The sequence below is a fragment of the Haliotis rufescens genome, unplaced genomic scaffold (genome assembly GCF_023055435.1).
Source record: "Haliotis rufescens isolate VD_foot unplaced genomic scaffold, xgHalRufe1.0.p SCAF_2, whole genome shotgun sequence".
NCBI classification, from domain to species: Eukaryota; Metazoa; Mollusca; class Gastropoda; order Lepetellida; family Haliotidae; genus Haliotis; species Haliotis rufescens.
The window spans coordinates 43,850,533-43,994,711 of NW_025963890.1; the positions used below are offsets into that span (position 1 = coordinate 43,850,533).

Here is a 144,179-nt window from a genome sequence, read left to right on the forward strand (position 1 = left end):
ATGTGTTTCCAGGCCGCCGTCGTGTGGCAGGGGTACTGCTGTGCTGTGTTGTCGCCTGGTTGTCTGATGTGTTTCCAGGCCGCCGTCATGGGGTTGTCGTGTGGCAGGGGTACTGCTGTGTTGTCGCCTGGTTGTCTGATGTGTTTCCAGGCCGCCGTCATGGGGCAGGGGTACTGCTGTGCTGTGTTGTCGCCTGGTTGTCTGATGTGTTTCCAGGCCGCCGTCATGGGGCAGGGGTACTGCTGTGCTGTGTTGTCGCCTGGTTGTCTGATGTGTTTCCAGGCCGCCGTCGTGTGGCAGGGGTACTGTTGTGTTGTCGCCTGGTTGTCTGCTGTGTTTCCAGGCCGCCGTCGTGTGGCAGGGGTACTGCTGTGTTGTCGCCTGGTTGTCTGATGTGTTTCCAGGCCGCCGTCGTGTGGCAGGGGTACTGCTGTGCTGTGTTGTCGCCTGGTTGTCTGATGTGTTTCCAGGCCGCCGTCATGGGGCAGGGGTACTGCTGTGCTGCGTCAGGCAATAGGAACCTACTTCTTTGTGCAAATTGTTTGCATGGCGGATGTTACCTGTAGGGCAGCATATGCTTACCCTTTTCGAGAACCCCTGGTGTCACCACTCATTTTCCGTGGTCCATTCATATAGCCTTCACAGCTATTTGTCCTTTACGCCAGATTGAATATCTTAAGGTGGATAATCTAGATTAGTTATTCTCTTGTATTGACAATTAATATTATTCATTTGATAATTCGTATTATTCTAACTGGACCATATCAGAATACTAACTACAAATGCGGTTGCATGACACATAACGAGTGGTTTTAAATTCATAATGTTTTTGTCTTTCAGTTGGATTACTTTGGAATTTGAGCAGTGTAAGTAGTCGGCTTTAAAACATATTGTTATAAGGTAAAAGTGCATTCCCAAAACCTTAGGAAATTATAACAAAGTCACCCTTTAAATTGATGGTTATAGCTTAAACAAAAGGAAGACAAAGTGCCGCCAATTTGGCGCAAACAAGCAGGAAATCAAGAGGGCGATGACAGATACACGATATTTAGGAATAGCTTCGGAGTTGTTGTCACCAATTAATCAATAGACATGTGTAATCGGTTAGTTGGTTCTAGTGGTTTCCCGATCACGACACAAACACGAGTTCATGGTCTGATATTGTTCTTAACCAATAAAACTGATATATGCGGACATATGACAAAGACAGGCCAGGCCCGAACACTGTAAAATGATACCGTCAACATTAGGAGAGGAGAGTGCGGCTTTGAAGTCGATCGAGTGGAACTCCGATCGTTCTAAGTTCCCCACTCAGTGACGAGCCTGGTCGGTTTGATCCTGTATTGACAGACGGACTGAAGAGACAGTAAAACTAATGTGAGCATAAAGCCTGGGGTTGCGTTTCTTTAGGATGCGAGTATGACTGCTGATGGAGACAATTCGGAGTACGCGTTGATAGACCAATCACTCCTTGACTTTGATGACCCGATGCTGACCAGGCAAGCTGTAAAGGTATGGCTTAACTGACCATGACGACACGGAAAAACAATACGTTTAGGTAACTGTAGAAGGTCCCCCTGGACGCCCTAACGCAGTTACGACAATATACAACGAACGCGTTATTGATAACTGTTTGTAGCACTGATGTCTATACGCACACATGCACCTGGACAGTGAGTGTGAATTATAGGTGATCAGGACAGCTTTCAGTTTCATTACAGTCTGAATATACCAAGAATGGGTTTCCCACAAATTACATATATTGGGAATCAAACACAGGCCTTATGTGTGACGAGCCAACGCTGACCACTAGGCTACCCTACTAATGACACACACGGGGATGCAAACATTAGTGAACTGAACGGCCTTGAGCTCAGAAAATGGGCACATTTCCGAACACAGTCTATCATTTGTTTAACAGTTCTAGTCAGTTGGCAATCAGCGGAAAAGAGGCTTAGTTTAGATTTTCGCTCCCACATTTTCCTGTATACCTTAAACCTTTTCTATTGCATAAAGGACGTATCTGTACACAATTTTCATTGGGTAGTAAGCTTGCAAGTGTGTGCGTGAAGTTTCAGGGGGTCAAAATTGCATTAATTGAAGGAAAAATGCATAATTTGACAAACTTGGCTGTAACATTTTTATTAAGTCATTAAACTATCCAAATTATGTTTTTGATTACAGGTAATGTGTTCGGTTATCTGAATTTGGCAAACATTCTATGTGTCAGTTATTCATGTTATTTTTAAATTACTTAAATTAGTGGAAATCATTACATATAATTCCAGGGAAAGGTATACCAGTTACTAGCCTTGGGCAATAGCATCAACGCCTCAATCACAAGGGAAGATTACCAAAGACAGAAAACGAATCTGATAGACGTTATCAATACGAATGCCATTTTCCAAGAGGCTTACCTTGACGCGTCAGAAGAGAAGCGAGAACGCGTCAGAACCAGAGGGAGGTCATACGGCTTGACAGATGAGGAATCTTTGGCTGTCATGGTGTATACATCCACTTCAGTGAATGGGGAATTCAACATGGTTTTAAGAGATGGTATTCGACACAAATATGACATACCCCATCAAGTCCTTCATTACCATGTTATCAGCGCATTAGAAAGGTTACGTGTGTCACAAACGCTCCCTCGTGTTTTGTACAGAGGTGACCAAAATTCCTATCAGCACTTAAGCCAAGGAGACAAAGTACAACTTGCAGGATTTACCTCAGCCGTATATAATCTCAGAATAGCAAACAGAATCCGCAAAGATGGTGGGGCGTTATTTGTGTTGAAGGGTGTTGGTTTCGGGGCAGCTATAACAAAGTTGTCTCTTTATCCCGACGAAGCTGAGATCCTAATTCCACCGTATGAATCTTTTAAAATTACCAAAGTTGCAAAAGATGCCAAAGGTCCGGTTATTGAACTAACTAGCATTGGGGAGACGTGTGGCAGAAAGAGTCCACAGACAGGATGCCAGTGTTGTAGACAATCAGCGGAGGAGATTTTCAGCATAGCCTATCAAGACTTGGGAATATTCCCCGTTGTTGTAGCATTGCTCATACTTACTGTAGGTGCTATATATATATGTCCTTGATATATTCGTTCTGTAAGGAGTCTTCGTCCAATATTTCGTAGATCATGCTTAGGCGGGACTGGCTATATGTGTTGTTAATGCAAATTTCCACCTGGAAAACATACCGTATTCAACGTAATAAGCGCCCAGGGCGCTCTCAAAATTAGAAAGAGGGAGCGCTTATTAGAATATTATTGTGAGTTGAAAGGTCGTACATTTCGTGGTTTATGCTAAACAGCCTGAAATGTTTACATACGACAGATATTTTTCAAGAATTTAATTGCCCATAATAAAGGGTGATATAATCCACGAGTGCGTATTATACACGAATAAATAAGGCTTGTGTACATTTATCAATCGGAAGGGGTGCTGATTGGGATTGTTCACTGGCCAACATATAAGCAAATATCGCCATGGGCGCTTATTAGAGCGGGGCTCTTATTACGTCGAATACGGTACTTTAGATAACTTGATTCAGTGACGCAATTCCAGGTGTGCAGTTGGAGATAACTGTCAGTTGTAAATGCTCGTTGCTTGTGGATCTCATTAATGGAGCCTTTCACGTTAACTGCGGGAGTAGTTATTGATTCAAATTTACGTTAAGTTTAAACACATGCTTATGATATATATTCAGAGTCGAACAATGGACTCCGATTTTAGCAGATTTCTTTGGAAAGGGTTTAGTTGATTATAATTCTTTATTTAAGCTGTTAACATTATATATTATCTCGCAAAACGGTTTAATGCGATTAATGTGATATTTATATATGCACGTATTGAATATATTTTGTTTTGCATGTTTCTGAAGGTGTGCAATTTCTTTAGTCTTTCCTTGTGTTGTATTCTTTTTCCAAACTTCTCCAACAGTATAATAAAATAGCATATGCTTCTATACGTTGTTGATTTGCTTAGAGACAGGGGGCACGGGTGACCTAGTCGTCTGAGGCGCCGCGATTCGCTGTGCAGAGTTGCGTCCCCCGGGCACACCAGAAACCTATGATTGTGGGTTCGAATCCAGGTTCGCCCCGATTATGTTTCTAGGTTTGTCAGCACCATATCCGTGCTCGTGCGTTTCACCGAAGTGGTAAACGTCCGAGACCTGCATCACTTCGGGCTTTAATCCCGCATTAAGCTGACACGCCGCGATATAACTGGAATACTGTTAAAAGCGGCGTGAAAACCCAACTCACTCACTTAGAGACATTTACATTATATGAACACACATGGTTGCCTCAGGGAAACAACTCTCTTGTGTAGAAACCAGGTTTCGGGTAATTAAACACATAAAACCAGTCCAGAGTATAGCTATCACCGAAAAAATAACACGTCACCATATATAAAGTAAGTGAGTGAGTTTTGTTCAACGTCGGTTTGAACGGTATTGCAGGAACGGCGTGATGTGGGTGGCGAAAGCCACGACTACGTGTACGATGCTGACAAACGTAATCTGAGTGAACCAGGATTCAGCAAAAAACTACCATAGGATTCTGGCAATCCTAAGGGACGCAACTCTGTACAACGAATTACGACGTCTTAGGCAAATGGGCCACTGAGCCCAACATAGTCCTCCACCATGACTGTGGAATATATTTATTTTATGAAAAAAAAAATCTAAATTAGAAACGTATACAAAAGCAAGTCTAGCCAGCTCAAGCTAGCTCTATTCTACACATAGGGATTTTTTATATATTTTTAGTCAAGAAGGATATTGTGTCATATAAGATTTCAGAGACTAAATGTTAGTCTGAGCCTAACACTGAAGATGGAGTAACTGTTGGGAATGTGTGGAGGACTCTGAACATCGTCAGGCGTCATACAGATGCGACCGTAAAATAAACCAAACACATAAGGGACACAACTCCTTGCACTCTCCTTGCCGGTACTGTTGGACTCCAGAGCGACTGCACATAATGTTGACAAACTTCCTATGTTTGTTGTTGTTTGTTTGTTTGTTTTATTTGTTTGTTGTTTAACGCCGCACTCATACGCAGCTGTATGACGGCGGTCTGTAAATAATCGAGCCTGGACCAGACAATCCAGTGATTGACATCTTGAGCATCTATCCACGCAATTGGGATACGATGATATGCATCAACCAAGTCAGCGAGCCTGACCACCCGATCCCGTAAGTCGCCTCTTACGACAAGAATAGTCGATGTTACGGCAAGCATGGGTTACTGAAGACCTATTCTAACCCGGATCTTCACGGGTCTGTTCCGATGTCATCTGAACATGCTGCAAATAATAACTATTAACAATGTAGTTAGCGTTTTATCGGTATTACGATCCTTGTTCAAATAAAAATAATGAACAGTAATTTTCCTGGACCCTTTCCTCCAGGAATGCTACCGTGTCACAGCTTTGATAAGCTCAGTCAGAATCGAGTATTGTCAGTGTGATGCTCAGTGTTACATTCTTAGAATTTAAACATTGTCGACATGGCTAGGTTACCAATAAGAAAACCGCTTTCTTTTTACGATACATATTGGGAAGATTACATCCAAATTAGTTTAGGGTTGAATGACATCAGTTTGATTAATGTTACAATAATAATGATGCTGACACGCCGTGGTGTAGCTGAAATACTGTTTAAAGCGGCATTAAACCCAACTTATGTTTATGTCAGTGAGTGAAGGATCAAATACATTTATAATTGGTGTTCCTACACGGGTACAATGTGTGAAGGACATTTCTGTTGACTTTTTTTAAATATTGCTAAAAACCGCGAAAACCATACTCACTCACTCGCATTTTTGTGCATTAGTTATCTCATTGCTTACCATATCTTTTCAGAACCTCAGAACCTTATGTAACCATACGCATGTTGATTCTCGCAGTATGGTTGGTGTGTTGGTTTGTTGTTTAACGCCGCACTCAGCAATATTCTAGCTATATGACGGCGGTCTGTAAATAATCGAGTCTGGACCAGACAGTCCAGTGATTTACATCATGAACATCAATCCACGCAATTGGAATCGATTGACATGCATCAACCAAGTCAGCGAGCCTGACCACCCGATCCCGTTAGTCGCCTTCTACGACAAGCATAGTCGCCTTTTACGGCAAGCATGGGTTGCTGAAGACCTATTCTACCTCGGATCTTCACGGGTCTCTCGCAGTATGGGACCTATCCTGGCTAGGGTGTGTCTAAACCCTCGCAGACGGTTCTACTCATCTTTATGTATGTAAATCCAAAATTAACGGAACCTTAGAGAGCAGATCGAATACAACAGCTAGACGTTTAGAATTATTTGTACCCGGTAGTTGGCGCGGGCATGGTACGTTTATCGTTCATTACCATTTGACGATCATTCATCTTGTGTAGCATAGTACTCGATCAAAGTCCACGGTACCCTTCCTAGAACCTGGGTAATTTTACGGCAAATCAAGAACAGTTCTGGTACAGGGCCCCGTTCCACAAAGCGATCTTAGGGCTAAGTTGATTGTAACTCACTAAGTACGCGATCTTAAATTTTGGTTACGATCGGCCGCCCGTTCCACAAAGCAATCTTAACTAAGAGAGTTGTAAGTTAAGATCAAAATGCTAAGTTGCTCCGGACCAACTTAGGATCGCTAAAATCGATCTTAAATATTGTACCATAACAACAAAGATGACGTATGTTGACTTATTATTATATCAGATAACATTCTGACAGTCCACAGCTCACTTACTTGTTAGCGATGTCCTCCCATATGCTGCCTTTCAGCTTATTGGTGACGGTAGAGCTGAATGAGGAATTCAGTGTCGTGTGGTGAACAGCCACCTCATCAACAAGGACAGCGATCTCGCTTGCTGAAAAATTGCTGCGACGAACGTGTTTGACGCCGACAGAGGTCTGCGATTCGGCCATATTTCGACAATGCGTCGTCTGCTAAACATGACCAAGGGAGGCCACTCTTAGGGAAACTTTCGTATCTTCATGGCTGAAGATTCCGATCTTTGTTAAGATCGGCTACTTAAGAACTTGTAAAGTTACAATCGCCCTAAGATAGCTTTGTGGAACGGGCGTAAACTTTAGCTAAGACGATTTTATAATCGACGTAAGTCTCTAAGATTGATTGTAGTTACGATCGCTTTGTGGAACGGGACCCAGGTCTGTTATAACTATCACTGTCTCTGAATGGGTTCACAGGACCCTGACCGTGACGTATCCTAGTGACATCGTCACGTTCGTCGTAAGAAGCACCATGGTATGAATACCAATAACGTATGCAGTGGGTACGTTCATTGATGGACAAGAAGATACATACGTCCAAACACTAGTCCAGGGATATTTTGATCCACATAACTCCCTCACCTTTGGTAGGAAATACATTTGAACAAAAAATAAAAAATAGTAAGGGAAGTGAAAGAGTTACTGTATTATTTGAGGGGGTATGTTGTCCGTGTTTGAAGCAGCACTGTTCTGTTTACGGGTAGTAGTTGCTACAGAACCAAAGTAGACACAATTTATGCAAAACAACTTCATAAATTACTGTAGTCTGTCTTACAGACCCTGATAAAAATATATCAAATACAGCCCATTCAAGTCTATAATGTTGGCAAGTCTAGATTACTGCAGTATCTGAAAATGAAGAGAGTATTTGGGCTCCTTTTTATTAATTTTTTATTAAGATAATTTAACAACTGTTTTTATCTGTACGATATGTCCATTTCAGAGACTAGATGTAAGTCTATAATTACTGTGGTAGAAGTCGTTACCCATAAATTGTGTCTACTTTGTCCACTTCTAAGTAATGCCTATCAAACAAATCTACAGAACCGCCCATCACACTGTTATTGCTGCATGTGGAAAGTCTATCAAAATACCTGCCGTTGAACAAATGATAAACACTTCATCAATAAGAAAATTTGGCAGTGGCTTAAGGTTAGTATTGAGGTATGTTGATCGAGTAATATATCAGTGAAGATGTCGTGTCTGTGGTGTCTACAAGTCCAAGTCAATACATGAAGTATGGTTGATTTCGTAATATTTGTATGAAATATGTGTATCAAATATGTTTGGGAAAGGCAGCTATACAAAATACAAACCTCTGTATGTAGATGTTGAATGGACGAAAACACGTCTAATATCCCCAGCGAATTTCCCTTTAGCAAAGCTGAAATTATTTCAATTTTGATATTTAAATTCGATCATCCAGAAAGACAGTTGTGTTTGCTGTTAGGAATCAGTTTAGATATACGAAATTTAATTTAAGTAAAGACCTAGGTTCCAGGGTATATGATGGAAGTGAAGCCCTGCTATTATCCAAATGTAGAATGTCGATACAAACCTAATAAAACCAATTTCGGAAGATATTTCAAGCAACAATGTCTACTAAATCATCCAAGTGATCAATCCCTTTATCTTTGTACCTGTCAAATTCAGGCGATTTATGGACAAAGCAATTCGTGGCGTTTGATGGTTGGTCATTAAATTGTCAAAAGTTCATGTTCATTCCGAAACCTATGATCTCAACGTTTGAAAAGTTATAAAAGTAAAATCGAATTCTGCCTATCGGGATCGTGGTTAGATGATTTATAAATACAGATGAAAAACACGACGTACAGTATATCAAAATTCTCTGACGTATAGGGGCGGTGGGGCCCAGTGGATAAAGCGTTCGCTCGTCCCGCTGAAGACCCGGGTTCTATTCCCCGGTACACATTTCTTGTGTTCCCAGCCGTGATAGTGCTGAAATATTGCTAAAACGCAACATCTGGTGTCATCATTGATTTTCATTGATTAATTAATTTCCTCCTCTTTTTTGCCTTTTACGCTAAATGGAATCTGTTTCGTTGGGAATCATCGACTGGCTATTCTCTGACTTTGACGTTATGTATACCTGCTGATACACAACCCCTAGACGCTGAAGTGATGGCATTCATCCCGTGTGGGAACCACGCATAAGGCAAAATCCACCTCCACGCGTCTATGATCTCCAGTACATAGGTCTTGATTTCCTTGCTCGTGGACCCGTAAAGATCAGGGGTAGAATAGGTCTTCAGCAACCCATGCTTGCTGTAAAAGTCGACTATGCTTGTCGTGAGGCGACTAATGGGATCGGGTGGTCAGGCTCGCTGACTTGGTTGATGCATGTCATCGATCCCAATTGCGTGGATTGATGTTCATGATATCAGTCACTGGATTGTCTGGTCCAGACTCGATTATTTACAGACCGCCGTCATTAAGCTGGGATATTGCTGAGTGCGGCGTTAAACAACAAACCGACCAACCAACCAACCTTGCTCGTGTCCCATAACCTGGATTGAATAGAAGCTATTGAATGATGGTAATTTAATTTCGACTTAATTGTTTAATACATAGACTGTGCTATTTGCTTTGCTGTTTGCTGTCCTTGGACAGCATTTAATCATTTATATATTGTTCCCATAGCTATAGTCACATTATTGCCGGTGCAACTCGCTCACACACATAGTTCTAAACATGTTTCAGACAATAAATGGTTATGGATTGAAACCAGTGGCAGGTGTATTGATTGATGCCTGGTTATAACAAGGAGTGTAGGAAGAGTGCTTCAACATTACGGTCTTTGTTGAAATGTTCACGTGAAGTTGTGTTGAAGTGACGCAGTGAGTTGGGTGAAGTAGTGAATTAACACTGCTGTGAATACTATTTCAGTTTATCACGGCGTGTCAGTTTAATGTGTGAGGAAAACCTGTTTGTCACTCTGAGGAAACCCATGAGCACTGATTTGGTGCTGATAAAACAAGGATGCTTGTAAGGGCAAATCGGGGATTCGAACCCACGTTCATAATATCCAGACACGACAAAGGGACACAACTAACGACTCCAAACGAACAAGAACCATTTATCAATACAGTGTGAAAGGATGGAGTTAGTAGCGTAGGTTTGGAGTCAACCACACAAATGTCTTATCACAGTGGACAAGATATTAATTATAAAACGTTTACTAACAGAACAGTTACTAACGATCGACATGTTTGCATTGAGAAATTCAATCAGAAGAGAATATTCTTTTTTTTCACTGACTTGAATTAAGGAACTCCAAAGGCTACACGATCGCACAAAGATAGACGGAACTCACAACTGAAGTAATTACATCTTTGTTCAATAAAAAGTTATCGTGAAACAACGATGGTTTCCTATCTGTGCATATTTCGGATAAATTCCAACCTGAAAATTCAATCTCGAGAGTATGATTTAGCCTGTGCTCAAAAGAATGCTCCATATCTGAATGGAAAGGCATCGATATTAATGCACCACTTGCCCTGGACGTGCGAAAAGCAACCTTGAGTGAGGAAACCTGGTATTACGCCACTCAATAGTCCAGCAAAATCAGGGTGTTGAAATTGGAAATGGGCTTCAAACGTCGTACACATGTGGGGAATCGAACCCAGGACTTCGGCGTAACTGGCGGACGCTTTAAGCAGTAGCTTACCCGCATGATACAATTAGACCGGAAGACCAGTTCGCCTCCAACAGTAAGACCGTTGGTCGTCTCAGTATGAACTTGGTTGGTTGGTTGGTTTGTTGTTTAACGCGGCACTCAGCAATATTCCAGCTAAATGACGGCGGTCTGTAAATAATCGGACCAGACAATCCAGTAATTGATATCATGAGCATCGATCCACGCAATTGGGATCGATGACATGTATCAACCAAGTCAGCGACAAGCATAGTCGCCCTTTTCGGCAAGCATGGGTTGCTGAAGACCTATTCTACCCTGGAATCTTCACGGGTCAGTAAGAACTTGGAACAATGGATGTTACTTGAGATCATTGATACATCCATCAGGATGACGGCAAAGGAGATTTAGGATGTGCCTTCATGGTTTGTAGCATAAAATTATCAGGTGTTGTTAGAGATGTGTTTAACACTGACACCGATAGTTCCTGACAGTGACTTACAGTTTCAAGGCTTGGGAAATACAGTGTCTTCGCTTCAACCAGACCCAGTCCACATGTTAGATACACTTCCCTTTGGTCTATGATTGTAAGGAATGTTAAACATTGTATGATAACATCGGCGAGAGACCCTGACTAATGGTAGATCAACGTTGTGAGGTTGAACATTGTAACAACAGATTGATGTAAATGTGACGCTTCGAATGTAAGGAATGTTCACATTGTATGATAACATCGGTGAGAGACCCTGACCAATGGTAGATCAACGTTGTGAGGTTGAACATTGTAACAACAGATTGATGTAAATGTGACGCTTCGAATGTAAGGAATGTTCACATTGTATGATAACATCGGTGAGAGACCCTGACCAATGGTAGATCAACGTTGTGAGGTTGAACATTGTAACAACAGATTGATGTAAATGTGACGCTTCGAATATAAGTAGATGAACTGCAAATGAGGTTGTTGGCGGTCACGTGTACGATATAATTATGTGTGAAAATTTAAATGCATTATGGCAAAGGATCTCGTATCAATTGTTCATCGATATTGTTTAATAATTATAATTGAATAGAAAATGGTCAGTTTAATAAACGTACACAATATCCCCTTGTTATTGTGGAAAATTCAGCAAAAAATATGATATGGGTATCTAATAATGCCATGGATACTCTGGTTACGAAATGAATATGGTGTATCTAGTAAATGCACTTTAAGTGATGCGAGTATGTTGCAGGAAGCAGAACACAGATGTGTTGTGGGAGTTGCCTCTTACATTGGCGCATTCAACGCTATCTCTTCCGGCCATTTGTAGCTATGCAAGTGTACACACTATTGCATGGTGATGGATCACTCACTTGACTGCGATATTTCCAAAACTCAATGACAAACAAAAGCTGTCAAGGTGTCGTTGTATATGCCAAGTGTAGATGTATGAAAATAGTGTCCCATACTTCTCTTATTTCTGAAATTGACCGCAAATGTTCTATTCCAGCAATCAAACATTTGTCATTAATAAAAGTCACTTGGCATCACCACAAACCTAATTTTGCCTACTGCAGATTACAGTGTTTGCCTCTCATTCATCAACGCCCAGTACACAACAAACATGGCCATGTCTTTGCTCTTACACTGGCTCGAACATAAAGACCCATGGAAGAGAGTGTCAGCAGTCCGCGATATGCTATTAGATCCTTCACCGAGTTCTAGTTAAGGAAACTAGAGCATCACTGAAAGACTCGACACCAATGTGTCATTGGATGTTCTGGCAAGGGGATATCACCTAGATTAAACCTGAGTGACTGTCCGTAGATCGCATATCTTTAAAATGAGATATTAAACGACCTGTTTGAGTGTGATTTCTGAATCAGCGTTAAGTTGGCGCCAATGGCATTTCAGTTTACCTGAATCAAAGATGAAAAACCGATATACCGAAAAACCGAGTTTTATATGTGGTCATTTGGTGTTCACGAAAAACCTATTTTATAACTGATATTGTACTCCAGTGAATGTTTGAAATGCAATGATTCAGCATTTAGCGACTACAACACTTTGGAAATATATAAATACAGATAAAATGTCTTTTTGTATGAGACAAAAGTACATATACGAACCGATATAGTCGTCCTGTCAAAATGTTCTTCCGTTCAAGAGTGATTGAAGCATTTAACACCACCCCCTAAAAGACTGCCGGCAGTAATTATGATAAATGGTAGATGAGCCTGGCGGTTAAAGATTACTGTTCTCATGACACTGACATAATGTATCGATCTGGAACATGACGCAAATTATATATCCCACCAGGACCTAAAGTAGACGTTGGCATCAGGCCGTCGAGCACACATGTAATCTGGTAGTGATATAATTGCCAATCGCTGAAATTATACGTTGTTTGTTCTGCGTGACTAGTGCAGCACCAATTCTTAATGTTCATCGTTTAAATATGAACACAAATCTGCCATGTGACAAGTACATTCTTACCAACATCAAAATGTATGTGAATCAAATCAATAGCCACACAACATGCACATCCACTTTGGTCCTCGTTATCAACATTTTAACAAACATTTTCAGATGTTAATAGCAGGTGACTTTACCCAATGTACGAAATACCACAGTCACCTTTATCTGCAGATTCTTTGCTCTTTTTGGATATATGGATTTCGTACAGGGATGCGAAAAAAGATTCTTCCGCTTACTAAAAGGCAATTGCCCTAGAAACAAAGTATAAGTGGCTTATTTGGACTCAATATGAAATATTATTATATCTATTTATTGCTGGGATATGTAACTCGGACTTCTAATTTGAACAATATTCTAACAGATTGGTAGTTTACCTCGTGCGATTAGGTACGTTTAAACGTATCGTTACACGTACGTATACAGGCTGGGAGAAATGAACCCCAAATCCTAGTCTGCTAATGTCAATAAACATATGTTATTACAAATAAGTTTATATTTCGCTGTCATTACAGTAAATTATGGCAAATTACTCAGACAATGGTACTTATGGGGTTCCGTGCATGCCATGGAATGGTTATCAGAAAGGTTAACAGACATGTTTATCAAGCTAATTGAATGTCAAAGAAATCATTAAGATGTTACATGTCAATTAGATACAAGGGAACATGAATCAGATGCTTTCAAAACACATCAAGCTATAATTCAATCCAGATATTCCTTTGAGCATTTCAAAATCTATTTAATCTCAGGAGTAGAAATTAAGGCATGTGAAATACCCAAAATGTCTCCATTGTGTCTCCAGGTTCTAGAGACATAAACAGAGTTAGCGGAGTGTGTGAACAATCGAATGCTCTAAAGTATTTATGACAGGACATGTTTTGGTGTTCCTATTGAACCACAGCTTTCAGCAGCGTTTGCAACGACGGCCTTTTCCATTCCATCTCTTGCTATTCCCTTCGTAGGCCAAACCGGAAAATAACAGTAGAAAGCTGGGTTTTTATTGAGACCTTCAGAAAGTCACACTGATGTCCCTAGTTCCCCCTGGTGTCATTTTCAAAATGGCCGCCATTTACAAGATGGCCGCCAGTTGTTTTTGAAAATATTTTTTTTGTAGTTTTACATTCATGATATCATGCAATATATCAAATGAAAGCTCTTTTTATAAGCTTTCACGCAATTCAATATCTGGGAAAATACAAAATGTGAGGTTAGATTCCAATGTAAGCCAGTTGTGGGACTGAGATGTGCCCCAACACCAATAATGAGGCTGTAAGAGTAAGATCCCTCGTCTCTTAACGTCATATATACCCATAGTAGTGAGTTTTATCAAGTTATTTTGGAGAAAAGGTTAAAAATTATGTACCGGAAAAGACGAACGAGTTGAGTGTTCCTGTCCTGGTAAAAGTTGTGAAAACAATCGTCATTCATTTTTTTCCGTTTCAATACCTTCAACCTTTCCAAAAAAGTTGTTTGCTTAAACCCAAGAGCGTGGGTGTGATTTACCATTTCAATCAAAATAACTTGGTGTACGTAAGAGGTAAACGGTTTGAAAACAATGGGGCATATTTACGACTAGTGTTTGTTTAACTTGGAGACATTCGTAGCAGCCAAACAAACCTAGGGTACATGTAAAGCCATGCTGCCAGAAGGGGGATTGGATCAGGTTTGGCACCTGAAACAAACCGTTCCTTTGGTAAATCTACTGTTTAGACAATAATATGAAACTTTAAAATATATTCCCAGTGAAACGTGTATAGGTAATAATGTACTGCTGTTTAGATGATGAAGGGATAGCGCCAGCTGTTGCTGTAACTCACAGCTGCCTCTGACAAATGTGGCTAATCTGTGCATAGAGACAAATGTGCCTGTCTAGTTATATTTACACGTTTACATGTACCTCTAAAATCTGAGTGAGTGAGTGAGTGAGTTGGGTTTTACGCCGCTTTTAACAGTATTCCAGTTATATCACGGCGTCTAAAATCTGAAATTATATTTACACGTTTACATGTACCTCTAAAATCTGAGTGAGTGAGTGAGTGAGTTGGGTTTTACGCCGCTTTTAACAGTATTCCAGTTATATCACGGCGTCTAAAATCTGAAATTATATTTACACGTTTACATGTACCTCTAAAATCTGAGTGAGTGAGTGAGTGAGTTGGGTTTTACGCCGCTTTTAACAGTATTCCAGTTATATCACGGCGTCTAAAATCTGAAATTATGACATCGCACGAAATATACTACTAATATAACTTCTCGTATTGTTATTTCAATACATCGTTGAGGATGATGCACCTTCATCTCTATTCCAAGTTAGAATAGGTCCCGCAGCCTGTACATGTGCTGGTGGTACGAGTTGACCAAATGGTTGTGAGGCTCGGTGACTTGGTTCATAGCGTGTTCTCGTACCCCGATGGCTCGGGTCGTTACTCAAATATCGATAACTGGAGTGATGGAGACACGATTATAGAAAACTTCTGAGTGCGACAATCAAAAAGCAATGCGCATTCGTGTCTCGGAATAGTTCTATCAGCTCTGTATTGTGGGTGAGTGTTATTTTACTCAACATAAAAAAAACAAATCTTTGTCACGGCGACCTGTAAATAATCGAATGCGGTCCCAGCTCACCAGTCCTAGACCCGTGAAGATATGGGGTAGATAGGTCTCAGCAACCCATGCTTGCTGTAAGAGGCGACTATGCTTGTCATAAGAGGGGACTTACGGGACTGGGTGTCCAGGCTCGCTAACGTGGTTGATGCATGTCATCGTATCCCACTTGCGTGGATGGATGCCCATGATGACACATCAGCATTCTAGTTGACAAGCATGGAGTACTTGGGCCAACATTGTATTCTGCACCGGACACCTTTCTTATCTCAAACTACGCATAACTCGACATGCAATCGATGTTCCCGGCTTCCGAGTTAACATGGGGATACATGTCAGAGTTTGCATCCGCTTATGACATTGGTGCTGCGTTCCTTCCAATGCTTGTGTTATGATGTGACGAGCAGGATAGCCTTGCAACATGCCACGGTGAATGCAACGAGCTCCATACATACCACTCTCCCAAGCTCGTATTCTGGACAGATCCCAGGACAAGGCTGATCTGCAGTTGTCGAGCCATGTTTTAGATGGGACTAAATTGGGTGAGGAAATAATGCAACACCGACGGAACTAGGTGCATAGGTGTCTCCCTCCCTGTGTGTCTGTATGTATGGCATCTTGCCTGTCGGCGAATATCATAAGCTAACAGATCGGTTTCCTTGCTTGCCAGTATTTCATATGGACCCCAGGACCCAATATTGACGACGTGATGAACGTCCATCCTCTTCGCCATGCCATCGTGTGGGCAGATCAAGGATTAGGACGGCAAATCTAAGATTCCAAACCCGGTAGCTGATTATGCGCATAGCTGATATCGATGCCTAACCCACTGAGCCACCATTACTCCTGCAGCCCAACCACGGACAACATATGTTATCTGACATAATCGCCGACAACTATGTAGCCAGTTAATTAAGTCCACATTCTCAGGTAATTATCAGTGTGGCACTGTGAATAGTCATTTGTCATATAGATAAAGAGTCTTAAGACGTATGGCCGCAAGGTGTGACTGTAGTGTTCATAGTACGCCGTGATGTTACTGGAATAATGTTCAAAGCGACGTTAGATAATACCCCCTCACTCACTTTCTACTATCACCGTAAACTTACCATCTCATACATGTACACATGTGTTTCGTTCTTATGATATTCAAGGGGCCTACATGAGTATGTATTATTAACCTAAACGTCATTACCATGTTAATTATGCATAAATATTCATTCCAGTATGTAATAAACTAACGAGAAGGCAATAGCAGCAGTTATATCACCACGTAATTAAACAGCGACACACTGTGCATGACAAGCAGTATCGGTTTCAACTCCGTGGGCTAGCAGCTAAAATGACCCAACTTGACCCAACTCTTCAGAGTGAGTGAGTGAGTGTGTTAATATTTAACGTCACATCGGCAATATTTCAGCCATATCGTGACGAGAAGTTATACATTAAATATACATATATTTAGTCTTTATGAAAAAAAATTGTCATCGAAGGACAGTATGATAACTAGAATATCACAGATAAGAATTAAAACTAGTTGCGGAACATTTAAAAGCATTAAGTATTAATGTACATCACATTATAAAAAAGGGCTATAGATCGCCAGCAACTGAAGGTAGATCACCATACTAGGGACCATGGGGACTTAGGGTACTTTAGCTACCTGCATGGACCCCAGCCGGATTTACATCATCCCTTCAGGTGTTGGCGAATATTGGGAAATTTAGCTAAATTAAAAGAACACATACACGATTAAAACTATAGTAGGAATAACATTCTTTGAATATTTTGGACTTACGATACCCTCTCAGGGGGACAATAATTTCCAACTCTTCAGATGTGTAATCTGCCCTCGTGTCCTTTCGACAAAGTATTTCCCAAACTTATTACATATTATTATTTGGGGGATTACACTTTCTAAATAAAGTACAGATTCTCGTACATTTTGGGGTTGAGTCCCGTCCGAGTGAGACACCTTATCGCCAGCACACAAAGTAAACGATCTAACCCACTCAGCCACCGATGCTTCCACAAGAAAGTGTTATCCCAAATACATTTGTTACATTTGACCACTTTCTGAATGGCATTGTGCGTTCATATTTCCCCAACTGTACATCTTATTACAATAACAGTGTTGTCTTTCAGTGAAAACACAGGAGAGTAAGAGCATCCTAATACCCCATGAACTCTCATTTTGTTTATTGTCACAACGTGTTCCCACTGATACTGCTGGTTCACCATAACACGTCATCTCATGCGTTATGCTAATCCTTATCAGAGCACAACATACGTATTTATATTCTTTAATGTAAGACAACAAAGATCAGTTGATGTGGTATGTACTTAACGTGTTTGATATGATAATGGTGCTGTGTGTGGTGCCTGTATGTGTGTATGTTAAATTATCTCGTACACCTTGCATTCACAGGCCACGGTAATCTTGCGGGAGATGATATCGTCTAATGATTGTCCCATGGCTACGAGTCTTGTTAGTGAAGTGCGCGTTCAGTTGTAGCCCTGTTGCAGTACTGCCGCAATCACGGCGTGTCTACCACCGCTCGCTACCAGCTCTGATAGTCGCGCAGGCCGACTACACGGCAGTGCATCGTCACTCCATTCTCGGGATGCGGCGTTCGCAAGAGTCTCAACATAGCGGAGAGCCCAGTACACGGTCTAGGCGACGGGATATTTCCGCGTTCCGAGACGGTCAGGTTTCCGACACAAGTTCCTGATTTTAAGGATTAGTTATCTTTGTCTTCCCTTCAGGAGCTAAGGGGATAATGAAGGCGGGAATATAATCCCACTCATTTGTGCATTCCGGAGTTGTTGAAAAGTTTGTTTCTTCAATATTGTGTTGGTAGCCGCAGCACGTGGGATGTGGCGACATTGTAGATGACGACGGTATTTAATGAGCAGTTGTGTACCACCAAGTGAAGTTAGGGGCTGCAGTCTCCTTGTGTCCTGTATTCCGTGCTGCTTCAGGATAGTCAGCATCATGTTCGGATGAAGTTTCCGAGTTGAAACTTACATTTGTATCACAGTTAGTTGTGAACATTCATAAAGTGTTAAAGTTAGTAAATTCAAATCTTAAGCCAGAGTTTTGAAGTTTGATCCGTCAGTCCTTCACGTGTAACTCCATTGCCCAGAAGCCGACGTGAAGGTATTAATATCAAGTTCATCATTAATCGTTAACTTCTGACCAGTCATGTTCCGCGGCGTCAAAAGCGCATTATAATTCACATAACGTTTGGAGATACAAGGCTGTTGCTGCCTACAAAGCAATTGGCACTGTGGCTGGAGCAGGGTGTGGAACCCTTCTCGCTGACATCCTTGCTTGGGTTACATCCAACAGGTGCTGCATTCTATCACGTGTAAAGTTGGGATCGTGCAGGGAATTAACTACCAAGCGTCAATACTATTTCTAACTCCACAAATGCGGAACTGATTGACTTAACATGTTAACCTAAGTTTACTTGGGCTTGACATATTTTTCAAGTTATCTTCTTACAAAACGCAAAGCTTTATAGGTTTGGACAACCTGCCAAAGATGGATAGTCACAATCAACTGTAGCAACGGGGGTGTGTCTTCTTGTATTATAGACAAACGGCCATACAAGCAGGTTGAAGAAGTTGAAACATCTCTGGGTCTCGATTATGTGTTCTCTTCCTCTTGGTCTTTAGCACCTGAATACCTGTTTGGATGCTGGACAGTGGTCCTGTCCTCTGTGCTCCTACCACCGAAGACGTATTAGAGGATGTCGGACATTAAAATTCAGCTTTCGGATATACGGATGTGATCCCAGTTCATCAAAGGGTTTTCTTGAATTAAAAGTTTTCAAGATGGAGGAAACGACGCCTGTGTTGAACCGCAGTGATTGCAAATACTACGACCCGGAGGAAGGGCCTATTCAGCAGTGTTACAAATCAGATGAACACCTACTGTCAAGTATATATGAATTCATCACTCCACAGCCCCATGAATGGGTATTCACTGTCCTGTACGCCCTGGTGTTTGTGTTTGGAATCACCGGTAATTTCCTAGTGTGTTACGCTGTGTGGCGCAACCATCAATTACGGACCACGACAAACTTTTTCCTTGTGAACCTGGCAGTGGCTGATTTTCTTGTGATGATGTTTTGCCTACCTCCGTCCTATGCACAGACCCTGTTTGAAACGTGGTTCCTAGGACTTGCCATGTGTAAAACAATAGAATACTACCAGGTACGTATCTCTATATTTGATGTGTATCTTACACATTGCATTGCACCGCCTGTCTATAACCCTAACCCTAACCCTAACCCTACCTGGTACGTATCTCTATATTTGATGTGTATCTTACACATTGCATTGCACCGCCTGTCTATAATCCTACTTTCCTGACAATAATGTCCAAGATTCTTCTTGGAATCACTCATTTCGTCTTTCCCTGTCCCTTCTTCTTCCCTTTGCATATGTAATCACAATGATGGATAAACGTGTTATTAAGAGAATAACCTTTACTTGTGGTGAACGGTATTTTGCTGCGTACATTGAAATGGACGTGATTCAGGCACGTACGTGTTTGATCACATTTACAGTTATAATCATCTGCCATTTGAAATCTACTAAATTAGTCATGCTTGACATTATGTATATATATGGAACCATATTTGATAATGGCAATGATACCATGACAATGACTTAAGTTCAGCATCTGTTCGTTATTAATTGCTATCAACAAAGGCGCTATTGTAGTCATTAGCATAACCATTACATGAACAAGCTAATCGTAGGCATGTGTCCTGCTGTGCAATAGCATCTGCTGTTGTCCAATGCTCAGCTACATTTTTTACAACTGAGGAACTGCACATAAAAAAAATCACGAATATAATAGCATTATTACATTTGATACAGAAGATAAATACTCAAAATGTACAGTGTATATTTCACTGACGATATATGACGAGGGGTGTGACATACGTACGTACATGTATCTGATATAGACTAACACCTTTCGTAGGATAGGAGCATTCTACGTGTGTGTTTGTGTGTACTGGTCCGGACTAATATAGTCCGCTTTTATTATCTAGCCCACTGAGACACCATGGCTCAGTTTAACACGAATACCCCACTCGGACACAGTATTCTGACGCCAAATCGACCCTTCCTTGTTTTAGCTCCTTAACGCCGTGTATGGCAAGGGTATTGCTGGGCGCGGCTTTAGGCATCAAACACTTACTTTTCATGAAAATCGTGCAAGTCGTGGGTGTTACCGGTAGAGCAGGACTCGCTTATCTTTTCGCAAACACCTTTTGCAGCTACTCCTCATATAATATGCATCACTATTTTGTCTTCTACTCCCAATGGAATCATTGCTGCAGATAATCGAGACTTATTATCCTCTGGCCTTGACGTTGGGAATGTAGTGTTCACATTAAAAGTTTCCAAACATATGAGTGCGTTTGTCAAATTGCTTAAACATCCATTATATTAGAAACTGTTGTGAAAGGCTAAACCGACTTTAGTTCACGTTGTAAACAGCAAAAAAAAGACAAAGAAAGACGATAAATATATTTTGAAGTGCGTGGGTTCTTGCGTTAAGTTCTTATCAGGGTCTGGGAAGCATCACGCCAAAATCTCTTTAAACTTTTTTTCACATAAACCCGCACAGCTTGCGAACACTATACACGTTTCGACTACCGTTCTTGTGATTACCGGGGTAGAATAGGTCTTCAGCAACCCATGCTTGCTGTAAAAAGCGACTATGCTTGTCGTAAGAGGCGACCAATGGGATCGGGTGGTCAGGCTCGCTGACTTGGTTGATGCATGTCATCGATCCTAATTGCGTGGATCGATGCTCATGATGTCAATCACTGGATTGTCTGGTCCAGACTTGATTATTTACAGACCGCCGCCATATAGCTGGAATATTGCTGAGTGCGGCGTGAAAGAACAAACCAACCAACCAATCTTATGATTAAATATTGGCCACAGTTTAACCACTTCTTTGCGTTATGTTCGTCTTGGTCTTCAAACTATATACGGAATTGGATATCAATACGGAAATACCACACAGAAGACAGGAATAACCTAATGTGAACTTCATGTTATTCTATTTCAAACTTTGTGACATTATAAAGAATAAATAAGTAAGAAGATCGTTATGATAAGTATTCATTTGTACATTATCCGTCCTCCTTCGCATTATATGAAACAATAGAAAACCCCGTTGCAGTTACCATTGTCGTCATGATGTCGGCGTGACGTGCATGAGAATGAGCGTGAGGCTTCAATTGATAAATTGATAATTGATGCTAAATCAACCAGCGTTTTTTAATGGATGTAGCTATAGTAGATAATACTATCTATCACCATCAATTACAATATTTCGATAATGTCATATATAAACAGATAAATATGAAATTCGACAGATATGTATTTTTAAGGTAACCAAGCACGGATACTAAGTGATTGAGTGAGTTAGTTGGGTTTAACGCCGCTTTGAACAGTATTAAAGTTTTATCACGGCGTGTCGGCATAATGTTGGAGGAAAGCCCGCACGGATACTGAGTGAGTGAGTGAGTGAGTGAGTGAGTGAGTTGGGTTTAACGCCGCTTTAACCAGTTTACAGTTATATCACGGCGTCTCATCTCAATGTTGGAGGAAAGCCCGCACGGATACTCAGTGAGTGAGTGAGTGAGTGAGTTGGGTGTAACGCTGCTTTTAACAGTATTCCAGTTATATCACGGCGTCTCATCTTAATGTTGGAGGAAAACCCGCACGGATACTTAGTGAGTGAGTGAGTGAGTTGGGTGTAACGCTGCTTTGAACAGTATTCAAGTTATATCACGGCGTCTCATCTTAATGTTGGAGGAAAGCCCGCACGGATACTCAGTGAGTGAGTGAGTGAGTGAGTTGGGTGTAACGCTGCTTTGAACGGCTTTAGAGTGTTATCACGGCGCGTCATCTTAAGGAGGAGCGCCCGAACGGAAACTCGCTTCGACGTTGAAAGTGTTACACTTGCGGTATGCCTGCACGTTCAAACTGAATATCCACTTACTTATCAAAGTTTGCAGCGTTCTGCTTCCATGAGCGACCGATTTAGCATCTGCAGGCAACAGTTATGCGACTGAGCACCGCGATGTTTCATAATAAGTGTCTTCACTGCACTTGGTGGGACCATATTTGGGGTGATTAGTCCTTCATATTATGATCTTTTTTTCTGTTAGAAGAATTCCGTTAACGACGAACCTGCTCGCGTTCTTGGCATTATGACATCGCCTTCCTGCCGCTGAAGCCGTGGGTCTTGCATTGCAGTGAGCGTGCTGCATCGTTGTACACATTAGGTTGGGTTGGGTGATAATAGCTGTGGATGTAAAGACAAAGGATTGAGGTTATGTTAAAACTGAAACATAGCTTGTGGAGGCGGATGAAATACTTATGATTAGGAGATAAGATACCAGTATACACGATTGATGTTCTAAGGATAACAAATAAAGCATGCATGGACCTCCCCGTTTGGTTTCCGGGTCATAATAAGTTTCAGCTTGCTTGTGGTAGGTTGCTAATGAGAATCTGGTTTAACCAATGTCACCAGGGCTGGTCCTCTCGGCTATGCATCGATTGTGTACAAATCTGCCTGGAGCGTAAAACGATAATCACTTACTCACTATGTGTGATGTGTTAGATTCCGGAGCAATTCATCCTATTTCTTTATATAAGTTCTGATGCTGTTCTATCCGGGCTTTACCTATGCCCATTGTGTATTTCGATGTAAGGTATTGATTTACTCTTCCGGCACAGTATCCGCTGATCAATATAATTCATTATTTCCCTTCCATTTATCCACACACGTAGGCTTCATTGGAATGTGACCCATGGAGATCCGGGGTAGAACAAATTTACTTTATCTTTACTTCAAAATTTCCAATGTGGGTATTAGGGGTTACATGAAGGTATCACCAGTGAAGATCCGAGTTAGAAACGGTCTTCAGGAACCAATGCTTGCCGTAAAAGGCGATTACGCTTGTCGTATGAGGCGACCAACTGGATCGGGTGGTCAGGCTCGCTGACTTGGTTGATGCATGTCGTATCCCAATGGCGTGGATTGTCAATCACTGGATTGTCTGGACCAGGCTCTATTATTTACAAACCGCCGTCGTACAGCTGGAATATTGCTGAGTGCGGCGTTAAACAGCAAACAAACACATCCTTAATTATGGATGGGGGATGCCATGATTGCTCACCTTCATTCATCAAGGAAGTACGTTGTTCTCTCGAGTTATATAATAAACAAAATGTTAAGATTCATTAATAATTTGGGGATTATTGTTATGAAATTTTGTATTCTGCCTTCACGGTTAAAATCATCCCCCAAAATCTTCACGATCCTAACCTATTTTGTGCAGTGTATGATGGTGGTGACATTTTCTAAGTCTACACGTTGGTAAGTATGTCCTTGGTCCTTGGATTGATGCTCATGATGTCAATCACTGGGTTGTCTGGTCCAACCTCGATTATTTACAAACCGCCGTCATATAGCTTGAATATTGCTGAGTGCGGCGTTGAAAACAAATAAACAAGCATACAAATCATTGGAATGTTAAACGTCGAGGTTCCTGGTTAAAATTGGCCCATCAAGCTGAAGTGCCGGGATATTGCACATACAGCTACTACATGTACTCTAAGGGCGTCACACCCAACTCACTCACTAACCCACAATTCTGCTGACATACATGTACATGATCTCTCATGGTGAAACAAGCTTTGATGTATATGTCATAGCGCACAAATGATTTTACCTAATCCTATACGGAGTTTGAATATTAGAGGACTGTGTGCTAACCACTTGAAATAACCACCCTCTGATCCCGATGTGAGTTATCTATCCGGTAGACTAGTTTTCCTGGTCTGGTCGTAGCAATTAGAGTGTCGCTTCTATTCCCTGTCACAAATGTCACCTCTGCGTGAGCATTTCGATTAATCAATATCTATAGCCTGCAGATCAATACCCATTTCTTCTCCTGATGTGTAGAGAAGCAGAAGTCAGATTTATATATTGCTCTCCAAATATTTACAGGACTTAATGTAAACGTACGTATCTATGTATCGATATTTGTATCATACAAATTGATTATCGTCCATCCTGAAGGCTATACGAGGTTATCAAGATGGGACTGTAGCTTACAGTAACGAGCAACGTGGTTGTGTCTATTTTCTAGATCGTGATAATATGGGTGAAGGGGTCTCGCTGAATCAGAAGCAATATGACAATCAGATGAGTGAGTGAGTGAGTTGGGTTTAACGCCGCTGTTAACAGTATTCCAGTTATATCACGGCGTGTCAGAGGAAAGCCCGAAGTGATGCAGGTCTCAGACGTTTACCACTTCGGTGAAACCCACAAGCACGGATATGGTGCTGACAAACCAAGAAACATAATCGGGGCGAACCGGGAGTCGAACCCATAATCATAGCTTTCTGGCCTGCCTAAGGAAGCAACTCTGCACAGCGAATCGCGGCGCCTTAGACGACTGGGCCACCCGTGTTCCCACAATCAGATGAAAAGCGGTGAGTCGTTATAAATAGATATAGGCGACAAAACCGTTTCCATAATCACAAGAAATATTTGATAGAAACAGAGACCATTGTACGATTCCGATTTTTCATAGGCATGTGTTTATAAATCATTTTAAAATAGTGATGATACCTGGTATAGGCCATCATTGCATTCCCATGAAAATGTGCCAAGAATTGCGATAGAATTGGACCGCATTGGTTTGGTGGTAAAGGGTTCGCCCTGAGAGCGGAAGGTCCGGGGTTCGATCCCCGGCCCCGTCATACCAAAAGACGTTAAACGATGGGACTTGTTGTTACCCTGCCTGGCGCCCGGCATTAAGAGGATAAAACAAGACGTTTATTAAAGTCAGTAAGATGTGTCTCAGTGGGGCATTTGTGTTAATGGGTACAATGTGTGAAGCCCATTTCTGGTATCCCCCGCCGGGATAAAAGCGGCGAAAAAACAATACTCACTCACTCACTCACTCCTTTTAAAACTGCGGTATGACATCTCAGTGGGCTAGCACTATGAAAGCGGCATAATCCGGACTAGTACAAGCACTCACTCACTCACTCACGCACGTGCATGCAGGTCGCTATGTTCGTGCAATAACGATGAAAATGAAGAAAGTACAGTTGGAACTAGCATATTCAGGCTGAACAGCTGGAAACCTGCATGTAGCTATTGTTTGACATTACGACTGACTGGAGAGCTCAGGCACTGTGCAATGTAATCCTCAAAAGTCGATGTGTCTGTACAGTTGCTAGATTCTGCGTATTCTGTGTCCTATCAAAACCGTCGTACTTCTATCAAAGAGAATTCCTGTTTTGGTTACTCGCGCTCACGACCGATGGGACAAAGGACACAAAGTTAAATGTATTGTTAGAGATATATACTAATATGTCCGGTCCTGCCAATGACAAACAGTTCGACAACGACTCTTCATTGTCGAGGTAAGCGGTGGTGATGTTACGTCCGCCGCAGACACCACGACGAGTCCTGCAGCTTCTTACGCGCATCGTGGTGATCTGGTCTTCTTGTCTGATGGCTTCGGTTTGTAGGCGGATGTGTTACATAATTTGGTGCAAAACCACGTACATCTATAGCAACGTGTTGGGGTGGTACTTAATGTTAGTTAGCACTGGGGGATTGGGTCCTGCCCGACGGGCTTCTAATTCGATGAGATAAGCGGCATGTTTGCCGAATTGATTTAGCGGACGAAGGAGATAAAATTACCCTGCACGTTAGAAATATATTGAAACAGTAACGAATTATTCCTAATCTCTTTTTAGAGCCAACTGTTGATGCGGTTTCCACCACGACATTGGTAAAGTGATTTGAGAATTCACTATGTTTGATACGAAATATTACGAAGCCATCAGGTACTGACCTTAGTGAAAATATCATTTTGTTCGTTGAAATATACTCCTTAAGCTTGGTGTAGTTGAGGACCTATGTTGTACTAAAAGCTTTTATGATACTGCCATAAATGTTTGAGGATGAGAAACTCTTAACTCTATGATCTGAATGTGCAGATGGTCTTTCCCCATTTCGATATAAATACTTAATTGTGACCCGTGAGGATCCGGGGTAGAATTGGTTTATAAGGACCTGGGCCCGCTTGCACAAAGCGATCTTAGCGCTAAGATGATCGTAACTCCCATACTTTAACATAGGCTTACAATAGTCTTAGCGCTAAGATCGCTTCTGAAATACCATGCCGAAGTACCTTAGCATAAATAAGTACAACAGCGTTGCTTCTGATCATTAAGACCCTTTAATCTGCACTTGGCGTTTTAACATACATTGGGATAAACCAGAGAATTTAACTGCCTGACAGTTCAAGAATATGCTCGCTACGACCCACCCTAGTGAACAAAACGAAGAAGTGCACATCCAAACTATCGTAGTATCGACTCGAGCCGTGTCTAGACTGACAGTGACAGTCTACAGCAAAACCAGCAATCTATGAATTTACCTTAGAATCTATGTGACACATCTCTGCAATCACCTTTCAATGATCGGCCAATCGATCACTAATGACTGACGTTTGTAATCGCCACAGGATCATTAACAACTTCGGAAATATCTACCGTCACGTTTATCGTGTCGGCCATTTTGACGTCTTGTACTTGATGTAAATGTATTACGACGCGCTGTCGTTGTGACTGACTTCCTGAGGTGGTTCTTAACATACCTTTCCGACCTAATGATATTACTTGAATATATTTGTTGTAAACAAACGACAAAAGATGTCCCTGTAGAACAATGGGAGCATACATACGCTCTTGTCACGTCTCCAAATGAGGAACTACTTCATTCTGCGTTACAGCTGGTTGTTGTATGGCTGTCAGTGTAAAGTCACAGGTACTACATGAATTTGTGTATAGATCTATATCCTTCGAGGCAAAAAATGGTGATATAAAAAGCATATAAGAATTGACTTTCACTTTGTGTTTGTTCACTGGAGTATGAACCTTCATAGAGTGAGGGCCACACTGTATGAACGTCGGTGCTAAAATATTTGTCACGAGAATATTACATCGCATCTCTGAGTTGATGTGGCTGATATAAAAGCTGCATTGCTGGTCGCTACATTTCACCTGACCTCGGACTTTTTAATAATTTTATCATCAACCTAATATGACCCAATCAATCAATTCATTACGGTGTACTTTCCCATGAATGTCTTAATCGATGTCAGTTCCTGGATGAATTATATTGGCCTATCGGCATGTTCCCACGATGGCACGGTTCGAGCCGATTGGCAGCTTAGTGGAGAGGATTTACCGGATTATCTGATTAATCAAGCACATGATTCCCCGTCACTAGAGAACTCCTCAATTTGTAATCCTTGAGCGATAAGAAATCACATTTGAGAGTTCCATTTCTTTAAACGACATTAGAGGTTTTCAAACCACGGAGTAGGAACCTCATTATTTTCCCCGTTGCTTTTTATTAGAATTCCGTAAGAGAGGTTTAGAAGATTAAAATTCTAGGAATTGGTTACATCGACACGCAGGCACAGACACTGTTGCGTCATGTGGCAAGATTGTACTTGCCTTACGTTCACGATGCGGTGTTCCACTGCTGAAATGTCTAAAAACGTCCCATCACCATGCAACTTGTACCCCCACTGATGCTGCATGCATAGCCTTCATCTGTAACGGTTACACGGAGAACTGATTTGAAAATGATGATATCCACTTCATCAGTTTCGGAAGTACATTAATGTGTGAACATACATTGCCGTTTAGAAATGTTCGGGACGGTCGGGTAGCCTAGTGGTTAAAGCGTTCGCTCGTCACAGCGAGGACCCGGGTTCGATTCCCGACATGGGTACAATGTGTGAAGCCCATTTCTGGTGTCCCATGCCGTGATATTGCTGGAATATTGCTCAAAGCGGCGTAAAACCATACTCACTCACTCAATTAGAAATGCTCAAATGTAACAAATGTTATATTTGGGATAACATTTTCTTTGTGACGCACCTTATCGTGTGGGATCGAATCCCGGATGGGACTCTGTAGAATCTGTACTTTACTGAGAAAGTGTTATCCCAAATATAACATCTGTTACATTAATTTGACAGACATATGAGCGGTATGAATTCTCTATTATCTATTAATGATATACACTGCTTCAACATGTTACATGGGTGACTATATATAATTCATTACCAGACTGCAACCTTCTTGTCAGGTGATTCTTACGCGACTGGAACAGTTTTTTTTCAGTTTTAACACGTCACAACAGCTGTATGTAGTGCTGACGCTTAAAATATCGCATGGCGTAGAAATAGACGTTTACAATAACACAATCAACAAGTGATGTAACTCACTCTCGATACTTTAAAGGACTCGCCTTTAAAGGAAGTGCATGCGTGTATTTCATTAGTGACATTAATGCCAATATCATGGCGGGGGACACCAGAAATGGGCTTCACACACTGTACCCATGTCGGGAATCGAACCGGTCTTCGGCGTGACGAGCGAACGCTTTAACCACTAGGCTTCGAAAACCCAAATCGCTGATTTTTATTTTACAGAGTCATGGACCTCGCTTGATCCAATTGTCGTTTTCGTAAATTTGTCCATGCACTGTGTAGGCAGAGATACTGAGAGGCTGGCTCTACGTGTTTCATGTTCAATAAGACGGAATGCATAGTCGGTCATGACTTTCTTTAAACGTTATCATGGTAATATCAGACTCCTCGGAGAAGCCCTATTCCAATAAAAGTTGGAGACATGCTGACACTTTCTGCGCAAATCTTATTTGCATTTGCAGTTATACTGAAATTATCTGGAAGTAAAAATCAATGGTATCTACAGTTTTATTAATTTTGATATGTCCATTCGCGGGCGATTGGTTGAAAACCTTGCTCTGTCGTGACAGTCATCGTTAACGACCGAAAAGAGCGTTCTGTTGGCAATGCAAAAGGGAGCGGTGTAAAGTTTATTAAAAAAATATGCATTTTTGTCAATATCCTTCGCAAAAACAGATCGGTCTGGCTCCAGTTATAAGTAAATGTCGAAAAGTTATCTTGATTTGGTCACGAAGATTTCCGCATCCAGGCGAATTTCTATATATGTGCGTGTAGCTGGTTGGTCTCAGGGGTATGCTACTAATAACAGCCATGTCATTGTGTCATTATACAGAGAGATGTTATTAAACTTCATCACGTGATTCCCCAGTCACAGCAGCGAGAGCTGGGGAATGGACATCGAACGATGCGAGTAATTAACAACATTCTTATGAACACGATAAAGAGAACTTTGCATGTTACCCATTTTCTAACCTGGCGTCTGTTTGATAATTTTCCGGCGGAATAAACAAGGCAAGTTATTTCCAAAAAAAAGCATAACAGTTATTCTAATATGATATTTTATAAAGCGCATGTACCAGATGCGTTCGACAGACGTTATGCAACGACTCTCTCAGACAAATTCTCAGGATATCGTTTTGGGGAACAAATTAGATCCCCCATGCCCCGATATCCCCTCCACGCACGCACGCAAACACACTCACACACACGCACACGTACATACACATTCACACGCACACCCTCAAAACTTGCCACGTGTGTATAGCGATCTCCCAGGTCAAGACATATTTGAAGATACGAACTATTGAACTGAGAATACAACAAATAGACATAGTATGGCATAATAAAGAGTACATTCTGTATTAAGCACACACTCCTCCCTATCTACCCCCTCTGTTGTATATTGATGCTTGGAAAAAGGAATGTAGCATCCTCACAGTATATCTTTATGTGAGTAATAGAAATCAGATCTTGATATACGACATGAGTGTACGTCCCTGGCTTCCTGTGGTGCTGACGTTCTATCTTCCACAGCAGTACAGCTGAGATAAGGTGCGTCATGCATCGTCACAAATACACTGACTCCATGCAGGGTGTACCCATGAACACACCACTTGTTCTATATTGGAAGTCTGGTGAGGTGAGGTGAAATTGGGTTTAACGTCGCGTCCAAGATTATTGCACTTATATAGCGACATGCTTGTACGTGTATGTGTTTGTGTGGCTGCTTGTACTAGTCCGGACTGATGCCGATTTATAGTGCTAGCTCACTGAGATACCATGCCGCAGTTTAACATGAATACCCCACTCAGACACAGTAAACTGACTCCGAGCCGACCAGTCCTTGTTTTAGCCCCTTAATGCCGAGCGCCAGACAGGGTAACAACAAGTACCATCTTTTAACGTCTTTTGGTATGACGCGGCCGGGAATCGAACCCCGGACCTTCCACTCTCCGGGCGGACGCTCTACCACTAGACCATGGAGGCGGTCCTTGGAAGTCTGGAAGCAAACAGGGATCACAATATTATCTGTAGGAGTGTCAATCGTAGATTAATATATATTTACATATAAGTATTTAACATGTAACGAGTGATGGAATTATCGCTGCATCTCAACTCTCAATTCCCGATGGCGCTACGCGTACGCGTCAAAAAACGATAGAGGGAGGTAATAAAATGAAAAGCATAAAATACATTTTATCTGTCCATCGTATGTCAAGTTACGGCAACTATATCTCAAAGCAAAGTTCTATTGTCATCCTAACGTCCATAAATTTAATATGCTTCTGTCATAACCAGATACATATATTATTACACATCTTGCAAAATATCTATATTATGCAAATGAAGTAAGACATGCGAACCTGAAAGCTTCAAACCTGTCTGTACTCAACTTTTGTACACAAAGGCCTGTGGCCTATATGTATTGGAAATACAATGAATGAATACATTTTGTCTGAAGAAACATGCGGGTATCCATTCTGACAACGTTTACGTGTGTTTATCAGACACTGATGTTCCTCCAAACGTCTTAACAAGTTCACAATCTGAATCTAGGAAAGGGCGATCGCGTTAGTCTTTGAAAAAAGGCCACGATAATTGTATCTGCATCATTTGTGACAAGGGTTTTCATACTTGGATACACGCACGAATTCTGTATTGTCCTTTTTATCAGCACGTTGTTATTAACATGTATAATGAAGCATGGTGTTTACGATGATAAAATGTGACGTCAATTTCCATCAAGTCGATAACTGTGTATGCCATTTACATCAATGTTGACTGTATTGCACGTGATACCATTCCAACAAAGTTCTTCTTTATTATGTTGGTCATATTGATCTGTATGGAACATACTTCTAATCATTAAATGTTATAGTAGCTGGTATGATCTGCGTGATTGACTTGTAGGGCTTTATCATATAGATTGATAGATTATTTTTAATGAATGTGGTTGACAGATTTCATTTGACAAAGCGATCAGTCTGTCACTGTTCAGTTGGTTACACTGTTCTGAATATGCAGTGTTTAGGCGGAACAGCTGTGAAATAGGGAATAACGAAATATGAAAGCGTTTTTTAAAGCTATATGAACCATTTTTTTATTTAAGACCCGCATGTATTCAAACGGCTTATCGTTATACAATGGATCTCTAAATATTGTATGCGCAATAGTCCTGCCACATCAAAGCGTTGTATAGCAACAATGTGACGGGTGCCCCCAGGTGTGCAGGATACGCTCACCTTTTCGCGAACACCTGGTATCATCACTATTTGAAAGTGATTAAGAAGTTTTCATATAAACCATTGTACATTTAAGTTTAAACTATTACTGACCACTAGCAACATCGAAACCATAAGAAATCTTTCTATGTACATATATCATGCTTTTATACAAAGAAAATCAAGTTTGGAAAATATATGATTGTACCAATTGCTCCTGTAATCATGATTGTACTATAGGCCTGTGGCCTCCTCAGTACGTTGAATAAAGAAATTGAATTGAATTGATTAAGAAACACATGCTCATGACATAGTCGGAATCGTACAATCGACTCTGCTTTATGCAGATATTTCTTATGGATATGGAAAGGGTTTGCCGCTTATACTAGTACTACTACTTTTACTACTACTACTACTACTACTACTACTACTACTACTACTAGGCTATTTATATTGCGCATATTTCCCTGTCACTGGATCAATGTGCACTCGTGAATCATTCTCAGATCCCTGGGGAGTATACAACCCAAGCTGCCTTTAAGGCGCCAGGTTAACAACCACATTGCCATCTCATCCTACCGGGTACCCATTCACTGCTGGGTGAACAGAGGCACATTTCGAAAAAAAGTCACTTGTCCAAGGAGACGCCACATGTGGTACATGTGTACATGTGTGGGGCAGGACCGAAGCCCTAGAAACTCTCAGGAGCTAAGCTGCCGGAACGCGACGTTGCTAAACTTCACCTGACCAGTAACCTGTGCTTTATTCACCTCACGAGAGCATCGACCATGGCGTTTTCAGGGCAAAGAGCTAGTCTGACCAATAGGCAAATTGAAATATGATTATAATAAGCTAAATATATCACACATTACATCTATCTTAAGAAAACAAAAACTATATGTATATTTCACACCTTATGAACAATGAAACAACAGAATGTCCCTCATATTTCCACCTCATTTCACACACATAACATGCAGACTTTAAAAAAAATAAATTTATTCAGTCATATACACAGGATACATATGCACTCGAAAAACAGTACAGCTTCATGAGTACAGGTACTTCTCAAAAGGATGTGGTACAGAGGAGGCATAAGGCATAATCCACAGCATGGTACAGATGACAATTAAGAAGATGCGGTATTTATGGTACATCAAATTATGTTGCAAGCATTAAGTGAATAAGTTATTTTGCAGTTTGTGTAAACAAAGCCCATTTTCTATTAAAAGGCAGAGAAGTCGTTTTTTCTACGTGCAATATGATATTCAACGTCATAGATACTTCTTATTGTGTTCTTAAATACAACAAAGTCAACATTTTCATTCTTAATACCCTGGACAAAGATAAATCTTTTAGCAGCTACAATCAGATGGTTAATTAATACATCAGAGGTACCAAAGAGGAGCTCGTTGTCAGTTATAAGGATTTTTCTATGCAAGATATGAGTCAAGTAAATACAGAAATCTGACCAGAAATTCTTAACAACATGACATTCGATATAAACATGAAAAACATACAGATTTTGTACAATGTTATGACGTCGCTCCCACGGAAATATTTTAGATTCATATTGTATTTTACTGAGTAGTGTCAGATGAATTCAAAACGCCAATGCCAAAGAATAATGTCAAGATTATCTGTCGAACCAGCTTGCCATTGGGGCGAAAAGCGAAATATATTGAAAGGCAAAGACAAACCTTGATTTCACTGACAATAAAGAGATCTTGGCATATTTGCTGAAGTGAAATTGCCCTTTCGTTTCTGTTAAATGTTCATACATAAGCATCGATTCAGAATGTCTTGATAGTAAAATTAATCGCCCCAAAGGATATAATGGTGTGTCTCGATCTTCCCGCAGAACATTGGCACTTACCTCTTTGCAATGAGAGACAAGACGCCGTGAAGCACGAGAGGCCATGTGCAAAATTAAACGACTCATGAAACACGTTATCACAGCTCATTGGGCTGGGCATCTTCGCTTCCGGGTCTCCCAGACATGTAGCTATGTTTAGACTGAGAGTGTGCCTTTTCGCCAGCACCTGGTGTCATCACTAATTTTCAGTGGTCCAATCATATTTTCCCTACTATTTTCCCTACTATTTTCCCCTATTGGCAAAACGGAATCTGTTTCGGTGGGTAATGACTTGTAATTCTCTTGTTGTTTGTTTGTTGTTTAACGCCGCACTCAGCAATATTCCAGCTATATGACCGCGGTCTGTAAAGTAATCGAGTCTGGACCAGACAATCCAGTGATTAACATCATGAGCATCGATCCACACAATTGGGATCGATGACATGTATCAACCAAGTCAGCGAGCCTGACCACCCGATCCCGTTAGTCGCCTTTTACGACAAGCATAGTCGCCTTTTACGACAATAATGGGTTGCTGAAGACCTATTCTACCCCGGAATCTTCACTAGGTGATCTAAGTGTTAACTGATAGGTGATCTAAGTGTAAACTGACAGGTGACCTCCGTGTAAACTGATAGGTGATCACCGTGTAAACTGATAGGTGATCTCCGTGGAAACTGATAGGTGATCTAAGTGTAAACTGATAGGTGATCTAAGTGTAAACTGATAGGTGATCTAAGGGTAAACTGATAGGTGATCTAAGGATAAAACGGATTGGTGATCTAAGTGTAAACTGATAGGTGATTTCCGTAGAAACTGATAGGTGATCTCCGTAGAAACTGATAGGTGATCTTCGTGTTAACTGATAGGTGATCTAAGTGTAAACTGAACGGTGATCTCCGTAGAAACTGATAGGTGATATCCGTGGAAACTGATAGGTGATCTCTGTGGAAACTGATAGGTGATCTCCATGGAAACTGATAGGTGATCTAAGTGTAAACTGAACGGTGATCTCCGTAGAAACTGATAGGTGATGTCCGTGGAAACTGACAGATGTAAACAGCGGACAACGAACCTTCATATCATTACCGGTGAGAGTCCAAAGCGTGGATATTAAATTCTAAATACGAATATGCTCAGGTGACCTTTCGTTCTAATTAACAAAAACAGTCAGCAATTCAGATTTTGATGTGCAGATATTCAATCTATCAAACAACGATTATTTTCTTGACAGCATATTTGATTTTCAACATTTTCTCTGAGGGTAATAAGGAATGAGTTAGAATGGTGATGTAATGGAAATATCCGCTTAAGGAACTCCCAGTGGGATCTTCAGGACATGTCTTCATGTAGACTTATGAAGCTTGATGGTGGAGGAAAACCCGACTTGATGCAAGTTTTAGACGCTTTCAATTGTGGTGAAAGCAACGACCCCTGGTATGGTAAGAAACTCAAGGCGGAGAATCTAGAGCTCATTACAACATACAATAATATTATGTGTTTATTCATAGTACAGAGAGGCCATAGGCATATAGATCATGTTATATAGTAATGGGTGTATATACATTTATACGGTAACACATGTGGAGTTTCTTAGCTTCATATTATGCAATATGTATATTAACAGTGTTTCGTTATTAATAACGAAACAAATTTCTATAAACTTGGATAACGGATTTGATATTTACTAATGAACTGTTTTCTGAGTTCAGCATTTAACGGACATAATAGTTAGAAATGGTATTCACTTTCTAAAGTGTTTAAAACACAAAAGTGACAAATTCTATGTTCTCTTATATTTATGATCTCTGTGCATCTTCCCGTCTCGATAAAGAGTTCGCGTGAACAACATCTGAATCTTGCAAGTGCAATTCGAAATGTTTTTAGTGTTACATTTAATAAGTAATTCCAGAATACAATACTTCTTAAATCTAATCTGGAATTCAAAACCACGATCATATATTTCTGGCACGCCTCAGCGATGGAACTACGTAGGAAATTGCATCACCTTAGGCGACTGGACCACATAGGTCGACCAGGAAGGATGTTCAACGATGGTAATAATTGTACAGACACCAAACCACATGGGCGCAAGCTGAACCTTAATGACGTATTATACCCTTATGCGCCTAACTATCATTCAAATTGCATGTTAAGCACCCTTGGCATCCGAATCTATCCATTTTATCAAATCCTTTGTTATAAGTATATAAAATAACAATTTGGTTTCAAGAACATAACGTTTCTCGATGTAAAGTCATTACTGCAGAATAATAAATGTTGGACGACCTTCGTGTGGCTATTTGTCAACTATCACTACCGAGATGAAAAAAAGTGAACTACTTGTCAACTGGAGGGTTATTACATCACCTCTCTCTGTCTCCCGACAACCATTACCCTTTAATTGCGATTCTCATTGTGTTGTCAATATGATGCAGGGTGTTGCCACCAAACCTAGTCATGATGTCGGCAGCCTGGCGAAAATGTAGTAATTTGTCTGAGGTCTTTAGATTGTAAACCTTTATCGTACAATTGTGTGAAATAGAAATACGTTTTTAGAAATTTGAAATGGCTGATCAGCTGGAAATACCAGATAATTACCGTATAATGCCTCCAAGGAAAGCAGCGTTATTTTGATTGATGCTTCCACGCCTTCATCACGCAATTTGGGCAAGTTGGTCATGACCTGACTTCATTCGTGTAAGATGTGTGAAATTATTTAAATGTTAAAATGTCCACACGATCCGCTCGCATCTTTTCCATAATGAAACTTTAAAAGTTTACTCAAGTAAAGAAGAGAAAGCTCCCTTTGAAAGTGATAACAATGCATCCATCTAGTGAGTGGCTTGCTGCAACTGTCCCCTCGCCAATGGCATCCCCTTTTTATATTTCTTCATTACCAAAGTGAACAGTTCAGGATATTTCATGAACAGGATGCGAAACCAGAAGTTCGCTAGAATGTGTGTACAAGTTTTGGTTTTCTTTATATGGATCGTAAATGTTACATTCACTGAAACCCGTGAAGATCCGGGGAAGACCATGCTTGCTGTAAAAGGCGTCTATGCTTATCGTAAGAGGCGACTTATGGGATCGGGTGTCTGGTTCGCTAACTTGGTTGATGCACTCCATTGTATCATCCATGATGTCACTCACTGGATTGTCTGGTCCAGATTCGATTATTTACAGTCTGCCGTCATATTGCTGGAATATTGCTGAGTGCGGCGTTAAACAACAAACACGCATTGACAGATCTCCTCGACTTGGGCCTCCGCGACCTCGACTTAATGTTTCCATATTCCGGACTGACACCATAATAGAAAGATTGAAAGATGGAAACCGTGGATCAGTTCACATTGTTAACCGGAAGTAATGAATGTCTTGTAACAATGTTGCACATGCGCACATGTGTCAGGGCTAAATTTGTATAGTGAGTGAGTTGAGTTTAACGCCGCTTTTAACAGTATTCCAGTTATATAACGGCGTGTCAGCTTAATGTGGGAGGAAAGCCCGAAGTGATGCAGGTCTTAGACGTTTACCACTTCGGTGAAACCCACGAGCACGGGTATGGTGCTGACAAACCTAGAAACATAATTGGGGAGAACCGGGATTCGAACCCACAATCATAGGTTTCTGGCGTGCCCGGGGGACGCAACTCTGCACAGCGAATCGCGGCGCCTTAGACGACTGGGCCACCCGTGCCTCCCTAAATTTGTATAACTAGTCCTGAAGAAAACTATTTAATATATTTCAAACGTGTTATTGACAAAGTGAAGCTTATGATATACTGATAATAGTATCTTCATATCTCGTTGTAATAAGATTTATGTATTTCCCATGAATTCTTGAAACAACAGACACACACATTTAGTTTTGAAATATTACTGAGTGCTCAAGTGAGTGAATGAGTATGGTGTCATATCACTTTTGAGCAATATAACAGCAATATTACGCAGGGGAAAAACCAGAAAGGGGCTTCACGCATTGTGCCCGTGTTGGGAATCGAACCTGGGCCTTCGTCATGACGAGTGAACACTTTAACCACTAGGCTTCCTCACCGCCATTACGTAAACAAGTAACCCGATAGTTGATAGGAGTTGGTGCCGTGCCGTGGCGTATTTTTTTTTTTTCGCAGGGAGTTATTCACAGATTATTAATGCAATACCTTTTTGCAAAAACTAGTTGGAACGTGTCGAATGAAACGAAATCTAGATAACCCAACAAGTATGAATTTTAGTCCGGAATCTTAAAGAAAATAACTTTTGTTATATTGAATGTTGACTATGCTGATTGCTGTTTCTACTTCAGTCGGGTGAAGTCGGGTGTGAGATATATCAGTTTCTACAGAAGTTATATTCATCCTGTCAATACATACAGTTACATTCATTTAATTAATTTCTCTTGTTTTGTAAATCGATTAAAGTTTACTTGTCGCATATCTTATTAATGACCTATATATATAATTGTGTATTGGGCTCTAGCTCGGACTCTCCAAACAATCAATAATACCTTTCAGACTGTGCGCATTTCTCAAAACTATGGCACACTATTCTGTCAAAACAAGCAGTGTATAGATTGCATTCCTAGTGGTGGCAGTTGGAGCGTCGTACATCACCATTAGGCGTCGTCCATCACGTCCCTGGGACTCCTACCACGCGCCCTCCGTCTGTGACGTTGTTTATAGACGCTAGTGTTGGCTGGTGTTCATTCAAAAGAGCTGGCTCTGGTTTAAGTGGTCGAAAGAAATCGACACTCAAATCTAAAGCGATTGTGAAATGATCACTATTAGTGCTTAGACAGCATATATCGTAAATTGTGTTGCAATTCAGAACATGTCGTGCGCGTTGTTAAGAGAAAACTTAAAAGGGTCATATCCATGCACGAAACATCAGATAGAGAAAAACGGAAGCATTTTATATGCATACAAAGTTATGGAGTTGAATACATTCGCACAATGTGACTACATTCATAGCATTTATTTGATATAGGATGCTTTGAACAGAGGATGGCCCTATCGTACGAAAGTCGGATCGAAAACATAAAATAGCTATCCATTAAAACGAGCGAAATAAAACTTTGAATCAACTCTTGAAATGTCTATGTTTTCAGATTTCAAAACAGAAATATAATTCCGTGTATTATTCATGCTGTCGATTTTATACTTCCATTTCAACTGATTCGCCATATATTCATGTTCCTCGTATATCAATGTCTAATACTGGCGCCACAGCATGAATTTGCTATCAATTACGTGTGTAAAAGTTTTATCATTCTTCATTAAAGATGTAGCTATACCATTGGATGATGTACCATTGGATATATTGTATAAACCAAACTAATCGTTTGGCCGTTTAATCGGCTGACGTCATATGTTTCATGTCACGTTACCTCCCGGTCAATATACCCTGTTTGCCCTTCGACTCACATCTCCCTTACAACGAAATTATGAAAAGCGACAAGACCATTTTTATATTTGCTTAAAGGTACACATATATCTTGCATCACCGGTGGCACCAGTCACAAACACATGTAAAGGCAAGACAATTGTCCACCTGAAAAAAACGGTAACTGGTGATACAAGTCTTAAAGGAATCGTATCAGACATCATTTCTGTCACTTATGCGTCACAGTTTGGTGTGTTCTTCACATGTAAACATTTTAAAAACTTTTTTTGCAGGGATTCTAAGGCTTTGAATGTTTTAAATCTGATACAACCTCATTCAGCTCGTACCATCCCGTACACGTATTGACAAATATTATGTGATAAATAACAACATATGAAGCAATGGTATACCCAGTTCTTCATCGTAATATATTTGTATACTGGGTATCAGTGTGCCAATTACACATTATCCTGTATTGGTAAAATGAATTAGTAACTGAGTCTATTAGTGTCTTTATGCTTGAAGGGGGTTTGAAGTAGCTTAAAATAATTGCCCCCGGAAAGTGTATGTAAGACCATCTTATTCACAGTATTTTCACTTCTACTGGCTACTTCACTCCTTGATCCATAGGGCTTTTGCTACAAAATGTGGTGATCATAGATACAGTTATATATCTATCGTCAGGGGTTCAGGTCAATTTGTCAAATTGAAAGCAAATGCAATCTGAAGTTTACTGAGAAAAAAACCCGATGTGCAAACTATTGTAAAAATCCGGATCGCGGATTCATACAGTTTGCAAATCAGCTTTTCGATTCATACCTCAATGAACTGAAAAAAGTGGAGTTGAATACACTCGCACAATGTGACTGCATTCACAGCATTTATTTGATATAGGATACTTTGAACAGAGGATTGCCCTTTCGTAAGTAAGTCGCATCGAAACCCTGAAATAGCTATCCATTAAAACGAGCAAAAAAAACCTTTGAATCAACTCTTGAAATGTCTATGTTTTTAGATTTCAATACAGAAATACATTCCGTGTATTATTCATGCTTTCGGTTTTATACTTCCATTTCAACTGATTCGCCATATATTCATGTTCCTCGTATATCAATGTCTAATATTGGCGCCACAGTTTGAATTTGCTATCATGTGCAAACTATTGTAAAAATCCGGATTGCGGATTCATACAGTTTGCAAATCAGCTTTTCGATTCATACCTCAATGAACTGAAAAAATCCACAGTCAATCCTTAACACACATAGACACAGTAATTCATGTTCGTCATCTCGCTCTTGTGCCATACAATCTGCGTATTATTTCCAAGTGGTGCGCAAGATGCTATCATTTATCTGTGCTCTCCATACGACGCAGTTATATTTAACTCACTTCTTTACCCTGTTGGATTTTAAACAGACCCTAACAAATGATATAGTTTTTATCGCGAATCTTCTTTCTGCTAAACTTCAATAGTCCATTACGCCATTTCGCTTCAAGTGAGACGTCCCTTAAAATTGTACCATTCATTATCTTAAAGTCTGACGATAACGACTTAGTTACTCTCATCTTATCTTATACCGAAACTGTCAAAGCAATATCCGTTCGCGTCATATTGCCGTGTTTCAAGGATCCTACATGCGTGAGCACCAGACGATGTCCAGCTATCTCAGGAAGTGTCCATTCCCTTGGCTGACCATGATGACGACGACTGTCAATTTGAAAGACAATGGTGGTTAATCAGCTCCATTTAAGTGTTCACGAACACAGTGTCTGTGCTCCACAGTTCCCGACCATTGCTCAGTCGATGACGCTGTTACCCCAGACGTCTGTATCGCCATGCCCTTCGTTCATATATCTCAACGCTTCTTCAGCAACTCATTCGTCTGAGACTAAATACAAATTGTTTATAGGGTTTATATTCTCACCGACAAACGAAACGCGAGTACCATACATGTTGGTTAATACATGAAGATTAACTCATATTCCGTGGTTGGTTTGTTTGTTTGTTGTTTTACGCCACACTCAGCAATGTTCCAGCTATTTGACGACGGTCTGTAAATAATTGAGTCTGGACCAGACAATCCAGTGATGGATATCATGAGCATCGATCCACGCAATTGGGATCGATGACATGCTTCAACCAAGTCAGCGAGCCTGATCACCCGAGCCGTTAGTCGCCTCTTACGACAAGCATAGTCTCCTTTTACGGCAAGTATTGGTTGCTGAAGACCTATTCTACCCCGGATCTTCAAGGGTCTCATATTCAGTGAGTGAGTTGAGTTTAACGCCGCTTTTAACAGTATTCCAGTCATATCACGGCGTGTCAGCTTAATGTGGGAGGAAAGCCCGAAGTTCTGGCGTGCCCGAGGGACGCAACTCTGCACAGCGAATCGCGGCGCCTTAGACAATTAGGCCACCCGTGCCCCCTACTCATATTCAAGATATATTAGATTGGTTCGATGCACAAACAGCCATACTGTCATGTTGTGTGAACCGACGCTCATGAACGCATCACATGTGACGTCATAGATACATGACTCGAGCTACACTATTTGTCTCGTGCAGGATTAGCGTGTAAAGTTTGGAAATCACGTCCCGCATATCGTGATAAGAATAAAGACACTGTGGTAACACTTGACGGATTGTTAGTTTTATCATTAAGTAGCACACATTGGAAACATCTCGTCTTATGTTTCTATGGTTCGCGTTTCTTTTGTCGGTGAGTATACACTGTACAACCATATATGCTTGTTAATTTGTTAGTCGAAACATTCATATTCTATAAAAAAAAAAGGACTTTATTATATCACACAGAGGGATTCATTTTTATGAAACTGGCCGATATATGTACACAAAAGTTCAATGCTTAATTCTTTATTTAAGACTCGTACTCGTTTTTAACACATTTTATGGTCACAGTTTTTAGGTCACGCATATTTCGTGAAAAGTCGTCGTTGCGTTCGGTTTTGACGAGGGACCTTTTGATAGGCCGAATCTTAGTCCATGCTTGCCTCATTCAAATTACCAGGTGACCACCTCTGAACAACATATTGTTATGGACAATGCAAATGATATGTACTTAATAATTTCAGATATGTTCAATTGAAAACAAAAAGTGAAGATCGTACACGACATTCTGTCGTGAAACAAAAGTTTGTTCTTGCAAAGAGTTCTAACAGTAACACTGGGATAACTTCAAAAAAGGCTTTGCAATATCATCATGCTCTGATGTGGATGTAACATCTTACATTCAAATAGTTGTAACATATCTTAAATCATCTATAGGGTGGTTCCTAACCCAGCTAAATAGTATCTCATGCCATTGAAAGGCCAAAACAAGATTGGAGCAAGTCTACGCACATACGGAAGATAGCATCCAACAGCATTTGTTTGTTTGCCCAATTGTTTGAATATTTATATTGTTTTAAATATCAAGTATGTCATTTCTTTTAACTATTATTTCTTGTTTTTTCTTCATCGGCATAGATGATACTGCTGAGAGCTGTCGCATGATAGTGATGGTTGTCGTCTAAGGCGCCACAATTCCCTGTGCAGAGTTGCGTCCTTTGGACACTCCTGAAACCTATGAATGTGGCTTCGAATCCCGGTTCATGTTTCTAGGTTTGTCAGCACCATACCCGTACTCGTGGGTTTCACCAAGGCGAACGTCTGAGACCTGCATCATTTCCTCCCACATTAAGCTGACACGCCGTGATGTAACTGGAATACTATATAGTTCAAATCGATGTTAAGCCCATAATAATCTAATGATCTACTGATAGCATGTAGCTGATAAAGTAACCAGCATTAAAAAGGCAATTCGAATGAGCAACATAATTTATTTCGTAAAATAGGCTGGGCCCGCATTTGAAAAGTATCATTACCATATCAATTATATGCGGGCTTGTATGGTTGATAGTCGAGGCAGTTCAACATAAGATTAAAATAAATCCAAACTAAAATGAGGAGATTAAATTAAGGAGTTTCATTTCAGTCAATCTGTCTAAAATACAGTCTCATTTTTCAGTTAATCTTTCATTGCCTGAGTGAATCAGTCAATAAATAGTGCCTGACTATAGACACTGGCTTTAACATATACATGAGATCTCCCGGTGTTTCTGCATGACGTAAGATAATGAAATTATATTATCATCTGCGTTATCGTGATAAATTACCTTGTCCCGAGGCAAATGCGAGTTACGTGAGTGTGAGTTAATATGACTTCATCAACAAGATGCCCATAGTTCGCGGGAGACAGTTAATGAAAATATGCTGGATCCATTATGTCAGTGATTAGTAGTGTTAGGTGGGACACAGCCACAAGTGAAAATGGACGGTCTTTGCGATTTATGGGGTTTCGTTGTTAGAAAGGATTACCGAAGTCTTAGTATGCAAATTGTGAATAACTGCATAATGTATGTGTACTAAAACATGATTACACGTTTCGCACATGCAAAACAGTTTTCAATGAATGTAAATCTAATTGTGTATTTCTATTCGTATGTATTATTAATTGAAACTGGCCTCATTGTAATGTTAGGGTAGTGGGATGTATGACATTAGCTTCAGAGGACACTTCTACGATTAAAAAAAGGGCAAAAAACGTTTCCATAATCGTAAGAAAACAGAGTCCATTGAACGATTCCGACTATATTATGAGTATGTGTTTATGAATCACTATCAAATAGTAATGATACAGGTGTTCGCGAAAATGAGAGCGCATCCTGCCCGACCAGTGACACCAGCCACAAACACTTGCAGAGGCAAGTCAATTGTTCAGTTCTCCGAATGCCGTACACATTTGCCTGCCGGTCTCACTTTGTATGCAAATATTATGATTTAACTTGCACGCGTGCCAAGGTTATTCATTCATCATAATAACCTGCTTTACCATTAAAGCGGTTGTGCATTCCGGATCCGGTGTTAAATTTAATCACACATTCAGACAAATGGGGTATCAATACTTAAGATCCGTACAGTGGGATTACCATGTGGTACTCTTCTTTTAGTTTCCCAAACAAATTTAATTTCTCTGCGTCATTTTTTAGGCATGGACACATTGGTATAATCAAAAACAATATTCACGATGACAAATAATGAAAGTTAAAAGCATTAAAGTATTTGTTTCTATGACATATCATAGACATATTTTGAATATGTAATAACCAGAATTCTCAAAAGGATTCGTGAATGTTTATTCATCGTGTGTTATAAATATTGCATGAGAGTGCTTATACTCGTCAAAACTTGAAGAAAGCGTTTAAAGCATTCTCACGCATGATAGAAATTTAAAAACAACAATCCACAAGACAATTCCCCCAACCAATGCAGTTCATTCCAACAATTGATAAGATGTAAATATAGGACACCATGCCTCACTACGTCATAGTGTCGAAACCCGTACATTACTGCTAGAATAATACTTATCGAATTTAACATCCATTCGCTGAAATAATTCAGCAGGAACTCGCTGTGGACTAATCGTTTACCAGTTATATATGCACACATGTATACTATGGAATTGGTGAGGTAGAACATCGAGTGTTTATCTTGACGTTTGTGACAGACAGGAAGTAATAAACCGATTTAGTGAATTATTCCGTCTTTTACAATGCATGTACACATCAGAGCCACCTAGGTAAACATGCCTACGTAGATTATGTTGTTCCAAGTCATGCGGAATGTGTTCCATCGTTTCCAGTTGAATGTCCGTGTATTGGGTTAGCGCTGCGTGGTAGGTACCGGTGGTACGTTTCAATGCATTTTCCCGAGGCATATTATTGTACGTTGTTTCATGGTTGATGCAGCACAACATATGTTAATTTGGAAATATCGAATATGGATTAGACATTGTCTTGCATGTGGTCACAAACAAATGTGTTTTGTTGTAATGTCATATTGCCTTGGTTTTTTACAAAAGTATGTATTTTTAATAGAGCATCCAATACGACAAAAAGGCCAGTACGGTCGTTGTACTACAAATTGATGTGAGCTTATGTATTGATACGATACACGTGTGTCTGCCCGTGGAGCTGAGGTCGGTGGTTCGATTCCCTTTTCGCGTCATACCGAAAGACGTTAGAATATGGTGCTAGTTGTTACCCTGCGTGGCGTTTGGCATCAATGGGGACTGCTAAGTTCGGAATATAATGTGTCTGAGTGCGGCACACACACACACACACACACACACAAACACACACACACACACACACACACACACACACACACACACACACACACACACACACACACACACACACACACCACGTCGCTATATAAGTTCAATACTCTTGAACGGTAAAACTATTTCACCTTAAGATGAACGTTTACGTGAGTTCATTTGTCATAGAGTAAATGCTCAATGATATTCAACCGATAAATTAGATATGCATTATGAAATAATTGCATCACAATCGTCATCACAGTGTGTGAATTTCTTTACATGTCATCATGGCCAATATATGATTGGAACACGCATCTACCCATTGACAATATATGGTATAAGTAAGACTCAGCAGGATGTCAAAGACGAGTAGAGTCAATTCCATTAGTGTCACCGAATTCCTGTATCTCTCATGTTCTCTGTCGCCTCAGGCCCAGATTCGCGAAGGCCTTCAACTTCGCGTGTCGAGCATTTACAAATTGTCGCCAACTAATTCTCGCCCCCAGCACGAATGCGGATAATTTCGCCATAAGTAAACGGATATTACTGCCTGCGATTCCAATTTGTTCTTTGGTATTCCGGGTTTTTTAACAAAAAAAGCCTACGACTGCCAATATGACGTTTCTGTAAACATCCTCTGATTTATCACAATTATGTTAAGAATACGCACTATTTTCAGCGACGGAGAAGGTATAATCTTATTACATAGATGTCTGAGGAATCATTGAATGCAGTGATTGTGTTAATAAGATAACATTTCTTTGATGTTGTCAACATATGCTACAGGTATGAGTTTCATCAGGCCATAAACGTATTACCACAGCCTTGCATCATTGCAAATATGTTGTAGACAATCTTTGGGTCATTGTTACGAGCAGGAGTGATACGAGCTGGTGACGGAATCTGTCTGGAAAAAAGAAATTGTAAGGCCACCACCGTTGTTGAGACAGTATAGACAGCTGCATGTATGAGACAGGTTGTCGCATTAATCATGAATAGTTTATACCTCTTTGTCAATCAACCGTTCGACCGTTTTTGATGATTAGTGCGCAGTATGCAATACACCTCTAGTAAAACATCTGGCTCTTACGTCATAACTCCACTGGGGTTTAAACTTTAAAATATCGGGGTATGGTTTATAGCATCGATGTAGCCATTATGTTTGGAAAAAACGTTTCTCCAATTTAGCAAATGCCTCGTTCATAGTCTGTAGTTTCATTTAGCGGTTTTAACGTGCCTCTTTCACCAGCCGCAGGAAACGCTGAAGCAAGTTAATAGCTTTCATGAAGACACACTCTTAACTTATGATATTTTGTGGTATGTAGCTTATAACATACTCAGTTATGTGAACATGTATATATGGCCATAACATCGCTTTCCTGTACATTAAAACAGCAAAACCATTTCCACAATCCCTTTATGTTTAAACAGATATGGCTGATACTTTGGTCACTGTTGCGTCAAACTTGTAAATGTCCTCCACATCTCTACAATATAACTTTTTGAAAGCTTTATTAAGTCTTCACTAAGCATAGTAATAGGTCCCCATCAAACTGGAAGTAAGGAGTGACCAAATGGAATGGTGTTCAGGATCGGTGACTTTGTTGTCATCGCACCCCAACGGCGTGGTTCAATGCAATATCAATGATTGGACTGTTGGGTTCTGTCTGGATTATTTACAGGCCGCCGTCATGTGCCCGGAATATTGCTGAGTGCAGCGTTAAACAACACACAAATAAACTCATTCTTGTACATGTAACACAATTAATTGATCACTTTGACCAAATGCAGCTTTTGTTCGTCAATGGATAGAGCGATACCTGGGAAGTGGCTTTACCAGTGTTATGTTTTGTAAATATGAATACAGTAAACTACGGTTATAACAAACACGCTTATAACGAACTGATCGATATAACGAACTTATTTTTTAGTCCCGGACATTTGTTGTATATATGCTGTATATATTCTTAAAAAGAACTACGGTTATAAAGAACCATAATTAGTGGTCCCTTTGAGTTCGTTATAACCGTAGTTTACTGTATATAAAAAAACACTGCAAATGTTGGTAAACGCTATTGTCTTAAAGTAACCCATGGGATGCGCAAGGAAATTGAACTTGTAAAAAATGCATGAAGGCTAGACATAACGTATGGAGAGAATAACGCATTCTTTACTTGTCTGGAACCTCAAATAGGGGCAGAAAAAAGCTTTTCAGAATTTCCTGCGTTACAAGTATCATGCAAATGCTCCATTTGTTAACGCTTCTGTCTTGTAACTGTATAGGTCCTAGATTCACATACCATCACAGCTGGCATACGCATTTATTTAGGTTTTTTTTCGGTATTCACTTCTTGCAACAGGAACGTTCAATGTGCCGGCGCAAAATGCAAACAACTCATAATTTTCAAATCAAGCTTCATGTGAAATAAACTCCGATACAAAACGTTGTAATCCTATGTATGTTTACAGAGTGTATTCAAACCCGGAAATGACAAAATGACAAAATGACAAAATCCTGAAATGTTACACAGGATTCTCTGTTCGGGCAGTGATAGATGTTTGCTGGACGGTCGAGCCTGTTCTGATCTTCCGATACTACCCGTAATGGTGACAGCTGCGTCAACAAAATACAGTTTCCATTGATGACTTGTACCCGATAAAGTATAGGGCGTATAATATAGAAACAAGTGGGAAACGTTACTTCAAATTTAACCAGCAACGTTTCCCTACTGTTTCAGGAACAACGTTGAACAAGAGCCTAAAGAGGCAGACTTCACGTATGTGTATTACATGTCAGAGATAATAAGAGGGATTGGGTTTTTATACACTCCTGTTTGCTTAGATATATACTGAATGTTTACAAGGGGCATAAACAACTTCAAGACATATTCCTGTTCATGGCGATGGTATATTGGAGGAAATGGTTTTTCAAACGTTTATTCGAGCACACACTAAAACTGAAACTGAAATAACTGAAATGCTTCAGGAGCAACGTTGAACAAGGGCCTAAAGAGACAGACTTCACGTATGTGTATTACATGTCAGAGATAATAAGAGGGATTGGGTTTTTATACACTCCTGTTTGCTTAGATATATACTGAATGTTTACAAGGGGCATAATTATATAAACAACTTCAAGACATATTCCTGTTCATGGCAATGGTATATTGGAGGAAATGGTTTTTCAAACGTTTATTCGAGCACACACTAAAACTGAAACTGAAATAACTGAAATGCTTCAGGAGCAACGTTGAACAAGGGCCTAAAGAGACAGACTCCACGTATATGTATTATATGCCAGAGATAATAAGTGGGATTGGGTTTTTATACACTCCTGTTTGCTTAGATATATACTGAATGTTTACAAGGGGCATAATTATATAAACAACTTCAAGACATATTCCTGTTCATGGCAATGGTATATTGGAGGAAATGGTTTTTCAAACGTTTATTCGAGCACACACTAAAACTGAAACTGAAAAAACTGAAATGCTTCAGGAGCAACGTTGAACAAAGGCCTAAAGAGGCAGACTCCACGTATATGTATTATATGCCAGAGATAATAAGTGGGATTGGGTTTTTATACACTCCTGTTTGCTTAGATATATACTGAATGTTTACAAGGGGCATAATTATATAAACAACTTCAAGACATATTCCTGTTCATGAAAATGGTATATTGGAGGAAATGGTTTTTCAAACGTTTATTCGAGCACACACTAAAACTGAAACTGAAATAACTGAAATGCTTCAGGAGCAACGTTGAACAAAGGCCTAAAGAGGCAGACTCCACGTATATGTATTATATGCCAGAGATAATAAGTGGGATTGGGTTTTTATACACTCCTGTTTGCTTAGATATATACTGAATGTTTACAAGGGGCATAATTATATAAACAACTTCAAGACATATTCCTGTTCATGGCAATGGTATATTGGAGGAAATGGTTTTTCAAACGTTTATTCGAGCACACACTAAAACTGAAACTGAAATAACTGAAATGCTTCAGGAGCAACGTTGAACAAAGGCCTAAAGAGGCAGACTCCACGTATATGTATTATATGCCAGAGATAATAAGTGGGATTGGGTTTTTATACACTCCTGTTTGCTTAGATATATACTGAATGTTTACAAGGGGCATAATTATATAAACAACTTCAAGACATATTCCTGTTCATGAAAATGGTATATTGGAGGAAATGGTTATGCAAACGTTTATTCGAGCACACACTGAAACTGAAACTGAAATAACTGAAATGTATCAGGAACAACGTTGAAAAAGGGCCTAAAGAGGCAGACTCCACGTATGTGCGTTACATGTCAGAGATAATATGAGGATTGGGTTTTTATATACTCCTGTTTGCTTAGATATACACTGAATGTTTACAAGGGGCATAAACAAGAACTTAAAGACATATTCCTGTTCATGTCAATGGTACATTGGAGGAAATGGTTATTCAAACGTTTATTCGAGCACACACTGAAACTGAAACTAAAATAACTGAAATGTTTCAGGAACAACGTTGAACAAGAGCCTTAAGAGGCAGACTTCACTGATGTGTATTATATGCCAGAGATAATAAGTGGGATTGGGTTTTTATACACTCCTGTTTGCTTAGATATACACTGAATGTTTACAAGGGGCATAAACAAGAACTTAAAGAGTGAGTGAGTGAGTGAGTATGGCTTTACGCCGCTTTTAGCAATATTCCAGCAATATCACGGCGGGGGACACCTGAAATGGGATTCACACATTGTACCCATGTCGGGAATCGAACCCGGGTCTTCGGCGTGACGAGCGAACGCTTTAACCACTAGGCTACCCGACCGCCCCACTTAAGACATATTCCTGTTCATGTCAATGGTACATTGGAGGAAATGGTTATTCAAACGTTTATTCGAGCACACACGGAAACTGAAACTGAAATAACCGCTACTTTACCCCGCACCTTTGAACGAAATATGTTCATGGTTGTTTCAACGAAAAAAGGCAAAACGGTATTTTCAAATTCAGTTTGCTTCCTTTGGGTATTTATGAGTCGTTGAGTTCAAAAAGGTTTCACCCATAATGACGACGTTATTGTTGTTGTCGGCCCTTGAGACCTCGAGAAATATATTGTTGCATCAATAATGACAGGACCGCAACTGTATAACATATGCCATGAAGGCTGAAGAAGGTGCCAGAAGCGACAAGGGTGGTCCAGTTTAATGAACACTCAACTCTTCTACTGAAATCAACACGTCACCACAGCCACTGAAGGTGTTTCGTAAATTTGGTTTAATTTAATTAGCAAAGGCTGTTATTAATTACCATCGTGTGGGTCATAAAGGTACACATATTGCAGGACACTAATTCAGGAACGATTCTAAGCCAAATGCTATTACAGACCTATACCGAAAGTTAAGCGCATTAGGTTTTGTAGGACGCAGTGCTTCAGTTAATTGTCTGTATGGATGTGATGCTCCCCTCACATCTTCCTGCGGCACATGCATTAACGTTTGAAGCCGATGAAACTGAGACGTGAAGGTTTGGAATGTTAGGATGTGTATGCCATCAACGTGCAGTGCCTGGGTTCAAGCCAAGTGTATATACACACGCGTCTACACGTAGAATCAGTACATATTGAAGCAAATTAGGAAATTGTTTGAGTAACACTTGGGAAATGGATTATTTCACAAACATTTGCTATCTACGAAAGCAAATAGAACGTGAAACGTAAACCAGGAAGCGCATGAGTTCGTGTGTACGTATAACGCAAGGTTGCAGTATGAGGGATTGTGAAAATATGCAGGATGCATTGGAGTTGTTACATTACGTATTCATCTCATTGAGTGTGTCAGTTTAATATTTTTTCATGTGAAGATAACAAAATTAATGATTTATTGTGTAATACCATGTACTGTGGGAACAAGTTTCGCTGACAGTTATTTAAAACTCTCAACATTGCGTTGATAGAAAATAGATGATAGATTACTGAGAGGAGCTTATGCACACTTGATGAAACCAGCAACCCTGTTCCTAGGCTGACGTCACATTACATTGTTTCGCCGATGGACCTTGCAACAAAATTCCACAAATTACGTCATTAGGTAGTGTGATGTGATTGTAAATTTGTTGTGTATGGGCCCGTTCCACAAAGCGTTCGTTGCGCAACGGCACTCGCACGTCCATGCATATGGGAGTTATGGACAACATTAGCGCTACGACAGCTTTTGTGAAACGGACCCCTGAATTCTGACGGTTGGCCGCTGTATGGTATGACATTAATAAGTATCAACCTGTGACCTTTATTCTTGTAAACGCAATTAGATCATGCTTTGGATCGCGAAGATGTTTGCCTGTTCACACACGACAGTGAAATTCCCCAAAAATGTTAAAACGGTAAGTAATAAATAGAATACTATCCTCGCTCCCGTGTCATACCAATTTTTATGACAGCCATAACCATCAGTGAGATATGCGTATACGATATGTCACTTCGACGCTTCCGTACTTTATTGTCGTGACATTTTTCAGGAACACTTAAACTGTTAACACAATGTAAAGCACAAGTGAATATCGGCTTTCCCTCTGAATTCGCTTTCCCATGTTTCGTGAATTAATTTACTTTCGCCTTGCCCACGTTTGTTCATCGGCAACACCAAAACAGAGCACGTAACTGCATTCTAAATAGCATTACGGTCACATTGGCGCAACCGAGAGACAAAACCTATGTGCATGTAAATATTGAAAGTGAACAAGAAAAAAACATGTTTAAAAAATTTCATGTAGAAAATAAATCTTATTCTGTTCAGTGTTTCTCCACTTATTAAAATTTGAAAAAAAAATGGCATAGACTGATCACCAGCCCGACTGTCGTTTTTTTAATGATTAATATAAGCTGGTAAATTCACACCCCTGTGTTATAGTTGTATATGTAGAAGATTGAGTGTTTATCTCAACGTTTGTGGTGGACAGGAAGTAAAAAACCACTTCAGTGAATAATCCCGATCTTTTACAATGTATGTACACATCAGGGTCCATTTGCACAAGGCGATCTTAGCGCTAAGACTGTCTTAATCCTATGTTAAAGTATGGGAGTTACGATCATTTTAGCGCTAAGATCGCTTTGTGCTGGTGGGCCCAGAGCCATCTATATAAACATGATTACGTAGGCTATGTTGTTCAAAGTCACGCGGAATGTGTTCCATCGTTTCCAGTGGAATGTCCGTGTATTAGGTACGGGCTGCGTGGTAGGTACCGGTGGTGCGTTTCAATGCATTTCCCGATGCATGTTATTGTACGTTGCGTATGTTGGTTACATGGATAATGAGCCATGATGCATGAGTAGGCCAGTTCCCATGCATCACAATATATGTTAATTGGGAAATCTCGAATATGGATAAGACATTGTTTTGCATGTGGTCACAAACAAATGTGTCTTGTTGTAAGGGGATATTGCCTTGTTTTTTCGTCAAAATGTATTTGTTTATGGAACATTTTCTAATAACAAAAAAGGGCATTACGGCCATTTTGCTACAAATTGATGTGGCCAAATCAGTCTAAACTTTGCCGCAATGTTGGGTAAAGAGCCTATGTATTGATACAGTACACGTGTGTCTGCCCGTGGAGCTGAGGTCGGTGGTTCGATCCCCTTGACGCGTCATAACCGAATACCTATGGTACTTGTTGTTACCCTGGCTGGCGTTCTTTATCATGTAGAAAATAAATCGTATTCGATTCAGTGTTTCAACTTAATAATATTTGAAAAAATGGCGGTAACTTTAGACGTACACTGATCACCAGCCCCACTGTCTTTTTTTAAATAAATAATGAAAGCTTGTAAATTCACAACCTGGAGTTATGCCAGTGTTGTCCTACAAAAGTTGAAACAATGACGTGCACGTGTAGTTCCATAAAGCGACCTGACTTGTACGACTGGCGCAAGTCTGAAATAGACAGAGCCATGTTGTGCTATATCACCTGTTTTCGTGAAGAACAAGGATGCGACGCACCAAGCAGTCTTTAACCGAGTATTTGAAGTAGTGAGCATTCGTTACTCAAATGATTTCAGGAAGCTGAAACTCAGACATTTTGACAGGTTGATAACGTAAGGTAACAGCTAACAGGTGAGGTGAAATTGGGTTTAAATTGCACTTATATAGCGACGTTCATGCACGTGTGTGTGTTGTGTGTGTGGCTGTTTGTACTAGTCCGGACTGATGTCGATTTTATAGTGCTATCCCACTCAGACACCATGCCGCAGTTTAACATGAATACCCCACTCAGACACAGTATACTGACTTCGAGCCGAACAGTCCTTGTTTTAGCCCCTTAATGCCGAGCGCCAGACAGGGTAACAACTAGTACCATCTTTTAACGTGTTATGGAACCCCGGTCCCTTCGCATTCCGGGAGTACGTTCTATCACCAGACCACGGAGGCGATAACAACAGGAAAGCGAGGGAAATGTGGAGAAATATCTGAGGTGTGTTCAATTTAATTCATGTAATTAGTCTCTTATGAAGGCTGAACGAGAGACACTGTATTTGCCTGGCTCCTTTAAAAGCCTAAATATAGATAACGTCTCTTTCATTTCCATCCTATTTCCACAAATAATAATGTGATGTCGTGTTTCGTAACTGCCCGGGGTTCATGCCAAGAAAGGACCTACCTGAATTAAGACCTTCAATGATTAATAACTCACTTCTTGCAATCATCCACAACTCACAGTCCCTCTACAGAACGAACATCTAGTAACCGAATGTGTGAAGTTCAACACGAGTTCAACAATCCTTAATTACGTCAGATCAATAGCTATTTCTCGCACACAAAAAGCTTGGGTTGCTTCTTTTGCGAAACATCATCATCCCAACACATCCTTAGTATAAGTATAATGATGAGTCTTTACTGAGTGATGCAAGGAGCTTGCCCCAGGACGTGAGTCTCTCCTTTATTTGGTGTATTCTGCTCAACCGATAGTAACGTGCTAAACTACTTAAAAGTAACATGCATCATCACAGTTTTAACTGAACCCTTCAATTCCTGTCTTTGCTTCCTTCGTAACTGTGACCACAATCTTTAATATATAAATATTCTTATTACTTGCCCGTGAAGAGATCACCCGTTTAATAAACATACAGCTGTATTACACATTGTGTAATACCAAGACGCATGCTTATGTACACTCGGAACACGTTTCACGAACAAATATTGAAAGCTCTCAACATCCCTTGGCTTATTCAACGACATTGCGTATGGAGTTGATAGATCACTGAGAGGAGCTTATGCACACTCGATGACCCAAGCAACCTTGTTGCTAGGCTGACGTCACATGGCATTGTTTCGCCGATGGACCTTGCAACAAAATTCCACAATTTACGTCATCGGGTATTGTGACGTTATTGTAAAGTTTGAGGTGCAAGGCCCGTTCCACAAGGCGATCGTATTGTAGCGCAACGACAGTCGTTAGTCTAAGTTAAAGTATGTGAGTTGCGATTAGCCCTACGATAATTTTGTGGAACGGACGCCTGAATTCTAAAGGTGGACCGTTGTATGGTATTAAATTCAAAAGTTTCAACGTTTGACGTGTTTGAAGTATTATTCTGTTAAACTCAATTGGACTATGCCGTGGATCGTGTAGGTGTCAGCCTATTCATACTCAACAGTATAATTCTAAAAACGTTATCAATGGCAAGTAATAAATAAAATACTAAACTCGCTCCCGTGTAAAACCAATTTTATGAAACTCGTGAATAGTTGTGGTATCTGACTCGCTTTCGCTCGTCATATACCACAACTATTCAATCGTTTCATAAAATTGGTATTACACGAGAGCAAGTTTAGTATTCTATAAATACATAATACTGTTAAGATCATTAATTTTGAATGGTCCCTTCATATACTTTCCACAGCTATCTGCCCTTTATGCCATGTGGAATTTGTTTCGTCAGAAATCCTAGACTGGTTATTCTCTTGCATTGACAATATATATTTACTTGAACTGGGTCTCTGCTCCTGCTGGTGGACTGTTTGTTTTGTTTGTTTGTTTGTTGTTTAACGCCGCACTCAGCAATATTCTAGCTATATGACGGCGGTCTGTGAATAATAATGTCTGGGACAGACAATCCAGTGATTGACATCCTGAGCATCGATCCACACAATTGGGATACGATGACATGTATCACAGGAGTCCGTATCTAAAAATAGACGCTCTCATGCATATTCATGACCATCTCCACACGCGAGCCCGAACGGTTTTGGGCTCGCGTGTGGAGATGGTCATGAATATGCATGAGGGTGTCTATTTTTAGATACGGATCCTGTGCATGTATGAACCAAGTCAGCGAGCCTTACCACCCGATCCCGTTAGTCGCCTTTTACGACAAGCCTAGTCGCCTTTTACGGCAAGCATGGGTTGCTGAAGACCTATTCTACCCCGGATTTTTTACGGGTCGCTGGTGGACTGCAGTCCCCGGGTGTCATCATAAGCTCAGAAGCGTTTATCTGTGCTGTGTCATCTACAAAAGAAATGTTTGGGCCACGACTGTGTTGCAAAATGAATATATTTCTTCACGTTTTTCTTTACTTTTCAAGCAGTAAAATCTCTGCACTTGTACAAAGCAGACGTTATTCAAAATTAACATTCCGTTTTTTATTAGTTTCAACAAAATCAGTAATGGTACTCTCGTGTCACTGGATTTTCTGGTTCATCGATCACTTGATTGACTGGTTTGTTTACAGGCTTCATCGCATGGCAGGCGTACTGCTGTGCTGCGTCAGGCAATAAATACAAACCTTTTTACGCAAATTGTATGAATGGCGGGTGCTACCGATGGGGCAAGACATGATGGCCATGATCGCGAACACCAGGTGTCATCATTGATTTGCAGTGGTCTATTCATATCATTTCTACAGCTATTTGCCCTCTACGTCAAGTGGAATATGCTTCGGCAGAAAATCTAGACTTGCCTTAACAATTTATATTTAGTCATGTAAAAACTGTATGGAAAAAACCTTGACGTTCTGATTTTTGTTCCTTCTGAATTTGGTGATAATTAGAGTCGAAGGATCCGGAAACGAAGCACAACAATGTGAGGCCAAAGTAGTTGTCTCTTATATTTAGTCCAGACAGTGTAATTAGTGTCCTGTGTGAAACTGAGACACTATCTCTGGGTTACCGAGGAATCATTAACTGTGGTTGGTTGGTTTGTTGTTTAACGCCGCACTCAGCAATATTACAGCTATATGACGGCTGTCTGTAAAATAATCGAGTCTGGACCAGACAATCCAGTGATTGACAACATGAGCATCGATCCAAGCAATTGGGACCGATGACATGCACCAACCAAGTCACCGAGCCTGACCACCCGATCCTGTTAGTCGCCTTTTACGAAAAGCATAGTCGCTTTTTATGGCAAGCATGGGTTGCTGAAGACCTATTCTACCCCGGCTCTTCACGGGTTCATTAACTGTGGACTGATATTATACTATAATTGGAATTGGACTATAGTGGTGGTTTAATTACTTGAATCAAACTTGCTCAGACTTCCAACTAACCCCAGCCTGATCCCCCTTGAATGCCCTGGCTCTGCTCGCCGACAACCACTGTTCCACAATAATCAAATACTAGAGAATTCCTCAGGCTTTTTAGTGGGATAAGGCGATATAAAACCTGATTCACTCTATCATTCAATTTGATAAGGAATTATAACAGTAAATCACGTGAGAGCTTAATTGTATAACTAAGGGTGTACAACGAATAAACATGCGTGTACCATATAGTCAAATATTTATTTTGCAATCTCCTCTAAGATGAGACGAGTATCCATTTCTGATCCTTCACTTCATAATGTTCAAAATGTTCAAAAGCACAAACGTATATTTCAAAGCATGTGTCAAAATAAAAACAAAACTCAAACAAATTGTGCAACATTTCATTATTTTTGTAAACTGTTCAGACATCACTTGATTAGAAATATCCCGGGACTCCGGAAAGACAGCCTTGCTGTGGTTATCGTTCTGGTGAATTAAATCAGCCGAGCTGTTTTATTCTGTATGGGGCACGAGGTTCGATGTCCGTGTTATTCTAGCACATTAGGCAGACTGTTGTATGTGGCATTAATATTGCCTGGTCAATGTGAAACCGAATATACGCGGTTGTCGTCACTTTCAGACAACCATAAAGTATACAGTTATACTGTATTTTCTTCCCGAATGTAGAACGAGAAAGCCATCGATGGTTGAAGGAAATGAGTGATTCAGTGTGTCATATCTGACAATCGTTTATATTTTATGACTTGCCAACTAAATGTGTTACTTAAGAAATGGTTCCTTTAATCTCCACATTTAGGTCAGCTTTCCTACAACGATGTTTCAAATTTAAATCCTTCTAAAAGGGTCCGAACAATCGGCGACATGACATTAAATAATGTCACTTAAGATATTTCGTCTACGTAAGAAAATATTTCCATTTTGGAACTTGAACGCTCCCAATTGCCCCATCGTAGTCACAATAAATCGGGCATTGCTACTAACGCAGGTCCACAAGGATGAAACGAGTTAATTCCAGAGTTGTCTGTCCCTGGAAGCGGAATGGTGAAAAGTAATTACTTTGTATGACAAGTGGACTTATTAATAAGTTGGTTCTAGGTTGAAGGGCCGCTTGACACCATTGGGTATAAATGATTTCCTGGACGGAGTAACACTGTTCCTCTCTGGCCACGTCTCAAGTGAAATAAGTTGAGTGCAACTACAACAGACTATAGTCTGTTCTACAACGTCCAGAGGAATATATAGCTATTCGTATGAATACTTTGAAGCCGTATCAAATGCAGCTTATCCATGTACGTATTAATTAACACGCATTGACATGTATCGCAAATATGCTTTTCAAAACCGATTATCCCTTCTCGTTCTGGAAGCATCAGCTTCGTGCAATCTACTTGATGAAAGTGGTAACATATGGTTAAGAAGCAGAAACAAGGTGATAACGTACCTTATTGCCATTCCTTCGCTTCGCCTATGAGGTGATGCACTAATATATTGTTATCCAAAATTGGCTTCCAGAGGACATATCGTTTAGGTTGAATAAGCGACATCTCCTGAAGATGTCGATGCAATAAAACTGCTGCACAATGCTTTGCATGCCATTCGAATACCATGACGTTACAGTCAAATCACATCACTCATCTGCCTGCCACTGAAGCTGGTTATCTGTACATTTTACACTGCTTATTAATGATTAAGAACTAAAATAGTTGGACGAATTATTTTTGTTGGTAAATATAATCTTACCTTCGTGTCTGTTATCAAATATATCAACATTCGTCGATAAAATCAGGTTTGTAACTACAAGCAACTTTTATAAGTTTTTTCGCAACATGAATACATGTACTTGCCATCTCAACCGGCATCAACTGGTACTGGTGATGTGGTTGCTTAAGAGAGGCTATCAGACTCTAGAAGCCTATAATAGCATTACCTCCCGTCGTCAAAAACTATGCTGTTATAAATGGTATCGAAACTTGTTTACGCACTGTAAAAGAACATTGCTATTTTTAATCAATCTAATTATTCCCGATACTAATTGACCTGACAATAAAAAAAATCAATTATCAATCATAAATATATGCAGTTATATAGATTTTGGTAAACCTCGCATAATAATTTAAATCTCATGATAGATCAAATTCATAGTATAATAAATAAATAAACATTAATACTCCTTGATGGTATAACCACACAGAGGAGACGTACGAAATGAACCTTGGAAGGGGTATAGATATATGACAGAGTAGAGGAGGAACGATTGATAATATAGATCTTTCACACAGCACGACGCGCACGTCAGTGCAAGCAAGAAGAATAACTACCTTTTCATCCTATACCAAGGTACATGTCCACCGAAAATCATTTTCACGTTTTACGATTCTCTGTATCTAGTTGTAAAGAAGGCTATCGCTAGGGGGCTGGGTGAAATTGCCTGTGTTATAGTGTGTCATTGGATTGTAATATAGCATGTCATTGACTGTCAACTACTTCGCGCCCGAGCCTACAATCAATACACCGTGCTAGGCTGCAGCATTGAAACCTAGACACGTTCTCGCCTCATGTCACGGGAAAATGAAATCATTGACAACAGTTGACGGGAACATTGTAGCCGACAATAGCCTCAGTAAAAGTGATTGGAAAGTCTGTAGTTAGCACAGAATTAGATAAATGACTCGCGGTGGTATGGAACTTTGAAATATTAAACTGAGCTTCTGACAAATAGAACATGCATTTTGAGTCTATTCTAAAAGCCTATCGCTATTTCATAAAAAGCTATTTTGATCTGGATATTGATTAACAGTCGTTCGTAATATTGTGGTTATAAACGTTCATACAGATTTGACAAATTGTGCGTTTCGTAGTCGGCCTTAATTGTAGCGGTATCTTCACGCTGGAACGTCAAAAAAAGGTCAGTTGGGTGTTTTGGGGTTATATAGCCCATTCATTAATAACGTTTTTTTAATTACTCATGAGGGTCAACCAACTGTAAATGGTCTTATTCACGCTATCTGAAATATGTTAGCTTACCAATGACTTGGGATATTTTCTCTGTTCATGCTGCATTCATACTCGGACATAAACTAGGGATATTAGACAATAATAGATGATTACAGAGGTACAAGAGGTATCGAGGGATGGTAATGGATAGATAAGAAAGGGGGTGACCAAGTGTTACATGTTGGCTGTATATTCTGGGGATGCAAACAACCAAGACAGACGAAAGGGGAGTAAAAATATGAACGTTTCAGATGACCAAAGCAACAATGGGTCATGTCACCGACGATTGGTCAAGTATTCGTGTATACAACATGGCTTGGTCCGAATCAATATCCCCGTGACAGTTTGAGGGAGTCTTGGCCACTCTCCTTGCAGCGCCTGGCCTGGTTCGGGTGGCCTTTGACGTCGGCGTATACGTCTCCCGATCACTTGTTCTACAGGGGAAGGTCAGGACTCGTGGCTGGCAAATACTATCTGTTGATGTTTTACTGCTGGGCGGATAGTCCCTTACGATAGTGCACGGTGGGCACGAGCTCAATCGAATCAAAGAACAAGCGTGAACTAATATGACGCAACTATTGGCGTCAGTCGATTGTCTCGGTAATGCTGTCCAGCGACCCTTCAATGGACAATGTGCAATGGCGTTCTAGCAGTCATAGCGATTCCGTTGCATACCCAACCCCAAATCTGAAATGTCGTCTTGCGTTTACGTTCGCATGACGTTCGCACTTTGTTCGCATGACGTTCACATGACATTCACATGACTTTCGCATGACGTTCGCATGACATTCACATGACGTTCGCGTTAGTACACACCGACTCACTTTCTCTCACTCTCCCTATCTCATTTTCTCTCTCTCCCTCACTCTCTCTCTCTCTCCCTCACACACACTCTCTCTCTCTCCGTTCTTATTTTGTATTGGTATTTCCTTCTACACAAATATATGTAGATTCACGTATGCACACGCAACGCGTAGTATTGCTTGCGAGTATGGGGCCAAGGGTGTCCCTGGTCGTATGACTTGATGTACATTCTCTTAAAATCATTATTTTACCAAAAATTCTTGTCATTGATTAGTCTCTCAAAACGTGTCTTTTCTTTTCAGACTGTGTGTGTCATCGTCTCCATCCTGACCCTGACTGCCATTTCTATAGAACGATGGTTTGCCATTTGCCATCCTTTGTCTTTCAAGGAAACGAAAACACGAGTGATCATGGCGCTTATTTCCATCTGGGTGACAGCGCAACTTGCCGCAATACCCAGACTGTTTATAATGACGGAGAATAACGACCCGATGATACCCCGCAATCTAACCGTGCTGCTTACATCGTGTTCTCCTGTAGCTGCCATGAAAACATTTGCCTTTCACTACGAACTTTTTGTGTTTGCAACTTTCTACATTCTCCCTATCATCGCTATGGGATATACATATGCTAAAATCGCCTTGTGTTTGTGGTCAAGCATGAAAGCTGGGCAGCTGACTGGTAAGTTTCGTTGCGAGGAGGGAAGGGTGGTCACTGTAAGCTACTATTCAGTGCTTCAAGAAAGGTCATCGAGTGTTCACCCTTCAACAGTAGTGCATTATGAAAACTCGTAGTTAATCACGACATATCATGAGATAATTTTTGGATTTGAAGCTTTCACGATATACGGCTTTTCAATTGGACGGCACAATTTGACGTTCATACGTTTTTCACGAGAACGTGTTTTCACGACCCACCCTAGTGAACAAAATGAAGGAATCCACATACAAATTTTAATAATCGTAGTATCGACTCGACCCGTGTCTAGGCTGACAGTGATAACTAACAGCAATCTATGAATTTACCTTTGTGTCTATTTGACACGTCGCAAGCTCCGACGTTCATACAGTTTGGCCTTCACTCTATGAAGGTTCATACTCCAATGAACTCACACAAAGTGAAAGTCAATTCTAAAATATAATTGTATGAAAATTTGCTGTGTCGTCAGCATATTTAGGGTGATCGTAAAAAATCACTCTTATTTAGTCTCATTTTCAGAAACTGCATACAAAGCCAATATTACCCGTGTGCGTTTCCGTATCATGAATATCATGTATAAAATTGTAGTTTGCTAGTCTTTTGTTATTTCGAATATATGATTTAAAGGTACGGAAACACATGAGGATAATAATACCTGTATCATATAACATTATTCAAATAAGACGTAATTTCTCTCAGTGAAGAAGCTTTAGAACCGCGTTATATAGTGCCAAATGACATGTAGCCATCGTTCTTGCCATGTTTCGGCGACACATTGAAAAACCCCTATTCTAAATATACTGGAAACGATAATCAATAATGATAGTTTATTGAGAAAGAAGGCATCGCATCGCTTGAAAATACGTCCTGTCATGTTTATCGGATTATCGCATCGATAAGACATTCTAGCATTTATATGATAAACATGATAATACGTCGTGTGACATTTCTTCTTTGCTGACAAAACACGAGCTGGGATTCGAACACGCGAACAGCGAATCTTGCCGCGGCTGCCTCTGCACACGACTTGTATGGCTTCAGGCCAAAATTGTCGTGTAGGCTGCTAGCGCAGCTGTGTGAGGTTCTGTTAACACTGACAGGATTTCATAATAAAGTCTCGAGTACCCACTAGACGGAACGCGGTTCTCCTACTGGTCTCAAGTGGAGTTAAGTGCTCGCAGTCGAATACATACAGAATTAAATTAGAGTTGTTTGAACATATTATGCAATGAACTACCTCTGCATTCGACACATGTAGACATCACCGACTACACCAACATATGTGTTCTCGCTCAATTTGTTCCGAGGACTTACCAACGATGATCAAAACACCGAATCAGGTGATTTCAGTAGTCATTACCTCTAACCTACACACAGTCTTTGACTCGACACGTCACAGGTCCAAGCTTGGTGCGGACGGAACATGCACATTGTGTAGCAGCGTCTGACATTTCTGGAATGCCTGGAGTGTTTGGATTACTCTTCTCTAATTTTGTGGGCTGAGTATGCCATTGTCCTTCAAAGACAAAGAGATTCTCACTGATGTCACTTCTTACAACGTCATTACCTTATTTGAGACGTCATATACTTGTTTGATGGTTTTTTGCCTGAGGATGAAGCTAGATTCTGGACGAGAGCATCTCCAGTGTCATCATCATTTTGAAAAAAGGCAAACACGCTTTGAAGTTCTATACATGGTCTTCAAAGCATGTGTCGACATTGATTTAAACATTCAATTATAATCCATGCCTATAAACGCTGAAAATACAAACAAGAATGTTGACCTTTGTCAAATTGTAAGAACTTTGAAGAGTATATGCATATGCTGCAGAACGAGTTTTCAATGCTTTTTGAAAACTGTTTATTTTGTGCCGGTATTTAACTCAAGTAGTCAGTGTCAAAATATATGGTAGTGGGTGATCATGAAAAGAGAATATTTTAGAGAAAACCAATTAAAACGACAGCCACATTTTAACATACAATACATAACTTCTCTTTCGAGTATATATGTTCCATAGAAACATATCTCATTTCAAGATTTTTTACATCATATTACACCTACTAGGCTAATTCAAATTTAACGAGAATTAACAAACAGTTATTTGACAGCATTGCGTTAAGTAAGTGAGGGATCGATAAACTGTGGCTGTTCTATTCATCAGCTAGCATGTAGCTGTTGGCGTCATTAGAAGGAGTTTAAAGTTAGTATGAACATATATCATCGCTTCAGCTCCCGTTATTTTTTTCAGAGGGTTCCCAAAACGCCGTCGCGTCGCAAGTGCGTGCCCGTCGTCGCATTGCAAAGATGTTGATTGTCGTGGTCGTTGTGTTCATCCTGTGTTTCCTGCCTGTGTACACCTGGAATATAATCAGGTTGAGTGTTGCTATTAATCCAATGATGGATTTTACAAATGAGCTTGAATTTCACAGATGAACATTACTGCTGGGACGTGAGATTGTTATACTTTATCCTAGACCAACTAAGCACATCCTGAACCCGTGAAGATCCGGATAAGAATAGGTAATAAACAACCCATGCTTGCCGTAAAAGGCGACTAACGGGATCGGGTGGTTGATGCATGCCATGGCATCCCAATTCCGTGGATTGATGCTTATAATATCAATCACTGGATTATCTGGTCCAGACTCGATTATTCAAAGACCGCCGGCATAGTGCTAAGTGCGGCGTTAAACAACAAACAAACAAACAAACTAACAGTACATCCTGATCACCTGTATGAAGGTAACTCTTAAACCCCATCGACCGCCTTCGTGGTCTTGTAGAGCGTCAGCCCGGAGAGCGGAAGGTCCGGGGTTCGATCCCCGGCCGCGTCATACCAAAAGACGTTACAAAGATGGTATTTGTTGTTACCCTGTCTGGCGCTCGGCATTAGGGGCTAAAGCAAGGACTGGTCGGCTCGGAGTCAGTATACTGTGTCTGAGTGGGGTATTCATGTTAAACTGCGGCATGGTATCTCAGTGTGCTAGCACTTTAAATCGACATCAGTCCGGACTAGTACAAGCAGCCACACACATACACGTGCATGCACGTCGCTATATAGGTGCAATAATCTTGGACGCGACGTCAAACCCAATTTCACCTCGCCTTAAACACCATCAAGCTAATACACTCCACTGTACTGTTTCAGGATGTCCATACATGACATGGATTACTATATCGGCCCTACTACTATATCTATACTGACTCTGACCGGACACTGGCTCGTCTATTTCAACAGTGCCATTAACCCTATGATCTACAACTTCATGAGCGGTAAGCGTTACTCAATAAGTTGCTTTGTATTGCCTGTTATTTCGTTGTTTTGTCTTCTAATTCCTATGACATAAAACTGAATTTCTTTTAGATCATACTGGAATCTATGAGTGAGTGAGTCAGTTGGGTTTAACGCCGCTTTTAACAGTATTCCAGTTACATCACGACGTGTCAGCTTAATGTGAAACCCACGAGCACGGGTATAGTGCTGACAAACATAGAAGCATAATTGAGGCGAACCGTGATTCGAACCCACAATCATAGGTTTCTGGCGTGCCCAAGGGACGCAACTCTGCACAGCGAATCGCGGCGCCTTAGACGACTGGGCCACCCGTGACCCCCCTGGAATCTATGAACGTGACTAACACCAGGTATCATCACCAATTGATGTTTATAAATATACAAAGTCAACGCCAGAGATTAGGCAGTCTCGATTATCCGACGAAACAGATTCCATTGGACACCAGGAACTCGCGAAAAGGGTATCGAAGTCCTGTCCTACCGGTAACACCTGCATAAAATAAATGTGTTTGTTCCTGGTCGACACACAGCAGTACTCCTGCCATACATAAACAGATGCTTATGATAAAGTCGGAATCAGCAGTTATGGAAATACCACACGCTCATAAACAATGTACTTTCTAAGCAATTTCGATGACACTTCGTTGAAGCGAACCCCTTTAACTCTATCTATCGCTGAAATTATGTAACATTCAATCAGGAATCCTTGCGCTAGGTCTGCTCTCCAGTTTAAAACTAAGGGTCATCCATAGTTCGAATCCTCGTTCACCCCGATTATGTTTTAAGGTTTGTTAGCACATTACCCGTGCTCGTGGCTTTCACCAAGTTGTAAATGTGAGACCTGCATCACTTCGGTTTTCCTCCCATATTAAGCTGACACGCCGTTATACAACTGGAACGCGGTTAAAAGCGACGTTAAACCCACTGTCACTCACTCAAAGAACTCTTGTTTCACTGTAGCTGGGGCGGTGGGGTAGCCTAGTAGTAAGCGTTCGCTCGTCACGCCGAAGACCAGGGTTCGATTCCCCGCATTGGTACAATGTGTTAAAAACCCATTTCTGGTGTCCCCCGGCGTGATATCGCTGGAATATTGCTACAAGCGGCGTAAAACAATACTCACTCACTCACTGAAGCTTGTTATATTTCAGGCAAGTTCCGGAAAGAGTTCCGTACTGCATGTTCCTGCTGGATTACCACGTGTGCAAGAAGGGGCAAAAGTTCGTACACCAACCGTGAGTCCTCCGTTTGACCGGAAGTGGACAGGAACTTCTGGCAGCCATCTTTATCGAACGGAAACGGCGAATTTCATTATATCTAAAAACCATTCCAAATTGTGTGTTTGCAAATATTTCAATACATCGTCAAACACGGAGGTTTCAAGATGGTTTATCGACTCACTTCACCGACTTTGCAGTCGCTGCTGATGTTATTAGAACTTTGTGATCATATTACGTGTCACAAGATGGTGCTGGGGATGAGGGTGTTAGATTACACAATAAGCCCAAATGTTATCTCACAACTTGTATTCCACGTTTTCAATAATTATATCAAATTATATTTATCAACTCAGATAATGTATGTAAGAAGCTACCGGTTTGTAGAAAATACTTCAGAAACATATCAAATGTAACCAAAACAAGTATGAGTCGATGACGCTTAAAACGACGTTTCAATTGCAAGGAACATTCCTGTATTTAATATTCCATACGCCTGATGCATGATAGCTTTTTTACCTGAGTATGACTCCAACAGACTTGATTTGAGGTTTGCTTTGTCAGGTTTTTGGCAGTGAGAAATAAACCGTTTATTACAGCAGTCAAAATGTTTCGATATTATAACTAACTCAGATTGAAATGCTTTTTGATTATATTTGTAGAATACCCTGGTGTAACGGTACATCAAATTATTGACGCATTGCGGTTGTCTATGGGCCGATGGTGATATATCAGTGACATGTAGAAATATTAAAAGTGGCTCTCGATGGAAACAAACATAATTAACAAACATATTTGTAACCTTTACTTTACTTAGCCTCCAGAAGACATTACTATCCCTTAAATCTTCATCAAGCTCCCATCTCGTCAAATACAGCATTAGGTATTGTTTAAAAGTAATCATGGGTAGTTGTGTCACATGTCAAATCATTCTATTCTTCTTCAGTGACACAGGTAGGCTAACACTTGACCTGAGCTTTTGAAAATCACTGTTTTAACAGTATAAAATTATTATTGTGTTATTGTATAATAGTATAAAAACAATCAACCATTCTCCCTATACTTTGCAACTGGTGCTATCCCCCTTATTCTCATATATAAAGGCATTAGACACACACACACACACACACACACACACCACACACACACGTACACGCACGCACACACACACACACACACACACACACACACACACACACACACACACACACACAAAAACACACACAAAAACACATGCACACTATTAAAATATATAAGCCCTACCTTGAGACTTTGGAAGCAGTTGCAACTGGCTTCATGTCAAGAAAATTGTATCTCTTCTGAAATATCTTTTAACAGATTTACAATCCGTCCACTGAACCATGATGCTTAAAACACACTTTTTCCTTATATGAACGACATGAACTAAGGTCAATTTGATTTTACATGTTTCTTCGAATACTCTTTACAACTGAGAATTGAGGCCTACAGAATCCTGTGATTTGACGATTTTTACAAAATGTGCCTTTTTAAGTTGTTTTAATTTCGTTCCTAGCTCAGAAATTGATGCAAATATTTCGTATTGAAATAATACAACCAACATCAAGTTATGAATATATTTTTCAGACGAACTGGAACCATTATCCTCAAAGAGGTACGTAGCCAGTTTCCGTGTGTTTCTAATAAATATTGTAACCTCTCTTCTTGAAACAAAAAAAGGATAAGAGTTTAGGTTATTAAATATGTGGACGTTGGCATGATAACATGTTTCTCAGAATCGTTGTCAGTAGTCTCACTCAAAACATTAATTATTACTAATATATCCCAGTAGCTCCGGGGCCCCTATCAAAAGCAAACCAGATATTAATGAATCCTAGTTGATCTAGAAATAGCCCAACCTGATACTGACCATACACGGCCTTCGGTCTGTCTGTGATATCCCAATGATTATGATTATGAATATGATTATTATTATATAAATGCTGACTTGTGGTACATGCAGTTTCATGGCGTACTGTCTGTAGTTTGTTAAAGTTATCAAAGACTTTTTGCCTACTAGATTTCACCTGAGGTAAGCAAAAACAGATGACCCGTTTCATTAGCTTACCATTCAAATTGAAACAAATAGATAGAGTAGTGCTAGTAGCTGCCTAGAAATAAACATTTCTGTTTACATGGTACCTTCCTTGTTGTTTGGAGTGTAAATGTGTTCACGGGCAGTGACGTAAATCGTGTCTAGCATTCGATGACTTTGACGTGTAATGCTGGCTCATTCAAGAGGAAATTTCGAAATTTCATCTCGTTTTGCTCTTAATGTGCAAACATCTCTCCAGAGCATGTTCAAGACGCTGCGTTTGTTTGGTTGATGTTTACTGTTGTCCTTTGTTTAAGTGAATAATTTGTTACGGCATCACATGTACATATGGTTGACGATTTCGAATAAACGAATCCAAGTAATTTTCCGTTGTGTTTTGAAGGGTGTTACATTTCATTTCTGATATTGTGTTCTGCATTTCGTGTATGTGCATACATTCATATCCCCACAAGTCGTTCATTAGTTGGTACATATATTCACAAGGTGATATGGTATCATATAAAATATGTAAGGGCAATGCAAAATCATCCCGGAAAAATACACATATTACTATCCCAATGGAGTTTGATAACATCTAAACGACAGCATCTTACCCTGGCTCTTTATAAAAGGGATAACAATTCCGAAGACCAGCCTCATTTGGGGAATTTTTCTGGATGAAACTGACACTCTGTGATGTAATAAAACGTTGTTCAAAGCAACGATAAACCAAACTCACTTGGTAGGGTAGGGTAGGGTAGGGTAGGGTAGGGTAGGGTAGGGTAGGGTAGGGTAAAGGGTAGACACAAAGACATGGATGAGCACAGATATTGTATCTACTGCATGTGCATTGCACTATGCTCTCAAGGTATAGAATTCCTGCTTTGCGCAGTTGTATGATGTTGTTTTACATGTTGTTGGATTTAATGACATATTTCATCTGGAAGGGACGTTAGGCCATCCTTCTCTTGTTCTCTCATGCTATTCCTATCTTAAAGTTGTGTGTGTCTTCTCCTGTCATGTACATTGTGATTGTGGAATGCTCTGTCTTCTCTCCTTGTATATCACTGGCATGGCCAAGTCTCGCTATGCATCTTAATGTTTTGGCTTGTGTCGTGAGAAACAGCATGCCAAATCTGGTGTTATAATCTACAGTTTCGTTTGGTTTAATCAAGACATCCTTGATTACTATTTGACTTACTTGCTTATTATATATATGCCCCATTTATGGCATATAGAATTATTTTTTTTAAGTGAATATATGTTTCGTTTTAACAAGTAACACCATACTAATAAAATCACTGTAGACGATACCTTTTGCAATAAAGCTTCCACGAAACAAATACTTGATGTGACACACTTACTAAAAGGAAAGCAAATCACAATACATTATAGTCCATACAGTATATGTTTTCAAAGCTGATTGTACTAAACGGCAAAACTATAGCGCTTGATGTGTTTGTCTGGTATTCGATAGCATCATGTGTTACTTTCAGCGGTCAACGATACAGAGTGGGAGAGTATGACTCATCGGATGTCAGTCGCGTAAAGACATCAGTCACAGAAGCCTGATACCTTCAGTCGGGAGTACAGGACAACCACAGACGGAACCGTGTGGTCCTCCAGCCTAACGCACGACCGTTCCGGTAATATACTTGGTGTAAACAGGAAGATACAATGCTGAAGTGTGTTTCGAGGATAATTGAAGTATCGTTTTCCATAAGGAGAGAACATGATGCACTTGTGACAAACGTAAAGAAGGTTCTCATTAAAAGTCCAGTTTGTGATCGAACTGTCGTCCACACACCCATAAAACAATTGACGTTGCTCAATGTACATTTTACCCTGTCGACTGAAATGCGTACGGCCATAGGTTCATTAAGGAAGTGCCTGTATCTTTCTGAAACAGAGAATTACCGGTCGATGGAACCAGTAAAGAAGAGGCCTATACTTGAATCCGCGAACGAACAGGAATGTGTGACAAAGGTACATTATCAATTCACTATATCATAACATTGTATCTGTAGTGATAAGTGAGCATGCCCTAAGAACGATATTTTGACAGTGCTACTGGTCCGACTGACGAACTAGGCAGATATTTCTTAAATACGCGATACGACAGGGATGGTGTTCGAGATAATATAATCAAAAATCCAATTTTCTGCACCTGGTGAGCCCTTCATCTTGCTTTGATGTGATGCTACATAGCTGCATCTTCACGTGTATATTGAACATATAAACAAAACTGTAACCCACTTTTCGTTATTGTATATATGGATTATGATTGTGTGAAAACCTGCTGCACTAATACATGGGCTACTCATATAAACTACTGACGGAATATAAAAACCCCTCAAAAGTAACTATCATATACAAAGATAAAGAGAGGCAAAGTGAAGCGTTTTATGTGCATGGGATCAACAAGAATGCTACACAATTCTAGCGTCCTTCACACTGCTGTAACTCATATTCAAAGAGGGATGAATATAGCCAGACAATTCGCTTCGACAAACAAAAATTACCAGGGAGAGTTACAAACAAACAAAAACTTAAGAAACAAATAAGATATTTCGAGGGGGTCATTCGCCAAGCAAAATTCTAGGGCACTGTTAAGTAGAAGAAATTAGAGGACGTTTGAATTGTGTGCTTCTAAAAATATTATATTAAAGGTATGTCACATTTGTCTTTGCCTCTATATTGGTGTTCCTGTCAAGAGGATTAATGTGAAGTGGAACGATTTACATGTAAAATGAACAAACGTACGCGTCATTTGGTTCGTTAATCATTGTAATCTATAATGCACTCCAATTAATGAAGTGGGGTGGTCGGGGAGCCTAGTGGTTAAAGCGTTCGCTCGTCACGCCGAAGATCAGGGTTCGATTCCCGACATGAGCACAATGTGTAAAGCCCATTTCTGGTGTGCCCCGCCGTGATATTGCTGGAATATTGCTAAAAGCGGCGTAAAACAATACTCATTCACTTAATTACTAAAGTTTCTATGTTTGACGTCATTACATGATAATCACATCGTTTTGCTATAGAACTATATATCCTGCACAACACGTGCAAGCAATACACAACAGGACCATGCTTCAGTGTGTATAATAATACCGCCATATATATATGTTGGTAATGAATAACAATCATTGTTGTCTTGTGACGTCACGGTTTGCTTTCGTACATCGGTTAATGACCAGTGTTTTTCTGCAGGTCGCTAAATATGACATTTACAGAGACACTAATTATGTACATATGTTGATAATTTTACAGGTGTGGGACATTCGTAAAAGTCTGAACCATGAACTTCAAACGATTTATAGATATTGGTATGTACAAAATGGAAACGTATTAATGTTTTGTTGTTAAAGGTTTACCTGTCTGAACTTCAACGCTGTTTGCTAGCTTTTGTAAGCGCATTGAGTCATGTTGACAATTAAATCCAAGCTATTTTATCGTTCAAATGTATTTTTCTTGGATATATACGCGTTCAGTGAAATGTGACAGTTTCGTTTGAATGTAACCGTGCGATATATTTATTAAACCGTTTATGAAAACTGTGTTTTGTTATGTCTATACAAATATATGAAGCAAGTAGCATCCCATACACCATGGATTGGTGGAACCAACAGGTATTGAGCTTCTTACCACAGTCTCCAATGATTGTTGTATTGCATACTATGAAGTAAGTCACAATATCGGTTGTACCGTGAAGATCCGGGGTAGAATATGTCTTCAGCAACCCATGTTTGCCGTAAAGGACGACTATGCTTGTCATAAGAGGCGACTAACGGGATCAGGTGGTCAAGTGACGGCTGTAGATAATCGAGTCTTGACCAGACATTCCAGTGATTGATATCATGAGCATCGATCAACGGAAATGGGTGAGGTGAAATGGGGTTTTATTGCACTTATATAGCGACGTACATGCACGTGTATGTATGTGTGTGGCTTGCTTACTGAGATGCCATGCCGCAGATTAACATGAATACCCCACTCAGACACAGTATACTGACTCCGAGCCGACCAATCCTTGTTTAAGCCCCTTAATGCCGAGCGCCAGACAGGGTAACAACAAGTACCATCTGTTAACGTCTTTTGGTATGACGCGGTCGGGGATCGAACCCCGGACCTTCCGCTCTCTCTCCGCGCTGACGCTCTACCACTACACCACGGAGGCGGTTCAGTCTCCAATGATTGTTGTATTGCATACTATGAAGTAAGTCACAATATCGGTTGCACCGGGAGGATCCGGGGTAGAATAGGTCTTCAGCAACCCATACTTGCCGTAAAAGGCAACTATGCTTGTCATAATTAAGAGGCGAATAACGGGATCGGGGGGTCAAGTTCGCTGACTTGGTTAATGCATGTCATCAATCCCATTTCCGTGGATCGATGCTCATGACATCAATCACTGGAATGTCTGGTGCAGACTCGATTATCTACAGACCGCCGTCACAGCTGGAATATTGCTGAGTGCGGCGTTAAACAACAAAACAAAACACAATATCGGTTGACACCTCATGTAATAATATCTTAAACTATCAATTTCTCTTATCGTGTGTTGTAATTGTAGATACTTGTAACCTTATTTCATGTCGTGTGGTTTCTGTATTTAAATGAATGTATTTTAAGTGATAGTGATTGGATATCATTGTATTCTGACAGATACAAGCAGGTTAATTTAGTGATTACCACTTCATCAGAGAATTGATGACATTTTACCTAAAAGGGCCAGTCAACTATTCTGAGTGAGTGAGTGAGTTGGGTTTAACGCCGCTTTTAACAGTATTCCAGTTATATCACGACGTGTCAGCTTAATGTGGGAGGAAAGCCCGAAGTGATGCAGGTCTCAGACGTTTACCACTTCGGTGAAACCCACGAGCACGGGTATGGTGCTGACAAACCTAGAAACATAATCGGGGCGAACCGGGATTCGAACCCACAATCATAGGTTTTTTGGCGTGCCTAAGGGACGCACCTCTGCACAGCGAATCGCGGCGCCTTAGACGAATGGGCCACCCGTGCCCCCCAACTATTCTGAAGTTTGGTACCAAACTGGTCAACATCTAAACTACGTGTAGTAACTTGTTTGATAGGCATTACTTAAAAGTTGACGGGTGACAAGGTAGACTCGGTTTTATGGATAACAACTTCTTTAATACTGTAAAAAGCGACGTTTTTGTATGGATCCTTATTTCGTTGTCAAGCAGGTCTTGTAAATGCAGTAATTATGACCGGGGGGAGACCCGGGTGATGTTTTGCTTCAAAATAATTGCTAATTGCTTTCGATCTAATGTCGCCACAAGTTTAACATTTTTATAACTAATTAAAGTTTAAAAAATGCAAGCATGTCACTTGTCATAATCAACTTTTATTTTTTTTCTAAAGGATCCCCACATTTGACTCTTTTAGTATGGTAAAAAGTGCCCATATCATTTCCACCATTTTCTTGACATTATCAGCGTTCATACTGACTCCTTGTAGCAAACTGTGCACAGTGAACGATGACGAAGGGTATTATCACTGATATGGTTAAGATACAGGGGGTGAGATTCCTCACACGTATGTCGCACGAGGTTGACCTCGATATTAATTGAATAACCGTAACCGTAACGGGTGAGGTGAGGTGAGGTGAGGTGAGGTGAGGTGAGGTGAGGTGAGGTGAGATGGGGTTTAACGTCGCGTCCAAGATTATTGCACTTATATAGCGACGTGCATGTACGTGTGTGTGTTTGTGTGGCTGCTTGTACTAGTCCGGACTGATGCCGATTTATAGTGCTAGCCCACTGAGATACCATGCCGCATAAATACCCCACTCAGACACAACATACTGACTCCGAGCCGACCTGTCCTTGTTTTAGCCCTTTATGCCGAGCGCCAGACAGAGTACCAACAAGTACCATCTTTTAACGTGTTTTGGTATGACGCGGTCGGGGATCGAACCCCGGACCTTCCGCTCTCCGGGCGGACGCTCTACCACTAGACCACGGAGGCGGTCCATAACCGTAACACTGGAACTACCTTTTTCATTTTTAAGTCACGAGACGTCGTCCCCTTTACAAACCTTTTACTATTACGAGACAGAACTGAGGAATCTCATGAAAACGAGAGACATTTACAAACACTTTTTGAAGCAAGACAAGATAGTCACACGCATCAAATTCGCTTTGCATTCTATGTTAGTTATACATAGAGCTGCTACACACATTATATATTTTCCAGGATCGCCTCCGTGGTCCAGTGGTAGAGCGTCCATCCGGAGAGTGGAAGATCCGGGGTTTGATCCCCGGCCGGGTCATACCAAAATACCTTAAACGATGGTACTTGTTGTTACCCTGTCTGGCGCTCGGCATTAAGGAGTTAAAACAAGGACTGGTCGGCTCGGATACAGTATACTGTGTCCGAGTGGGGTATTCATGCTAAGCTGCGGGATGGTATCTCCGTTGGCTACCACTGTAAATCGGCATTAGTTCGGACGAGTACAAGAAGCCACACACCCACACACGTGATTGCACATCGCTAAATAAGAGCAATAATTTTGCACGCGACGTTAAACTCCTTTTCACCTCACCTCTTTTTTCCATGTACGATATGTTTCCTTCTCCCAAAATGGTACGGACAGAATATAAATTCAGCTGAAAGATCAAGGAACCAAACCGTTTTGATTTGCCACGCCGGGATTCTGGCGGTGCGAGTGACCGACTGGTGGTCCGAGAATGAAAGCTTGGTGCTATCTGATTTTTTAAGTTTCCTTACAGTTGCCCTGCTTACTAACAACAAAGCGCTTGAATTACCATCCGTTGAAGAAATTTCATAAATAAAGATCTTGAGCGTTGCTGCTGTTGAGCGTTGGGCAAACACAACGGCAGGAACATTTTGTTAATGCGTATGCATAGAAATGTCAACAATGCTCAACAATGCGAAACCAGATTTGCAACCGGTTTCGATTTGGTCCATTAACGAATGAAAGTTGTTATATTTACACTTAAATACACGTTTAACGCGGTTTATAAATACAATACCACACTCATTCTCATTTGATGCCGGTTTTACGAAACTCGTGATACCTTAAAAAGTCCACTCGTTTCGTAAAAGTGGTATCTAACCAGAGTATGTGAAGTATTCGGTATTTATTACTTGCCCGTGAAGAAATACAGCTGTATTACACATTGTGTAATACCAAAACGCGTGCTTATGTACTCTCGGAACACGTTTCACGAACAAATATTGAAAGCTCTCAACATCCCTTGGCTTATTCAATGACATTGCGTGTGGCGTTGATAGATCACTGAGAGGAGCTTATGCACACTCGATGACCTCAGCAACATTGTTTCGCCGATGGATCTTGCAACAAAATTCCACAAATTTCGTCATCGAGTATTGTGACGTTATTGTAAACTTTGAGGTGCAAGGCCCGTTCCACAAGGCGATCGTATTGTAGCGAAACGACAGTCGTTAGTCTAAGTTAAAGTATGTGAGTTGCGATAGTCTTAGCCCTACGATAATTATGTGAATTCTATAGGTGGACCGTTGTATGGTATTAAATGCATAGGTTTCAACTTTTGACGTGTTTGAAGTATTATTCTGTTAAACTCAATTGGATTATGCCGTGGATCGTGTAGATGTCAGCCTATTCATACTCAAAAGTATAATTCAAAAAACGTTTTAAATGGCAAGTAATAAATAAAATACGAAACTCGCTCCCGTGTAAAACCAATTTTATGAAACTCGTGAATATATATAATACATGGTCATATCTAAATATCCTTATCTCAAAGACTGGAAGGTCATGTCGTTACAAGGTCCTGAACGCTTATAGAATTGAACATTTATTTCTGGCATGGTTATATTACCAAGAAATGCTTTCCGAACGAAGGGAAATGAGATAGGCCTCTAGGGTTGATTTTGGCTCCACCAATGCTCTAATATGACCATCAAATACCATTTGATCAATTATTGCTAAAATCCGCCTCGCGTACATTGTGACGCACTCCAGTCGTGTAACCAGTAGTACGTCAAGGTTGGCCCGTGTACCGACGCTGTGTGTCTTCACTCTGTGTGATGGAAAACGAACACTCCTCTGTAATTTAAGAGGATTAGCACTTGGCACCAGAAGCCTTAGACCTATCAAGGTGTGTTCCAGTAGAAAAAAATCGATTTCCGCGCAAGTCTAAAACTCACCAGGCGAAGCCCACGGCTGTAACGATGCATGCCTTGCGTGTTTGCTTTTATCCCAAATAATACCACGATGTCATTTGGAAATTTACTCTTACCAAAATCAATGGTGTTAAGAATTGGACGTCTTACGAAGTGAAACTAACAGATATAAGCAAATATTTTAATCACTGAGTATAAAGCACTGTGAGATACGACGAGAATGCAGTATCAAGCCCCAAGACGCTCAGTTTAGTGGTGAGATGAGATTAAATGTGCAATGTTGAAATACGAGTGAGTGAGATGCGTATATAAAGTAAAAGGGCAATGACTTTCACAAATATGTGATGATTCCTATCTCAGGCAGCAATGCAACAACTTTATGAGGGCGATCTTTACACATCGCCAATCGGTGACTGAAAGTATGAGTAGTGACCAAGGCCATCGGAACACAGCAATACACATAATTAGGAAGTCAACGGGCCGGGCCCAAGGTATTCCAGTCAGCCCTTATCTCAAACAAGACATAACTGGCACATACACCTAAAACGTTGATCATATGACCCTATTATAAACGAGGTGTAGCAGAAAAGTTCTGTTCCCAACTATGATGGACTTCGTTGATGGAATCGGTTGCTAATTATTTTTCGACACAATCCCTCCGACGTCTACCTGGACCCTGGATCCCATTGATGGAGAAAGCTTCCACCCTCCCATCAATGGTCTGACCTTTCAGAATATAACCAACCTGTGGTATTGCTTTTGAATACCAGAATGCCAGCGCCATTACCTTGCCATACTATGGAACAGACTTTGCCTTCTTTGTAGATGTTTCCTAGGTTGTATAGTGACTGATCCAGACTCATCCAGGGTTATAAATCTCTCACCAAAATCAGTTAGGTCTGTTTCAAAAACAAATTCTCACGAAAAATGAACGTGGAGCGTTTCTGAGTTGGGAGTCAGAAGATTCAGAGTCTGAAGCTGAAACGTTTCTCTTGCCCAATTCAATCTTCAGAATATTCCCAACTCTCTCGTTTGAGATGCCTACAGTAGTGGCTATGTGACCTGAGGCGAGTCGTCATCAATAATCATATCATTTCCTTTGTGCGAACAACTGAAGGTCTTCCTGATTTTTTCGAGACTCCCTGTTCCCCTCTTGAACTCCGCCGACTACTTCTCTGAACAGTGGAAAGGAAGGAGCATCATCCTATAAAAGTGACGGCGGTAGCCAGTCATGCCGATTTCCATCAACCGAGAATATTATAAAGTCACGTTGATGCCTGCAGAAATGTGCTGCCTGGTTGTGTATTGGTTCAAATGCAGCTGTGCGTAAGGGGAGTATTGTAAGTTATTCAAGCATACTGTTAAGGGGTCACTATACATCTTTCAAAGTTAGACTCAGAACATTTCTGGCAACCCGTCTTACGAACATTGTGAAGCAGCCAGTATCATTAACCTCTAAGACGGGTACAAAAGCCATCTTCCTAACATGGAGGTTTAGACAAGTCAGTGGATAATACGTAACCCAGATCAAACAACCAATATGTAACCAGACACGCACGGCGAGATTAAACTTACATTTACGCTTTAGAGAGCCTCATGTGGTATTATTATTATTATTATTATTATTATTATCATACGACGTTGTAAAGAATGATGAATAGCAAACACCTATTGTTATCAGTGATTATCAGTTATCCACTCTTACAATTTTCAACGATAATTTGCCTTTTACGCCGAATGGATTCTGTTTCGGCAGATACTCGAATTAATTATTCTCTGGCGTTGATATATATTGGTATATTCAAGAGAAAGGTAATCAGGAACCCATAACGCCATTATATCAACAATCTGCCTCACTGTCTTCATGGATCTCATAGCATACTTACCACTCTAATCTATTATCCAACTTGTGTCAAGACATTAACTGTGTTGGTTGGTTTGGTTGGTTGTTGTTTAACGCCACACTCAGCAATATTCCAGCTGTATGACGGCGGTCTGTAGATAATCGAGTCTGGACCAGACAATTCAGTGATTAATATCATGTGCATAGATCCACGCAATTGGGATCGATGACATACATCAACCAAGTCAGCGAGCCTTACCACCCGATCCCGTTAGTCGCCTCAAGCACAGTCACCATTTACTGCAAGCATATTGGTTGCTGAAGACCTATGCTACTCCGGATCTTCACGGGTCTAATTGTGTTGGCATGAATCTGATCATATTAGTCAACCATTATCCATTCTTATATAATAAGAGCTGTTTCACAACTGAACACTAGACACGCCAGGAAAACTCGTAAAAATGAGATTCTTTACCGCTTTCTGGTGAGAGGATCTGGCGTTCCGATAACAAGCAAGAAGCCCTTTCTTGAGAAACCTTCATCAGTTCGTTCCCATTCACATGCAGTTATTTGTGGCACCCTCCAGCGGTCAAGTGCCCATTACACAACTCGACCACGGTGTGTCAAGAAGAAGGAACATAGCCGCAACAAGGCAGAGATCACGTCCATGTGTTATGTGATGTAAGGGATTTAGTTGGAGGATCATAGGCCAGGTGTGCGGTACAATATTGGACAGAAATCTATATAGGGATCAATATTCCGCTCGTCGCGTTGGGAGATCACTCCGGGCAGATAACCCGTTGACAGCACATCACTCTCGTAGCAGATATCCAAATCTCTGCCTGTGGATCTACTGATTACCAGTCAACACATTTCATAGGTTGAAATTATGTTCTTGCTAAATGCGATCCGATCAGATCGATGAAGTTCGCAGTGCTGAAATATATTAACTTTAAATGTCCTCGATTTTCACTTCTTCCAGCAAATCGATGTTTAAATTGCATCAGAACGGTTCTGCCGTGATTATCAGAAATGATTTGGAAATACATCGTACTGCACATTGCATATGCAAAATATATACTCCCCAAAAGTGTTAGGGATCTTGAAATGTAAATGTTGTGATCGGTCGTAAGTATAAAGATCAGCTTTCAAAATTGCCTGTTACAGAACGATTTCGGAACGTGAATATAACGCCCAACACAGTCTGAACATTGCACGTTGACTATGTAATTCGTGTGTGCGCTTGGTTGGGATCATTTGTATATTTTGACTCTACAGTGAAAGGGGGTCAAATCGTACTGAGCCATTAGTTTGGTCGATTTTCATTCACCACAGTAACACGTAAGCTCTCTAATTTTGCTTTAATGTATTATTGCGATCAGAATGGGAATGCATCGTCCAAACATGTTGAACGCCTAAGGGATACAGGCATGCTTTAAACTCACCCATAGGCAGCCAATAAGTTTAATGTTCTCAGTCCGTGATTTGCAAACTTGGGAACAGGTTTCTGTAGAAACAACACGTCAAGTAAATGAGCCCAAACAACCAATCAAATCACTGGTTACTTGTGCCAGGCCACCAGGGCTCAAGTTACCAGGGCTCAAGTTACCAGGGCTCAAGTTACCAGGGCTCAAACTGGCTTATATAGGCGCTACCAATACATACTCTAGGTACACACTGCAGATGTGTATGGGAAAACAGTATGAGTGCTTTATATAAAGCGGTGTAAATGTAATGTTATTAAAAATAACAACTGTCTGGTCATTTGTTTGATTTATATTTTATGATAACAAATTCATTGACAAAGCCAGTACCTGGAAACATGAGAGTGCGACACGCAATAAACGAGGAGTAGTTTAAACTCAATTAACAATGTCAATACCCGGTGTGAGTACCTCTTGCGTTGCTACATCGGGGCAGAAGAGGTGCATTAAAGACACCAAATAATTGATAACAGCCCAGTGGATTTTGTTCAAAATGTTAACCATGCATGTTAAAATGCCGACTAGTTCAGTTCCAGTCGTAGGCGTCGCGCCATCTCATCCCAGACATGGTCTAGGAGGGATAGGTCTGAAGAAACATCCGGCAATGGCAGATCAAAAAATGTTATGCTGCATCAAAATATATGTTGCAACACGTGCTCCATGTATTTTCCTGTTGCTACGCCTTTCAAATTGCCATTAACAATGATGAGTTGTGTTCTCCAAGGAATTGTGATGCCACCCCATACCATTACTGTTCCACCCTCAAACTGACGGCGTTGAGTATCGCAAGCATCGTTAAAACGTTCGCCTGGACGCATGATGACCCTTGCACTACCATGAGAGCTGTCCAGATGAAACCTCCACTCAGCTGTGAAAAATATACTGCCCTCGTACTATACTGTCTGCACCAAACTGGGCGTGCCTGGCGATTTGCACGACGTCATGGCCGGATGTTTTGCTCCAGCAACCTGTTGCGTACGGTTCTGCCACTAATTGGTCTCGACCCTGGACTTAGCCGAGCTGTTAATGTCCCAGTTTGGTATCGATTCCATAGATGCACAAAAACAAACATGGTTTTCATGCTGAGGCTACTTCTTGCTGAGGCAAGTCATGAGCAATGCTGTAGATAAAGTCTCCAAAGAGAATATATAGCGTTTCGATGATCATATACAGGTATATAACTTATTTTTGCGCCTTTCCTGTTTGCAGCATACACATGGCGCGTAGAGGTTCATTCAACAAGCCCTGGCATTGATTAATCGATATTTACTGTTGAACAAAAGTGTTTTATGGGCACCTGACAGCTTAACAATTGTGTGTTATTCACTTTCGAAAATCATGTGTGTGAGTATCATGCTCCCAACAAACGCGGAAACATTCAAAGTGTGTGCCGTGCATGAACGTTTGTATTGTGAATCACGGCCTTGAAGTCGAGGAGATTTCTTCAGGAATGTGTATTGATTGATGCATTACTTGATTTCAGAATGAATTTATTTTAGTGAACTAAACATGAACGCAGTTACTTTTCCCGTTAGCATGCACTGCAGGCGCACTGTGTACAAACACTGCAGACACACGCTGTAGAAAACACAGTATGCGTACACACTACAGATACACGTTGTAGATACACACTGTAGGTACACATTGTAGATACACACTTCATATACTCAATGTAAATACATTTGCTCGTTCGTTGTCTCACGCCGCACTCAGAAATATTCTAGCTATATGACGCGATCTGTAAATAATCTAGTCTAGACCAGACAAGCCAGTGATTGACATCATGAGCATCGATTGGAATACGATGACATGCATCAACCAAGTCAGCGAGCCTGATCCCCGATCCCGTCAGTCGCCTCTTAGACAAGCATAGTCGCATTTTAGGGCAAGCCTCGGGTGCTGAAGACCTACACATTCTGCATATACTCACTGTAGATACACTCGGCAGATGCAACATGTTTCAACATAAGAATTACCTATAAATGCTATTCAAAAGGTTTACCCTAAATCTGATGGACAGATTGTTTCGGGCCTTCGAATTTAGCTAGAAATGGTATAATTTAGTTGATGCATACACTGCATTCGTGCATACATACATACACACACTTTTGTGGAATCGAAAAACTCAAATCATGTGTGTTTATGACAATGTTATACACTCCTTTGGTATCGTAGCTGTATATGTATACTTAATTCTCTCTGTAGCCGTTCCTGTATGATATTTTACAGCAAACTTAATATGACGTAGAAACATAGATAGTTCATATTGGAATATTCGGTCGACATTTGCCATATGTCTGAAACAAACGTGTCTCATGAGGTAAGCGATTTCGAATGTTCTCAATAAGTCTTAGCCAGTGGCAAATGTGTACCCAGTAGAAGTGATTGCAAAATGTCTGCTAACTAACATGCAACTTTCCTTGTATATTCATTCCCACGGAAGTTGAAAAAACAATTTCTGCACCCACAGTCTTTGTATTAATACGACATACGCTTTGATCATGTTCTTCTTTGAAGTGAAATTGTGCGATGTAAGAATGGTATTATTGACACGTCTGGCGCTTTAGCCTTTATAATCCTATGACCGCCCTATACTTTCTGTCTGTAGAATCAGTACTATTCGATCAGATGTAGATATGGAGTGGTATTATTCAGGATAGGACAAGTGACAGTTAATATCGAAAGGTAGACAGAAAAACGTAGCAGCTGTGTTTGTGTCGAATATATATTTGCAAAGTGTATGATTTGATAAATGTAAAATATGTTTAATTCGCCTCTGCATAGGAATGTCAATGTTTGCTATTGAGTCGGGATTAAATGGTACTTTCGTATGCCCAACATATGACGAAATTACATTTTTCTAATGGGCTGATCATGATATAAAAAATCGCTATTGCACTCCTATTAATGTATATCGGATGCGTAGAATATTTTGGTTATATCATAGGAATCTTGTCATAGTACAATGTCCCATGCCTCATTTCACTGTACAGAGTTGCGCCCCTTAAGCGTGCAAGGATTCGATAATCGTTGGTTCGAATCTCCGATTTCGTCTTGGTAAATGACCACCCTCTATTGTCAAGCTCGTGGGCTTCGCCAACGTGGTAAAGAATTCCTGACTGTCATCCCATCAAGCTGACGCATCATGATGTAACGGAAATATGTTTTCAAACGCCTTCAAATTCAACTCACTCACTCTAAGACATTAGTCATTTTCTGTCTATTGCTCCATGAATTATACCACTCCATATCTACATCTGATCGAATAGTACTGATCCTACAGACAGAAAGTATAGGGCGGTCATAGGATTATAAAGGCTAAAGCGCCAGACGTGTCAATAATACCATTCTTACATCGCACAATTTCACCTCAAAGAAGAACATGATAAAAGCGTATGTCGTATTAATACAAAGACTGTGGGTGCAGAAATTGTTTTTTCAACTTCCGTGGGAATGAATATACAAGGATAGTTGCATGTTAGTTAGCAGACATTTTGCAATCACTTCTACTGGGTACACATTTGCCACGGGCTAAGATTTATTGAGAACATTCGGAAATCGCTTACCTCATGAGACACGTTTGTTTCAGACATATGGCAAATGTCGACCGAATATTCCAATATGAAGTATTTATGTTTCTACGTCTTATTAACTTTATGTATGTATGTATGTATGTATGTATGTATGTATGTATGTATGTATGTATGTATGTATGGATGGATGGATGGATGGATGGATGGATGGAGGGATGGAAGGAGGGATGGATGTATGTATGTATGTATGCACGAATGGATAGTTCAGTAGGACTATCACTGTTTGGACGTTAACATGGATGTGTACACAGAGACTTCAGCCACACAGCCTAGCCCACAGTCACCAGCTGATGAATCTACTCAATCAGGAGACAGTATTAAACTATTTGATTTATCGCGGCCTACAGACCTGTAATAAGATCAAGTCGACCTTAGTGCCACTGTCGGATTCCCTCTGACACTGTTAGATTAATCAGGACATGATTACCACCAGGATTAGATTGCCTGATTAGGTTGATAGGTAATTTACATGATTGTGTTAGCATCGATGTATCCGTACAAATACAGGATGCCCATATGGGAATAATGCTCGTTATCGAAGCAGGTACATCCATGGGTGACGTAGAACACGGAAACCTGTTATTATCTCACGATAAAGGTAACTAATGTCAGAATACTGCGTGACCACAATGCATTATTGACAAACTAGGTTTGGTCAGCTTATAATACAATGGTCTGGATATTCTGAGGTTACAGGACACTTCCAATTTTCCAGTTTTACTGTACACTTCCAACACAAATGGATTTGATATAGAACAGAATTTATACACTGATTGATAAAAAAAGGTATCCAAGGTTTGGTGATGAAGGATCAAATATGTGTAGTATGCAGAACGTTAAAATTATTTGACAGCGGCTGTTCACATAATCAACTCGGCAAACATTTATTCGGACATAAATATGAAAATTGCTTCTGTAAGAAGCTCTGCAATTGGAACTGCCAAATTCAATTATGGTTTCACGTCAAATTGTAAATCTTTACCTTTCAACAACAAATCCTTGTCAGTGCGGGAAGTTAATGTTTTAGCTGTCAGTGTTCAAGGTATTTTGAAATTAACAATAATATGTGACGTTTGTGTGCGTTGCTTTCCTTTAAAGTTTGATAAATGAATTTGTGGAGACCGGAAGTCGGAGACACTTTGTTTTCGCTCAAAGGATGAATATTTTCAGTCATTTAGGTGACAGCATGATTGTCATGAAGAAGTCTTGTGATGAAGAACCAGACCATTACAAGCGACAAATAAGATTATTAAATCACATTCCCCGTAGGAACGGCTTATTCTTTCAGAGAGAACAACCGGAGCCTTTGAAGTGGGGGTTTCTCATGAGACAAAGCGTAATTTCAAACTCTGAAGAGAAGATGCGTGTGTTGTAGAGACAATCGTTGACTGACAGATATTTGTAGTTACACTGTGTCCTCCATGGCCAGGTGATCATAGTCAGTATATTAGCATAGGCTTTTGTCGTCCTAGATCATTATAACCGAACCTTATTCGGGATATAAGGGTGTGTGGTTAATACTGCGATATTTCAGTTCTATTGCGGCCTGTCGGAGGAATTCCAAAAGTGGCACCTGTCGTGTATGTTCCCACTTTAGTAAATCCAACAGGCTCGGAAATGAGGTAGACAAATCATTTCCCGCTGGATTCGGACCCAAGACCAGTATATTCTTGGAGTGGCCAATCTCTGTTCATGAGCGTGCACTGGTACGTAATCATCGCGAGGCTCACATACAGGAATATTCACTCGTTGTTTTAGTGTTATCTTCAAATCCAAGAAGCGAATCGACGTGATTAGGGGTTGTCAACTAAACAAATACAGACGTTTTATACTTGTGCACAAAACAGGCAGATATACCATAGACTGACAGCTAAAGCATTAGATGAGATCCGAGATACAAGTTGTTAGGAGGCATTGTCTGCCAAGGAGATGGGGGACCACAACTTTACGTCACAGACAAACGAAGAAGCATGTCCTTTACATTAACTTTATCGGGTTATACGTGATATGAGTTTTATCTTTGAGGTCTAACACAAATAGATGACCTCCACTTATGTAACTCATTTTGTTAGACGATTGAGATAGGGTTGAGTATGAGTGAATTGTCTTTCACTTAAAATTGTGATGGTGTAGTGAATGCAATCATACGGAATAGTTGTTTTTAATATGTTCAATCACAATTTTCTCGATCGGCCACTCTTACCACATATATGTTGGATGCCGTATTTTTTATACATGTATCTATTTTTAAGGTACTAGTGTACCGTATCAATCTAACTATTGCGGGGATTTTTCTTTTTTACTGTAATGGTCACGAGGTTGAGCATGAGTCACAAACGTTGATGTTGTTTTCTGATATTTTATTCTTGTTACCATCGCATAGTTACTCAATATATAGCCCGTTACAGGTATATGAAAGTGTTGTTATATTTAATGTAATAAGGCAGTATATTTTATTGTTTAACAATGATAGTAACTGAATTATATTGTTCCTGTTGATATTCGATAGAGTGTTTGGAGAGTGATTAGTCGTCAGGAATGTGGAACTATTTAACGTAAGCAGTATATTTTAGATGTTAGTGTGATATATAAACTTCCGGTATACCGTGGACGCATGCAGAATATTCTGCAATGTGCTACTGCCACTAGACTCAGGATGGCACTGTGTAGAAATTCCAGTAGCTTGTTACACTATATATTTATTGTGGGACAAGAGCTTGTTCAGGGATCTCTCACGCATCTCATCACGTCAACACCAGCTTTCATGTGAGGATCACGCATCATCCCTGATTCCGTACCTTACCCATCTCGGAAGCTTGACCGCTGTCGCTGCTGGATGAATATATATTATTATCTTTTACTTTAACTTTTACTATTACCACTGTATTTGTGTGTATTTGATACTGGCCACTGCCATCATATTACATTATATATGTCCAGTGAATATTGCACTTCCACTCTATTGTGTACTGCCACTGTAATTGTTGTGCAGTAATTTGTTTTGATTTGTAAACCTAGATTATTTTGTGATACATTTGTTCAAAGTATACCACTTGTTTGTTGTTTGTTGGTTTCACACTATGTTCATTTACGTACACATTTATGGGTTAACACATTGTTTCATTTTGGAAATCGACACGTAACCGTTAGCAAACGGGAATAAGACACCAACAAGGGACATGATTACATAACCCAGTTTTTGTCGACAGACGATATCGAGACCAGATTTGCCTTTCTTTGTGTAACACATATGAGTGTTTTTGTACATAATGGTGTGAATATAAGACCAAGAGCCTCCACACCTCTGTAAATGAGTTTTCTACGTTACGTCAATGTATCATGTGAAATATTTCGTATCACTATGTCATTTTACGTTGCCGTCCCATTGCATGCGTACGCTTCTAAACAAATGTGTCTGCATGTTCCGTTTTTCACATACATTCCATTCTTGTTTCCAAATGTGAAACCTAATTCATGTAATTGTCAGTTTAACTCTACTTGCGTCTCACACGGAGATGGGATCTATTCGTATTGTTTCAATAAAGGAAGTATGTTAAACTCTGCATCTCTAACGGAATACAATCAACAGTTAAATGAATCGTCCATGTGTTGTAACACGGGTTTGGCTTGCAATACGGTAACATACTTACTTTAAATATGCGGATTTCAGTCCTTACCTTAAACCAGCTAGTATAGTGTCTCTCTTTCTCACAAACGGATCGATACTGTTCAATTATTGGACTTCTGGACATTATTACCACAGGATTATTTACCGACCGCATTTATATCAATTTAAGGGTCCTTATTTTCTGCTCGGTGACCTCCATGGAACCCTATCAACTAAGCTGCTTCCAATAGCCCACTCCACAACACTAACTCACAACTCTCGCTGGCTCCAAGAGGAGTCATAATTTGATAGCGTCCATTCCGAGTCATAAGGAAAATAGCGCCAGTCAATGGTTATTAGTGGCCAGAACTGACCTCTGGGGACCCTACACGCTTCAATACTCCTGTGGTGCATCGGAGGGGAACATAAAATATTACTTTTATTATTACCTGCTCATTGAAACTTATAAATATCAGTCATATGACCCTCACATCAAATCGCACATAATATTAGTTACAATGATGTGAATGTTTCATCTATGGATTTTTACAGTGTGCCGAGAGTGTTTTGTTAACATAACACCTAGAGTGTTAATACCACGGGGTGGGCGAAATGAATTGCTGCACATTTTCTGCGAACAAATATGTATTCGTATTTTCCCAGAGGAGCCATGACATTTTCGTGAAAGCTGGAGTGCACATCAAAAAGGAAAAACACTTACTGAGAGAGAGGGACCAGAGTATATTGCTCTGTAGGTTCTACTTTGGGGAATATAGAGATAGTGTAGTATTTGCCAGTGCTTTAGAGAAGTGAATATGCATGGTACTTTTTTGCTTCTGAGATGTACAGTTTGTTTGTATTCTAATGTGTCATTATTAAAGTACCGATCAATGCCACGGTGATAATACATAAAATGTAATTCCTGCATCGGTACCTCTTTAGCATCTTACTTCAGTTAAAACCCCATACTTCTTAATGTGCATTGAGTAATGTAAATCTTAAAAAATCACATTTGCATGTTAATGCATATATTAACATGTTTTACTAACTGCTTATTGCAGCTTAAAAATGTTGTTTATTGAAGTTATCATTGAAATTTTGTTTGTAAAACATATTACATGTGGATCTTCAAACGCTTTATGGGCAGCTCCCCAGGGAGCTGAGAATTCAAATCGAGTGAACACTGATCCATTGACCGGGGTAATAATTATGTAATGCCTTGAGCATGCCCCTGTATGATGTAGAATATCGCATATTTATATATCTGGTTTGGCAGATGTAGCTGTAAAAATATCTAGTATCCATACGACCACCCAAACCCACACCCCAGAATGTCATATGGTCGGTCCCTAAACTGTTGAAAGGAGAGAGGGATGATCATGCTCTTTTTCAATGCAATGTTGAATAACAACAAGAATCCCTTTTAACAAATATCAGTAGCAACACTGATATCGTATATACTCAGTATAATATCGTATAATATCAGTTATATTTGGACTTTAGTGAGTGATCGAGTTTGATTTAACGCCGCTTTTAACAGTATTCCAGTTATATCGCGGCGTGTCAGCTTAATGTGGGAGGAAAGCCCGAAGTGATGCAGGTCTCAGACGTTTACCACTTCGGTGAAACCCACGAGCACGGATATGGTGCTGACAAACCTAGAACCATAATTGGGGCGAATCGGGATTCGAACCCACAATCATAGGTTTCTGGCGTGCCTAAGGGACGCAACTCTGCACAACGAATAGCGGCACCTTAGACGACTGGGCCACCCGTGCCCCCTATTTGGACTTTAAGTCATTTCAAATAGGACACATAGCAATATATCCGCCCAGTGGTGCTACTGAAATTACGTGATCTATTCGTGAACGGTAATTCAGATTGGCGAAACATTCGTAGATAAAACATTCAATGGCTTACTGAAATAAAAACTTATAATTACGTTCCAGATGATGCTATTCTGAAGCATTGCATCTATTACGAATCATTGAATAGCTGTGGATGTGTTCGTGATGTACCCAGCGCGGTCAGATAAATACTGTATGTGCCTCCCTATCATGTCTCCGGGAAGGGATGGAGTGGAGCTTGGTAGCATGCACTGTTTAAGTGATTAATCCGAATGTTGTTATGAAAAAGAAAAAAATGCAACACTTAAGATGCGCTTGGTTTTACGGATTAGTGGTCAACAAAAAAATATTCTTTGAAACATTTCTCATGATTTATTTATGGCAGAGTGTTTGTTTAAATAGTACTGGAGCCCAAACCGGATTTGTCTTGAAAAACGATGAAAGTATCGTCACCTGAATACCTAAACGCTACACAAGAGATTGTTGATGGGAGTCAGCCAGTCAAATACAAACTTTATTCAGCATTAATTGTCATTTGGTTTAAAGTAAAATATACTGATTTCAAGAATACACATTTGTCACGTGATCGTGAAGACATCGCACAAACTCTTATCTTATAATCACATGGTCCACATATGTTTCTGTGTTTCTCAGGTGCACAGCTGACTTGCATGTGTTTCGCGAAGATCTGGCATTATCACTGTTTGACAGTGAATCCTAAATACATGCTTATGATATAGCTGGAATCGTACAATGGACTTATGAAGAGATTTTTTATGACCATTGAAGGGTTTTGCCGCTTGTATTCACCACAGTTGCAACCGAAGTAATCATGTGATTGTCATGTGAATTGATAGTGCTATATACTATGGTTATAACGAACTCTAAGTTTAGTTCGTAATAACCGCAGTTCGTTAAAAGAATATACATGGCATATATACAGTAACTTTTCGGAGTAAAAGGAGTTCGTTATATCCGTCAGTTCGTTATAAATGTGTTCGTTATATACGTAGTTTTCTGTGTTACGTGTCCATTAATTGTTTATTTATAATTTTGGTTATCAACGAACGGAAATATATACTCATCATATCCGTATATCGTATAAACATAAAGATTATGGTTATTCAAAGTAACTCAACTCTAATTTATACACACTGACTGGAAAATAAATAAATACATTAAGTAAAGTTACGGCCAACCTGTAATATGAAAAGGCTACCACAACCCATATAGAGACTGGGGATCCAGGTTTGGAATCTGCTGACTGTTTGGTGGGAAAGAAATAATATACTTACATTGCGAGCAAATAAAAGGTTCGACCACTCTACCTCTTCAATGATAACTTGAACACCCATTGACGCCACTGAAACCATCACTTCACATTAAATACTAGACGACATACATAGCACTGGACATCTTCAATTCCACTCCGGGAGTAATATTTCAAATTCAGTTAGCTGATTTAATCAATGGCAAAATTGGTATTTGATAGAACATGACAAGACAAACGTCTTTTCTATTAAAAAAAGGCACTTAGAAATATCAAATTAATGCGATGTGGTGTCAGAATATTACATTTTAGCTTCTTAAAACGTTCATTAATACGATACAGAGGCTTTAACATGAACGGAATATCATCAGATCTGCAGGAAACTTTTCTCTTGGCATGACTCGTATTTGATTGTTTAATATTGCGGTATCCGCTCTGACGTCTGTGTGTCGTGTATGCGTCAGTTATCCAATTATAACTATTACGATGGTTGGATACGCGTCAATCATTCACCTCAAAATGACACAGTTTCGTATTTGTGTTCCAGTCAACTGAAAGTATCATGTCAACATTTATGTAAATTGTATATGAATTGCTGTTCCAATCACTCATCGCTGCAATTTCGGCGATCAAACGTTTTCAACAATAGTGTATGCATGTCAGAAGAAAACGTTTTCAAGAATTTGGATTCTTTAATGGTATACTCATAAAGTATGGCTAATTATAACAATCGCATACCTATTATAGAGTAAGACAGTATTTCTGAACGTATTTCTGTTCCGCAGGTGCGTACAGGTGCAACAGCACAATGGAGGAAATCCAGCGGACGAAAACAGATTAGATGTTTTTGCTGGAATCGAATTTGACATGACGACATTAGCCTATGATTCAGTGACGTGGACACAAAACTAAATGTAGACCACGAATGACTACGATGATGGCGGTGACAACTGGACCCCACCAGGACATACACAGGAAAAGGAAATGAATCATCAACTGTCGTGAAAGGATGGCGTGTCCAGCCGTAGGCACGCCAATCATAAATAGTTATTTGTCATTATGAGCTACAGGGGTTACACAGGTGAATCTAAACCCGATTCAGATTTGTGGAAATGGACCAAATTGTGTCAATTAGCAATATAGATTTTGTAGTACCAAAGAAGGTTCACGTAGTACTGCGGTTAAGTATGAAGCACACCTGGATGTTTGGTATCTCTTGCATACAATGCAGCCACTGTAGTGGGTCAGTCAGTGAGTTAGTGAGTGTGGCTTTACGCCGCATTTAGCAATATTTCAGCAATATCACGTCGGGGGACACCTCAAATGGGCTTCACGCATACAAATTAGAAATCGAACCCGGGGCTTCGGCGTGACGTGCGAACGCTTTAACCACTAGGCGACCGCACCGCCCAGCACCCACTGTAAGATGATGTTTTGATCACGAACTGGGTAGCCCATACCACAGCTCTTCAGCTTTGGTCATGCTTTTGGATGTGCGGATGGTCGGTGGTTCGATCCCCTGGCCGCGTGATACCAAAGGACTTAAAAATATAGTACTTGTTTCCTTGCCTAGCGTTCGGCATTGCTGGTTGGCTTGGACTATACTGTGTCTGATTGGGGTATCCATGTTAAACACACACACACACACACACACACACACACACACACACACACACACACACACACACACACACACACACACACACACACACACACACACACACACACACACACACACACACACACACACACACGTATGTCAATTTTAGGACAATAACCTTGAACGCACCATTCTTGAACCTTTGATTGAAAGCATGCAATGTTTACCGAGTTCCACTGACCTACGGTTACAAATGAACTGAGATCAGCTATACTTGTATTTATTATGAACCAATTACAACAACGCCGAAGAACTATCAGAAATCCCATTTACAGAAGAACAAGACAGCACTGCCTCCGACAAGTTTCAATTTTCATTATTGTAGTCAGAGATACAATTCGGTTCTTAAGTGCAGGTATAATTGTTCCCACACAGTATAACCAGGGACCCGATAGTACTGCTACTTCTATATATATCCAACGAAATATATTGGCGTCCATAATAATGAGTTGACCTAGTCCGATATCAGAGAAATTTAATCAGTTGACCTTGCCAAACTGGGATGAGCACCATGTGGCCTCTTGGAGGACGACACCGGGACGCTTATTATAGCGCCAGGATACATCTGTCTGGGCATATATACTTCCTCGGACGGTGAACTGAGTACATCATCTCTTTAAAATATGATTACATTACAATGTGGGACACATCTGTGAAGAAATAGTAGATTGTAAGATTCTTAACTTGAAATAAATATTGTTATATGGAAATTAATTAAGCACCCGAGCCGGTGTCCGTTAATCTGTGTGGGAGGCGTCGTGGTAACTTATACCTGAGTGAACTTGTAATATCCTGTGCATATAGATCGGATCGGCTGTATTTTAGAACTGACTAGTTAATATTAGTGCTGCCAACTTGTGTATAATCGCCCGTTTCGACGTACTCACGCTGCGTGAGTCTTGTGAGTGAGAGGTAAGTGAGTGGGTATGGTTTTAAACTCTTTTTATTAATACACCAGCAATATCACGGCGGAAGACACCAGAAATGGGCTTCACACATTGTACCCATGAGGGGAATCGAACCCGGATATTCGGCATGACGAGCGACCGCTTTAACCACTAGGCTACCCAACTGTCCTTGCTCGCTTACAGCTTAATGCTTTCGCTAGGTTGAATATTGAGTAGTCTTACTAAATTGTAAAACCTTAGTTGGTTTATCTTTGTCAATTTGACTTAGTAATGCAATCTGTCGTTTTATTAATAGTTTTTCAACGTCAAATGTGTGTATATTCACGTCTGTTCAAAAACTCTTTTGACATTTACGAGTCGGCTCCTCTGTGGGCGAGGCGTTGCTCAAGCATCGGCGACGTAGTCGTTGGTAAAGCACAGTGACAATAACAACATTTTTAGTTCCGCGAGGAGCATACACCCAGACAGCAAGTTAGGTGCCAGAAGACTTGGTGTTTGCATCAACTTATCCTTCTAAGTACCCCTAAAACGTGTCATAAATTGATTTTCACATATTTGCTGTAGAATGGTTTGGACCTGCAGAGGGAACATGTGGAAAGCCGCAGTAATGTCGTCACCACCTATTAATAGGCCTGTACATGTTGCAGATGATTGCTAACCGATAGTAACGCCCTTGTCATATAATCTCTTGTTAAAATTGATACACGTGGTTTACAGCATTGATGTCAGGTGTATCTCTTGTCTTGCAAAAGTCTTGATAATTATACTACCAGGTACTCACCATTACTCTCGTTTTGTTCACAACAATGTTTATCGCGTCTTTCATGTCTTATCTTATAGGAAATATTTCCCTGGGTGTTTCATGAGAATAAAAGGATTACAAAGAGAAGAATCATACAATAGCGAATATGTGAAAATCAATTTATGACACGTTGGTGTGTTTACATGTATAACTCTACATCTTCTGATGTGTATGATGCTCCTGACTTAGCCCTGGCATGTGTGTTTTTACAACTGTTTAATGGATAGAGATTTCCGTTGGATTGTTTTAAGCTGGCCTTGATGCACTGTAAACATATCACTTTCCATGTAATCCTTATTAATGTCAATATTAATTGACTTTCCCTCAATGTGGTGTTTGACGACTTTAAAACAAACATATCTTCATTCCAACCGTCCTATTATAAATTCAATAAACATCCTTAAATTGAATTCGTGAAACATAACATATTTGATTTAACTTGACAAAGCAACTTAAGAAAATAGACAATTGAAATGGACAAGTAATTTCCATCAGCAAGTCGCTTCTAATCATGTGTTTGAACAGTAAATACACGATTGGATAATTGCTTTCAAGAGCAATGATAACAGAAATATTATTTTTGTAAGTCGTTTGTGCGTCTTCACACATGTTAGAGATGCCTTGCACTTTTATTCATATACTTGTTTATCTCAACATGGTGAATTCTCTTGATCCCTTTCAACATCAAAACCAATGTTGCCGTTGCAAATGCCTAATCCAACTGTTACCTCACTCAACATGTAGCAGGAAGATTAGCATTAACAACACATATTTTTCTAGCTTCCTCTCAGTTTCATTAAGGCTTTGCCAAAGCCAAGCTGAAGCCAACCCCCAGCTTCTTCGGTATCTATCCTGTCTGCTCATATATTGATCGCATGGCCCCCTTCATCTCTGCTAATACTTTGAATATTCTAACCATTACCGTATCATTTATTGCTTCAAACGCAAAGAGTAAAAGCAATCCCTATAAGCTATCAGTCTCTGTGAGAACGGGGGAAGGCTGACCCGGAAGAAGAAGATTTGTCGAGGATCCTTCCAACGAGAGCTTCTATTAGAATTCGTATCACATGGTTTTATTGATCTTAACATTCAATCACATCTTTATTCCATGTCGAAGACTTGTGTTATAATATAAATATGTTCCCCCAGTTATTAATAGTTGAGATTATCTACAACACTATCTGTTTTGTTTCACATATTGATGTAGAATCTTTCGTGACCATAACATGATGAAATAAAATTAATTTGAACACCTGGAATCATCCCTATTTCATAATGATTCATAATGAAAGGAATCGTACAACGGATTCTGCTTTTCGTAGCAGATATTTCTTATGATGATCGAAAGGGATTTTTATTGCTTTTATTGCAATGCACAAAACGCTAGTTTCATATTTTGGTCGAGGCTTCTATCTCTCGTTTTGATTTTGCTTATTCATGTTTTTATTTAATAAAACGATACAGGGTTTATAATGTTCTTTTGAGATCACCTTGTTCAGAACGAATATTATGTATCAGTGTTTATGTTGTGTAATAAAACGGTCTAGCCTATAGTAATTGTGATATCAGAATATCTGGCATACTAAGGACATTTGTCTCCAAATTAAGGCAAACCATTCCTTGGTTGCTACATGACATATGTCTAAGACACACTGCATTAACACGGTCCTACCATCGCTACGATCAGTGATGGATTATGGTTATTGTTTGAGGGGATTACCCACCTCGCGTGGCTCATTGATTCGGACGTACATGTACGCGAGACCAAATTATGATATTTCAGACAAACGTGAAACGAAGCTTTTATTGCAGACACGGTGTTAAGACGTGTTATGTTTAAGCACCATGTCGCCCTATATTGCGTGACACACATATTTTCTATACTATTCATGGCTCGACGGGTTGTTGCCATTAGAGGCTTAATATCCTCGTAAAGTGGGTATAACTGTTCTGGAGCCTAATGGCAGCTTACAGTGTGTCAGTTGTGATATCGACAGGGCGTGTCTGCACACAATACCAATCGTTACCCGGATACAATATGTTATTTGTAAATTAAGTGTTTATGAGATAGTCCAGATTGGTGCTTTCATTAACTGAAGATTGACATTGTTAGAATACTTTAATCAGTACTTGCTTTAATGGTGATGTTTCTGCAACACTCTTAATCGCCTTCCCTTTCGTGCAGTGCAGACGTACTTCTGATAAATCGGTTGGAAATGAAATGAAAGGGACCACTCAGACCTAAGAGATTAATGTTTTTAATAATAGTAAAATGCATCGTATATGTAGATTGTTAAAGCATCTTATATAAACTTCAGTATATCATGGGTTTTCACGCTCATAAAGCATTGACATTAAATGAAACAAATTGAAACAACAAAGATGTATTTGGTCGGATGCCATGTCGATATGTCCCCAGTATCAGTCGACTAAGGCTCCGTGATTCGCTGTGCAGAGTTGCGTCCCTTGGGCACGCCAGAAACCTATGACTGTGGGTTCGAATCCCGGTTCGCCCCGATTATGTTTCTAGGTTTGTCAGCACCATACCCGTGCTCGTGGGTTTCACCGAAGTGGTAAACGCCTAAGACCTGCATCACTTCGGGCTTTCCTTCACATTAAACTGACACGCCGCGATATAACTGGAAGACTGTTAAAAGCGGCGTTAAACCCCCACTCACTCACCCACTCACTGAAATGATTGCAGTCACTTTGACAGAACACCTCTCGGGCGTGCATCTGAGTCGTCGTTGAGTACAATACTAACGTTGACGGAACCCCCCATGACCATGGGCCCATGTGAATTGTCGATGTTTGGAACTTACAACTGATATCTTACTGTTGCACAGTGCCATATATAGTTTCATCCAAGAACTAAAATCATCGATAGACTCCCGCTGCATACAGGGATGTAGATGCGGGGTAAAATAGGTCTTCAGCAACCCTTTCTTGCCGTAAAAGGCGACTATGCTGGTCGTAAGAGACGACAACGGGATCGGGTGGTCAGGCTCGCTGACTTGGTTGATGCATGTCATCGTATTCCAATTGCGTGAATCAATGCTTCTGATGTCAATCACCGGATTGTATGGTTCAGACTCATACTATCTTCAGACCGCCGTCATATTGCTGGAATATTGCTGAGTGCGGCGTTAAACAACAAAGAAACAAACAAACACAAGGATGAGCTATCATCAAGAATAAGAAGAACATTTTGCTCTTCAGAATAATTTCCAATTCCACATTATCTCATGCACTATCGCCCAGTTTGCTTCACTCCTGAAACCACTCAGTCGCTATGAAGATTCCAAACACCATCTGCCCTGTTCTTATCTCATCTCCAGTCCCTTCTATTGGCAGGAGCTGAATGCAAAATGAATGGTTATTCTACAACAGGCAGGTTGCTGTCAGTCAGAAAAGAAAAATTACTGCAATTGATTAGACGTTAAACGCAGTTAGCTTACCCAATGAAGACAAATGTGAGGCTTAATGTTCTCGTGTGACATATAGTGCGCCACGTCCCATGTGTAGCGCCACGCCGCGCTAACATTAATACAGCCGTCGTAAGCTGAAACACAGCCCCAGTCAGTCAGCTGTGATGTGCCACTATTAATACGTCACTTAGCATCTCGACGGATAAAATCACAGTGTCACCGTCACAGTAACCAGGGATTTAAACTGAAGCCCCTCAATACACGAAGAACAGCTTTGAGGCATCGATATTGTACGAAAATGCCTGCAGATTACCAAGATTCATGAACAATCCCCAATTCCATGAAGGCTAGAAATAGACTCAATCCTTTCTCAGTCTATGCTTTCAGATAGATAGTAAAATAAAAAGACAAATGTGGTTGTCAGGAATAAGCCACATGCATAGACATCGTACAATAAAAATTGGTTGGGAAATTTACTTAAGATGATAAATGCTCGTTTAGTCATTATTCATTAATTTAAGAAAAGAATGTGATAGAAAAAGGAGAATCAAACGTCGGGGCGATCTGCTGTTAAATGTGATATAAAGTGGCGACTATAATCTTCCTTGGGTCCCTATGATTTATCGTACAATTACACGTCAAATCTGACTGAGATAATCTTCAGACGAAGGTCGTATCTTGGCTTTGACAATAATTGGTTTCAGCAAACTGCTGAGACCCGCACACAGTACATCACTGATTTGGGGTCCACTTTTTCCCTATGTCTATCCATAACTTTCAACCGCCTACATTCAATGCTAATAGTATTAGGAACATTGGGAAACAACATAAATGCCCAGGTCATGAAAATAACACCGCTTGCCAGACACGAAGGGATTAGAATCCAATGCAAATAAAATGGATTACAGTAATCCCATCGTAAACCAAAGTAGAGTGACCCATATAAAAGTCGGTTGAAATAATTCGTCTTGACTAGTCTTGCTAATTGGATTTCAGTGAAGCTAGACAGTACACATTCGGAACAAGATGTCTACCTAAAATGTGAATTGATATATTTTTTGGAGTACGATGTAATCATTTGCTAGCCACGTGCACACGTTGCGGACAAAGACATTGATGGTTGTAACCATAATAAACTTCATGTTTCAATTGTTTGTCATTGCCAACACAGTCATGTTAATGGCATCCGATCATGTTGGATAATAACAAAGGTCATGTTCCTATTGATATACGTATTTCTATTACTACTTGAAATAGATCAGACCCTTCATTGCATTTATACTTTTAGAGCTATCTGAATTATGACATTGGTGTTCCATTTGTAAGTGCTCAACAACACACCAAAGTAGTGAAATTGACCCGTTGTCATATAAGCTGTCTGTTGTAGATTGTCGCAATGATACACGTTTGTGGCTAAAGATAGGTCTATTATCGGGTGTGCGACTCAGAGGTGAATGTGGCGATTTCACAAGTAAGTTTCAGCTATACCCACATAATTCCAGAAACTACAACACCAACCCTAATCAGTAATGTGTTTTATTTGCTTGCAGTCCCCAGTGTAATTTTGTATTTAATAGCGTGAATTTTATTTCAGCTTGGCAAGGTGTTGTAAACGGTGTCGCAAATATTTCAGATGTAGCATTGCAGTCCAGATGTCTAAGATATATACAAGCAACAGGACCATTTCCATAATCACAATAACATACCATACAATCTGATACAAACAGAGTGAATGAGTGAGTATGGTTTTACGCCGCTTTTAGCAATATTCCAGCAATATCACGGCGGGGGACACCAGAAATGGGCTTCACACATTGTACCCATGTTGGGAATCGAACCCAGGTTTTCGGCGTGACGAGCGAACGCTTTGACCACTAGGCTACCTGACCGCCCCGATACAAGCAGAGTCCGTTGTACGATGCTGACTACAAGTATATCATGAGCATGTGTTCATGAATCACTATCAAATAGTGATACCAGTTATTCGCGAAAAGGTGGGCGTATCTTGCCCCAGCGGTGGCACCCGTTACAAGCACATGCAAAGGTAAGTCAAGTGTTATAACGATGTTGCCTTTCTCGTCCACGGTAGCTGTACATATTCGAGACTCATTATTGTCTGGCGTTGACGTCTTCAGTTTGCAGATGTCTCAGATGATCAGATGATATTTTACTTTTTCAGATATATATATCAGACGCTTTAGATGTTTCAGTTGTATCGGTGTTGCAGACGCTTTCGGTGAATCTGGTGTTTCAGATGCATAAGGTGTGTCAGGTAAACTGCAAACAAATCAGCCTGTGGCGGGGATCTAGCAGACTGTTTACACATTGTGCAGTTAGTACTTACATCACCTTGACAACGGGGACGGCCCACAACATGCTTATCATCAACGTGAACTTAATATACCTTCGTCTTCAGCATGGTGAACCTCCTATCGCTTGAGTTTCAGCAGCAGGGTCTTCCTATCGCTTGAGTTTCAGCAGCAGGATCTTCCTATCCCTTGATTTTCGCCAACAGGATCTTCCTATCCATTGATCTTCGCCAAAGGGTACTTCTACTTCCTCCACCTTGCTTTTAAGATGTTTGCCTACATCAGTACAGAAGATGGTTTGGCTTTGACCCGTAATGTTTTCGCCCCGAGCTTCACGTGTATTTCGAAACACGAGATAATACTTCTTTTGTTATGCAACTGGGGTAAATATGTATTTTGCAACACTCGAATTTCATTTAAGAAATAAACGACGAGTATGAGTTGTTTATGGTTCAATGAAACACTGCAGGGAGAATTAACCATGAGGGGCGCAGCCCCGAGTGGTTTATTCTTCCTGCAGTGTTTTATTGTACGATAAACAACGACCACGAGTCGTTTATTTCTTATATGAGATATAAACAGAATGTACAGCCTCTTTAAGGATGACGATAAAATGTACAAGCTTTTCAAATATTTACCCGTATTTAAATAATGATGACTCTCTCAATAGAATCCGACCTCGGCAATATCGGACAAGTCTATTTTATGCACAGGTGGGTATTTCCCGCATATTCTTACAATCACGTCGATTACCTGTACCTATTTCTCCCGATACCGATTGTCATGTCTCTCCCGCTTTTGGATGCGATCGGTCGGCCATCGCGTTTATCTGCGTTGCCCAGCTACATCTATGGAGAACAACCCACTTTTCACTTCCCTCCCTAAAATAACTTCGTTCAATTGTCGACGTATAGCCAACTCACGGAATGAATCAAAACGTAACATCAGAATGAGTGAGTGAGTGAGTTTGGTTTTACGCCGCTTTTAGCAATATTCCAGCAATATCACGACAGGGGACACCAGAAATGGGCTTCACACATTGTATCCAAACATCAGAATGGAGACATATAAAGGGAATGAGTAAAATACGTCAGGACGGTGTCAATGGTGTCACAATGATACAATTATATTCAAACTTAAAGGCAATATCGATTAAAATGTCAATGATGCTTCATAAGACTAAATGATTCTACAGAGAGGAAATAATTATGTGAAACTGAATTACCGACCAGTTGGTGAATGTACTGATATGATGTACGGCATTATCCGAGTAAGTCACTCTGAGTGAGTGAGTGAGTTGGGTTTAACGCCGCTTTTAAAAGTATTCCAGTTATATCACGGCCTTGTCAGCTTAATGTGGGAGGAAAGCCCGAAGTGATGCAGGTCTCTGACGTTTACCACTTCGGTGAAACCCACGAGCACGGGTATGGTGCTTACAAACCTAGAAACATAATTGGGGTGAACCGGGATTCGAACCCACAATCATTGGTTTCTGGCGTGCCCAAGGACGCAACTCTGAACAGCGAATCGCGGCGCCTTAGACGACTGGGCCACCCGTGCCCCCAAGTCACGCTGAAGTAAGTAAAGCGAAATGTAGTGGCGTCTCGGATTTTCGCGATCTCTGGTCTTCCGCCAAACTGTCATCTGTCTTCCGGAAAAAGCAAAAACCAAACGTCCTATCAACATGAATGAATAGTCATTTCAATTGCAAAATCATACTTGAAAATAATTAAATTAAATCAATAGAAAAAAACGTGAAGAATGTTTAAAAATGTTAACTTAACCAATGACCTGAAATGTAAACGCTGTTTCATCAGTATTAGCAGGTACCCCTGCAATATTAAACACAGGGCTCTGTTTAATATGTTGTGCACTTGTGTAGTGCGTGTGTCTCTGTGTGTGTGAATGGGTTGGGGGTTGAGGCATAGCCTGGTTGTTAAGACGTTTTCTGGTCATGCAGGAAACCCGGGTTCGATGCAACATGGCTACATAATGTCAAGGTCGTTCGTGGTACCCTCCTCGGAAATGGCACCTGCCCCACGCGAGGTGAGGTTTACATGCGCCATATCTCTTCATTGACCACACATCCAGAGTAAGTTTTACTTTCCCATTTATCACTGGAATGAGATTACGGGTGATTTCCCTACTGCTTATTTCCTGACCTACCGTAGATTGACTGTAAGTAACTTATCAGCATCGTATTGAAGAGGTCCTGCATCAGCAGCTAAATCAGAGCACCTGACCAGATTTGCCTGATATGATTAGCTTTACTCCACAGCAAAGAGAAATTGACCTTAACTATTTGATCAATCGTGACTGGCGCGTTAGTGCTGGTTCAGAGGCGTCCATGTATGGTGTATCAACCTTGTCTCACCGTACTGTCCTATTTCCAGCCAAGCCTTCGAAAGACCAATTTGTTCTTATAATATGCTTATACGATTTTATTGGTTGGCTACAAAGCAACGCACCTCATGTTCCGTATGTCATGTATTGTAGACGTCCACTGGAGATGGTCAATCAATGTCATAACTGTAACAACGCACACCACGTGAGTGAGTGAGTGCGTGTACGTTTTATGGATTGATCATGCTATGGACATATAGATTAATTGCTATTGGCGCAATTTCCGAATACTTGTGTTTGGAGTGTTGAAATCCTTCATATGAGAAACAGCGTTATTGATGAAATTGTTATTCTCATGACGTTCGTTGCAAATCAACATAATGGGCACATAGGACAAACTACGTTGCGTTTGCCAAAGTCTTAACCTTGTACAGATTGAAAGAGAGAGACCATTGGCTGGATCATTCAGGTACAATGTCAGTTGTCTCATTCTTATGGTTTCGGAGAAGAAATCTAGATTTCAATGAACATATGGTTGGGATTTTGCAAACTATACACATTGCAAACTGGTGAAAAGCCACCGGACCCTCAGAGTAAACAGACATCATAGCGTAGACCCGACAAAACACTTTCCCATCACATGGCCCAAATAATATGCTTCCACGTGGTTACAAAACAAAATTACTTTACAGAGTACAAAGAAGTGTTTGAAGTATACGTCTTCTGGTTTCATTGTCCAAGAACACATTAAGCCAGTGACCAAATAACCCACACGCTGACAATCAAATAACACTTCAAACAAGATGAAACACATATATATTAGTTAAGTGTAAATACTTTGTTCCGGGTACAATAGAACGAGATCAAAGCTGTTCTCACGTAGTAAGGATAAGAATTTATGGATGAACAACTTCTTTATTACAATTAAGAGCGACGTTTCGGTGTAGGTTCTAACACCGTTATCAAGCTTACACCTACACCGAATCGTCGCTCTTAATTGTAATAAAGAAGTTGTTCATCCATAAATTCTTATCCTTACTTAGTACTCCAACTTCTAAATGCCTATTAAAGAAGTTGTTCTCACGTAGTTTAACGAGTATTACCTGTATCGAGAGAAGTTTCTACCTGGAGTCGTATCAGGAGTTGATTGGGAAGACGGTCTACTGTACCGCTTTATACTTGGACGGTTATATTGACGTTAAAATGTTCAATTCTACTTCAGGACATAGGCATAGATGAATTAATCATGAGCTATTCGATGATACTGTTATAGTTTCATGCTTCATTTTTTCTGAACGACTCACTTTACCACAAGCTGATAGTCACTGTAGAGATTCCATATTCCCATAAAATCCTCATCAGTATATGTAAATCTGCATCTGACTCTGTTTGAATGTGCATTGTATCTTGAGTAGTCTCTGATATCCAATTTGCAAATCATTGCGGACTGGGCTAAAAGCTTAGTGTAGTTCAGCGCATTATATATGCTCCCTAACCACCATCTCCAGGGCCCTTCTCAACATTTCGTGTGTTAATTGTCGCCTACTTCTCTCTCTAGTGTATGAGGCGTTCCACAATGAGACACACATTCCTTTGACAGTGATTTTTCCTTAAGTGGAACTAAATCTTACTTTACAATCGCAGAATGTTTTTATTGATTATTTATCCAAATCCATCAATACATTGAATAACACAAGCAGTGCTACCTTTGATATATCATAGAGAGATAGCAGACCCATATAATAGAATATTTACAGAATATCTGACCAGATACAGGAATTAGAGTGAGTGAGTATGGTTTTACGCCGTTTTTAGCAATATTCCAGCAATATCACGGCGGGGGACACGACCTGGTGGTTAAAGCGTTCTCTCGTCAGACCGAAGACCCGGGTTCGATTCCCAACATGGGTACAATGTGTGAAGCCAATTTCTGGTGTCCCCCGCTGTGATGTTGCTGGAATATTGCTAAAAGCAGCGTCAAACCATACTCACTCACTCATTATAAATCAAATACTAACATTGCTCAAAGCAGAGTTAAAACTCACTCACTTTTGACGCTGGGACTTTTCTGAGTATGTTGTCAATGTCGAGGAATCGTAAAACGCTGTTTACGTCATCCACCCTACAACTGAAATCTGGTCGAATTGCTCATGTTCCCGGTCAACCAAGATGAAATTAAATTGCGACATATCACTCCCACGGGACACTGAGACGAATTGTCCAATATCCATTCCCCTAACGTGCCCGAATGAATGCAATGTTGACGCTTGAGTGATTGTAATCAATTGAGGGTCATCGTGGGGGTGGTCCACTGGGACGGTTTCACCCTATGGAATGAGGTACATGCTGACATACACTCTTTCAATGTCAACCTATGTCACAGGCTGGTTTTTGTAAACCATTGGCGCAATAACTTCCACAGAGCAGGATGTGTAACTGCAATCGCCGTAGGTGCAGTCATGCTCATGCTCTTATACACATAGAGAAACAATTACAAATAAACGAGGACCGCCTCCGTGGTCTAGTGGTAGAGCGTCCGCCCGGAGAGCGGAAGGTCCGGAGTTCGATCCCCGGCCGCGTCATACGTTAAACGTTAAAAGATGAAACTTGTTGTTACCCTGTCTGGTGCTCGGCATTAAGGGGCTGAAACAAGGACTGGTCGGCTCGGAGTCAGTATACTGTGTCTGAGTGGGGTATTCATGTTAAACTGCGGCATGGTATCTCAGGGAACACTATAAATCGGCATCAGTCTGGTCTAGTACAAGCAGCCACACACGTGCATGCACGTCGCTATATAAGTGCAATTATCTTGGACGCGACGTTAAACCCCATTTCACCTCACCTCACAAATAAATGATGAAAGAATGTACATACGAATCATAACAATACAACAACGATGTCATGGTGTATGCCCTCAGTTCTTTGTTATATTGGGGTTTCACAAAAACATTCAATAACCGTAATGTCATGGGTATGTCATTTCGCGAGAACTTTGTTGAGAGGTCTTTCAAAATTAAAACGTATTCGGCAATGTGAGTACGTAAGGTATCCAACTGACACAACTATATCAAAGCGACTGGCCTTTTGATATTTTTGGGGTGGATGGGTGGGTGCATCCCGAGGCAATAGAGTTAACTGACTTTAAAAGTCCAGTTTCCATCCTTGCCGAACCAGGCTGGAATTCCTGGGCTCGATCAAGCGCCACCAGTGGTTATTACGAGCTATGTCCCTTCTATGCCTCTCATAAGGACCAATCACATTCCACCTCTCGTATCACATGCATTTGCTTCAAACAAAATGGCGGCGCCCAGTCAAGACGATCTGATCGATAATCAAGATCTATATTGTGATGAAAAGTGCGTCAAATCAACTTCATTAAAATCATGAAACGCTTTGGAAAATATCTGTTGACAAGGAGTTGGCGGTGCACATGCTTTGTAAATCTCGCAATCGACCGAAATCATCACCAAACCGGATTTCGATTTTGTCGCGCGATTTTGATTTGACTATTCACAGACACGTTAGCCCAGCTAAAATGTAACTCCATAATACCAGGCTAGTTCGGCAAGGGTGGAAACGGGACTTTTATAGTCGGTTAACTCTCTTGCCTCGGGAGGATGGGGTCAGTGTTATTTATTAGTATTTATTAGTTCCAGAAAGGTATAGTCTGTCCTCAGAGTTTGCATCAAAATAGACATTGTTCGCTGGACACGCCATGTGTTCAGAGAATACAGTTAATTGGCACCCTCCTTTCACAACAATATGTCTGGCGACCCCCAGGATGTAAACCTGTGATCCCCGGGGCCCTAATCACATAATAATCATTTCAGAAACAGATGATACCCAGACATAATCTGTTTCTGTTCTGTTAGTGTCTCTATTTTCGTATTTTTATGTGTTATTACAATTAAACATTTAAGAACAGGACCGAAAGCTTTATTCCAGGAAGGTAAAATGCAGTATGTAGCTCTTAGTACGTATTTTCTTATGAATATACGTCAATTCAAAACATCGAAGCTAGAGAATAATCAGTCTCCAATATCTGCCGAAACAGATTTCATAGGGCGTAAAACTAAAAATATTAATGAAAATTATATGAATGGATAATTAAAAATGGACACTGTGTTCCCGCCACTATCATCCGCCACTTCTATTATCTCTGCTCAAGCAAAGTCAGCGAGATCCCGTTAGTCGCCTCTTACGACAAGCATTACACCGGAGTAACGCCTCACTCATCGGGGATCCGACTCGTAATTGTCTAAAGGTATTTTGTTGTTGATACACACATGTGGAGTCGGAAATTAAATAAATAGACAGACGTATTGCATTGAGGCGCATTGACAAATAAGTTTAAGGAGTTATTGACACTAGACAATAACAACCAAGTTAAAGCATTGCTTCAATTCCAAGTAAACAAATACAAGTTTGATTCCAACGTGATTACGTCCAACAGACAAATATATACACACGTTAGCAGCGCTGATAGTAACCACTATCTATTCTAATACACAACTCAACCGATCTATGTACACAGACGGTATTACAAATATACACATGTGTAAGTTGCCACGACGCCAATCTAAATATATTAACAGTGAAAAGTAACTCCCGCCTTTGAATACACGTCAGAGGCACCGACGTCTCGAACAATGTACATGTTCTATTAGGTTACAGTGACCAAACCGAAATGGTAAATACAGTAAATTTACTTCCTACTTAGATTAGGGGAGACGCCTTTGATATGGCTTTCAACCATGTTAGAATGAACAATATCTTACCCAAACTGAATATGCATATTCATGATGTATATACATAGGTATAACATGAGCCATGTATTGCAGTCCTTTGTCTATGTGTGTACAGGTAGTGGTAAGTATGTTTATATTATAAAAGAATGTCATTTTGGTGATTTGCACCAAAGATATATCAATAGAAACAGAATTAACAATATCAATTAAAGAAACTGTTCTAGTGGCTCTTGTTTTCTATTAACAATCATGACATTTCGAGATTCTTTTGGAAATGTCATACCTGCAATATAAACATCTACTTTAAAATGTCACTAGTCACAAAATAACCTTTGTTCAATAGGAATAATCAAATTATTCTATAAACGTTATGTGACCGCCTCATCTTCAAAGAGGATGGTCGAGTATCCTTTTAAAAACAAATTGGCATTTACCTCACACAACTGGGGATTGGGTTACACAGGAATATTGGAAGGCGGGGGCTAGAATATCGGTAGATATTGACATCATACAGACAATATGATAGGGACACGCAGTGACAGGGTCATAACAATGTGGGCTTCTCGACTTTCCTGTTTCAATGCAATGTGTAATACAAAATGTTTCAGATGCGGAGATGCCACGTGAATATGATATATTTCAACTATGATTTGTCTTATAAAAGCCTCGCCATGGATGATTTATTGTGTGAGCGAGATACTATTTAATGCCACTTTGGCAATGTTTCAGTCATACAAACATTATTTGTTCATAAAAGACATGAACAGTACAAACAGTATTGTAAATTATACGGGGACACGGGTGGCCAAGTCGTCTAAGGCGCCGCGATTCGCTGTGCAGAGTTGCGTCCCTTGGGCACACCGGAAACCTATGCTTGTGGGTTCGAATCCCGATTCGCCCCGAATATGTTTCTAGGTTTGTCAGCACCATACCCGTGCTCGTTGGTTTCGCCGAAGTAGTAAACGTCTGAATCCTGCATTACTTCGGGTTTCCTCCCACATAAAGCTGACACGCCGTGATATAACTAGAATACTTTTAAAAGCGGCGTTAAACCCAACTCACTCACTCACTTGTAAATAATACACATAGTATCAACAGTTTGCAATATAGACCTATTTAGCGCCCTGCCCCTGAATATGGAACGGTTCTGTACTTTGTCCTGTACAGTGCCTCGTTGTACTGTTCTGTACTTCTTCTGTACAGGGTGTCGTTGTACTGTTCTGTACTTCCTATGTACACTTCCTCCATGTACTGTTCTGTACTTACTATGTACAGTGCCTCTTTGTACTGTTCTGTACTTCCTGTGTTCAGAGTTTCGTTGTACTGTTCTGTACTTCCTGTGTACACAGTGTCGTTGTCCTGTTCTGTACTTCCTATGTACAGTGCCGCGTTGTACTGTTCTGTACTTCCTGTGTACACAGTGTCGTTGTACTGTTCTGTACTTCCTGTGTACAGTGCCTCCATCTACTCTTCTGTACTTCCTGTGTACAGTGCCTCGTTGTACTGTTCTGTACTTCCTGTGTTCAGAGTGTCGTTGTACTGTTCTGTACTTCCTGTGTACACAGTGTCGTTGTCGTACACAGTGTCGTTGTCCTGTTCTGTACTTCCTGTGTAGAGTGCCGCGTTGTAGTGTTCTGTACTTCTTGTGTTCAGAGTTTCGTTGTACTGTTCTGTACTTCCTGTGTACACAGTGTCGTTGTCCTGTTCTGCACTTCCTATGTACAGTGCCGCGTTGTACTGTTCTGTACTTCTTGTGTTCAGAGTTTCGTTGTACTGTTCTGTACTTCCTGTGTACACAGTGTCGTTGTCCTGTTCTGTACTTCCTATGTACAGTGCCGCGTTGTACTATTCTGTACTTCCTGTGTACACAGTGTCGTTGTACTGTTCTGTACTTCCTGTGTACAGTACCTCCATCTACTGTTCTGTACTTCCTGTGTACAGTGCCTCCATCTACTGTTCTGTACTTCCTGTGTACAGTGCCTCCATCTACTGTTCTGTACTTCCTATGTACAGTGCCGCGTTGTACTGTTCTGTACTCCCTATGTACAGAGCCTCCATCTACTGTTCTGTACTTCCTGTGTACAGAGCCTCCATCTACTGTTCTGTACTTCCTATGTACAGTGCCTCGTTGTACTGTTCTGTACTTTCTGTGTACAGTGCCTCCATCTACTGTTCTGTACTTCCTGTGTACAGTGCCTCGTTGTACTGTTCTGTACTTCTTGTGTTCAGAGTGTCGTTGTACTGTTCTGTACTTCCTGTGTACACAGTGTCGTTGTCCTGTTCTGTACTTCCTATGTACAGTGCCGCGTTGTACTGTTCTGTACTTCCTGTGTACAGTGCCTCGTTGTACTGTTCTGTACTTCTTGTGTTCAGAGTGTCGTTGTACTGTTCTGTACTTCCTGTGTACACAGTGTCGTTGTCCTGTTCTGTACTTCCTATGTACAGTGCCGCGTTGTACTGTTCTGTACTTCCTGTGTACAGTGCCGCGTTGTACTGTTCTGTACTTCCTATGTACAGTGCCTCGTTGTACTGTTCTGTACTTCTTGTGTTCAGAGTGTCGTTGTACTGTTCTGTACTTCCTGTGTACACAGTGTCGTTGTCGTACACAGTGTCGTTGTCCTGTTCTGTACTTCCTGTGTAGAGTGCCGCGTTGTAGTGTTCTGTACTTCTTGTGTTCAGAGTTTCGTTGTACTGTTCTGTACTTCCTGTGTACACAGTGTCGTTGTCCTGTTCTGTACTTCCTATGTACAGTGCCTCGTTGTACTGTTCTGTACTTCTTGTGTTCAGAGTGTCGTTGTACTGTTCTGTACTTCCTGTGTACACAGTGTCGTTGTCGTACACAGTGTCGTTGTCCTGTTCTGTACTTCCAGTGTACAGTGCCGCGTTGTAGTGTTCTGTACTTCTTGTGTTCAGAGTTTCGTTGTACTGTTCTGTACTTCCTGTGTACACAGTGTCGTTGTCCTGTTCTGTACTTCCTGTGTACAGAGCCTCCATCTACACAGTGTCGTTGTCCTGTTCTGTACTTCCAGTGTACAGTGCCGCGTTGTAGTGTTCTGTACTTCTTGTGTTCAGAGTTTCGTTGTACTGTTCTGTACTTCCTGTGTACAGTACCTCCATCTACTGTTCTGTACTTCCTGTGTACAGTGCCTCCATCTACTGTTCTGTACTTCCTGTGTACAGTGCCTCCATCTACTGTTCTGTACTTCCTATGTACAGTGCCGCGTTGTACTGTTCTGTACTCCCTATGTACAGAGCCTCCATCTACTGTTCTGTACTTCCTGTGTACAGAGCCTCCATCTACTGTTCTGTACTTCCTATGTACAGTGCCGCGTTGTACTGTTCTGTACTTTCTGTGTACAGTGCCTCCATCTACTGTTCTGTACTTCCTGTGAAAAGTGCCTCGTTGTACTGTTCTGTACTTCTTGTGTTCAGAGTGTCGTTGTACTGTTCTGTACTTCCTGTGTACACAGTGTCGTTGTCCTGTTCTGTACTTCCTATGTACAGTGCCGCGTTGTACTGTTCTGTACTTCCTGTGTACACAGTGTCGTTGTCCTGTTCTGTACTTCCTGTGTACAGAACCTCCATCTACTGTTCTGTACTTCCTGTGTACAGTGCCTCCATCTACTGTTCTGTACTTCCTCTGTACAGATCCTCATTGTACAACTCTGTGCTTCATGTGCACAATGTCCTTGTACTGCTCTGTATTTCCGTGTACACTGCGTCATTGTACCGTTCACCGATGGTCCAGTGATCGACTCAAGTGAAGAACTGCCGCCTGCACTGTACCAAACAAAGACCCCGCTAATTTTGATATCCGATGTACCGAGTAGTTACAATGATCGTCCGAAAGGAGGGGTTCCGCATTATAGAGGCTTCACTGTGTACACTGTAGATGTACACTTGTCAGGTTCATCAATATGACTCAATGAACGTTACAATGATCGTCCGAAAGGAGGGGTTCCGCATTATAGAGGCTTCAGTGTGTATACTTAAGGTGTACAGCTTCATCAATATGACTCAATGAACGTTACAATGATCGTTCGAAAGGAGGGGTTCCGCATTATAGAGGCTTCAGTGTGTATACTTCAGGTGTACAGGTTTATCAATATGACTCGATGAACGTTACAATGATCGTCCGAAAGGAGGGGTTCCGCATTATAGAGGCTTCAGTGTGTCTACTTCAGGTGTACAGCTTCATCAATATGACTCAATGAAAGTTACAATGATCGTCCGAAAGGAGGGGTTCCGCATTATAGAGGCTTCAGTGTGTATACTTCAGGTGTACAGCTTCATCAATATGACACGATGAACGTTACAATGATCGTCCGAAAGGAGGGGTTCCGCATTATAGAGGCTTCACTGTGTCTACTTCAGGTGTACAGCTTCATCAATATGACTCGATGAACGTTACAATGCTCTTCCGAAAGGAGGGGTTCCGCATTATAGAGGCTTCAGTGTGTCTACTTCAGGTGTACAGCTTCATCAATATGACTCAATGAACGTTACAATGATCGTCAGAAAGGAGGGGTTCCGCATTATAGAGGCTTCAGTGTGTCTACTTCAGGTGTACAGCTTCATCAGTATGACCCAATGAACGTTACAATGATCGTCCGAAAGGAGGGGTTCCCCATTATAGAGGCTTCACTTTGTACACTGTAGATGTACAGGTTCATCAATATGACTCAATGAACGTTACAATGATCGTCCGAAATGAGGGGTTCCGCATTATAGAGGCTTCACTGTGTATACTTCAGGTGTACAGGTTTTATCAATATGACTCAATGAACGTTACAATGATCGTCCGAAAGGAGGGGTTCCGCATTATAGAGGCTTCACTGTGTCTACTTCAGGTGTACAGCTTCATCAATATGACTCGATGAACGTTACAATGATCGTCCGAAAGGAGGGGTTCCGCATTATAGAGGCTTCAGTGTGTCTACTTCAGGTGTACAGCTTCATCAATATGACTCAATGAACGTTACAATGATCGTCCGAAAGGAGGGGTTCCCCATTATAGAGGCTTCACTTTGTACTCTGTAGATGTACAGCTTCATCAATATGACTCAATGAACGTTACAATGATCGTCCGAAAGGAGTGGTTCCGCATTATAGAGGCTTCATTGTGTTTACTTCAGGTGTACAGCTTCATTAATATGACTCGATGAACGTTACAATGATCGTCCGAAAGGAGGGGTTCCGCATTACAGAGGCTTCAGTGTGTCTACTTCAGGTGTTCAGCTTCATCAATATGATTTAATGAACGTTACAATGATCGTCCGAAATGAGGGGTTCCGCATTATAGAGGCTTCATTGTGTATACTTCAGGTGTACAGCTTCATCACTATGACTCGATGAACGTTACAATGATCGTCCGAAAGGAGGGGTTCCGCATTATAGAGGCTTCAGTGTGTCTACTTAAGGTGTACAGCTTCATCAATATGACTCAATGAACGTTACAATGATCGTCCGAAAGGAGGGGTTCCGCATTATAGAGGCTTCACTGTGTATACTTCAGGTGTACAGCTTAATCAATATGACTCGATGAACGTTACAATGATCGTCCGAAAGGAGGGGTTCCGCATTATAGAGGCTTCAGTGTGTCTACTTCAGGTGTACAGCTTCATCAATATGACTCAATGAACGTTACAGTGATCTTCCGAAAGGAGGGGTTCCGCATTGTAGAGGCTTCAGTGTGTATACTTCAGGTGTACAGCTTCATCAATATGACTCAATGAACGTTACAATGATCGTCCGAAAGGAGGGGTTCCGCATTGTAGAGGCTTCAGTGTGTATACTTCAGGTGTACAGCTTCATCAATATGACTCAATGAACGTTACAATGCTCTTCCGAAAGGAGGGGTTCCCCATTATAGAGGCTTCACTTTGTACTCTGTAGATGTACAGGTTCATCAATATGACTCAATGAACGTTACAATGATCGTCCGAAATGAGGGGTTCCGCATTATAGAGGCTTCACTGTGTATACTTCAGGTGTACAGGTTTATCAATATGACTCAATGAACGTTACAATGATCGTCCGAAAGGAGGGGTTCCGCATTATAGAGGCTTCATTGTGTATACTTCAGGTGTACAGCTTCATCAATATGACTCGATGAACGTTACAATGATCGTCCGAAAGGAGGGGTTCCGCATTATAGAGGCTTCAGTGTGTCTACTTCAGGTGTTCAGCTTCATCAATATGATTTAATGAACGTTACAATGATCGTCCGAAAGGAGGGGTTCCGCATTATAGAGGCTTCATTGTGTATACTTCAGGTGTACAGCTTCATCAATATGACTCGATGAACGTTACAATGATCGTCCGAAAGGAGGGGTTCCGCATTATAGAGGCTTCAGTGTGTCTACTTAAGGTGTACAGCTTCATCAATATGACTCAATGAACGTTACAATGATCGTCCGAAAGGAGGGGTTCCGCATTATAGAGGCTTCACTGTGTATACTTCAGGTGTACAGCTTAATCCATATGACTCGATGAACGTTACAATGATCGTCCGAAAGGAGGGGTTCCGCATTATAGAGGCTTCAGTGTGTCTACTTCAGGTGTACAGCTTCATCAATATGACTCAATGAACGTTACAATGATCTTCCGAAAGGAGGGGTTCCCCATTGTAGAGGCTTCAGTGTGTATACTTCAGGTGTACAGCTTCATCAATATGACTCAATGAACGTTACAATGATCGTCCGAAAGGAGGGGTTCCGCATTATAGAGGCTTCACTGTGTATACTTCAGGTGTACAGGTTCATCAATATGACTCAATGAACGTTACAATGATCGTCCGAAAGGAGGGGTTCCGCATTATAGAGGCTTCAGTGTGTCTACTCCAGGTGTACAGCTTCATCAATATGACTCAATGAACGTTACAATGCTCTTCCGAAAGGAGGGGTTCCGCATTATAGAGACTTCAGTGTGTCTACTTCAGGTGTACAGCTTCATCAATATGACTCAATGAACGTTACAATGATCTACCGATAGGAGGGGTTCCGCATTATAGAGTCTTCAGTGTGTATACTTCAGGTGTACAGCTTCATTAATATGACTCAATGAACGTTAAAATGATCGTCCGAAAGGAGGGGTTCCGCATTATAGAGGCTTCATTGTGTATACTTCAGGTGTACAGGTTTATCAATATGACACGATGAACGTTACAATGATCGTCCGAAAGGAGGGGTTCCGCATTGTAGAGGCTTCAGTGTGTCTACTCCAGGTGTACAGCTTCATCAATATGACTCAATGAACGTTACAATGATCTTCCGAAAGGAGGGGTTCCGCATTATAGAGGCTTCAGTGTGTCTACTTCAGGTGTACAGCTTCATCAATATGACACGATGAACGTTACAATGATCGTCCGAAAGGAGGGGTTCCGCATTAAAGAGACTTCAGTGTGTATACTTAAGGTGTACAGCTTCATCAATATGACTCAATGAACGTTACAATGATCTTCCGATAGGAGGGGTTCCGCATTATAGAGTCTTCAGTGTGTATACTTCAGGTGTACAGCTACATTAATATGACTCAATGAACGTTACAATGATCTTCCGAAAGGAGGGGTTCCGCATTATAGAGGCTTCAGTGTGTCTACTTCAGGTGTACAGCTTCATCACTATGACTCAATGAACGTTACAATGATCGTCCGAAAGGAGGGGTTCCGCATTATAGAGGCTTCACTGTGTATACTTCAGGTGTACAGCTTCATCACTATGACTCAATGAACGTTACAATGATCGTCCGAAAGGAGGGGTTCCGCATTATAGAGGCTTCACTGTGTCTACTTCAGGTGTACAGCTTCATCACTATGACTCAATGAACGTTACAATGATCGTCCGAAAGGAGGGGTTCCGCATTATAGAGGCTTCACTGTGTATACTTCAGGTGTACAGCTTCATCACTATGACTCAATGAACGTTACAATGATCGTCCGAAAGGAGGGGTTCCGCATTATAGAGGCTTCACTGTGTATACTTCAGGTGTACAGGTTCATCACTATGACTCAATAATCGATTCATATGATGCGATAATATTGTACTGACGCAACCTCGCAACTTCTAAAGCACCACTGCTTTTTCACTGCCATATGGGTGTACACTTAATCCAAGCCACATATCCGCGAGCAGGCATTTGCATGGATGAGGTATTTTGAGCTTTAAAAGATGGTTTATATTTATACACGGACACATTATTTAATTTGCTGAAGGCAAGATTTCTGAAGTTTAAGAGCACTAAATCCTTGAAAGTTCTTTTTCAGACCTGATTTTATATTGATCGAAGCTGTAGTGGATAGCGACAACAGCGAAGTCCAATCGTCGGATAATTGGTTCGATTCTAGACTCTCATAGCCATGATATACCATGCCGACTCCAGGAAACCCCGTTAAGAGCTGCAGCTTGCACGTTAACGCGATATAGTTTTCTATATGATCAGCTCCTAGGAGTGCCTGAGACGTCTAAAGTTCAGTAATGAAGCTAGTAGAAAATGGGTGCTTGCAAACGTGGGTGAATCACTTTAAGATCTTAATCAACAACAAGAAACATAATACATCTATTTAGGAGTCGTCCATTTTGGTTTTGAAAAACAGATGACACCCGAGCCATTTTACGTACGAATGAATGAGTCAGGTGTGACATTTGAGACAACACATAGTATCTTACTGACACTGCTTCGATCTGACATCAGTCAAGCCCACCCACCACGGACAAAATCACCCATATCATGTCTCAACCATCAGTCCTTCCTATCTCGTCAATACAAGCCGCCCTCTTATACCTCATGGCCTGTCTCATCTGTACGTGCTTTTTTCTCCCCCACACATCACATTACTCTCCTAACCTTCTGCCCACTTTTTCTTTCACGTAACTCCCACATATTCCCTCCTCCCGTATCCTTCCCAGTTTCGCAGCCATCCTTCCCTCGACCTTCAAGTATCTTCTCTCATCAACCCACCCCCTCCTCCTATCAAAATTTCTCACTGTTCTCACATAATTCTTGTGCAATGTGAAACTACAAGACATGCAGTGTTCAAGAAGACATTATAAAACACGAGGCAATACCCCATGTGGTCATTCCAACCTAACGCTATTCCCTGATATCAAACGTAGATGTATATATTCGATAACACAGGCTAGAAGAATGTTGGTTTCTGAATATGGTTAGATAAACATTGTCATTTCGGTTTCCCACTTACGCAAGCATCCTCCCTCGACCTACAAGTATCGAATTCTCTCCCATCAACCTATCCCCTCCTCCTATTCTTCCTATCATTCTCTCCCACACGGTTACTGGCATAATTCTTGTGCAACATGAAACTGCAAGACATGCAGTGTTCAAGAACAACATTCTAAAACAAGAGGCAATACCCCATGTGGTCATTACAACCTATCGCTATTCCCTGATATCAAACGTAGATGTATATATTCGATAACACAGGCTAGAAGAATTTTGGTTTCTGAATAAAGTTAGATAAACATTGTCATTTCGGTTCCCACTTTCGCAACAACCCTTCCCTCGACCTACAAGTATCGAATCCTCTCCCATCAACCCATCCCCTCCTCCTATATTCTTCCTATCAGTCTCTCCCACACGGTTACTGACTTTATTCTAGTGCAACATGACACTACAAGACATGCAATGTTCAAGAACAACATTCTAAAACAAGAGGCAATACCCCATTCCATGTGGTCATTCCAACCTAACGCTATTCCCTGATATCAAACGTAGATGTATAATCGATAATATAGACCTGAAGCGTTTTCTGAATACGGTTTCATAAACGTCATTTCGGTTTCGGAAAACATGCGAACTTTAAAAGGTATGTTGTGGTTTGGGGCGACATTCAATCATCTTAAAATCACTGAAAATGCATAAAAAGTTTGGAGGAATTAAGATGGAAAGTAATGGATTTGATGGAACCTAATTACTTAATGTATTATCATTCAATACTTGGGACATCTACAAAACAAATGCCACATTGCCGGATAGTTAAGAATGAAAATATGTCGGTGTTTTTTGTCAGTTCAATATCATAGCGTGTGCAACGTCTTAACTTCTACAAAGAACATGGTTTCCTAATGACACATCAGCATCATCCAGCTGGGCGTTATTAGGCAGTAAATGTGACGATGAGCCCCTTTACATTGATCCAATGTACCAGAATGCACAACCCGATGGCACTGAATGTTGTGGGCGGAATGCACCACACTGCAGTTCTGCATATAACCAATAACTCGTATCTTGCCTAATGACAACGGACTGTCAGACGGAGATGATTTCCTTCAAGTTATTCACTTAGACCCTGCATGAGCCACACAGCGCAAGCTGTCGAGCTTATGACACCATTATATATATTTTCTGTCAGTCAGACACATGATGCAAGGTGCGTTTTGCCAAATTGCTTCAGTGAACGAGAGCTATCAGAAACAAGCAATCGTTGCCCGGTTGGCTATAGGGTTCCACGATTGAGCAACGCGCCATTTCCGCATGTTGTACTTGACTTAAGTGAGTGAGTTGGGTTTAACGCCGCTTTTAACAGTACAGTAAAGTACGGTTATAACGAACTCAAAGGGACTACTAATTTTAGTTCGTTATAACAGTAGTTCGTTATAGGCATATATACAGCATAACTACAGCAAATAGTCGGGACCTAAAAGTAGTTCGTTATATCCGTCAGTTCGTTATAAGCGTGTTCGTTATAACCGTAGTTTACTGTATTTCAGTTATATCAAGGCGGGTCAGCTTAATGTGGGAGGAAAGCCCGAAGTGATGCCGGTCTCAGACGTTTACCACTTCGGTGAAACCCACGAGCACGGGTATGGTGCTGACAAACCTAGAAACATAATCGGGGCGAACCGGGATTCGAACTCACAATCATTGGTGTCTTGCGTGCCCATGGGGCGCAACTCTGCACAGCAAATCGCACTGGCCACCCGTGCGTCCAACTTGACTTGACATAACTACGGTAAATACAAAAAGAAAGTAAACACCCATGGTTGAAGGTGGTTAGAAAGGAAACGAAACGGAAACGGTTATTTAATTGTGATATATTGATGATACGGGAATAACGGTTGTGTTTTTGACCTTAAGTTTGCGTTTGCCAACTGCTTTCAGCTGTTAACGTTTTGATAACGTTTGTAATTTTCGGGTCAAATCCAATTTTCAAGTGAAAAACTTTCTCTCGTCCGGCAGTTACTTCGACATGCATTATGTATCATACTCCACTGTTCGGGGTAGTATGAGGAAGTTGTGCTTTGTCTAGATACATTCCCGAATGGTTTCGTGTGGCCACGATATTACCTTAGTTCATATTGCACAAATATATGGATCAATTTCTTGGAGTCATTCTTATACCAAGCGATATTTTACCATCGGAAGGCTAAAGATCAATCAAAACCTCCATTAGGTATTCCAACTGTTGTTTCTCAAACAAGTAACAATTGATCCAAGAACCAATTCTTAGAGTCTCGGTTAACGAATAATGACACTATAAGTTAATGGAACCAGTGGTTATGTTCTGTCTTCTTTAACTGCACTGAGTGAAAGTCTAGGTCACCACAAGGCTGCCTTCTCTGGTCTACGGTCAAGAAGATATGTTCTCTCTGAACAGTAAGACGACGACGACACGTTCATAGTGTGTCATACTAATATCTACGATTACAACATCGTTTACGCATTAACACAACACGCCGATATACAATGTGTTGAAATATGTTTCAAGACTCTAAACATTTTGTAAGATGAAAGACGCTTATAAAACGGTAACAACAAAGTTATACTAGATGTTCCAAATCCAAATACCACTAAAACACACGCATTGTGTGACAAGCAAGATGATTTCATTTTTACATGGCGAATTTTTTATATATATTGGAACCCTACGTACGTGCTATAATGACGCAAGTATCTATCTTGTCCTAGCGGGCTGTAAACATTTGTTTTATTGTCATCTGCTCTGAAGACCTAAGCTCCAGTCGATAACAACACTTCAGGAGTAGAGCATCGGCGTTCATATTGGGCGCATATTTATGCATTACTATTTGCCGCAATGTTCTAAAAAATATCCGGTACGCCCTTGTTGGGTATTTTTAATGTTCTCTGCTTTTGATGTGAACATGTTCTCAATGTTTGATCACCAGTTGCAAGGGCCCCCGGTAAACAGTGCAACGCATCCGGCGTAAATTGCATTTGGAAAAAACAAAAAGAAATGGCGAATCCAAATGCCACTTCAATCTCCTTTAATTTCATGCTTCTGAGAAAAAATAATTGTGAAACCTTAACTGGCTATTTACATTTCATTATTACATTCAAGTAACATGACAAGTTGTAATCCATTTCAACATCTTGATACCCAAGTTATTTCTCTATAAAAGAAATGGTGCTGAAAATATGTCACGTACATATGGACGTATACGTGCATGATGGAATATAAACATACATGTGTTTCACACGACTTTGTGTAGCCAGTGCAGCAAATATTTTCCCACAATAAATTGTTTGTTTTGCAAGATAAGTTCAGTCAGGTTGTTGAACTGCTAACGAGTTCAGCCCAATGGACAACACATCGGATCGTCACACCGAATACTCAGTGGATGACGGCGTTCAACAGCTTGCCTCATGAGAGCTTCCATCCTGCCCCACGCTGAAGCACATGTAGGCAGAGGACCTTCCTTGAAATATGTCTAACGGCACCGGGCAGTAAATGGGTACCGGGTAGGATGCCATGGCAATATGACTGTTAACCTAGCGACTCACAGGCAGCTTGAATACTCCCCAGGGGGTCAAGGGGAGTAAGCGTGATATTGCGAAAGCGACGTCTGCATATTTGCCATGTTTTTCCTGAATCTTGTCAATCACATTAGTATCGAAAGGGATAGAAAATTCAATAATGTTGATGATTTCATTGGATTAATCAAAAAGGACAAGATAAGTTTGGTTGGTCTGGATATGTCTGAGACTTGAAAGGGGCCTATTCCGAAGTATTTTGTATTTATCATTTTCAATGACGCCCTCAACATATTCCGGGTCGTACCATGGTGAACTTCTGTGTCAAAATCACCAGCATTGCGAAGACGGTAATAAAATGATCGAGCAACTCCATCATGTCACTCAAGATACTGTGTTTTTGCCAAAGCTGGGCCTCCACTGACAATGTGCTGGACAGTCTCATTAAATTCCTTGTATAATCATTTCATATTCACATTTTGATGCAAAATCATACATTGACGGTTTCGAGTTGGGAGTGACTGGTCCTGAGCAGCACACAGAAAGCCTTCTGTTTCACTTTTCAGGCCAGACGACTTCATCCAAGTGAAGGTCTCTGCAGGATTGCTGATCTTCTCAACACAGTGCACATAAACTCGATGCAGTGGTCGTTCAGAAAGCCTCTCCTTGAGTCTGGGCCGACTTGATATGGCTAACTGTGGAATGCCTTGTTTTGATCATGAGTCTTGACATGCTTCACAAGAGGATCATCAACATTATTATTATTATTATTATTATTATCATTATTATTATTTACAGATCAAAATAAAAAATGCAGTAAAGAGGGTTTGGGTGATCCTGGCACAGTCAGGCTGGTTAGGCTCATCATCAGCTGGGACTCCCAGGAGCGCTGCCTAGTCAAACCCACCGAGAACTTTTCGGAGAATGTGAAGACTCCCCAAAACTGCATTATTATTAAAAAATTATTATTATTATTATTATTATTATTATTATCATCATTGCATGTAATACGTCGAAAAGATGGATGCATGCAGTGCGCCGATAGGGACACAGTTATAGGCTATCCAATGCAATGCAACAGGGGAATACTAAATTAATAGCGCGGAGTGATACCAACGCGCTGGTTCAGCCAGGGAATGTTTTAGTACAACGACAAAGTTTCCTGATGGCGAGGGAACGCTTAAATCATAGCAATAGATGCTGTAATATTGCAATTGAACTCTGAAGTACGGCGACGGGATTCTCTAATTATATTTTTATCGCTGGTAGTTAGGAAGTTCCGGGTTGTATTCTATGTATAATGTATAAGCGGGGTTATACTCTGAGGCTAAAAGACTACATGTGGATTTAGTCCCTACCTAAGTTGCAGTCGCGATTCTGGTTTGAGAACCTTCGATTGGAATTTAGTTTCTTCAAAGGAAGTCAAATTGGATTTTTTAGAACAGCATTTATCTCTTCCAGCAGGACTGCGTTTTTCCAATTAAAAAGGGGGGTAACATTTCACTGCATGATGAGGACCTATTGATTTCTAACTCCATTCCAACACTCTGCGCGTTAAGAATATAATACAACACTTTACGCCTTTGAACTGTAAATACAGAGCTTGGCATCACACGTTAAAACAACACACACACCCCTCCCCCGCACACCCACACACCACCCCCACCCCTACCCACACACCACCCCCACCCCTACCCACACACCACCCCCACCCCTACCCACACCCATGATTGTAGTACCGGCCATAACGTACACATTTGTATAGACGGAGTATGTGAATATCATTATTGTTGACACCCATATAATGCAGAGCAAATGTTCATGTTTTAAACGCACGTATAGATCACAACGGCATGCACATTTATTCCATTTAATGATTTCCTTGAATGTATGATTGCGCGCCAGTGACAAATTACAGTAGAGTCTTCCTAATGACAAAATGAAGTGCCTCCACTCATAAGGCAAGATGATGATGACGTAAATTCGGCGAGTATGTGTGTAGAAAGGTTGAGGATTCGTAAATCACCCCAAGAAGTTGTTGATAACGTCCATGAGTTATCAGCATTAAGTTAAGGCAATGTCTGTGTTAATGAAATAACGCTGCAAATACAACGCTTCACTGACTTTACTTTTTCATCTAATTCTACTTAAATACGAATTGGCTGTTTTGGTTTTTTTATATCCAATTAGCCAGTCAGTTTGGACTCGGCTAAAAGCTTTGCGATGTAAAGGATTAGCAGTGTCTAGTGTTTCACGAAGGAAAACTGTTCGGTTTCCCTGGCTCTATTGGTACATCGAGAACTCATGTACATTCTGAATCTAGGTACTAGTTTGTCAGGGGCGGTCGGGTAGCCTAGTGGTCAAAGCGTTCGCCCGTCACGCTGAAGACCCGGGTTGGATTCCCGACATGGGTGAAAGCTGAAAGCGGCGTAAAACCATAATCACTCACAAGTGTATCGGCTTACAAGATCTCCGTGGCCAGTGTCAGTAGAGATTCTCACCCTACAGTCCACATGGGTTGGACTCAATGAGCTAAAGTGTTTCTGCTACACATAGTGTCATGATGTCCGGACGGGTCCTCGTGCTACATGAAACAGGTTCTTATCTCCTCCGTAGGACAAGGGAGGCCTACGCGTGCGTCTACCAGAAATCTCTGCCAAATACATTGTACGATTCCGACTATATCATGGGCATGTGTTTCTGAATCACTGTCCAAATAGTAATGACACCAGGTGATCGCGAAAAGGTGAGCGTATCCTGCCCTACGTGTGGCACCCGTCACAAACACATACACAGGCTAGTCAACATTGTTCACTTGAAGAAAAACACGGGAACATATGGTACAAGTCCAAATAGGGAATGGCATCTGACATCATTCCTGTCACTGATGCGTAAAATTTGGAAATGTCCTCCACGTGTCTACCATAAAACTATTTGAAAGCTAAGATGATATAATATATAATGAATTATTTCATCCTTTCAACCTTTCTACATAAGGACAAACATCCGGGAAGTTATTATGGAAGTCATGCGTGTGTGGGTCTGGTTTTCATTGAAACATATATGATCAAGTTTGGCGATGAATACATGCTTAGCAGGTAACTAAACCGATATTAAACCGTATCAGAAAGAATGGCACTTAACCCTGCCCTTAGTCCAAGAAACGTTAACGGATATATCAGGTACACAAACAGAGAGGGATGGATGTTAATCGATACTAATCGAGTACCATGTTTCGCTTATATCCAGACCATGACTTGAAATGTTTCACAAAGTAACAACTTCAAGGATGTGTCTCAGATCATGTGTGTGTGAGTTAACGCTGCTTTTAACAGTATTGCAGTCATATCACGGCGTGTCAGCTTAATGTGGAAGGAAAGCCCGAAGTTATGCAGGTCTCAGACGTTTACCAGTTTGGTGAAACTCACGAGCACGGGTATGGTGCTGACAAACCTAGAAACATAATCGGGGCGAACCGGAATTCGAAACCACAACCATGTTTCTGGCGTGCCCAAAGGACGCGGTTCTGCACAGGGAATTGGGACGCCTTCAGGTCTTGCACATTTGAAAGAAAATAGACAACGTCCTACACGTAGGAGATAGAAAATCAAAGGAAGGAGATGCAGGACAACGCTGGGAGTTCGACGCCACCCGTACATGTAGGAGATGCATGTTGCTTCCGTGACGACGTCTCGACAAGCTTAAAACTACATCATGGAGAAAGTCGAAGAAATCTCATGAAATCTGCAATAAAGCAGAAAACTGTGTGACTAGTGTGTTATCAAACAAAAACGACAAATCCAATACCATATTGAAAACAAATCTCTGCTAAAAGCAGAATCCATTTATGATTCCGACTATATCATGAACATGCGTTTATGATTACTATCAAATATATTGTCATAGAGATGTGTCCCCAGGAGTCACGGATCAGAAGGTTAAAATTTCAGGTTGGCACGGAAATACTGTTAACAACACACTCTCGCAGTGTTTATATGTTAATGTAGAACAGATGAAACACAGAAAGGAAAAGCTTTACAAGTTGTATGTAACGTAGTCAATAGACTCTGTCGTCCCACAATACAGAATGTATTAGTTTTACCATTGTATTGTCAACTCGACTTGCATCAAAATATATCAAGAGGGTTGCTTTAGACATATTGTTCACTAATGTCAAAGACGATTGATCTGCACCACACGTACCTTGCTCAGCTTCTTTTCGCTAGATGAAATTTAAAAACTCGTTTACAGACGTTGAGGTGTCGTTTTCAGCTTCTAGAATGCCTGGTTCCAAATCCCAGGCGGTTCCCATGAAGCCAGTAGAAGCAGAACAACGGCATATATCGCCAAAGCGACGTTAGGGTAAATACAGAAATAATAGCCTCAACATGTTTCTCATCACGTTCTTCTTTGAATGTAGATTAGTATCATCTCCTGAGATGATCTACATGGAACGTGGCTGCAATGGATACCGTTCTCTGGATACATTGATGGCGTTCAGACGTATGCAACTTTAGCATCATTGTAATACTCCGCGTATGCTGAGGACGGGTCTTCTAAAGAAGTCTTTTGATGCTAAAGTTAATTCAGGTTTAATGCATTTGAAGCCCTGTTGGTATTTTTACGAACAGTTGCTCGAATTTGAATAGGAAACACCTCCTGACTTGTGTGTAGCAGCGTCTTTGTGACGAAGGTAATCAGTCTATAATGTAGTCACTCTCACACAATACTGAATCAAAGGGGCTGGATATTAACTTCCTATAACGTTTGTGTATACTAGTGCCACTTACCTTCATTTGTTGCGAATACTTCATGCGAATCACCTGCATCCAGTGTGACGATGATCATCACGTGGTTATCGTGACTGGACGATGGGCAGTCGTAATTCAACGTAATAAAAAACATGTCGAATATATAGCAAAGCATTACCGCAATATTGTGTTCGTAACTCGTGTCCGGACACTGTTCGTTTACATATATAATAAAAAATAAACCTACTGTGTTTTGAAATTTGAGGTATTTTAACTTTAAATGAGAAAACTCTTATTTTAACTTGGAGTGAGTTAGTGAGTGAGTTTGGTTTAACGCCGCTTTTAACAGTATTCCAGTCATATCACGGCGTGTCAGCTTAATGTGGGAGGAAAGCCCGAAGTGATGCAGGTCTCAGACGTTTACCACTTCAGTGAAACCCACGAGCACGGGTATGGTGCTGACAAACCTAGAAACATAATCGGGGCGAACCGTGATTCGAACCCACAATCATAGGTTTCTGGCGTGCCCAAGGGACGCAACTCTGCACAGCGAATCGCGGCGCCTTAGACGACTGGGCCATCCGTGCCCCCCATATTTTTTTATTTTTTTAAATATTTTTTTTAAAAATTTGGAATCGAGCGCGTTAGCAACAATGACAAGAACGCTTTGAAAACGGAACTCCTTTTGAACATATAAATTGTTTCGTGTCGACTCCTAAATTGAAACAATATTTTAACCCAGAAATCTGTTAGAATTTAGTGTTAAACCAGCAAACAACCAACAAGTGGTATACAATCAGCAATTAGATTACAAACTTAACTAGGTTTACACATCAATACAAATTACTGTACAACAATTAGAATGGCAGTACACAATAGATTGGTAGTGCGATCTTCAATGTAGTATCAAATACAACATTTGACGCCTGTAGTTATAGTAAAAGTTCAGTTACAATAATATTCACATATCCGCAACAGTGGTCAAGCTTCCTTGGCTGGGAATCCGGGGTGATAAGCGATCTTCACACGAAAGCTGGTCTTGATGTAATGTCACATGACATGTGAGATGAGACAGGGACGCGCCCGCTCCACCTGTATAGTCTAACCAGCTTCCAGCACTTTCTACAATGTGCCAGACTACTCCAGTGTCACATGTTTCTATAATGTTTGACACCCATCCACGCTATATTGTGGATGTTTCAGATAGTCCGTTGTACGAGTCCGACATTATCATGATCACGGGTGTACGAATCACTATCAAATAGTGATGACAACAGATGTTCGAATTGGATGCTGTCAAGCTGATAAAAAAAATATATGAGCAGAAGTGATATGACATGCTCGATTGTATCTCAAAAGTTGTTGAATGTAGACACAAAAGACTGGAGAGGATGGAATATTGCTCGACAAAAAGGAGAAAAACGGGAAAGTGGGGCATTTAACATATGCATACCTACTCTCTCATTTTTACGGTTCATGTTTAATTTCCCATTATTTGCCCTAAAGTGTCTTCTCATATGAAATTGTAGTTACAGTAAATAAGTGGTGGTGGCACGTGGTCCTGTGCACAGCGCACAGATCACAAATCAGGTGAAGTTAAGCAACGTCGTTCTCGGAGAGTAGTTGGATGGGTGACCACTATAAGCAGCTTGACTTTGAGGGTTTCTAGGGCTTCGGTCCTGCCCCACACCGAAGCACATGTACCACATGTGGTGTCTCTTTAGGCAAGTGACTTTGTTCGACCAGCAGTGAGTGGGTATCCGGTAGGATGAGATGGTAATGTGTCTGTTAACCTTCTAGCGTCTCACAGGCAGGTTGGCTTGAATACTCCCCATCGAGTGCTCACTGATCCATTGACCGGGGTAATAATAGTGTAGCGCTATGAGCATCCACTTGGTGAATGGAATCTGGCGCATATAAATGCACTTCTTCTTATTATTATTATTAAGAAACGATATGCGTGGAAAACTGCATTCACTTACTCGAGTATTTGTAAGAACTCACATAATGTGACGGTTCGTTACGACTTACATCCACAACATACATACAACATATAAATGTACCTAGAAGCAAAGACAACGCGTCCTTTGGTATCGACACTCGTCGAAATAGACAATACCAATCCTTATGTACTTTGGAACATTAACTTCAAAAGTCATAACAGTTTACTGTGAGGTAAACGGTATCAGGGATAGAATTGAACATGATTGAAGTATTATCTTTTCGAAATGGGCGAGAGTTGGCCGTCATTTTGACTCCGGGTTACAATAGCGTTGCTCATAATATCAATCACTGGTTTTCCTATCCAGGATAAGATCCTTTAAAAGCCATCGTCATGCAGATGGATTTACCTATTTTATTTAAGGTTTAGATTCCCTATGGAAAGTATATAACTTTTTGAATCATTATATTTTTCATCATTTGTTTTGTCATGAATCAGTTTTCTGTATCTAAAATAGTGTCTAATCGGTCTTTTTCTGGTATATAAGATTATATTTGTGACTAATTGTGGGAATAACAATATCTCAAAACTTCAAGGAAGCAAGAGATAGTGGAACACCTTTGACAATGTCAATAACAATGACATTTTAAGCACTTTGTAATCCCATTTGTTATACACAATAGTGTTCCTATTTTTGTCCAAGGTATCGTGTGGCAAACGCTTGATATTTATTGGAATACAAATGTGAAAGGTTTTGTTGATGGTGATATTATACCCTTCTGCTTTTGAATACTGACTATAACCACGAATTAACATTGTACAAGACATCAGAACATTAAGTACCTATTGTCAAATGAATAACGTCATATTTGAATCATGTTCTCTTTCTTTCAGCAATATTACAGTGAAGTCTTTAATTGGCATTTGGAAGTTGGGAGAACATGAATACATGGACTTTGTTATGGATAATAATTTTTTTTATTCTTTGTAACGACGATTCAGAGCTACTTCTTGCCACTTCACCAGGTGAATGCTGGTAAGAGTATTGAGTTAATGAATATATTCATGGTGACATCTTTACACAAGCTAGGATTAATGTACAAAGATAACAACATAATGATGAAGCCAATGAAATAATATTACAGTGAAGGCAAATCACGCGTGTTCTGGAATGTTTCCAAGTGTTTATCCTATATAATAAAGATAAACATTAAAGATATAGATAAAACCAATTATAAATAATGAAATATAAAGGCATGATTGATGCTACAAACGTTCATGTCCTGTTTAGATCTCACAACAAAGAGACTATATTACAAATAGCGCCATATGTACACATTTCGTGATATATCTCAGTAGCATTTATCATGTCTACGGATCACATAGATCTACTACTTCCAACAGTGCTGTAACAATCCCAGCAAAATTATCAGAAATCATTCAGCTTGTACTCTCGCCCAAAAAGAGGTCCACAAGTAATGGGTAATAAACCCTTTATGAGTTTCAAGCCTTTCCATATATACACATGATACATTTTAACAACGTTTACCTCAATCTCATGTTATTGATTGCGGCCAGCCTCGGAGTCTAGTCGACCAATAACAGGCTCAATTCTGGCCACTTAAAGAGACGCGGCCTCTTGGCTAACGCACTGCCGTGTATAACGTATGAGGATAGCTGCAAAGAACGATAGAACAGCCAATCGTTTGTAGGTTAACATTAAGCACTACAGCCTGATTTAGTGTTGTGTATCAACAGCAATGGAACTGAAATGTTTTCCAAACTAGCAACAGACCGACAAACTCTCTCATACATCCTGTGCACTACTATGATGTTCTCGTGAAGGGCCATAACGTGACAATATTGTGTTTTATTTGAACGCTCAGCTCGGTAAATGAGTTACAGTAAACTACGGTTATAACGAACTCAAAGGGACTACTATTTTAAGTTCGTTATAACTGTAGTTCGTTATAGGCATATATACAGCATAACTACAGCAAATAGTCGGGACTAAAAAGTGAGTTCGTTATATCCATCAGTTCGTTATAAGCGTGTTCGTTATAACCGTAGTTTACTGTATTTTGATTTGTATACTTCATTAGCGCGAACTAAATCGAATAAGGCGTTTATTCATCAAAATTATCGATTGAAAAAATACTAATTTGATGTGGTGTACAAACCTGCTTTTGCGAACTGTCAACCGAGGCCGTCCATTCAGCTGGTGCCTGCCATCAATCATCCTATATCGCAAATACAAAGAGTTCCACATTTGATGCTCGTTCAATTGTAAGAGTGGCCAGATGCATGTTTGATCATTGCATTGCTGGAAACCTATTGGAATCATAACAAATCTCTGCTAAAAGCAGAGTCACTTGTACCTTTCTGCCCGTACTAGAAGCATGTGTTTATGAATTTCGGATCGCGAAAAGATGAGCGACAACATTTTGCATTAAAGTTCTGGGTTTTTGTGACGTTGAAACATTCCGTCACGTACAGACTACGGAGTCAAACAAGAATGTCGGTTATCTCAATGTTTGTTTTCATATTTTAAAGAAAGATAGTGTATCTTTTCTGGCATGGTCAAGGGTATTACATTGTCACCGGGTCGTAAAACCAGTCTAATCTCGGTCGAGTGACCGCACCGCTTCCCTCTCCCTTAATGGTTCGGCTTCCGTCACCATTCGGGAAAGTCCGGTGGTCGTCGTTGTCCAGTGTTTTTACGTTCATTGTTAGAGAATTGGTGACCAGTCAATTTTATTCTCCAGCTATATAATCGCATTTCTTTATCATGTATTGATTTGATATACATGTATGTTATCTCACATATAATTGCTACCTTATTCGTGCATAAAAAAGTAACTTTGATTTTCACGCAGATTTTCATGGATATTTCTCATGTTAGGAAACACACTTTGGTGACCTCAACAGACAAAAGCATTCCCTTGGCCGACTGACAGGCTGCCCTCTACGACGTCCGCGCACACGTATAAAAACCTTGACGAAGTAAGATTGTCTTGTAACTGTTTCGGTCAGGTCGAAATTTAGGTTCGATAGTAAGTGGTTGTGGAACAGTTTTATCTCTGATACTGACTTACTCTAGTGATATTGAGCTAAAAATTATTAGCTATGCTTTTATATTTGGAAACCCGTTTTTCTACTCATCCGTGGATAACCAACTTTCCCGGTAGTGTCTAGTTTAGGTCAAGTACGCATTTTTACTATTGAGAGTCAAATTAATGATTGCGAGTTTTGACACTCCGTAGGTCAAGTACCTTGTATTTTCGAAAATCTAGTATTTTTGTGGCGAGTCTACATGACAGACTTTGGTCTATAAAACAGTTTGCTATTCAGGCGTTTTTCGTCTATTCTATTATCCAAGAGACATATTTTAGGGATAAGCCTTCTGTGCTTATTTATGCATCTTGTCGATGTCTTCAGTTACTCACCTGTTTATCACCGTTATCCAGTTGCTTAGCTAATCAGCTTGTATATTTGCTCTGATTTAATTAATCGGTGATCACTGTCAGTGTAAATTGGGTTTTTGATCTTTTATGTTGTCGATGATGGATACAGTTAGTTGATAGTCGTAAACTTGTGAACCTATTACCACTTGTTCATGATTACTTTATTCTTGTTTAAGGAAACCCTGGCCAGCTCCGTGACAACGCCAAGGGTGGTACATTTTAAGTAGTTGTTTCCGACAGCAGAGTATTGCTTTATATACAGTGTCAACGTATGACAAAGGGTAAGCAAAAATAAATGTAATCAACTGACATCGAATATTGACAAAAGCTCTATATTTTCGAAATGGTTCCTAAAATCTGATAGATACACTCAACAGCGAAAATATACAGGGTTACACTTATATATAGTAATATACATGAGTCGTCCGCTGGGTGAGTGAGTTACACATTAACGTTATTTCGCAATATTTTAGCCTTAAGGCGACAAAGATGACCAAACAAGGACTCCATGACGTTGTAGTGCTTCGGAAATCAACAAAATGTTTTCAAGTTACTCTTGTTGTACACATTCTATGTATTTGACACAGACCTTTTAGCACACGTTCCAGAAGCGTTGTACTTCAATTCTTCGAGGGACATAGACCATGTTCCAGTTATTACAGTACGGTTGGTTAAAAAAGACCTAATCAAAACAAGAGGAGAGTTTGGAAACTCCGTAAATATCAAATTTGCAACGATTAATCAGTCTACCAGACAAAAATCTCTTAATTATAATCTCAATGTGAAACATCTGCTAAATAACCAAGGGAATGAAGAAATTATAACGTCTTTCCGCCAGGCATAGCTATTCAGGTACAGAAATCACCACTTGCACAATTACCAACGTATGGCTTGACTACACATATTAATCATGCCTTAAATAGGGCGTTTGAGAGGTACCAGTGTACAAAATGCAATTACATCAAATAATGTGTCGTTTTGTGTTATTTAACAGGTTGAGACAGAGACAATTTTCTACTGCCAATGTTCTGTTCGAGTATACAAAATTCAACGTTTTCTAAATATAATCAAACATACTCCGATAAGTGTCAATTAAAATACCTTTGTACTTGTGAAAAAGACAGTAGCGAACATAAGTTAACTGATTATTATTATTATTATTATTAGCAGTAGTAGTAGTAGTAGTAGTAGTAGTAGTAGTAGTAGTAGTAGTAGTAGTAGTAAGAGTAGTAGTATTAATATTATTAATATAATTAATATTTATGAAGCAGTGATAAAATAATGTATCGTTATAAGGTTATTGTATTTGTTTTACAAAAGATATGCTCTAATTCATAGCACAAGATATAATCATGACATACATGTCTGGGGTACCCCGCCTTGATATTGCGGGAATATTGCATAAAGCGGCGTAAAACTCAGTTTTTCACTTAAGACACACATTGAATTTATGAAGTCATAGCCTGTTGCCACTGACTACACGTGCATCCTTAGGGCAAAAGAGATTGAACTAGAATCCTGAATGCTATTGTGTTATGATATATACTAAACCGCAAAAGAAACGTCACTCCAAGTAACATTGCATGAATAGTTGTCATTTAAATATCTGGGTAACTTTTGTCAAAGTTTCTCAAATTTAACATTACCTTGTCCGGAAAATTGAAATTTGATGATAAAAAAACCCAAAGCAGATCGCAATGAAACCGATTGCCCAAACGCTTAACGGCAACGGCCATGGTAACCCGATGCACGTGAGTTCCGTGCAAATTGAAATGCACATGCGTTCCCCCATTTCTTGCCCTAAAAAAATCCACCCAGATCGGATAACATTCATTCGTTATTGAATTGCTACCACATGCCAAGAATGACAAGAAATCAGTGACACCAAACCATTTCAAGTCCACGTAAGGACCATATACAGGCCCCAGCAACGGTACCAGACCACCAACCCTACAGATGACCGACCACGTAGTGGAAGACTAAGGTTCACCACCCGACGTCAGGATCGTAAGACTGTGCGACAGCATCTTCAAGATCTCCTTTTTTTACTGCTGCGGAAACTGCTTGACAGACCATGGTTACACACCAGCGACACATTAGTGCGAACACCATGCGTCGACGATTGACAATCAGACACCTCAACTGTCACAGACCACACCGAGGACCCATTCTGACACCACGTCATCGCCGGGACCGTCTTCAGTGGGCAACACAGCACCAGCATTGGCGCCACCAGCAGTGGAGAAGAGTCCTCTTCACAGACGAGAGCCGTTACTGTATCTCAACAACAGATGGCAGAGAGAGAGAGAGAGAGTCTGGCGACGCCGGGGGAACGTTATTCGGATGCTTATGTTGTTGAGAGAGACTCGTGGGGTGTTCCGAGCAGAGTGTGGGCGGAAGTGTCTGTGTCCTTCATCAACCGCCTCATCCATTCCATGTATGGACGTTACACGGCAGTCATCAATGCACATTGCGGAGATACTGACTTCTGATGCCATTTTCTCAGAGACTAGTGTTGTGTTTCACTTCAAGAACATTTGACACTTTAATTTCAACCTTGATGATCAGTTTTGCCAAGTTTCATCTTCTTAATATGTCTCAAAGTATGTTTACAGTGTTTGGACAAATAAGGTTTCTTATAGTTCTGTCCACGGTGACGTTTATTTTGCGGTTCAGTATAGAATCGAGTCGTTATTGAGAATGTGCAAACCACACCGTAAATGTATTTCACAAACACAGCGGTGCAGTGAACTCCAATGCATACCCATTAAATGTTACTAGGGCCAGTTGCATGACACATGCATGGATACCATGATACCTCATAAATCACGCGCGTGTGTGTGTGTGTGTGTGTGTGTGTGTGTGTGTGCGTGCGTGCGTGCGTGCGTGCGTGCGTGCGTGCGTGCGTGCGTGCGTGCGTGCGTGCGTGCGTGCTTGCGTGCGTGCGTGCGTGTGTGTGTGTGTGTGTGTGTGTGTGTGTGTTAGTGTGTGTAAAGACACACAAGTACACAGATATAGGCATGTCCAGGTAGAATACGTAGATGAAAATAGTTATAACAATGTACGATATGTGATCATCTGCAGGTTTACAAATATATACCGTAACATTATTTAAACAATTCGATTGATGAATCAATACGTTTGGACAAGTTTATAAGGAAAGGTCTTTATTATGATATAATGCAATGTCCTGTATGAGTGTCCTGTTAGCCTGACATTCAAGGTCGATAATGGTTTGTCTTGCGATCTTAACAAAATGACCTCAGCCATACATCAGTAAAAGCCTTATGCACTAGGGGAGGCGTCAGCCTATTATTACATAAACAAACCCTGCAATTGAAATAGCTCGCACTGTTGATATAATGTCAATATCATTCTTTAATGAGCAGATTTTCAACAAAGAAGAATCCGATACGATACAGCGCAGCTAATTTCTATTCAAATTTCCAATCAATTCAACAAACGATGATCTGATCTGAACATGTCTGTTATTTCACTAGAGTATATGAAACCATTTGTCATAATATTACATTACTGGCAAACTAGGTTAGATACACGGTGAAAGTCGTATGGCGCGCTGCAATTGTTGGCACTGCACTTGTGAACTGAGAATGTCAGGCCAGGTTAGTCTGTGTATTATAGACTGAACGCATGTTTAGCGTTTACAAAGACAACACCTAATCCATGAGAGAGTGATCCTTGCAATGCGCTCTGTTGCCATTATCGGAGTAAATGCTTTTGAAAGGATTGTAACACGTAAAGATCAAAGCGTAGATGAAAATACAGATTATATCTCATATCTGTTTTCTCGCAAGTTATCATTTGCGACCAAACAAAGGTAAACGTTCAAATCGATGTCCATTCTCATGAAAGGAAATGTTTCTATTCTTCAATTCAACACATTTGAATGTATTTCTAGTCAATGTTCTTTCAAACAGGATATGATTCATTATCATAAATAATAATTAGATCAATACCGTAGCCCGTGACCGGTGGGGCCGGATACACTCACCATTTCGCGAACACCTGGTGTCATCACTGTTTGATAGTGATTCACACAAGCATGCTCATGATATAGTCGGAATCGTACAATTGACTCTTCGTGAAGCAGAGTTTTCGTATGAGTATGGATGGGTATTATCGATTGCTTTTAACGAATATAACAATGACTAAAGTATATATATATATATATATATATATATATATATATATATATATATATATATATATATATATATATGTATATATATATATATATATATAATCTATCTAATATATATATACACAACCGCTCATACAAACACACACGCGCGCACGCATACATAGATACATACATAGATACATACATACATACATACATACATACATACATACATACATACATACATACAAACTCCCTTTTATCTGGTGATACTCTGCTTATATTAAATCACCAAAATGACCCATGCTTCGTACATATTAAATGTGACATTGATATACGACCATTTTACAGACTACGGAAATTTGATTTAGGCGTTTAACGCTGCATGTAATCTATTTTTCACTGTGAACATATGACAGGACGAGAGAGAGTGTTTCATCATTATGATACCCAGTCTGTATAATCACCAACTTGCCATTCAGCATGACACATATACAGTTGCCCCTCAATGCTGGAGTCACACAAAAATAGCCATGGTGTTGATTCAACACTGAGTAATGTATTGTATTTATCGCAATATCTCGTAATTGGCAAAAAGAGGTATTATTTCATTTTCTATGCAGTGTCTGTGGCATGGTTGAAATTGCATTTCTTTTGATGAATCTCTTCAAACGTTGGCAAGTGACATTTAAACAAAACGAACTCTCATGGATAGTTTATCAAAATAACATTGACATAAAGGATCATTTATTTGATGAGATTTCGAAATCAAGAATGCGATACAGATCAAATAAACTGGGTATACATGTTTCCTATTAAATCTCAGCACGCTTGTCAGTTCAATGTGTGATGTATGTTATCTCACACGTTCATGTACATTAAACTTATATCACGTTTCACGTATGTGTTATTTACTACCTGCTGGAGTAAATAGATACGTAAGGGCGAGTAAAAACGCTGAGAAAACCCAGACCCTACCAGCATTCATATAACAACCAATCTAGCCACAAGCAAGCACCTAACACCTATAACTTATAATCCTTACACAAAATAATTATACATGTGCGTGCGTGCGTGCGTGCGTGCGTGCGTGCGTGCGTGCGTGCGTGCGTGCGTGTGTGTGTGTGTGTGTGTGTGTGTGTGTGTGTGTGTGTTTAATTTAACTGATTGTGTATGTACCAATCACCCCGATTGTACTTAGTCCCAAATCTTGTGATTATGATGATCCCTGTTCGAATCAAATGTTTACGATGAGAAATCACCAACCGATTCCTTCTATTCTTTTCATGATTCATAAACTTTCCAATTAATTGAAATGGTGATAGAGCTTTCTCAAAGACAGAGCTTTTCGTTTTATAGTGATGTATCTGTGTTAAATACATTCGAAACTGATTTGCGCGATGTTACACACTATGACCTTCATATGAAGTTTTCATTTCTCCTTACTGGTACGTACTTCGGGCGATCACTCTTGGTGTCTTTGTCGATAGTGTCTTGTCGTACCCCGATAGCGTTCACCATTGCTCATTATATCGGTGACTGGACTGTTAGGCCCAGACTCGATTGCTTAAAGACCGTCACATGGCGGGCATATTTCCAGGTGAGGCTTCGGCACCAAACAAACGCAAATATTTTCAAAGAATATTGTGTGGATGACTGGTGCTACGGGTAGAACAGGACATGCCAATCCTTTTGGTGAAGACCTGGTGCTATCACTGATTTCAGCGATCTACCCATTTCCTTTGCATCATTACCTTGCCTTTTAGCCCCATGCATCTGTTTGGACGGATAATCGAGACTGATCATTCCCTGGCGTTTGATGTTATGCATATATAGCAAAATTATTATCAATATTCCAGCTACATTATGCCCTCTTGTAAATATCCCTGTGTGGACTGGACAAAACAGTGATTGATATTATGAGCAACGCCCCACGATGTCAGGGAACACCGATGTTTACCTTTTGGAAGTCTTATATCTATATATTTCGGGGTCTGGCTAGATGACAAATTCATGTACATTAATCTATATCCTTGGGCGCCTCTGTTGAACATATTTCCAAACACAAGCCTGTGCCTGCCCATGCCAACTGACCAGCCACATATAACTCTGTCCAGAATATGACTGCACACGAGTGTCTGGTGACAGACAGGCAAAATACCATAAACATTCAAATAAAGCAACAAAACCCTTTCCAGATGCAGTAGAAATATCTGCATAAAGCAAAGTCGATTGCACGATTCCGACTATATCATGAGCATGTATTTATGAATCACTATAAAATAGTAATGATACCAGGTGTTCGCGAAAAGGAGAGAGTCTCCTGCCCAACCGGTGGCACCCGTCACAAACACATGCAAAGGCAAGTTAACTGTTCAACTCAAAAACACGGGAACATATGGTACAAGTAAACATAGGGAATTGCATCGGACATCATTTTTGTCACTGATACGTCAAATTGGGAAATGTCCTCCACATATCTACCACACCACTTACGTGACATCCAATAACTCTCTTAAAGGGAAAACCACCGATAAAGTCTGTTTACACGGCAGTCATCTACTGGTGCGAATTTCAAACGGGCATATGCTTTCCTTTCTTGTGATCAGTATAACAGTGCCTCAGGTAAGTAAATTTCCAAATTCGAAGCATCAGTGACAACAATAATGTCCGGCGCAATTCCCTATTATGTCTTGTACCATATATGTTCCTCTTTTTAAAGTTGAACAGTTGACTTGACTTTGCATGCGTTTGTGACGCGTGGCACCGATAGGGCAGTTTGTCATCACTATTTGAAAGTGATTCATAAACACATGCTCATGATATAGTCGGAATCGTACAAAAGTCTAGCAGAGATTTATGACTGTGGATAGGGTTTTGTCGCTTCTTTTCATTAAAGTGAAACCTATTTTTGTTAATGTAATAAAAATTTGCAGTAATACGATCCGTTACAAGGAAGCGACGAAAATAGTTATAAATTAATGCCACTGACGTTCTACAATGTGTCCACATGTCACCAGCTACCAAATGTCTTTGACTACATGATCAGTACCTAACCAGTGAATGCGTTGATAAGTGTACATCGAGGCAGCGCTGATCCCAGCACTCCCTTTAATTATATCCGTCTAGTTTATTGCCGCATGTGCAAAACTGAACTCGCATAGAAGTATTCGTGACTGATAAAAACGTAATTGGCTGTTGCTTGTTTTCCTCACAGACTAAAGCCCTCTGCTCGACAACATAATACTCGGCCAAGAATTTCACGACAGATGCCAGTTGCTGTTAATTTTATGCCTCTTATATTAAAAGCAGGATGTGAAGTGATACGGCTACAGACATGCTCAAGCTGCAGCCAAACGAGGAGGTGATTACATAGTATCCTGTTATGAAACAGACTTTCCATAGGCAAACCTACACACCACACTTTGAAGTGACAAACCCTCAAATCCTTTAGCCTCCTGATACCTATAAAAGTATGATACTAATAGACCACTATCTTCACCTGCATGATATATTATGAGGTGGAGCAACACACATATCAATTGTACATAAAAGCGACAAAATTATTGCCTTAATCATAAGAAATGTGAATCCTGATAATTCATTAGACAACCGCCCGGTCATGTGACAGCGAAACTACAATGACGTACTTCCATGTTGAAATTATAGCGACAAAACCCCTTTCGATAATCATTAATATCTCCAGTGAGTCAATTGTGCGATTCCGACTTTATCTCGAGCATGTGTTTATGAATTATTATCAAATAGTGATGGTAGCAGATGTTCGCGATAAGGGCGTATTCTGATCTACATACCTATTCGGCGCCCATCACAATACCTGCAAGGGCAAGTCAATTTGCACCAAAAAACAAAACACGGGAAGAAACTGTACAAATCAAAATAGGAAATATCATTGGACGCTTTTTTGTTTTGGACATTTTCTTCAAAAATCAACGCTTTAACGTTTGGAAAGCTTTAATAAGAGCTTAATTGTTGAACCATAATCAAGCATTTTGAGGAAGAGTCCAATGGCACTCCTTGAAATCTTTGGCGAAATTAAAGAACATGCTCCATTCTACTTCAAAAATGTATGAAATGTAGACACTAACTACTGCTGACACTAGCTGTTTGAATATTGTCGACACAAAGGAAAGTTGACTATTGGAAAGTTGAAGTCATCTCTCTTGTCATACACAGTCTTGTGTGGGGTGTCTTGTCGTTGTGAATCTTTTTGCATAACTATCATACAGATGAGTCAGTCTCACTATTTTCCTTTATTGCTAGTTCAAGTAGGTAAATCAGTGGAAGGGAATTGGCTATTGGAAAATTGAAGTCGTCCCTCTTCTCATACAGTCTTGTGGATAGTTCGTTGGTGCTTAAGTGTCTCAAATAATTCCAACTTCATTGTCCCGAGATATTAGGTGTAAGGCAGGGGAGGATGATTGATGTGTACGACAATTGTTTAGGAACAAGTCTGTCCCTTAGTTATTCCCTAAGTCACATAAAACCAAATGATTTATGCATTTTCTGTTCTAAATGATTGTACAGGAGAATTATATAGTGCCCATGTCTTAGTTGGTGATGCAGCTGCACATGACCTTGTCAAACCAATTCGCAGCTCATCCCGTTTGACAGTGTAAATAAACTAATCAACGCTAAATTGTTAACATGTCATTAACCATGAAAGCTATTAGACTGTGTATCTGTGTTGAGATGTTATCGTTCCTAAAACACACACACAACGAATCAACATGTTGAATGGCTTGTGTATAAAAAGTATTACATTATATGAAAATATATTAATGGTCTGTCCTCTCTGTCTGTCTGTCCGTCCGTCCGTCTGGTTGTACAGAAACTTCAGCAGGTTATTGCATAATGTATGTCAGTCCAGGTATCATAAACCACTCAGGCATGTATACAGTGTAACACGTTAGCAAGTGACAGGGATTTACAGAGTCTATGACATGTCGCTTCTTCTTTGCAGTGCTATTTCAAGACTGCAACGGGATATTGTGATTTAGAGAAAATATACTCAACAAAGGAACAAATCTGTGTTTTGCAAACACGTGTACCTTGCGTCCAAGATGGGAATCATCCGGATTATTTTCGTCACCATTGTCATTCACAGGTTCAAACATGTAGAATATGGCGGCTGTCTGTAAATAATCGAGTCTGGACCAGACAATCCAGTGAGTGATGTCATGAGCATCGTTCCACGCAATTGGGATCGATGACATGCTTCAACCAAGTCAGCGAGCCTGACCACCCGATCCCGTTAGTCGCCTCTTACGACAAGCATAGTCGCCTTTTACGGCAAGCATGGGTTGCTGAAGACCTACTCTACCCCGGATCTTCACGGGTCCAAGAACAATGATACAACCATTGGAAGACATTTATGTGAAAATATATTTGAATTCCGTGTTTCAGGATGCTTACAAACTACCGGCAGCAAGGCTAGTTTGGGTTTTGCTGATGTGATCTTCCAAATATACCAAGATGTATTCAGTCTAAAAATACGCATTTTTTAAGTCATATGACATGGAAACAGTGACAAAACGTTTAAAGTGAACCCCGTTAATCCAGACGTTGGTGTTCCAGCAAACTCATCCGAACAAACAGAAAGCGGACAAATAACTCGTTGTTACAGTCATGCTATTTATATTAGTAATCATATAAAAAAAGTGACAAAAACATTTCCATAATCATGAGACATAATTGTGAACGTCTCAAGCACACACCGTGTTCGCGAAAGAAATATTAAATTATTATAAGTAAATAATGTCAAATAACATTGCCCTGCCATAAACCAAAACTAGAAGTTATACTTTAGTATGATTTGACTGCTCCAAGATATTGTATCCTCATCATCATTAAGTCAGCGAAAAGATCATTTCAGCATTAAGTCCTTGGCAGCGAATATCATAAATAAAGTCCCATCGCAATGACTACTTGTCCTCTATTCGAACCTATCATTTTGGGTCATAGTGGTTTTTATTAGGCGTTCTTCATGTTTCGCGTTTTCATAAGTTCACTTACTGTATTACACAGTTCCCGAGAAACAATAAAACCGAACATGACGCATTTCAGCTCCTTTATAAACTCACTATTCCGTTAATGCTAGGCCTCGTTTATTACTCAAAAGGACTTACTTTTCCAATCATACAATTAGATTAATCCTATAAATTACCCACCTAAGTAAGTTAATCTCCGTTCGTTTTTATTATCTCTTCCCTTGTCCAACCTGACGTGTGCACCTAGCCCCTCTCTTTAACTCGGTGTGCACATCACGACACTGATTATTACCAAGTTTTCGACGAACGCTTTACTGCTGAATCGACAGGTCCTTCAACTTAATCGATGTTACGTTTATTGCGTCTTCATCCCTATAAACCTATCTGGTTGACTCTGTATTTTTTGCACTCTAGTTTTCCCACCACATTAAAGTCACTAAAATGACTTTATTGTTGTGTTTACTCAGGGGCGTTCATGAGTGTTTAGTTACTTCTGACAATACTGAGTAGGAGTTACACGCTCAAAGTCTTCTAATGCTGTGCGTTCTGCAGTCTAGATTATGTTATTTAACCTCCTAATTTGTGTTATTGATTCTGCTAGGTGTATGCCAAACAAATATCCTGTTGCCAGAATCATGAACTTAGGATATAAAAGTCCTTGAAAGGTTTACAAATCCCTTACATGTTTTCATGATAACGCGATATTGACCCACAGATTTCATCATGTTACAAGTCCAGGCGTCAATACTCGCCTACAGTGGGAACAATTACACATAAAGAAGTTCCTGTCTCGTATCGGAAACGTCAATACAGGCTATAACACGCCCGTGGTCAAAGATTATCTTTTCTTCTGAAGCTTCTTCATAGAATTTCAAAATAGTATTTGGTCTGTATTGGAGGAGTGTTCTTAACGACGTAACCATAGCTTCACTTTTATGTAATGGCTGCAGCTGTTTTTTTCTGCTTAGGAGAAGTAACAGCAATTCAGTAAAGTGACTGGTAAGCTTCAACATTGGACCTTCTCTTTGATGATTCCAAACTTCGTCACATGTAATCTGAACGTTATTTCGTTATGCACGTTGCACACGTAGGCATCAGAGCAAAGGCTTTCGGACCTCTCAGCATGATCTGTTCTGAAGACAGTTTAATGTAACAAGGCCCTCTGATCCCTGATAAGTCCGCCCTTCCGATACATCATATTGTACAGGGCAAAGACGCCAAAGAAATGCTTAATCACAACAGCAAGGAGGGCCAAAGCAAGGAACTCTTGTGCTGATGTGAAACTCACAACGTCTTAATCAATCATCAACTATGATGTCTTCCACATGAATCGCTAACAGTATGATAGTAGTTGGACAGTTCGGCTTTATTTACAGTTCAAATAAAAATCATAAATAAAGATGGTTTGTTATATGGCAGTGCATTATATTGTTTAACACTGATTGTGACTGTATCGCATTGTTTCTGTTGGGAATCGGTAGACGCTCATTGCATTGTGTTTGGACAATGATCTGTCGTCAGGAAGTTACTACATTAAATGTAAGTGTGGTGTGTAAACTTTTGGTCCGGTATTCCGCGGACGGCGGTAGTACGTTACCGAAACTTCTGTAATGTTCTATGAGGTGAGGGCATGGTATAGACATGTCCAGTGTCTTGTTAGGTTGTATAAAAGGGGACAATAGCGTGCTTACGTATCCCTCACACATTTCGTCTCTCTCGCATTTCATCACTTTGGAACCAGCTTTCATGTGAGGATCGCTCATCATCCCTGATTCCCTGCTTAGCCTATCTCGGAAGCTTGATCATTGTCGCCGCTGGGTGAATATATATTATTATCACGAGCTTTGCTATCACCACTGTATTTTCGTTCTTGATACTGACCACTGCCACTATATTATATATTGTAAATTGAATATTGTATTACCACTTTATTGCTTACTGCCATTGTAACTGTTGTGCATTAATTTGTATTGATTTGTAAACTTATATTTTATTTGTTGATTGTATACCAATTGTTGTTTGTTTGTTTGTTTGTTTCACATTAGGCTCTTTTACGTAGAGATTTCTAGGTTAACATATGGTTTCAATTTGGGAATCGACAGTATATATAAGTAGAAACAGTTCGCGATTCTTCATCAGTGACCGCAACCATGCAGTTTGCGAAAACGTATCGTGATGGCCGCTATTATGTTTTCTTTGTTCTTGTGGTAGGTTGTACATCTGACCTTCTATGCTGATTGTCATGTTGTTATTCCCATTGCTCGTAATTTCGTAACATTCCTGGGGGCACGGGTGGCCCAGTTGTCTAAGGCGCCGCGATTCGCTGTGCAGAGTTGCGTCCCTTGGGCACGCCAGAAATCTATGATTGTGGGTTCGAATCCCGGTTCGCCCCGATTATGTTTCTAGGTTTGTCAGACCATACCCGTGCTCGTGGGTTTCACCGAAGTGGTAAACGTCTGAGACCTGCATCACTTCGGGCTTTCCTCCCACATTAAGCTGATACGCCGTGATATAACTGGAATACTGTTAAAAGCGGCGTTTAAGTCAACCCACTCGCTCACTCACTTGTAACATTCCTATCACAAGCACAATTATTAAACACACTACAGGATGTTTGTTTGTTTGTTGTTTAACGCCAGACTCGCTGATTTTCAGACCGCCGTTATATAGCTGAAATATTGCTGAGTGCTGCGTTAAACAACAAACAAATACACAAATTGATATAATACATAATTATAAACGGATTGCTCATTAAGACACAGTGATATCATCTTGAGACACAAAAAGAATTCAAATGAGATACAAAGTATCACAGGGTGGTAGCTTCTTCATACACGAAGCTTGGCTTGGATAAATTTACTTAAAATATTCGTTTGGATAAGGACCAGTTGATAACAAGACTGGCTTCTCATATAAAATATCATAGTTCACTTATAATAATTAAGTCAACAAATCATTGGACCAGATTAGGTTGGCTGGTTTGTTGTTTAACGCCACATTCAGCAATATTCCAGCTATATGACGGCGGTCTGTAAATAATCGAGTCTGCATCAGACAATCCAGTGATTGATATCATGAGCATCGGTCCACGCAATTGGGATCGATGGACCAGATTAGGACCAGATATATACCACACAAAGGACAATGTCCTTGAACACAAACATGTTCTTCGAACCAGAATATGACCCGCCAATATATTCTTAAAACAATGGGATGTGTCCGACTACAAACATACATCCATATGGCCTTATTCCAGATCATAAGCAGCATTTGAAACAGAACGTAATCCAACCACTAAAAATGAACGCATTTTTTCTGTTCCAGATTTCGAGGAATATTGTCATTAGCATTGCACATGTTGTATCCCAGAATCACCGTCTCCACTAATAACTACCCCTGACGTGGGCACAGCGGTTTCAATGGTTTTAATAGATCCGCTGTCCGGAAGGCTAGGAGACCTGTGAGCAGAAAACGCCGTCTGACTAGCGATTACTGGAGGAGGAGAGGCGTGAAATTGTCCGGGTCGTAATCGGGTTTAGAGGTACAATCAATTAGTGAGGTGAGAGGTGCGTGATCGCCCACAGCATGCTTTAGCATCACTTGTTGTGACGAAAACAGCCTCGTTTGGCGGGAGATGCAGAATGAACAAGCTGCAATCCTTTGGAGATAATAGAGGATGATGCTAATGTAGATATCCTCCTGGTCTTTCATTGGATGGAAGCGTCAATGCAATCTGGCCCTTTTTGAAGTTTTTGTTCGGTGACTTGTCTCATGGCGCTCGAGCGGAGGGAAACTGCGGCTAATTGCGTGATATAAAAGAACAGTTGATGGTATCAGAGTTCCTTCTTGACATCGAGTGTGTATCCGAGTGCACGGGACAATCTCCTTCACGTGTTCGAACTGCTATCGCGTAATCAAGAGTAATGCTTACCCCAAATGACGCTTGCACATTCAGTCATCGAATTTAATACACAAAGACAGACGAGTGAATTGTACAATTGGCTCATAAAAAGAATGTTCGACTGAACATGCAGTTTTTAAATCAGAGGCAGTGGGGTAGCTAGATGGTTTGAAATGGTCCTGGGATTGTGTGATTGTGTGATTGTGTGTGTGTGTGTGTGTTTGTGTGTGTAAATGAAACGTGTTTTCGCCTTCAGTATAAGAATTGGTAAATGTAGTTTAGTTGAAGAAAATCAGTTTAGTAGTCACAATGTCTTGAGCAGGTATGTTGACTTAAGAGCTCGAGGAGGCATCTTATGGTAAGAGCTTGTTATTACTGTTGTAGTGTGAACTATCATCGGCATGACTCATTGAAAACAAAACGTTTTATTATTTCCAATAAATTATCATGATTTCACAGATAAGTGTGCTTATTGTTGCGTACGGAACCTTAAAACCTGTTCACGAATTATTGCCCACATTGTGGACGCTATAGAGCCTTCGTCTTGGCTTATATTTCACAACAATCGGGCACTAAAAGTCATCGCAAAGCGACGCGAACTCATTAAACAACAATCTCACAGCAAGGGGGGACGTTAAAAGACCTGGCCGTGTCCAGATCCGATACATTCACCAGCACCCACTGTCGACCAACTGTACGAGTCAATAAATGGAACCTACTGGTGATGTCTGTACCGTACTTACACCAATAAATCAAACTAATATTGATTTTTATCCACTGTTCATTGCCTTAACAATATTGCACCAGCCACATTAGAGTTCATCAGATAGTTGTCGCCAAGACGAAGGCGTTCACCCACCTAGTTTCTAGCAATTGGGTCACTTAGTGTTTAAGGTTTTAGCCCGATCCGGGAGATGTATGTGGGTAACACACGTACTGTTAATGATCAATTTACTGATTTCACGTACATGTACCTTGATGTTTGGCTGAGATATAACAATAATCATAGTTAAAATAGTTCCTCTTGTTTAATATACTAAAGTTCACTAATACCTAAATTCATTTATTTTACAAATGTGTATGCTACTTCTCCCATCAAACATATTTTGACAACTGAAAACCAGGAATGCGGCAGATGAAGCTTTTAATTCGTTT

At 40.4% G+C, this 144,179-nt stretch overlaps 3 protein-coding genes across 4 annotated transcripts in view; 2 read left to right on the top strand and 1 right to left on the bottom strand.

Annotated features, from left to right (window-relative positions):
- LOC124153045 (ecto-ADP-ribosyltransferase 5-like) overlaps window positions 1–3,318 on the top strand; it is a 5,948-nt gene extending 2,630 nt beyond the window's left edge. The window contains exons 3-4 of the mRNA XM_046526155.1: window positions 841–866; window positions 2,289–3,318. Coding sequence (XP_046382111.1) covers window positions 841–866; window positions 2,289–3,095 — 833 coding nt within the window. The 3' untranslated portion in view covers window positions 3,096–3,318. The remainder of the gene's footprint in view (window positions 1–840; window positions 867–2,288) is intronic.
- A 14,707-nt stretch (window positions 3,319–18,025) lies between these two features.
- On the top strand, window positions 18,026–71,640 carry LOC124153055 (orexin receptor type 2-like). 2 transcript variants are annotated; one of them, XM_046526173.2, is made up of 8 exons: window positions 18,026–19,731; window positions 61,128–61,506; window positions 63,774–63,897; window positions 64,674–64,798; window positions 65,968–66,051; window positions 67,639–67,666; window positions 68,072–68,083; window positions 69,583–71,640. In XM_046526173.2, the coding sequence occupies exons 1-8, from the start codon at window positions 19,351–19,353 to the stop codon at window positions 69,656–69,658; spliced, it is 1,209 nt and encodes a 402-aa protein (XP_046382129.1). In that variant the 5' UTR covers window positions 18,026–19,350; the 3' UTR covers window positions 69,659–71,640. The 2 variants fall into 2 exon arrangements, with proteins under 2 accessions (XP_046382129.1, XP_046382130.1); XM_046526174.2 differs by lacking the exon at window positions 68,072–68,083.
- Window positions 71,641–107,549: 35,909 nt separating this feature from the next.
- Window positions 107,550–109,670, bottom strand: LOC125381944. The gene is made up of 3 exons (XM_048399319.1): window positions 109,469–109,670; window positions 108,266–109,060; window positions 107,550–107,872 (listed from the first exon to the last, which is right to left on the bottom strand). The coding sequence occupies exons 1-3, from the start codon at window positions 109,668–109,670 to the stop codon at window positions 107,550–107,552; spliced, it is 1,320 nt and encodes a 439-aa protein (XP_048255276.1).
- Between the last annotated feature and the right edge of the window lie 34,509 nt (window positions 109,671–144,179).

Excerpts from the sequence above, each read along its gene's own strand:
- LOC124153055 (XM_046526173.2), top strand. The coding sequence starts at position 19,351 with ATGGAGGAAACGACGCCTGTGTTGAACCGCAGTGATTGCAAATACTAC. Across the intron at positions 61,507-63,773 it reads GAAAGCTGGGCAGCTGACTG|AGGGTTCCCAAAACGCCGTC; the intron begins GTAAGTTTCGTT and ends TATTTTTTTCAG. Across the intron at positions 63,898-64,673 it reads TACACCTGGAATATAATCAG|GATGTCCATACATGACATGG; the intron begins GTTGAGTGTTGC and ends GTACTGTTTCAG.
- LOC125381944 (XM_048399319.1), bottom strand. The coding sequence starts at position 109,670 with ATGGAGGTTCTGTACACAGGAAGTACAGAACAGGACAACGACACTGTG. Across the intron at positions 109,061-109,468 it reads CGAGGCACTTTTCACAGGAA|GAAGTACAGAACAGGACAAC; the intron begins GTACAGAACAGT and ends CTCTGTACACAG. Across the intron at positions 107,873-108,265 it reads CGAGGCACTGTACACAGGAA|GAAGTACAGAACAGTACAAC; the intron begins GTACAGAACAGT and ends CTGTGTACACAG.